At 40.3% G+C, this 144,179-nt stretch overlaps 3 protein-coding genes across 3 annotated transcripts; 2 read left to right on the forward strand and 1 right to left on the reverse strand.

Moving 5' to 3' along the window:
- The first annotated feature begins 20,428 nt into the window (after window positions 1–20,428).
- On the forward strand, window positions 20,429–100,762 carry MGAT4A (alpha-1,3-mannosyl-glycoprotein 4-beta-N-acetylglucosaminyltransferase A). The gene is made up of 15 exons (XM_059818890.1): window positions 20,429–20,717; window positions 50,615–50,782; window positions 53,340–53,480; window positions 55,500–55,633; window positions 67,243–67,289; window positions 67,902–68,015; window positions 68,632–68,707; window positions 70,108–70,222; window positions 82,889–83,019; window positions 83,665–83,772; window positions 84,173–84,366; window positions 96,276–96,354; window positions 98,590–98,656; window positions 100,269–100,381; window positions 100,555–100,762. Exons 1-15 carry the CDS (start codon window positions 20,624–20,626, stop codon window positions 100,579–100,581), a joined length of 1,608 nt encoding a protein of 535 aa, XP_059674873.1. The 5' UTR covers window positions 20,429–20,623; the 3' UTR covers window positions 100,582–100,762.
- A 5,557-nt stretch (window positions 100,763–106,319) lies between these two features.
- UNC50 (unc-50 inner nuclear membrane RNA binding protein) lies at window positions 106,320–110,548 on the reverse strand. The gene is made up of 5 exons (XM_009818318.2): window positions 110,269–110,548; window positions 109,255–109,375; window positions 107,252–107,391; window positions 107,076–107,177; window positions 106,320–106,538 (listed from the first exon to the last, which is right to left on the reverse strand). The coding sequence occupies exons 1-5, from the start codon at window positions 110,546–110,548 to the stop codon at window positions 106,402–106,404; spliced, it is 780 nt and encodes a 259-aa protein (XP_009816620.1). The 3' UTR covers window positions 106,320–106,401.
- An 802-nt stretch (window positions 110,549–111,350) lies between these two features.
- Window positions 111,351–115,719, forward strand: LOC104262212 (cytochrome c oxidase assembly factor 5). Its single transcript, XM_059821813.1, has 3 exons — window positions 111,351–111,520; window positions 112,041–112,124; window positions 114,299–115,719. Exons 1-3 carry the CDS (start codon window positions 111,419–111,421, stop codon window positions 114,338–114,340), a joined length of 228 nt encoding a protein of 75 aa, XP_059677796.1. The 5' UTR covers window positions 111,351–111,418; the 3' UTR covers window positions 114,341–115,719.
- Window positions 115,720–144,179: the final 28,460 nt, after the last annotated feature.

Genomic DNA, 144,179 nt, shown 5'->3' on the forward strand with positions numbered 1-144,179 from the left:
TACTCCATTATAATGTGTTGCTTGAGCTGTGTGTTTGCCTAGCTGCGCCAAGAGGTCCAGTTTCTGGGCTTAGGTTACATTTCATGAGGCACAAATACGCACATTTATGCATGACCATGAATAAAAATTCCTCAGCTCCTTCTGTGAGCTACCTTGGTTGCACAATGTTTGCAAGCAGGTGAGCAGTAAGGAAACTGAACTGCAGTTGGAAGCTCATCAATGCATTCACAGTTACTTTCCTACCTGAATTTGTCTGGTGGCAACTGGTTTTCCTTTATGTGAAATCATCATTCTCAATTAGGAGGATAGTATTAGTAGCAATGGACAATATGAATTTAATTAAAAAATAAGAACTGAAAAGTCTTCAGCTAGAGTCCAAACTGAAATGCTGGGAAAAACTGTGCTTCATTGCGACGTCAGCTTCACATATCACCCCCTACATAATGATTCTTATTTAAAAAATAGTAACATATAGCATCTCTGTACTTTACTACTTTTATATAAAATTCTCAAGCTCATCAGCCTGAGTGTCCTGTGCCAGTTTGGGACTCTCACTCATGAAGTCTCCTAGGCTCTTCACCTTCACCTGTTTCACGAGACTGACAAGAGAAATCATTGCTGTTGATTGACCAAAATCACTCTGAATGTATTTTAAGACCTCCCTGTCAGTTAAAGGAGCAAGCAACAAACCCTGTAAGGGAATTTCTTTGACAATAAATGCCCCACTGCTAAGGCAAGCATTTCACTTTGTGTACGTGTGTGCGAAGTACTACCTTAGCACTCCACTCCCTAAGTAAGTTTATTTATGTTTGTATTTGTGATTTTGTTTTTCTCGTCTCATTAACATTCTTTTTGGAAAAATGTAGGGAGACTTTAGGAAACCTAGGATTTCCTAACACCTGCACTTGCAGTTTTGAAATCTTGTCTTCTCTAAGGAGGTGGGGAGGAAAACCTGAGCTCCCTCAGTAATACCAACTGTGTTTTGTAATGAATAAAGAAACAGGGCATTGGAAAATGTGAATATCCAAGACGCTGATAATGGTTTTCAGACAGGTCATCTTTCATTGTCCAAAATAGAAGGAGGAAAAACAAGTTTTATATTATTGTCAAAACCTTTGGATAAAGCCAGTCAGCCTGCATCGCTGCTGAAATCAGCCTGCATCGCTGCTGAAATCAGCCTGCATGGCTGCTGAAGGCCTGATGCAGCCACTGGACAGACATGCTCCAGCCCATCACAGTAGCTGTTGGTGGTCCCGACTCAAACAGGTTTCTGCCAGCTGTCCGAGGGTTTTCTCCTTTATGCAGATCACAAAAGGCAGTGAGGGCATATCCGCTGAAATCAGACATGGCAAGACAGCTCTCTGTTGAACAGATCCACAACAGCAATAGTAACTTAATTACAGGACAGGCAACCTTGGGCTCAATTGCCTGAAGGTTGATTGTGCAAACAGCTTTCACATTGCTTCCCCATGAGCAAGCATGAACGGTCCTTAATCTCAAGTGATTTTTTTGGGTATTCAAATCATACTCTACGACTTACAGCAAAAATAGGTACATTTTTCAGATACAATAAAAAAAATCTTAATTCCCTCTCTCTCCAAAACACCCTTTCTGTAATAAATAACTAATTAGCATAAAGTGTAATTTTAAGATACACTATTACCTTTTGTAGAAATCTTGAAAAAAAACAGTTTCTGTATTAAAGGAATATAATATATAAAAAAGACCAAATTTGTATTCTCTAATTATTGTCACTCCATGCAACGAACACAATGTTTTCAGGAAATGTAGTTAAAGGTACAGTCTGTCTCCTTACAGTTCTCTCCCTGATTAAAATGATTAAAACTGTGTTGAATCATGACTGAATTCCTGGACCGTGACCTGTGCAGCTGTATTGGGAAGAGTACAAATCTCTTGGACTATCTCCCGTTTTCACAGACAGATGCTCAGGAATAACAGAGATGAAAGGCAGAGGTATCGTGGCAAGAGCTGCACAATCTCAAGGAGAACAAGCCCTGTGTCCCCACCCTTGCAGACAAGTCAAGGAGAGGAGGTGAGGGGAGGACCAGCTCTTCACGGAGCGCAGCCCTACTCATGCGGCATTTGGGATCTGAATTTGGGAGCACGCTGAGGCGGGAAGTGCAGGGCGGACATCAGCCTGCACTTTGCCATTGACTGTGACATGGTCCAGGTGTTGCTGCATTAGGGTTTCCATCGGCTCAACTCACTTTCAGTTTTTAGCATGGACTGGGTGCGAATGACTGCCGTGAGCAGCGGCAGCCAGCTTCTTGGATCCCTACGAGCCCATGAGCAACCTTCACCTGACCTCCAAGGGAACGGGGCTGGAGCCCCACAGGCTGCTCAGGCCTACATGAAACAAACTCAGGATCTTGACCAATTCTGTCATAATTATGGAGGAATTTAAGTATCACAGAATGTGCTTCAGAGAAGCAGTAACATGTTCTCCTTGTCACGCAATGCATAATTACACTGGAACTGATTGCCACAGGGGGCTGTAGACACCAAACATTTAGATGACTTCAAAAAGCAGCTAGACAAATCAGTGGAAGACAAAATCCGTCAAGTGCCACTCAACATGAAAGACTGGGCCTTGGCCTGGGAGATTGTGAAAGGCTTTGGGAGGCGGTGTGACTGGTGGACTTGTCATCTTCGTATTATCCCACCACTGCCAATGGCCCTGGCCTTTGTGCAAGAGAAGATACTTGGCTACCTGGACCTCTGATCTGATGGCTAGGGGAATTGTTATTTTCTGATGGTGTCAGTCCGTACCCAGATTTCTTCATTCTAAGTCAAAGGGTGATGCAAGTAGGTCTTGCTATAGCTGTCTTGTCAACAAGTAGGCAGAAAATAGTTTTAGAGCCCATGTATTCTTTTTTGGTCAAACGGCTCATTTATGGCAATGGAAAGATGCAAATACAAATATATTTTTGTTCTCTGTATGAACAGTGATTTATGTTTAACACTCAATACCACCAGAAAAGCCTTTCAGATCTGATCAGCTTTCCTAAGGACGTCATTGTACTTTTCCAGCTGAGAAGCACTATGACCAACTCAGGCTGATCCATTTTGCTCAGGCAGCTGCAATATATATTGGTGGTGTACAACATCTAACAGGGCAATAAAATGTAAAAATCCACCTCATGCACGTAAACTAACATAGTTTGAATTACAGTCAAAGAACAACAACAAAATGGACTTGAAAAATAAAAGTTTCCTCTCCCAGAAGTGCTGCGTGAGACACCTTTGGCCCTCTGTTTAACAAGCAAGGTGACAGTCTGCAAGCAGTTGTCCTTCCCAGCGGTGAAGGACTGTGTGCAATGCAAATGAAGTCGTGTATCAGGTGTCTTTCAGTGCAAAAACTCTAGATTTGATGACTTATGCTACCTCCTAATGTTCAGTAATTTTAAGTAAAAAATTACAACTAAATTATTTTTAATGTACAGCAAAGTGTAATACATTTTTAAGGCCAAAATATCCCTCTGGCCTTTACTTTGATATGGTGTTTTGCACTGTGTTGCCTTTGACAGTAAACATTTACTAAATCTGTTGCATTTTTTTTCCAGATGAAGAGGAATATGAAATCTTGTTGCCAGTGAAAATATCCAGCAGCAGCATAGCAAGCAGCTTGCTGTAATTTTGCAATGCTATTAATTCCCTCTTAGTCTCGAGGAGCATAATAAACTTGCCAAAATGTTTGCTTTGTATACATGATGAGCACTCTGCTATGGGTAACAAAGGTTTAATTACAGGATTTTGTGTTTGCGGTTAGAAGATAACTTTCGTACTGTTACAGAGTCCAAAAAAAAAAAAAAAAAAAAAAAGCCATTTGTGAACACTGGGCAGTGCTGCATGTCTCATAAAACCCGAGGGGGGGAAATGTAACCCTGTGTGATCGAGCACAGAGTGGCTGCATGGGATTAACTCCTGCAGGAGAAGGTATTTCAGTTCCAACTGGGCACAGGTCTCAGGCTTACATACTCCCAATGTTCACCAAGATGCTCGACAAGCCACAGGAACCGTTCAGTATAGAGTGAGATCGTTTATTGCCTGACTTCACAAAATAAACACCATGTGAAGATTTTTATGGATTATCACTCCCAGATAATTCTCTGCATCATGTTACACTTTGAAGCTGGAGACTGATGGGACACATATTCACAGCCCATTCAGATCGTCTTCCTTTGCAGTATCTTGCAGCACCTTTGCTGCAGATTCTAATTCTCTGTGTACACTGGCTGTATTCCCAGAAGAAAACCTCTCTAGCTCACCTAAGGCAGCTTAAATGGAGGTCATTCAGGAAAATGTTGAACCATCTCCCTCTCCAGGATCCCAAATCGCTCTCTTAACAACTGTCAGGACTGCAGCTAAGAGTAAGATATTACTGAAGCAAAGCGATAGAGGACAATTTTCCTTCCTTCCATCTCACGCACCTTCACATTGAGCACTTTCATTGTTGATTTCTTTTTGCTTTGTTTATTTACTTATTTGCATATGAAATGGTGTATGTTGCAGGTTCATAATTCCACTGAAGCTGAGGATTCAAGGATGCTGAGCCAGGTACCATGGTATCTTAACTCACTGTAGCAAGTAGTCCCCATTTTTTCCCAAATACGGTTTGATTTCTAAAGTTTACAATTGACATGTAATCTATTACCCTGCCTTTGAAAGTCAACTCTGCCTGAGAAACACTTTAATAAAAAAAGGAAAAAGAAAGAAATCTCTCTTCATTGTCTATTGGAAAATGGCACTTTGCACCAATGGGTCCTGTGATGATTACCAGCATGTGGCTTCCGTGCTGTCACTTTGTCACTCATGCTGGCAGCTCCAGGATGACAAGGCAACGGGGCCACCTGCACTACTCTTGGGCCAGACCACGGAAAAGCATCAGAGATGGTGAGGAGGCAGAGGAATCCAGCAAGACCCTCCTATTGCCAACCACCACCCGTGCTGCCCTCCTCAACCAGCAGTTGGTATCAAACTGCGCTGAGGGGAAACAACAGTATTTACGTGTCTCTGGGCTCTAACTTCAGTCATGGGACTATTTGTGCTAGTGACAGCCCAAGGTGCTGTAAAGATTTCAATGCTCTATCAGAAACTGGAAGTCTCTGAACTGGAGAGTCAAGTTTGCCCCACATCATGCTCTGGTGATCATGTCTCCCAAAGAAATCCTATTCTCATGTTATTTTTATTTCTTCCCCTCTCCCACGAATTTAACGAGGCTATCAGTAAACCCCTCCAAACCATTGTCTACATTGAAGAACCAAGGAGAACTGCCTGGAAAGAGCAGAGGAAAACACCCAGAGTTATGACAGGAGGGGAATTCAGTTAATAACCCTTCAGGAAAATAAAAGCCACCTTTCTCAGCAGAAATAACTGGGACTCCTTAATAAGCTGTTGGCTCGTCCTCTAGGCACTCAGCACAGGAGATAATTTTGATGGGCAGGCTGCCTGCAGACAAGGCAGAAGAATAAGGCCCTGAGCCTGTCCAGGCAAAACAGACCTCATCTTCCCCATCTGGCCACTCCTTTAAACAAGAGTTGACTTCTTTTAACTCCTTTGCTTCTTCCTGCAGCTCTCGCTTCAGGTAAACAAAAGGGATTGCTTTTTGCTTAATGAAGCCTTTTGTTTGGTTCATGCCTTTATTTTGAATACCCCCCAAAAAAAAGACTGGCAGGCGTCATGCTGGACCACATGTTATCCGGCCTCCCATGGCCAGCTGCCATAGAAGTACAAGGCAAACATAAATTCTCATTTAGCAACAGGTGGGCAACATGCACATGAGTGCATGTTCACCATGGACCAGATGTGCTGCCCGTGCTTTTGCACAGCACGGTAATTTGGTGGGCGCAGTCCGCGTACTGAGATGTTACAATCTTGGGAGGAAGAAAAGCAATGCAAAGAAAAGAAGTCAGAGCTAGAGATAACAGAGGCAACCTTCCCTGCTCAGCAGGGAATTCTTACTGCCTGGTTTCTTTGCTGCTTCCTCCTCCTCTGTGATTTTCTGTTTGTTTTCCTGGTGCGCTGAAGCAGCCCACAGTGGGCTGCCTGCCACCAAAGGGTGGCTGTGTTTCTTCAGCATCGGATCCAGCTACAGAGCTCGGTCCACCAGCGGAGAGTAGGGCACAAGCAGCCCGGGGCAGTGGGTTGCGAGGCGCTTTTTTGATGGTGGATCACGCTGTCAGCTGCTCTCCAGACAGACAATGAGCTTTTGAATTGCCTTTTCATGCCACAATTTCTCCCATTAATGTGAGGATACTGTTTATCTTACCTTGTGATCCTGGACAGGGGGGAGGCAGATTTTACTGTGATCTGCTTCCCTAAAGCAGGATGGGAAGGAGGGTTTTGCTTTGGCTTAGGAAAACAGCAGCATTCCCTTTCAGAGCCCGTTTATGTGGTCTTACGTTTCATGCAGGGAAAGCAGAGGGTGGTTATTTGAACAGGTAGACTTGTGCTGGTTTTCCTGTTTGTCTTACCCCGTTGCACAAACAGCTCCTCAAATCTACCTACTAAAGTAAGCCGTACCCTCGCCAGCTCCTGTTTGACACAAGCCCCGGCACAGTGCTGCACAATAATGATGCCCAGATTGAGTCTTAGAAGTTACGCCAAGCATAAGGGAGGAGAAGCAGTGGTTTCCTTGGTTGCTTTTATGTAATTGATGGACAAGAAGGGAACCTCTTAACTATACGCGTGCCTCCGAACTTGGCTCGAGTAATTTGGAATCCATGTTAGCAAGTAACAGATGAGTTTCGGAGAGGGCAGAAGGACACAAGCTTTATTTCTTGCATAACGTTAGTGAAATAGAACTGAAGTATAAAGTTGAATTTAAAAGGGAGAATAAAAATCTCCATCTTGTCTAAATAAAATAACCTTTGAATTTTATTCTTCCCTTATATGTAAGCTATTAAGTTAAAATTATAAATATTTGATTTTAGAGGCAATTGCTTGCTCCCAGGACACAAGACATTCTTCCTTCAAATCTAATGGGTGATTACTTCAGTTTCTGGTCCTGAATTCTGCCTTCACTTCAGGTAGCTTAGTACAGTTTGGAGCTTCTACACTTGAGCACAGAAACCGTTTTGATCAAACTGGAGTCTGGTGGGTGACAACCAGCAGCAGCCTGTCAGTTTTACTTGCTTAAAAGAACCCCCGGGTCTTGCCTGGTGCTGGGGACATCCCCAAAACATTCAGCAACTTCAGCCCAGGCTCTGACCATTCATTAGGGGAATTTTTCTATTTACACACCAGAATAACTGAAGTTGGAGCTGGCCCCTCTTCCTTAACAGCAAGCGATGGTGCAGAAACACTGAAGAAGGAGCCCCTCTCCTATGTTGTCAAGGCGGATGTTTTTATTACATGCTACTTTTCTAAACCCTATTTTACTTTTTTTCAGCCTTGTTAGGAATTGCTTAGAGGAACCCCACGAAGAACTCCCTCCCAGGTCCCACACAAGGGGTGCAAACGTGGGCCCGTCACTGGTGCGTGGGTCCCGCTACCTTCCAATGGGCAGCGTGCCAGAGCAGGAGCTTGCTGATGCCTTCCCCAGGCTGCGGCACCATGCATGGGCCTCCAGCTGGACCCCAAATTTTACCTTTCATAGATACAGGGCTCACTTCAGCTGACTCAGTATAATTGAACCGGTCTTCTCAAAATTATACATATTGATTAATGAGTGAATTAAGCTATTGAATTCTAGCTCCCTGACCCCTCCAAGGTACAGCCACTGAACTGTTATGCTTTTAATCATATTCTGCTCAGTTGCATGTAGGAGTTCATGCTGCTGTTTGTCATGCTCGGGGACCTACTTCGGAGTGGCGTATTTTGATTACTATAGTGAGATGTAGTTACTCGCTTGTTTCTGACTAATACATTTTACAAATCTTCCCTGCTGTTAATAAACATAGTCGTGTTTAATTATTGAGACATTTCATAAAAATGTTTTTGAGAGGAAGACAAATTTTATGTTCTGACTAAATAATTAAACATTATGCAAATGTTCACAACCCCAGCATTCTGGTTATGCAAAACAATACTTGGATGATGGCCTTGTTTGCACACTGAGTTAGTATTGTTGGGCTGTAATTAGCAGCCGATATGGTATTACAGTGATTTTAAAATATAAACAGGTTCTGATGAAACAGGACGAGCACGAGGGTACGACTGAGAGCCAAGCTGCAGCCACGCTCTGCGAAGGAGAAGGCGGGACGTCTTCTACCAAGAACCACCTACCATCCCAGCTGTGCTCCCTGGGGAGCAAGGCCAGCCCTGGGCTCAGCCTCCTGCAGCTGGCAACCTCACCTAAATGCAGAGGGAAGAAGTAGGGCTGTGGCCTGCGACACAACCTGCAGCATGGGAGAGACAGGGAGGAAAGCCATTGCCTTCCACGCATGCCCACTTCACCTGTGCCCAACATGATGCTCTCCACCCAATGTGATGCTCTCCACCTTGTCCTTGCGTTTTCCTCTCTGGCGGTCAGGGACAAAACCTGGCCCTTGATGGTTTTAGGGTTTAATTATCTGTAAACACACTCGCCTTGAGATGAGACGTCCTGAGGCCTGACTTTGAACACGTCAGTACACATGTGCCGTAACTCTGCAGCCTATGGTTAAGGTGTAATCACCTTAAAAACTAGAGGACTCTGCATGTGTCAGCCTTGTAATTTGTTACAGCTCTGTTTCTCTCAAGATAGGAATAACAGTAATAGTGTGCATGACATGCAATATGCTAGTGAAACAGTTATTGCCATTATCAAACTCGTCATCACTGACATGTTACAAACTTCAGAAAGAGTTTATTAATTGTCTGCTCCTGAACCCTGTCCCATTCACTCTCGTTACCTGCGTGTTTGGTGGGTGGAATTAGCATTTGCCTACGCAGTTGCACAGCATGTGGGATCACACTAGGAGCTGTCATTCTGAAAAGTACATTTTGGGAATAAAATACAATATCAACATATTGCTCTAAAACTGCTGGTTTTCCTTTGTGTGCCAGGAGAGTAATCTGCATGCAATTGAGAGGAGGCTGAACACCTAGTTTGGATGTGGAGATGGGAATCTAAAGCTTCTTTTGAATCCGTGAAGAAAGGAATACACCACTTCATTTAAAAATGTATGTCCTCAGTGTCCTTCCTGGGGATGGAGCTGTCTGATAGTCCCAAAGCTCTTATGTTATTACTGTCATTTTTGTCGCCTGTTGGAGCTGCAGCAGTGCCTAGTTTGTTGCTACTTACACGTTATTCCAGATATATGGGTAGGGCTCCTGTCTGACTGAGATTCATTTCTCTTTCTCCTAAAACCTCAGTCTAAAAAGTCCTAAGACACGGCAAATGGCTCTCGTTATTTCTAAATGCCATGAAGAGTGCTCCTATCCTATCTAAGTTTTCCTTGCCATCTACTGTCCTCCCACTGCTGCTTGGATAACTACAGGTTTGCTTTGTGGGGAGGAGATGGGATTCTAAATGGGCAGAAAGATAACACTCAAATGAAAGAAACATCACTAAAGCCTTTAAGGCTGGTCAGGATGACTTAATGCAGCCTGGATCCCTGCTGCAACAGGGCAAAGCACGAGATCTTTTCATTACAGCAGAGCAACAGCTCTGCCAGTTTAAATGGAGAGTGGCTTTGATAATTATTTCCAGTGCTGCCGAGTTCACACACTCACAGGGATTGTCTTGACACTTGCTGTGTCTTGGAGGGATACAAATTAAGGTTAATCATATGTACTATAGGTAATTTGAGGAAGGAGGTCTAAAGATATCATTCTCTTATTCCTTCTCTCTCCCCCCCGCCCCAAATCAGCTGCTGACAGAATCACTTTAGCACATACCTTAGGTTCAAATGACAGCTCTAATCCTCCACGGAGTGGATTTGTGCCCACTTGTCTGTGGCCCTGCTGCAGTGTGGAATGACATGCACAGCACATACTCTTCTCAGGGTAAAGTTCAGAAAGGGCAGGTTGATGGGGAGACCAAAAACCCCTTACCAATGATTAGGGATGAACCTAGGATTTTAACTTTTTACCCCCATCGGATGTGATGGGGCTGGACATGATTAGAAAATGCATGTTGCAGGGTCATGCTTTGTCAAGGTGCTCATGAATCTGTCTCTTCTTCCCTTCATTCCAGTGTAAATGGGTTTAACAACTTCTGCTTGTTCTTCACAATATTGGTACAGGATTATGAAAGCAAAGTGGTCAGGGAAGACAGGAGAGTGGCACAGGATCAGAGCAGAAGGTGGGGGTAAGGAAGGTACAAGAGCGGGGACTATGCCTCTTTGCCCATTGAGGCGATGCTGACTTGAGTGTTGGTAAGCCACAGCTGATGACTGCAGTTAATGCAAATTCTCACCCAACCATTGTCTCCAGCATCAGGTTCCACATACACCATTTTGTCTGGGAATTAGGTTGCCGAGAATGTAGAGGGTCATACAGCTAGTGTAATTCATGGAGAGGCAGTCTGCTCCACCCTTGTAAACAACCCCATCTATTAACTTATGCTACCAACCCCCCCGTTCATCTTTTTCTGGGAGAAGGAATTTTCATCCCCGTGCTGTCTCTAGTGGCAGAAAAAGTGCACCAAGTTCATCCTTCACCTACTGCTCCCCCTCCATGAAGAAAGAGGTCAGGTCAGCGCAAGAAAGCATAGGAAGCTTTCCCCGCCCCGCTCCTCCATCTGCAGAGCTCTTGCTGTAGCATGACTCTTTGCAGGCTATTGACTCCCAACAGAAACAGAGCATAAAGTGAAGGGATGTGGCAGCAATTGCTTTATTCCAGTCTGGTTTGCAAGAAATGTCCAGACCTGCCCTTCAGTCAGCGGTGGAAGAAAGAGACACCCACTAACCAGACATCTCCTGGGTGCTGGGGCAAGAGTAGGAGGGAGCTACTTGCCCCAGAGCTGGTTTTTAGTCAACAGTCTGGTGCCTGGTTTTGACTCTTTAATATCTGGTACTAACAAAGTGAATTGAACCATGTCCTGCACAACCCTGCTTTTCTGTGGGAAGGAGAATTGATGACAAAGAGCCAGGCTGGGTTAGACAAGAAGAGAGGTGAGACAAAGAAAATGACACAAAGACTAATGTGTGTCCAGCCCACTCTTTGGCAGTGGAGCCTGTGCCAGAAGTCTGGAGTATAAAGTTTTAGTCTGTGTTTTTTGGCAGTCAGAAGTTGAGATTTGCATTGTTTTTGCAGATTTTAGCTCAGGTTTTACAAATCTCCGCATCTTTGGAAAATATGCTAGAGCCTTAACTGTGCATTATTCAAGTAGGTATTTGGGCATTTGCAGTGGGTGGAGCTAGAAAATCTTTATAGTTTGTAACAATTCTGCACAAAGTAATTCAGAGTTATACATGTGTCACAATCTCTCAAAGCTTCATCTACCTATGAGACAATGTACTGGAATTTGACAGACTCTTCAAAAATACCTTATTTTTGCCTGTGCAAGTTGACCTGGATTCTTTCCCCATGCTGTCTGGACCTATGTTTACTTTTGCTAGGAAAGAGTGAAAGAGACCTTCAGAAGAAGACGACCTTCAGAAACGTAGACTTGCTGAGGGCCTGATTCAGACTTCCCTTTAACTGCAGCTTCCCTGCTGTCGGTAGACCAACCACCAGGTTACTGTAAGGTAAGTGAAAGGAGACATCTTCTCAGTGTGTTTTGCTTATGATGAAGATGTCCAATGCACAAAGTCTAGTTCTCAAAATTTCCCTGCAAAATTTTTTGTCTTTTAAAACTAGGAGGGAGAGTACCATGAAGCAGGGACATGGAAAATGAGCTGGCAATCAAAATGCTTAATTCTTAATGTGATTTCCTTTTGCTTGGGCTATCTCTTCACTAGTAACTGTATCTGACTCTTCTTTACCCTTCATCCCCTTGAGGCATTGGACATCAGCTACCATCAGCAATATTGGCACGATATGAACGTCACGGTTTCCAGATTTATGTTTATGTAATAGTAGGAATGCGTTTAAAAGCCTCTGCCTTCAGAAGAAGATGAATAAATGTAAATGTTCATCACCTCTGAGCATATGGCAGAGGCATTTGCATCTCAGACAGAACATCCACAGCAAGTGAAATGACAGTCATGTGGGGGTGAGGGTAGAGATACATGAGTTTGGAGATCGAGCTCTGTTCCTACCTCTCTGAGAGACTTCTTGGATAGATTAGTTGCTCTCTCCCGCCTCAGTTTTTAAACTTGTTAAAGTGGACCAACAGTTTACCTACTGGAAAGGATAACACCATCACACCTGACTTCTGAGTTAGACACAGCTGTGTGTGGAGAAGCGGCATCACAACATGTAACAGAAGATTATTTCATAAAGTAGTCACAGAAAAGGCAGAATAAAGATTACCTAAATGTGGCAATTTTTGGCTACTAAGCACTTGTATCTATAATCATCTTTTAATGTAATTTTCTACATCTCTTTATTATAGGTCTTTTCCAACCTTAATGATTCTGTGATTCTGTGATTTATTATTAGCACTACAATAGGTGCTACACAAACCACACATTAATACATGAACTGTACATCTAGCAGCTCCGTGTATAAAATAAGTTTACAGTACTACAAAACAAAAACTGCCTTTTGCAAACTAGCTCAGCCACTGAAGCATTCATTTGTTTTGGTTTTTGCCTATAAAGCTGTAATGAGATCTGAATTTGTATGAGCATTAAATCTGTCTGTGAGATGGGAAAAACCTTCTGTATTGTTATACACACACTATTTTACCTAGTCATAAGGAGGAGATGGGAAAGCTTCCTTTCCCTTTCCCCTGCCCTTCCTCTTCCCTTCCCTTCCCCTCCCTTCCCTTCTGCAGGAAACAGCTTGCAGGGGCATCGGCAACCATTGCCAATCCTCCCTCGATACACACTGGGTGCCCCTCTTTATTTTTAATGTTGGTATGGGAGTGCAGCAAAGGCCCAGCAGAAATGCAGCTTCACTGAGCGAGGTGCTCAGCTAGCAGATAGCAAAAAGGATTCAGTCATGAAAGGCTTATGGTTGAAAAAGGCAAAACTGGGGTGAAATGGAGGTAGAAGCACTGAGACTCCCAAGGTGTTTGCTCTGCAAAAAACCAAGGTTATTGGCAAGCTGGGAATAAATCCCGTCTCTGAGACAGGATTCAGTTGTCAGTCAAGAGACACAGGCAATTTTCAGACGGTCATTTTTGAGCTGAGCAACTGTTAAGACTGTTGCCGGCACTGCCAAGCACCTCTACCTCTTCTGCATCTTTCCTAGTGCCCGGGAAAGCCAGAACGTGAGCATGGTGAAACACAAGGACAACAACCCTGTCATGCTTCTGAACGAGTCAGGAATAGTGCCTGGGTAAAACAAGCTCCAAATCTGACGAATGGCAACAACCGCACAGCCCTATAGAAGTTGGCAGCTCAGGTGTGCCGGAACAGTCACTGCAGCATATGTGAAATTACGGCAGGCCTGGAGTGTCTTTTGCTACTTTGTCTTTACTCTGACATTTAGGTAATACCTTAGGAAAAAATTCTCAGCATGAAATCTCCTCTGTCGAAATAAGATTAGGCATTTCTCTCTCATGTTTTTTTTTTTCCTGGTGCTGTAGAATAGCAAGCAAACTCCTTGGTCTTTTTTTCAGCAACCAAAGCTGGAACACTAAGGATTTAAACTTCCCATATTTTTAAAACAATTTCTCCCCCCAAGTCTCCCCCATTACGGTTGTTACCGCATTTGCCCCTTAACACAATTGCATTTAAACACAAAGTCTTTGGAAGTGCTCAATCTTCTCCAGTTTCAAACTGATACTCCAGTTGAGCAGCAGTGGCTGCAGGATGAAAGAGTAACTCGGCAGGAAGAAAGAATTTGGAAATTTGCCAGCAGTAAATATTGTTCAGGCCTAAAAGGGAGCTGCCACCCTCACCAGAAGTAAGCGACATTTTAGTGTGTCAGCCCAACAGCCCCAACTCCTTTTTTCTGGCAGCTGCATCGTGTTCCTTCACTGTGCACTTTTTCCATGCATCAAGCAGTGGAATATGCCAAGAGGCATTTGATTATTGCTGTAGTAGGTCAGCTGAGGGCAATGGTGAATTTTTTTTTCTGTCTTGAACTTTGCCTTCCTTCTCAGGAAACTAACTTCAGGGAAAGGTGTCAGAGGAACTGAGAAACAACCACCTTACACTTACTCTATTATTTGGGGAAGTTAATAGTTAATTGGATACTGTCAAGGTCCAGTCGGTAAACCTTCCTAACACAAACCTTCCATCAGTGAAAGAACAAAAAATAGGAAGGCTCAGACAGTCCTTGTGAAATAACTGTCATTAAACTCATCTTGTAACAGCCTTTTCTCCACCAGACTAAGCTCTCCTGACAAAAGCACTTTTATGTGAAAATGTCTCCACCATGTTTTTTTTCCAGCACAGAAATGCAAAACTTCATATCCCTAAGCAACACTAATCTATTAGAAGCAAACAATGGTGGCTCTAATGCTTTTAGCTTGTTGGGATCTCTACAGAAAATTCTGCCACAGACACGTGTGTGTGTGAGAGAGGACATGCATGCACTAATTTTTGTTTGAAAGTTATTGTACTGAATTTGTTTTTCAATAAAAAATCGACTTCATTTTAGTTCTTTATAAAAGCAAGGATTGAAGCACACATTTACATAATAAATTCTCACCACTCAATGAATAAAATCACAGAACAGCCTGGGTGTCAAGACCCTGCAAACTTCTCCTGAGCTTCTTTTTTGCACTCTGCCTGAGTTGCCACCAGCCCCTCTTTGCAAGCTTTGAGAAAGCCAGCAAAAACAGTGAGAGCCACTGTGCAGGTACTCAAATGTGCGAAAATACTGTAACATGTTTAAGCGTTGGTTAAAAAAAAATATCCATGGAGACTTGTTAAATGTCAGTCTTCAGAGAGAATTAACTAGTAAGATTTTTCCACAGTTTCTAAAGTTGTAGTGAGGAGCTATCCCACTATATCTAGCATAAGAGCCTTAACTGAGAGTAAAAATGTGTACTATAGACTTCGTCTAAATTAGGTGGAAGATGAGAAAAAACGGGGAAGCAATCAAGTCAATCAAAAGGATTGAACACTGCTAACCAGTTAGCACTACACGGTAAGAGCATGGCTCTTGTAAGGTAGATAGGATCCTACCCTAAGCTGAGGGTGCTTTTTGATTTTAATGGGAGCTTTCAGCTCCCAAAACATGCATGAAATTCCTGGACCACATGAAACAAACCACTGAAGATAGGGGATTACTTACAGAACAGAAATATCACAACCCTACATAACGAACCCACAGAGTAAAGCTGCCACTGACTTACTTTTACCAGTTGCACAATGCAGCAGTAACAATCCTCTGGAGGAAACTGAGTTCGTTTTCCCACCTCCAAAGCTGTAACTGTTTTAACAGCCTCTCAGGCAGCACACATGCCATTGCAATGTGAACACCCTCCCCAAAGTCACCGCTTGCGAACAGTACAAAGAACAGAGGGTTCATTTAACTGGTGTGAAGCAACAAGCTGCTCTTTAATTCATACAGTTCTTGATACAACCTCTAGGAGATGATTAGCACAGTATGAACTCAACAGTAAAATTCATGACTATGACTTCTTGTCACTGGTGAACAAGCACATCACACAGGGCACCAATACATGTGATTTGCTTGGCACTGACAAGCAGTGCCAGAAATCTTCTGCTGAGCTCAACTTCCTCTCAGGAGCATAGACACAGCCTTACGCAGCAGGCCAGGCACTCGACCCTGAAGTGACCAGGGAGAGACACGTTCAGGACGGACCTCCTGCAGCTGACCCCAGGGCAACGAGTAACCAAGCGCTAGGGCAGCTAAGTCTTTCTTAAAACTCTTTCAGAACCATAAACGCCCAAAAGCACAGCCTAAAAAGAGAACACACTGCAGAGAGAGGAGCACAGAAAACACACCTCCGCCCCGACTGCCGACGCAGCTACTGACGAAAGCCTCGCGAGACTGAGCAATTTATAGCCGCGGCCGAAGAGAGCGACAGGCAGACCAGCCAATGAGCCGCGCGCTCCGACGTTGCGCCCATTGGCTGCCGGCGGGGACGGCGCCTGGCCGGTGGGCGAGGCGGAGCTCCGTGCGGTTCCATGGTGCTCGAGGAGGGAGGCGGTTGCGCGAGCTGGGCGCGCCGCTGACGAGGGAAGGGCGGGGAGCGGGCGAGTGAGGGGAGCGAGAGCCCTGGTGCGAGCCGACACAGTCGCTCTCCGCCGCGCCCGCCGCCTGCGCCCTACGGCTCCCCCTGCCGGAGCGCAGCCCACAGGTGAGGATGGCAGCGGCGGTCAGCGGGTCCCGCTCCCCTTGCGCGCCCCGGGCCCCTGCTGCCGCCTTCGGACCCGCTTTGGAGCCGGGTGGAGGCAGCTACAGTCGCCTCGGCTTTGAGGGAGGCTGGGGCCGGACGTCCCTCTTCCCCGCACCCTCTGGAGTGGGTGTGCAGCGGAGACGTTTCCCCTCCTAGCGCCACGGGTCTCTGCGGTGTCGCCGGAGAGAGGAGAGGCGGGAGGCTGGCGGGCCGTCCTGCTCCCCCATCTGCCTGCATGCACCCTTCTACGCTCACATGCACCTGCGTGGTTATGGTATAGGGAGCGCTTGCGGCTCCTTCGCAGGACTTGCTGCCACCCCCTCCCTTCGTCCTGTACTTGGGGTGCCCGCGGGGCGTGTGGAGGGCGGCGCTGGGGTCCGGGGCAGAGCGGCGCTGCTCCCTCTTCTTCTCCGGCTGGAGCGCCCGGCGGAGCGCTGCTGCCGCCGCTGCCCCTTCCCTGTCTTTCCACCCTTCCTCCTTCTCCTCCTCCCTGCCTGCCGGGAGCCCGAGGTGGGTTCCGCAGAGTTTGCAGTTTCCTGTCCCTCTTCCTCTCGCCACCCTCCCCCCGCCCCCCCCAAACCTCGCCCCGATGCACCGGGCGCCGCGCAGCTCCACGGACCGGCGCTCTCCCTCCCCTCCGTCTCCGTCAGCTCTCGCCCTCTGCCGCCCGGCAGAGCTGGCGGCGGCCGGTGCCTATCTCCCCGCATGATTTTTCGCTTCCCCGGCTAAATAGCCGCGATCGGGGCGGAGAGAGACCGGCGGAGGTCCCGACTAACTCGGGACGCTTTCCACGGAGGCAGCGGATGCCCCTCACCCCGGGCTTGAGGGGGACTCGGCTGCGAAATGGCAGGGCGCCGGCCAGCCTGAGGTAACGGCCGTTAACGGCGGCGGGTGACGGCTCGCGCCACCCCCCCGCGCCCAACCGCGCGCCGCGGGGTTTGCTGAAGCGTTTCAGTGGAAATACGGTGGAAAAGCCTCTGTTTAGCAAACCTCCTCGTTTTCCGTCTTGTTTTCTTTTAATCTTGGACCGTTCTCCCATGCCTTAAAGAACAACCTTTTAAATGCAGCACTGCTCAGCACTGCTGCTTTTGCACCTCCCGGCAGGATGGGGTCTGGTCTCATCCTCTCACAAGTCTGGCACTCTTCAGGCTTCGATCCTGCACCATCTAACCCTTCAGCAACCATGTAAAGAGCCTTTGCAGAGGCATTAGAGTGTTACCAGCTTTTACGGTTTGCAGCTGGAAATATGCTTTGTATGTATTTCAGGAGTGTCTGGCTGCATACAGAAACTTCTTAGTTTATTTAAGATGTGATTCAGTAAGGTGCTGCTCAGCACCTGAGAGGTGCCAGGTACCTTCAGTACCCGTAGCCGTCAGCATCTAGCAGGGTCGTTCTCCTAAGTCTGCAGTGGGAAAGGTTCAGGTCATAATGGCGCTGGAAAATTTCATAGGCTTCATCTATCTAGTTATACCCTGTCATAATGTCTGCTCAAACTGGATTACCCCTCAGTTAAATTTGTTTAGTTTGTGTTGTAAATTATTGAACAAACTTAAAGTGACCACCTGGGGGGTTAAATAATTTATGTGGGTTTCTGCTGGTTTAACGGTATGCATTTTTAAAAGCTGGAACGCTTCTGTTTCATGCATGGCCTTGATGTATGCAGTTTGCTATAGTGAAATGCTTGAATAATCATCTAAGTACTGCTGAGCCGTAGCTGAGCTGCTGGTGCCTGTGCTAAGAGGAGTGGGTACAACACCAGAAGAGAAGGATAAAAGCAGAACCAGCCAACACAAACCCATGATAATTATTATTTTGACACAATTTTGTGCATACTCAGTGCTAATTGAATCATGTTGCTTCTGGGTTTTTTGTTTATTTTTTTGTTTTCTGAATTCTTTCAGGCTGTATTTTTCTGTGGATTCAAATAGCACAGTGAGAAGCCCTGATCACAGCATCTTGATTTTATTGCAGCAAATGTAAAAATGATGCCCACATTTTCTGGCAAGGCAGGTGGTTTACTTGCCTTGCATTATCAGATGATATTTTTACTCTCCTGGCTGCCCTCTCTTGTTTGCATGTTGGACCGGCTGTCTGTTGCCCCCACTGAGATAATCCATCTAGCTTGTAGCCTGGTCCTTCATGCACACCTGAGCTGCTCTAGAGGGATGTAGCTGCTGCTAAAATAATGGTAAAGGTAGATGACAGTTTAGGCATCCTTGCTTCAGAGCTGTGTTAAACTGTTAGTGTCATTGACTTTATCGGTATCCTAGTCACTTATTCTGGTAATCTGGGAATCACCCAAACTTCCTAAATTCATGTAGACAGGCCTTACAAAACCTTGGGGTTTTGAAATCTTTGCCTCTCCTTGCTATTAAGTTCACCCAGACTTTTATCTTCTCACCTAATTACTATTACGTACCCTTCTGGCTTTTATTATGTCCATTTCCTATTCAAAGTGCTGGTGCTGATGATGTTTTCTGGCATGCCGTGCTCTCCATGTCAGCTTTCTATAGGTCTCTCAGTTGTCTTTATCTTTCACTGTGTTGAATTCGGGTTTCGCGTATTGTAAAGCCTTTCATAGTTCTTTCTATTCCTGCTCATTATTTTGTTTCTTACTGAATTATACCATCCACTTTGTCTGCTTCCTGTGTACTTGCATTTGTTCCGTTCCTCATAGGTACTATATGACTTCGGAGTTAATGTTTAAAGCCACAAACCTATCTGTGCATAAAGTTCCTCAAAACAAAGCAGTTACTGGCATTATATGTGAGGTAATCATAGCCTGAAGGTAAACACTTTCTGTAACCTGGATGTTGTGACCAAGATTTGAACGCAAGAGCGTGTACTTCTGCAACTTTGTTGTTCTCTTCCGTTCGTTTGTTAACCATGCCTGTTGGTTATGTCTTGTTTTGCAAGCTCTTCGGTAAAGGTACTGTGTGCTGTGATACTTGCTTGGGAAGGGTAGTTCAGATTTGACTGGAATCTCTTGGTACCATAATAACAAAAAGTATTTTTTTCCTGTTGTTCTAAATGCACCCAGGCAAGAGTGTGACAGAGATTGCTTCCAAGGAAAATTCAAAGCAAGTTATTTATTGCTGGGTAGCATACTTGTATCAGGTTTAGTTTATAGTGGGGAAAAACTGGAAGTGTCTTAAAAGAATGTCAAATGTTAATATTTGAGTTACTGTAAAGGATGATATAGCACTTTAAAAGATGGGGGGGGGGGAGATTTGTTTTTAAAGTTGGTTAATTTATTTCCCTAGCCTTTTTGTCTTGCTCAGTTAGGACAGTGTGGTTAGACGCTGCCTGTGTTTGGCCAGTTGATGATTTTCTAATCCCAGGATATGGAACCTTCCTCTGGGATAAAACTGAACTGTAGGTAATTTCTGTGTTTTATCCTTGTGCCTGTGTGGTGGAGGTAGAGGAGTGATATGTTCATATGGCATTTTGTGCGGTTTTTGGGGTTTTGCCAGCTGGTATAGGTTGAGCAGCCTCTGCATGTGTGACTGTAGCCTGTGCTTTAGCTGCAGCTACGCTAGGAAAAAAATCGTTGTGGATGGATCAAATAGTCTTGCAGTGAGCAGAGAAAGATGAATGATGTAGGTTTGTAAATGCTGTTTAAAGCTCTGGTCTCTCAGTTGGCGGGGGGTGGTTCTGCTGCTGCAGTTACATTAGGCCTCACTGATTTCAGAGGGGTTTTGTCGAAGTGAGTGCTTAGGAGTGGGGCCTTGAGTTGCTGGCTTCCTGAAAATGACTCTTCTATCAGTTTATCACCTGCCAGAGTGACATGTGATCTCACCTTGAGTTTATGACAGAATTGTAACGTTGGTGATGTGTATGTTTGTCCTTTAACGACCAAATTCATGTGAGATACAGCTCCTCCAGATATGAGCAGTCTTAACAGAAAAAGGACAAATTAATCTAACAAGTTCTATTCCCCGAGCTGAGACTGAGGCAGTGTAAGGGGGACGCATGTAAGCCACAGTAATGAGCGTGTAGTAGTATTTCTTTACTGCATTTTTGTACATGGGGGGCTCTTGTAAATATTTTTGGCATAATCTGTTAAAATTTTGTTTCCTTTAAACAGGACTAGAAGAATAAAGAGAAGTTTAATTTATGAAAACTATAAGAAAGCTTACAACAGTTTGGAATGGATTGATTTATGATACCTCTGATATGTGAGAGCTACATTTCGTGTCGCGGTTTGCCAGCTGCTGCTGGTGGACTTCAGCTGACTTCATTGAAGCACGCCCAACAGATAGGTCCTCGTCGCTAATAGAACATAAACAACTGTGATGCTGAAATGAGATGAGGCTCCGAAATGGAACTGTGGCCACCGTGTTAGTTTTCATCACTACTTTCCTCAGTTTGTCCTGGTATACTGCATGGCAAAATGGGAAAGGTAAGTAAAAGGCTCCAAAACCAAACTGACCTTCACGTGGCTGTATGTCAGAGGAATGAATAGTACAGGCATATGCACTGTTGCTGTATGTTAGCAATCCATAAATTGCTTGATGACTAGCTCTGCTCCAGAAGGTATTGCCTTGGTGAGGGATAAACACCTGCTAGTAGATTCAGAAAAATGAATTTAGAGTGATCCTGATTTAAAAAGAAAAAATACGTACCTGAAGAAAAACAAATCCTCCTGTTGGAGGAATGTTGTGTTTTAGTTGTGTTTTAGTTTTTTTTCCTGGTTTATAGTTGTTGGAAAAACATATGGTCTCTGGTTGGTTTTTGGTCGTGCCCCCCTCCCCCCCGCCATGTAACATATGGCCAATGGACCCGGCTGGAGAATGTTATTTTTGGTCCTGTTTTCTATCTTCCCTGATGATGCAGTGATGGCAGTGTCAAACTGCCAATCAACATTGTTGAAAGGCTGTTCTTGCTGTCTTTGAACGAAATGTAAAATATTTCTTGTCAGAGTGTTATATAAGAAATAAAGTAACATGAACAAATTGACCAGGTAATGGGAAATGCATCTATTATAGTAACATGAGCAATCTCATGAAATAATCACAGAATCGGTACGGTTGGAAAAGACCTGTAAGATCATCAAGTCCAACCAACAACCTAACACTACCATGCCCATTAAACCATGTCCCACAATGACACGTCCACACGTTCCTTGAATGCCTCCAGAGAGGGTGACTCCACCACCTCCCTGGGCAACCTGTTCCAATGCTTCACCACTCTCTCCGTAAAGAAGTTTTTCTAATATCCAGCCTAAACCTCCTCTGGCGCAACTTGAGGCCATTTCTTCTTATCCTGTCGCTAGTCACTTGGGAGAAGAGACCAACACCCACCTCTCTGCAACCCTCTTTCAGGTAATTGGAGAGAGCAATAAGGTCTCCCCTCAGCCTCCTCTTCTCCAGACTGAACAATCCCCAGTTCCCTCAGCCGCTCCTCATAAGACTTGTGCTCCAGACCCCTCACCAGCTCCATCGCCCTTCTCTGGACATGCTCCAGCACCTCAATGTCCTTCTTGTAGTGAGGAGCCCAAAACTGAACACAGTATTTGAGGTGTGGCCTCACCAGTGCCGAGTACAGGGGCACGATCAAGTAACTGTTGTGTGTAATAGACTTTTACCTTTTTATGTATCTTTGTTGATTTTATTGCAGTCCATGTGAACCTTGGAAAATTCAGTTTTTTCTGAGGGTCAGGACTGTTTTCTGCAAGTAAGATGTTTTGGTTTTGTCCTTCAGTAAAGTAAATACACTTGTTCAGCCATTGTTTCTAGAAGAAGAAAGGTTTTGTTTTTTTTTTTTTTTCCCCCTTATAAACATCTGATCTTTTGAAACATAGTAGAATATTTCCTTCAAAGATCAAGTAATTTTAAAACACATATTCTGTCTTAAGTGAGATTGCTGCATGGTTTGTTCTGACTGTTCTGCTGAGAATATTATCTTCAGTTGTGTCCAATAAGAGGAAGCAGAGGTTTTCCAGGAATACTGTCTGTTGTAGCACTGCCAACTTGTAACCCTTATTTAAGTATAAAAGAGGCAGATGAGTTCTGTGACATATTGAGTTGGTTTTTTTTCTTCCCATTGGGCACTTGTAGAAGAAGCAGATGCTTTGTGGTGTGATCTCTGCTGTAGCAGTTGGTTGGCAGGCTAGCCTTCTGAATGTAAGCAGCAGGAAAAATGACAGGTTCTCAAGGTTATGGTAATATATAGATTTTTTTAATTGGACAACAGAAGTGTAGATGTGCCAAATACTGACAAGAAAAGGATATTTGAATAGCACTGTAAGTAGTATTTTCTTCATTGTGGCTAATACCACATTCTCTAGTTAGATTTTATGTTACTGATTCATTTCTTGCTGAAGAACCTCACAAGAATTTTGGTTTCACTTCAGCAAAGACACATATCTATGAAATTCTTTCTCATGCTTTTTTTTTCTTTCTTACTTGACATATGATTTACAAGTCTTGTTCTCTTTTGTCAAAGCGTAACACAAAGAAAAGTCGTCATTACAAGAAAGGAATGAAAAACTGCTATTTGGAGAGTACTAGTATATATGGCACTTAGTGACAATTTAAGCTTTTGTTGGTCAGACTGGTCTTTTTTTATTTTTTTATACTTTTTTTTTAACCATCTAAATACTTAAAATTAATGTGTTCTTAATGTTGATATAAATGTTCTGCATTTATCTTCTTCCAGATCTTGATGTTGAGCATTAAGATTGTAATTTGTTAGATCAGTGTAACAAGACATCAGTAATGTGTTAATTAATCATAAATCACAGTTATAAAACTACAGTCTAGATAATTTGCTCTTAAGGTGTTGCTTCAAGAGAAATTTATACATAGCATATTGTTTTCTAAATTTTATTTTACTTTTTAACTTTGTTTAGCAATTTATTGATTTGCACAGGTTGTCTAAAACCAAAACAGATTTTAGTTCATTTAGTACCACGTTTTCAATCAATTGGAGACATTTCTGCACCAATGGAAAAGATTCAGAAACTGATGATATGTATTTATTAACATTTTTTTTTTCTATTTTGATATAATTTTATGTTTATTTAGTCAGGCTTGCAGGATGGTATCTTAATTCACTGACACAATTTTCATTACAAATTATTGAGTGGCTCAATTAGAAGTGAATGTAGTGCTTGCTCTTCCTGTTCACGGAAAGGCTATGGGGTGTCGCATACTCTGATCATCATCCTTTGTTATTCGTTACATTTGTATGGCATGTACTAGATTCCTGTAGGTATTTGTCAGTTTTTGGACAGCAAAGTAAATCTACACTTGGAAAGAAAATACTATTTACATTTTCTAAAAGAAAAAGCAAACCCCCAAATTGCTAGCTTCTCAGTGATAACTAAAACAAATTTCACTTTTAAAAGCAGAAGCATAGTGCCTTGTTTCTAACAACCCTAATCCAGTCTTCAAGTGATTAATTTTAATTGAGGAACTATGATCTTGGATAAATGTCACTTAAAATGCAGAACCATTTGTAGAATAGCAATAAGACAGGGATGATGTGATATTTTTGTAGATCATGTCTTCCTCTAGTAAATATACCTAGTCCCAGTCTATGCAGGGTAGGATTTAGACATTTCAAAGTGATACAGACTTTGGTACTAATTTAAAGTGCAAAAATTTATCAGAACAGTGCTTTACAAACTTTAAGTATATGCTGAAGACTTGTCAGGAGTTGAAGGAAATACTCTGTCTGAAGTGCCATCACTGGAAACAGCATGGCTTTAGCTTATCCAGTGGTCTAATGTAAATAACCTTTCATGGGGCAGATACTGCTATTTGGATGAAATGGCCGATTACATGGGTTTGCTTTTAAAGTTAACTGTGTTTGAAGAAGGTTGACTAAAATACCTCTGGTTGTTGGCAAAAGTCTTCAAAATTAGGCTGAGCTCTTCGTCACTTTTTGGACCCCATGCAATGTCTAGAAGCACTGGAATTGTAAGGAAGCAGTAGAAGCCATGAATATACCTGGGAAAGACCTTTCCTGTGGGATTCATGAACAAGAGTTGTAAGACTGCTTTCTAGGAGTTAAAAATGTGCTATGGTTAGTACAAATGAAGTAGGTGTTGAAAATGAAATTTTACCAAAATACAGATTACTTTGGTGTAGACAAGGAGCACTTCTAAAGAATCTGCAGTCACTTCACATTCACGATTAGTCAGTTCAGTGTAAGATGTCCTTGAATTCCTCCTAAGACTGAGCTTTTATGCAAGTGATAACTTTATGCTTAGCACCATGTCTTTTGACTGAATCAAGCTTTCTGGTACTACTAACCTGCTCAGGGTCACAGGTCTTCACCGCCTCATTTGTGAGCTACTGAAATAGTGTTTTTTATATCCTAAAGGCACTGCTCTTAAGATCTAACAGGTACAAAATAGCACTGTGTACCTATTACACCAGTCACAAAAATTACATCAAAGCTGTTGTGCACTATGTAGAGAGTGTAATCTTGATGCTTTGATCTTTAATGTGACTAGCGGTTTGAGTACAAAATGTTTCAGGAAGAGCATTATGCTCCATAATGCTCAAGAACCTCTTCTTCGTTCAGCAAACTTCCTGATGCCTGTCACCAGCATGGAAGTTGGGAAGGAAGGTAAATAACTTCACTGAATTAGGGCAGACGTGGTAGGATGAAACTCCTCAGCAAGGCATTCATCAGCCTCATCTACTTTGCTTCCCATGTTAAAGTCCTGCTCTAATCCTGCTGCCTTTGATTAAAGAAAAAACTGCTCTTTTTTTTTTTTTAAAGTATGTGTGCTTTGTTCTTGGTGATAGACAGTAGTTGGCAGTGTCTTGCATCAGGTTTAGAAAGCATTTGGCTACTTGAAGTGGTGAGGACCTAAATGGAATATGTGTCCTGAAAATCTGATGCAACTTAACCCTTCAGGATTGTCTAAACTATGTAGTTTTCAGAGCAATCTGAAACTAATAGTGTATGTCATCTTTTTCCCATTGTAAAACATATTCTTCTTTAACGATGAAGGATTAGTTGGAAAAGCTTCTGTTTTTCAGTTCATCCGAGGGTGTTGTCATAACCATAGGATCTCCTCACTGTATGAGGATGACTTATTTTGGTACACTGATTTAAATTCACGTGGGAAGGCCTCCAAGAGGACTTCTACTTTTGAGATATTTAACTAGCTTCCTATTTTACTGAATATTCCCTCATACTTAAGTAATGATAGTTGGAGCTACTGTTTTGTTTTAAGCATGATGTTTTCTCTCATTTGGAGAGAAAATGGCTGGGCTGTATAATAAAACTGTTGTTTTCTTTATCCTCTGGCTGTTTTCATAAAATTAGAATTACCACCCTGTTTCTCAGCCACAATAATCGTAAGTGCTGCAAAATACCTAAAATGAACAACAAGCATAAGAAAACCTAACTGAGACTAAAACAAAAGGCCTCAGCCAATGGTGGAAAATTTTGGAGTAAGAACCAGGAATTCTGGAGGGAGGAGTCCTACAGAGCCATGGCAGAAACAGGACAAGGAAGACAGGAGATATATGTATATATACGTTTGGTTTTTTTTCCCTGTGGCAGTGGTTATGCAAATATTCTCTTTAAAAATAGATCAAAAATCTGAGAGATACATGTTAGTATTTTGCAACCATAACCTACCTTAGTTTATGCTTTGATCCTAAGAGAAGCTGTTATTCGAGTAAATGTTGATTACAGTCTTCTGGCTGCACATTCTGATTTTCAGAGTTATGTGCTGGTTTTCCACTGATGTGAATTAAGACTGACCAACCAAAAAAATTAAATGCGCTACGAACTGGGAAAAGTGGAGGCCGGGAAAGGGACAGGACAGGATGCTAAAGTAGAAAGTGCATATAACAATTTGTGCCAGTCAGCTTGTTTGGGGGAGGAGAGGGGTCTTTTTTTTTTTTTCCCTGTTAAATTGGTTTCCTTTGGAAATTCTGTTGCAGATCTTCCAGGAGCTGAAATTAAAGAAAATAGGAGTTTCCTTTTTAACACCAGCACATGAACATTACTCCAGTCTTTATCTAACGTGTCCAACGAAGAGCAACGAAGCTGGTGAAGGGACTAGAGAGCAAGTCTTATGAGGAGCACCTGAGAGATCTGGGGTTGTTTAGCCTGGAGAAGAGGAGGCTGAGGGGAGACCTTATTGCTCTCTACAACTACCTTAAAGGGGGTTGTAAAGTGGTGGGTGTTGGTCTCTTCTCCCAAGTGACTTGCGACAGGACAAGAGGAAATGGCCTCAAGTTGCGCCAGAGGAGATTCAGGCTGGATATTAGGAAAAAATTTTTCACCAAAAGGGTTGTCAGACACTGGAACAGGCTGCCCAGGGAGGTGCTTGAGTCACCATCCCTGGAGGTATTTAAAAGACGTGTGGGTGAGGTGCTTAGGGACATGGTTTAGTGGTGGACTTAGCAGTGTTAGGTTAACAGTTGGACTCATTGATCTTAAAGGTCTTTTCCAACCTAAACAATTCTATGATTCTATAAAATACGCTTCAAGCTTGGTTTCCAAAACGGATGGATTGGCATATAGCTTATTGATATTAAAAAGAGGAGTTGAATTTCATTAAGGTCGATCAGGAATGTAGATATGGAATGGTTACTGAGTCCTATGCAGGTAGTGAACACGCTGTCCCACATGAATCGAGCAGAAGAGGTATATTTCCCAGCTGTTCAGGTGGGCAGTGCTTAGGTCTGCAGTATCTTTGTGTCTGTCTTGTGCCTGACGCAGCAGAACTTCTCTGACACCAGTGATTTTTGGTGAGCTGAGTGGGAAGGATCACAACCAAAGGGGCTTTTGCAGTACTGCTCTGTCCCCTTGCCTTTTTGGTAACTTGCTAACTAGGTTAGCCTGACAGTTTATGGGATTCTAAAACTTGGTTGCTACCAGAGCATTTAATGTTGGCTGAGTCTAGTCACATCTTGAGGTACCGCTCTTGGTTGTGGCCCAGCCCTCAGAGTTAGGGAAAGGCAATGCTTTTGCTCTGTGTGGCTTCTCTTAATACTTTTTCAGTCGTGAGTTTTCTGTGCTTGCATGACTCCTCCAAAACGCTGGTTGCTGCTCCCATGCAGAGACTATCATATAAGTAATTTAGCCAACCCAGGAAAGTAAGTTGCATCTGACCCAGCTGCTCATACCCTAACAGCTCTACTGTAAGAGATGTGTCTATGAATGTATCTACTAAGAAACATTTGCAATGGATTGTAAGCCAGCATGTATTTATCTTCTTGCTAGTAACTGTCTTCCTAGAGTAGTTACAATAGATACATGGTCACATTTTTAGCAGTGAGCAAGAGGGGCTTCACAATGATCTGTCCTGGTTTTGGTGGTGGTTGATGTTTTCCGTAGTGAATCTGGGTGATGAGAGGGAGAGATTTCTTACTAAATTTCAAACAGCACCATGCTGGAAGGAGCAGCAGAGGTAGGCAGAGACACTGAATTTTAAAACGATTTATGCAAATTGGAGAACTAGTCAGGAAGGGGGTGAATGGAGGGTTGAAGGTAGGTGAAAGTGCCCCACACAAAACGTGGGGCAGAAGAAAAATGTATATGTAAAGAATGGGGAACAATTTTGATGTTAGGATTCTAGTTAGGAATGGCAGTTTACTGTAAATCACGTGCTAAGCATGAGTCATCACGTTATTGCAGAAAACAAAAGAAATTGAACAGAGAACAGGTGTTAAGGAAGTAAAGAAGTATGAAGTCTACTATTCCAACAAGACATAGGAAGTTGTCTTTCTGCTCTGCTTGGCACTGTCCACACTCCGGGATGGTGCACTGCAAAGAAAATGGATTCGTTAGGTGAGGTTCAAAGGAGCAAGGAGTGATCAAAGATCTAGAAAATCTACACTGTAAGGGAAGGGTCAATGTCGTGACATTGCTTAGCTTAAAGGAAAGGTGTGAGAAGAGGGATGGGAAGATAATTTTCAAATATTTTAAAAGTTCTTGCAAAAAAAAAAAAAGGACATATTCTATTGTTTGTGGCCATAGTGAATAACAGGATATAAGGGACTGAAATTGAAAGGGAGAGCAAGGTTAGGTAGTGGAAAAAGTTTTTGTAATGGCAAGTACAGTTACATACTGGAGTAGATTGTGGGAGGGGTGAAGAATTTCCATGTAGGCATTTTCAAGAACAAGTTAAACCAACGATGACAAGTAATGACACCAATACCATATTTGGTACCAATAGATATTTGGTTTAGCACGAAAAGAGTGAGTTACACTGTTTTTTAAAGTGAATATCACACTCCCAAAATAAGTCTCAGGTAGGGAAGACAGCTGGCAGGAATGATCTAACTTTGAACTAGCTATCTTGCTGAAATTAGTTTTGAGCAGGGGGTTGGACTAGATGACCACTAGAAGTCCCTTCTAACTTAAGTTATACTAGGTTTTCTTGACCTTTGCCAAGTTTATCTCTTCTTGTGCCAAGAGCGACATGCCAGTGCATTTCATTACGAAATAATATCGATGTTTGCACGAGATATGTGAGAGTTGCCCTTTATTATTGTAAAATTTGATCCCTGAAAATACATAAAATGTTTGCTTGTATTTGAGGAGATTCACTTAACCTTTTATTGTTAATGTACACAGCCCTTTCTGTAGCTAGGAACCATGAAAATGTTGTTACAAAAATATCAAAAAGTGACTTGGTTTTATTTTCAAGTGTGATTTTTTTTTTTTTTTAATTTTTTTTTCCTCACCCCCACACTTTATAGTAGTATCTTACTGAGTAACCTTATTCCCGTTGTGTAATCATGACTTTATTTGCTGCCTGGATAATCAAAAAGCTTTTTCCATTATCGATACAATCTTTAGGATTAGAATCCTGTAAGTTGTTTCTTTTTAGGAGGAGACACTGGTAATTCTATAATTTAGTTTTGTTTATAATGCACTATGTTTTGTTTTCCTGAATGTGGCAGAAAGTGAATAGAAAGTGGTTTCCTTGCTCACAGTGCAAGGCTTTATTCCAGCTAGTCTCTGCCTAAAAAGCAATTACTCTAGATAGTCTTTTAGAGCTGTGCTTCCAGCTGCTTTTCTGGTTGTCTCCTTGGCTTTCACACAGCTTTCTGTCTATTCCTGTGGATGCTTCCCACAGACGTGCCACCCATTGGTCTAACAGTAAACAACAGAAACCCTATTTTTGCTTGTGGCAGTATATAATTTTATATCTTATGCTCAAAAATAATTTAAAAGTTTCCTATGCTTTTGAAGCATAAATGTTGCTATTGTAGCCCACAGATACATCGTGGTCTTACATATCAATGCCATGAACATGTAAGTTTCCTGAGACAGTTCAGAGATGGGCTGAACCAGATCTTTTTTCCATTACAAATTACTAGTAAAGTAGTTGTGCAAATAAACAGCCCTCATACTTAGTTGCACAGCCCCTAGAGACAAACTGTAGAGGTACTGTTGGAGAGAGATTTGAATAAAACATGTGATAGGATCACATTTGACTTACAAGGTGGTTGTTAATTTGCAGCAATGTGGGAGCATGGTGAAGCTTTGATCCTGACTTGTTTGCAAGGAGGACAAGTTAAAAAGAGTATGTTCTTGGAAACAGAGCTTGTTCAACACAGTTGTCAAGGCACAAAGAAACAAGGAGCATCAGCAACCTCAACCCAGTAGCACATGTGGAAACAATAATCAAACTTCTGCAATGCTTGGATTTTGTGCCCAAGCTAATAAGAATTTTTAAGTATCAGCTGTTGGAATAGCATTAATTGTGAGGTGGTAGCACTCTTCTGACCAGTTTTCTTTTGATAGGTGAATTTTCTTCTAATGTATTAAAATGTTAAACATTTGACTGTGGATCTACCATTACTAATCTTATTTTAATTTAGGAAGCTAGGTTTTCTTGATGTAGTTCCTGGCTTGTATGTGTACGTTTCATTGGTTTCTGAGGGGAGGGAAAGGAATGGTTTATAGTCAGAGTGTCTTGGTTTATGTACAGAAACTCGCAGAGTTACTGACAATTCTGTGGTAGAAACAAATCATGTTGAAGTTTTCTGAAGCTTTCAGGTTGTCGGAACTGAATGTTGCTTTTTCTTTGTGTCATGGTTTTACTTTTCTGTGTGCTTTGTTTCCTTGTCACATTGGTCTGTAGCTGAGTTAATCCATCTGAGAATATACAGCATCTTAACTCTCAAAATCTGAGCCCTGAATTTTCAATAGAGTGTGAGCAGATAATATGATGATTCCTGGAGAAGGTTTGGGATACATACACCTGGGTTTTCCTGGACGTGACTTCTTTTTCTTCATCGAAATCTTGCCTGGGGAGAAATCCTTCAGATGCAGGGCCTGTTAGCCCCGGATTGGTGGATGCTGCTGCACAGGCATCATGTTGCTGACCAGGTTACTGCATGACCAGAAATCTCCATTGTGTACACAGAAGTTGTTGAAGTGTACACAGTAAGTGACACCTTTGGGAAGTTTCATATAAGTGCATATTTGTGATAAGTAGTTGCTGAGCAATTGCACAATAGTCCACAGGCTTTTGGGATGTCTGAGAGCGATCAAGCACTCAGTTACTACCTGGTTGGTTGGCGTATGTGCCGCGAGTCACATTCTGGAGGATGTATAGAAGTGCATGTGTTGTAGAATTTGTTTGCGTGGAAGTGTCAGGGTTAAACATTTTCGCTTTGCATAAATGTATCTGTTGATCAGGGAGGCTCTAGACAGAAATAGGGGAGTCCTTTCTGAAACTCCTGTGTGTAGACACATGATGGTAGAGTAACTGTTTTCTCTTGTGATTTAAGTGGGACACACACATTCATAGGTAGAGATGACCTTTTTAGGTCAGGGCTCATTTTCCCTTGTTCTCCTCCTCCACAATGCTTTACAGAGAAGGCAGTTCTGTACAGTAAATATGCAGTTTTATAGTATACAGAGACACTGAAGAAGAGACTAATGCTTGGCCCAGTATTTGTAATATGTTGCTTTAAACCTAACTGTATTTAACTTAGTTTGATAAAGTTTTTAACTTGGAATGAGCTATAACAGAATGGAAGACTTCTCTCTTTCTCTTGTATTTTGGGGATCCAGAGATGAGTTGCATCGTGTTTTGTGGTATTTTAGCTATGCATAGACTGCAGTGATCAAAGATTTGAATTGGGTGAAGTTGAGAGTTTGTCCTCATGCGGGAAAAACATTGATGCTAGGACATTCACATTATGTTTGTATATTCAGTAAAAATGGCTTTAAGTTGTTCTCTGGTGCAGTCATAATGGTAAACTAATGACTCAGATAATGGAAGTAGGATGGCTATGGTTAACTTTTCTCAAAAATTGAAGTGTCACTGAAGCTTCTTTTGCCTTAAGACATGCTGCTGCATCCTCGTTTGCCCTCTGTCACTTCTTTATAATATTTTTTTAGTCTGTCCTCCTTGCTTGGTTCAAATTTGGTGTTGTCAGTTAACACTGTATTCCTGTAAATTTTGAGGAAACAGGCTGTTAGGACTAGGACAGAGCCTCCACTTGGCCCCATGGAGGGAAGGGCTGGAGCTCAGCAGCAGTGTTGGGCTTCGCTAGCTGGGCAGCCACTGCTCACAGTCCTGCTGACCACACAATGGGTGCAGAGCTCTGTCTGCTGCACCACTGCTGTCTTTTGCTAGTGGTTAAAGGCAGATGCTGTTAACATGTGGAGGAAGTATGTGTATGGGAAGACACATGGGGGACAATATGAGGAGTTGTGTGCCAAGGGCCTAATGCTGGTTCTGCTGGCTGGGGTTATAATGTCAGAGGAACAGAGGGTCCTGGGGTGTGGATGGGAGTCATGGGGAAGAGCTGGGCCCCCTGGGATAGAAGTTCCTATAAGTGAGAAGGGGTGGAAGCAGCTGTAGGAAAACAAATCTGTGAAACTTGTGTGGATGCAGTACCTATGTATGGGTTTGGGTGTTTCCTCCCCACACCACAATCTTGGCTCTCACTAGGCACACAAAATTACCAGAGTGCCAGGTGAGAGAGCTGTTTTAAATAAAACTCAAGCAGACATTTACATATAAATTGTATATATTAGTTTTTGATTGTTCATGATACTGCTGGCTTAATGCTACTTCAAATTGTAGGACAAACCGCTTGTGATTGTGTTAGCGAGTGTATTTTTGTACTTGGTCCTCTTTTGAATTAGTGGAGAATAGCCCTCTGGCAAGAATCTGTGCCTAAGCTGTTTGCTTTTTATCTGTATCTGGTCTTGTGGTGCCTTTTACTTACTGTTTGTACACATTTACTGTCGTTAAATGTGCCATAGAAGAAAAAGGCATTAATGGCTACTTTGCTATGTTGTTTATTGAGATGTTACAGATGCATTTTTCAAATGGAAATTAAATGTAGGAGGCTGATTGTTAAGCTAAAGGGAGTGTTGCCATTTGTGGTATTTAAGTGAAACTGTAGAGTTGGTGGCTGATGCAGTTGACTCTACCCTTCATTCTCAAAAAAGCTTTATAGCAGATTGATTAATACACTGCAATAATGGCATAAAAGTAATGAGACACTTAATAGAAACTTCTATAGCTATATTGATTTGCAGCTTTCAAAAGTAAAAGTGGAATTTTACATACAATTTTTGTAACGCAAAAGGTTTTTTGAACAAATCTTTAGCAAAACCAAAGTTTTTCCTGTAATGGAAAATCAAAATATACTTTATTTCAATTCATCTTTATTAAGGTGTAGTTTATAACCACATGATGTTTCTCAGTTCTCTTCTTCTGTGGGAATAATTCCTATACTGTGCTAGTTCTTCCACAAACTCTTTGCGTCCTTGTTACAGAAAGTATCAATATGAAAGTTATAATTCTACTCAGGAACCTTAATCCATTTGAAATACAAATTGAACCACATTTTCCTGTGGCATCGCAAACTAATGTTCAATAATATTGATGAAGAGTAGTGTAATGGGAAAATAATTAAAAATATGTAATTAACATGATGATTTGGGAAAGTTGAACCAAAATACTAATTTTTTGCACTAAGCATTTTGGCGACTCTGTACTTATCACCAAAAAAATTTAAAATTTCAGCTTCTTATACCATGTGATGTATTCCAATGGCCTTAGTCAAGTCTAATTAGAAACCAAGTAGTGTTTTCTTTAACCTTGTGAAAACATGTTTATTGCTGCTTCTAGATCATTCTTTTCTTATGTCTTTGTTTGCCATGACTGAAATTCTGATCTGTTTAAAGTATAGTATCTGTTCTATCATTTGCATATTACATAAACATGTCTGTTCATCCCGTTCCCTCCTCCTTGATTTTTTTTAACCTTTTACACATTTTCTTTTTATTCATATGAAAGTTGTCTGTGAAATGATGACAAAACAAATATGATACATAGAAACCATGTTGGAGTTGAGATGAAACTAGTTTCGGGTGTCCAGCTAGGGTTGAATTGGTGTAATGCCATAATTACAGGCTTGAGATACACCAGTGCTCACAATTGCATATTGATTAGTGTGATGGTCATATCTAAACCATACCTGATTCTGTGGTTTTTTTCAAATGCAGACCTATCTGAGTGTATAATAATCACAGAATGATAGGGGTTGGAAGGGACCTCTGGAGATCATCTAGTCCAACACTGCCCCCCGCCAGAGCAGGTTCACCCAGAGCAGATCGCACAGGAATGCGTCCAGGCGAGTGTTGAATATCTCCAGAGAAGGAGACTCCACAACCTCTCTGGGCAGCTTGTTCCAGTGCTCTGCCACCCTCAGAGTAAAGAAGTTCCTCCTCATGTTTAGATGGAACTTCCTATGACCAAGTTTGCGCCCATTACCTCTCGTCCTATCACTGGCTCCACTGAAAGAAGACTGGCCCCATCCTCCTGGCACCCACCCCTTCAGTATTTATAAGCACTAATAAGATCCCCCCTCACTCTTCTCTTCTCCAGACTGAAAAGACCCAAGTCCCTCAGCCTTTCCTCATAAGAAAGATGTTCCAGTCCCCTAATCATCTTCATAGCCCTTTGCTGTACCCTCTCCAGCAGTTCCCTGTCTTTCTTGAACTGGAGAGCCCAGAACTGGACACAGTACTCCAGATGCGGCCTCCCCTGTCATCAATATTCTCCAATAGCCAATTATGGTTATTATTTAAGACTCTTGGGTACTTCCAGAATGAAGAGTAGTAAACTTGCACCTTATTCTCAATTTTTAACCACAAATTTTTTATTTTATTTTTTAAATCAGGAGGTCCCTCAGCACTAGGCACTATGGGAGGCACTGGCTGGCTTTGGTTCCAGCTGTATTGTTAACATTGTGTTATGTTAGCAACACAGTTTACTGGTGTAACAAGAGCTGGAGAAGGGAAAAAAGTAAGTTGATTTCAGATCAGTTAGTTTTTTGAATTTTCTTACACGTAGTACATCATGAATACAAGGAATAATGTGTGTAACCTTTAACTAAAACTTTATCACCTTAAATTATAGCTATAACTGTAGCTTTTAAAGCAGGAAGTTGATGTGGGGGCATCAGATATGTAAAAGATTTTTAAAAAGTGTAGAGTAGAGGTTCAGTTGATGACTGGCTATTTCCAGGATGTGAGTGACAGGATTAGAGGACGCTTAAATGATTACCAAATTGATTTGGAAAATTGGTTTACTGTTTGTGCACCCTGGTTTGGATAATAAACATTTTCAACAAAAATGTTTTTGCTGTGAGTTTTTATGGAAACTTGTTTTCTCTTTCAAATCCCTTTTCCAGTTTTAACTTATCAAGTCAATAACAGGAAGAATCAAAGACCCTACTTTCATGAATTGTGTTACGGCAGAGAAAGCTATTTTAGTAAATTGAATTAGAAATTCAGTAGCTTATAAATATTTCTCTGCATACCACCTTTTTTCATTAAAAAACAAACACCCCCCCCCCAAACACCTCTAAGAATTTGAGACCACTAGATAGCCTGAATATTTTGATTTGAGATCTTAATATAGGTATATATGCTTGTTTGTAGACAGTAGCTGGAAATACTGATTGAGGTCTGAGGAGAAACATGAGATATCACAGATAACTTGTAGTCAAACTGACTATAAGGGGTTGAATTACCTAAAGGGTAATTACATTTGTTTGCACTGTCAGCAACTCTGTAAGTATTTCAGGTGAGAGGGTTGTCTCTTGTTCTCTTTTAACAGATGTGAAAGAATTGTGTTTTACTAGGGTTAGATTTTGGTATTATATTTAATGCTGAAATTACGATACCACACAGAGATGCTGATTGTTACACTATAAAGCCACGCTTTGCTAGGATCAGCATAAGTGGTTGTGGCTTCTTTCATATGTCTTGTTAGAAATGAACAGAAATAGCTATTATGTAGTTTTCAGACTATATTCTTGTTTATTGGTAGCAATAAATTGTATACGTATACATACACATTTAAACTAAATGATGGAAACAAACATAATAAATGGATGCAACATGTATACCTAATGCATACATTTCTGCAGAAATGTACAATAGATTGCATTTTTTTAACATATTAAAATAAAACAATGGGAATGCTTTCTTTCAGCTAATGTGCTTTAGTCCTTCAGTGTTGCCAAGAATGCAGGCTAGATATTGACCTATCCTGTATCTTAAAAGTGTGTTTCAGTGCTATGATTGTAATACTTGCCTAAACTGGAGCTTCATGTTTGCTTGAGCAGTAGATGTTTTGCGTAAGATTTTAGTCAGAGTTGTAGCATGGCTTTTTAATTGGCAGTTAGTTTGAAAAAATAGTTGTGATCTGTGTAAAAGCTGTCACTGGAAATTGTGTTACTGTTTTTGAGGTAATACAGTGATGTTATTGTTGATTATTTCCTAGTTTCTTTTACACTGTTGTACACTTTGAGTCTTATGCAAAACAAGTAAGAAATACCAAAGTGGAGGGTTTTGGTGAAGGTTGTTTGAAGGTAATTTTTTATGACACTATAAAGAGTTAATGTCCAAATTACATGAATTCAATGGATTGCATACTTAGCTGAGCTCTTACTAATTTCTTAAACTGAACTCTTTGTGCTATGCATGTCTACAACAGAAGTTGCAATAATTTTCCTTGTACAGCTTTGCATTTTAGGAATAGAATCTATGAAGCTTTTATTTATTCCTTAGTGTTTCTATTCAGGGCTAGAGATGTGTTAAATGCTGATTGCTTATTGTGGAACTGATTTAGCATATGATTTCAGTGACCTTTTTATATCACTCTCCCTTTAAAGAAGAAATGCCAGCGGAGTTGACAGTGCTTCTTAGCACTGGGAGTAAAATAAAAACTAGATAGCTGGAACCTAAAAAGCCCTGAGGATTATACTCGTCAATAGAGTCCTGGGCAGTGTTGTTTACTAGGCAAAGAAGTGTAAATGCTAGTTAAGTTAACAGTCAGACCAGGACAAAGAAATTGCAAATGTGAGATTGGTGTATTTTTTCCATCACTGTAGCTGTTCTTTGTTTTAAAAGACCTTCAGCTCAAGTGCTGCCAATAACTCTTCTCAAACAAATCATGTGTTTAATTATCCTTACTGTCTGAAGCCAATGCACAGACAGAACACCATATGCTTCTGTTGACTTGACCTCCTTAGTCGTGGGTGTCTGGATTTTCTGATATATTATTCTTTTTATTCCTTGTGTCCAAAGACACATTCAGACCCTCTGTCAGCCCTCATCGGTGGAGATTTGAGAGTGGTGTCATAGTGGAGTTTATAACTGCATAGGAAATTTTCTGAATTGTGACCATCCTGTATTTAACAATTTGTCTGTAGAGGCAAAGGTGAGCAGTTTTATCTGGAGACATTTAAAACTGTTCCCGGTTACTCTATCCAGCTATTAAAATACCCCTTGAGTAAATAATTCATCAGTTGTCACAATTCTAGTTTGGCTTCTTTGGCTTTCTGATTGCTTAGGATTTTTTTTCCTCTAGGAAAATGTTCTATTCTGTAGCTTTTTAGAAAAACAAACAAACCAACCTGCCTGATGTACTACTTCATGCTTCCATTTTGATTGGTAAGCTGCAGCATTTTTAGTGTATTTATATTCAAGATACAAAAAAGGGGGGGTAAGCGGGTTCTCAGAGTCTGATCTGTTTTGTACTCCCATTTTTCTGCTTTGTTTGTATATATGGGATCTCTGAGAAAGCGGGGGTTTTACTTTTTCAAAAGAATGTTTACAAGTAAATTGATTCTGAAATTTACATTTCAAAATGAGAAGGTTTTACCAGTTGATACTACAAGGGATATATTCAGATTGCTTTAAAAATTTTAGTGAAAACAACTTCAGCTCCTGCTGCAAAGGAATGTTTAAACAAAAGTATCTGGACTGAGACTGAATCAGACCCTGAAAGTTTCAAAGCAAACACTTCAGCCTTATGCTAGTGCATTAGAATTGGAGCGAACAAAAACCATTATTTGTTTATGCAGATCCTTGAAATGCAAAATGTGAATAAGTTGCAAAGAAAAATTAAGTAATTATAATTTTGGGGCTATTTTTAAAAAATAAAATTAGGAAAACCTGCAGAACCTTCACTCAAAACCAAGCTGTTCTTCACGGTGAAAGCTAATTGAATAAGCATTTTTTAAAATACTTCTAGTCCTAATAAGTACATTTCTATGTGGAAACAAGGGCAATAAACAGTAATTCTGCCAGATTGTTTTGGTAGATTGAAATACTGGATGGTTTAAGTGACCTGTCAATTTGAATAACAAGATTAGGGATAAAAGAATGACTTGCCGACTTGTTTTCCTAAATCTTCATACAAGACCTTTTTTGTTTGTTTCATGAAGCAGAAAATGTTTTGTCATGATTAGTACGATGTATTTTTCATATGTAAATCATCTACCTTACTTTGCTGTTCAATTCCACAGAATAATATACTTATAAAACAATCGCATATTCTTTAATCCCTTCAAAATAATAAAATAGCTTTATGAATAGGCATAGCTACAAACTCTGTAACTAAAAAGGCTTACAGGATCAAGTGTTCAGACTGATAAAATTTGACCTTGAGCAGTTTTCTTAGAGCTTTTATTTATAGCATGTTGTTAGCATTTACAGTATACTGCTTTATTCTGTATTTGCATGGTTGATTACTTTTCTGCTTCAGATTTTATAACTCATAACTTGCTTATAAAAGGTTTTAATTTCACTTATGAGCAAGGAAGCTAATTAGCTTATGGCGAGTAGTCATTCATGGCAATACATTGTAACATTTCAAGGACACCATATATCAGCTTTTAGGCAGTTTCGAGACAAAAATAAGAATCTGATTTGTAAGCACATTTGAGATTTAATTCTGGGGGGCAAATTTTGTTAAGACCTTCTTTATTCTTCACTTTTTGACACTGCTGGTTATAGATACGACTTGTGCCTAGGTACAGGTTTTGACACTTGATAATTACCTCGGCTTGTTACACTCTTTTGCTGTTTTTATAAGCCTAAATGTCACAGGTGGATTCTGGAACATCTTTAATATCTCTCTTGTGTGGTTAGAGCTTTTTGGCCATGCCTGGGTGATTTCATTTGACAATTCCTCTGATTCCTCGTCTCTCAGTAGGACATTTGAGAATGCAGTGCTTGATTTGTGCCTCATGAATATCTTCTGAGCTCTGGAGTCACTTCCAAAGGGCAATGGAAGCAATGTTTGTATTTCCTCAGTAAATGCCACTATGTATTTCTTGTCTGTGCATCTTTATGTAGATCCTGGATGATTGTACAGTGCAGTGAGAGCAGGACTTTGTATCACAGTATTGAGTAATTGTATTTAGTTATGTTTTGCAAAACCCATGCAAAATAGGAAATCTACCCTTTGTCAAAAAAGTGTCAGTTTTAAGTAATTTTCAACTGCATCTTAAGTAAGAATTTCTTTGGATTTACTAGTGGAATTCAGTCTGTCTTTTTTTGACTGACATTGGAAATAATTTAGTCTGCCACATAGCAGGATTTTAAATTAAAATTGTATCTGCGTGTGAGGGACAAAGATGAGTATTTGATCAGGTGATACTGCAAATGTGATAGCTTGTAAGGTGCTTGGGTATTATGGATCAAGCATGGTCTGAAAAATATGTTGTGTACATCTCTGTGGGAGTGAAGTGCAGGTCAGTGCAGGTATTGTCATGACTTACTGGATACTGATGTTCTTGATGCCACGATTTCATGGATCACAGAAAGCATCTGAACTGATTTTAGGGGAAGTGCAGAACTTATTTTTTCACCTTACATAGCTGAAACAAAGAAACATTCGTGTAAAAACTATGCCAGATTGAATTGGCTGGCGTGTTGACAAATCCCTAGCTCACTGAAGAGTAACCTGCTCTTGCTACACCCACTGACTCTATATAAAACTCAGTGTGGAAGCTCTCAGTCCATTACAACCTCTATTTTGTATCAACCTGTAAATTGATCAACATCCTTGATGCAACTGTAAGGAATTAATACATGAAGCTTGTTACTGTCTCTGACCTGTAGCGTGATGGTAACTACTGTGGGGTTTATATAATGGGATTAAATGAGTTGTGGAATAACTAATCACAAAAGTGCCCAAATTAGCACTTACTACAGTGCGTTCTCACAGATTCAAACATTTAGTCTGCAGAAGAGGAGGCTGAGGGGAGACCTTATTGCTCTCTATAATTACCTGAAAGGAGGTTGCAGAGAGGTGGGTGTTGGTCTCCTCCCAAGTGACTAGCAACAGGACAAGAGGAAATGGCCTCAAGTTGCGCCAGGGGAGATTCAGACTCGATATTAGGAAAAATTTCTTTATTGAGAGAGTGGTGAAGCATTGGAACAGGCTGCCCAGGGAGGTGGTGGAGTCACCCTCCCTGGAGGTGTTCAAGGAACGTGTGGATGTGGCATTGTGGGACATGGTTTAGTGGGCGTGGTGGTGTTGGGTTGATGGTTGGACTCAATCTTACAGGTCTTTTCCAACCTTAGTGATTCTGTGAACTCTTCAACAGAGTACACATAAAAATGAGACATTTGCTGTGGAACCTTTAACTTGTAGTGCAATTTGCTTCAGCTGAAGCTTTTTTTTGAGAAGATGCAGGCTGTGTTGGTTTTGAGTGAGGGTGTAAGGAGAGGTAACCCTGGGGTTGGAGGAAGAAAACTGGAAGGGTTGTCACTAGGGTGGGCCATAAACTTAACTGTTACATTGGTGAATTTAGTACTGTTGCCAGTGAGACACTGTTTGTTTGAATGATGATTTGAATATCCCCCTCTTGGATAGAGGAAAGGTCCTGCCTCATCATTTATCTGTTCCTGCTCTTACCTGTTTTACTAATTGATTATTTGTGTGCAATGCTTTGTTGCCAACCAAAGCCTTTTTGTGTGCGTGTCAGACAGCAGTCTATTCTTACTGTTCCTATTTAATGAGCAAAGGGGGTGAGACGTTTCAAGAGTTCAGTTGGGTAAGAGCAGGAAATACAAATCAGGCCTACAATGTGGTAAAGCTAAGCCCTCTCTGTACTTGTCTTGCTGTCTTTTATGAGTGCCAAGTCTGTGGCTGGTTACCTTTCTCTCTGTATGGCAGGTCATCACTTTGGGTATTTGGCTGATTTGCAGTTTCAAGGAACTGCCTGCTGTTGATATGGGAAGGTCATAAAGCTTTTTCTGATCTTGTTGTCTGATGCATCTGCCTTTGGAGACAACCAGCCATACCGCCATAGAGCTCTTGAGTAGATTATAGCTTGCTTTTTTTTTTTAAACAGTCACCTTAGTTCAGTACGTTCTATTTCCAGTTGTGGAAATGGCCTGTGATTTAACATCTTTGTGAACCTGCTTGATTGATAAGATAAATAACAGCTTGCAAAGCTTTCATACAGCCTTTTGTTGTAGGCGGTGCTGCTTTTAGCAGACAGTAAAAGGCTTTCCTTGAGGGAGAATGGCAATACTAACTGAGAATAGCTGAAACATTCTTCGGGCTTGTAAGGGTCTTCATGCAATTCTGTTTTCTTCTACCTCCATTTCCCTCTTCCCTGCCTCCCCCCACCAAGAAAAAAAAAGGGGGGGGAGGCATATTACACAGCAGCCACAGATTTTTTTTTTTTTTTCTTGCAGAGAGTGGCAGGGTTTTTACTGGAGTCACAGGCTATCATAGTATGGCTATTGCAGGCTACATGGAGTCAGAAACTTTGCAGAGATTGCCAGAAATGCAAACTTCCCTTTCCACTATTTAGCCCATTTCTTGAGAGAGGCATCTCTAGAAGGTCACAAACATCTCTGATTCTGTAGTGCCTGTACTTCTTTCCCTGGTGCAACATTAACAAAGATGGATGTGTATGCATATCATCTAAATACGTGCTCCTCTGTGTTCCTCTTCTGCTACTGCCTAAGATATGTAAATAAAATCTTCTGAATTCTCATATATCAATATATGTACAGCTTTGGTCAAGACTGTTGTGTACTTACATGCTCTCAACAATATTAGATTGCACCTGCAACCTCATTGGTGGATCTAAGTAATTTTTCAGACTTCTAAATAGTGAATTGAGTATTTTCTGGTGATTGTTGCTTTAATAATACCAGTATCTTGACCAGGAATCCTATTCAACTGTATCTTTTGTGTTTTAAGATTAATGGCAACACACACGTATGTATGAGTTTCAGAAGTGCATTGTGATTGAAGGTTAGGTGCCTAGGTTCTTTCTTCAACACTGACCCATCTCTGTTTCCTTTATGGGTGGTGTATGGTGAAACTTCAATAGTCAGAGGCAGCAGAATTTTGCTCATTCTATAGATGTCTGTACTCCACTCAATTTAAAAGTGCACCCAAAGGAGTTCCCTCACATAGCCTATTCTATTATAATATGAAAACTATCTCAGTTGGAAGGGACCTACAACAATGATCTAGTCCAACGGCCTGACCAACTCAGGGCTGACCAAAAGTTAAAGCATGTTATTAAGGGCATTTTCCAAATGCCTTTTAAACACTGACAGGCTTGGGGCATTAAAAAATTTTGTTTTGCTAAAAAAGTAACATCAACAAAAAACTAATAGCTGTTGATGATCTTAAATGGCACTGAAGCTGAATAACCATAGAATTGCTTTGGTTATATTCCCAGGGTATTTTTGCCGTTTTGTTGTTCAGCACATGTTTCATTTGGAATTATGATACAGTAAGCATTCTGCCAGTGCAGATAATTTACCTACAATTCAGACTTCTTTTGCTATTTTAGTTGAGCTGAGGTAATCTGCAAAATGCTTTTGCAAATTCGAACTATAGTGTATTTTCTTCTTCCTTTACTTTGATGCCCTTTTCTATCCCAAGGGAAGGCTCTTTGCTCTTAAAAATCATGGCTTGAAGTACATAAACAGATTAGACTTGTAGTACAAAACCCAAAACTAAGAAACTAGATGTAAGCTAAGAAGCCCAATGTTGAGCTTGGTACCTGGTTTAAAACTTCGCTTATGAGCTGTCTTAAATTTGCAGCAAAAATCAAATGACGTAATCAAGACTGTCTGTGGCTAAGAGGAGAATGGTCCGAGTTTGTAACTTAGGCTAATGGTGTGTTTTTGGAATGACTTTTTTTTTAACAAAAAAAAAAGGGGAGAAGTAGTAGGAGAACCATAAATAACCAAGAGTAGGCTGAAAGCTGAGATTCCATCTCTGGTCAAAAACTTGCAAACCTTCACAGTTTGATTTGAATTTTTAATTTTCAAAATCCTGCATCAACTTTGCTGTGAGCTTTTCTAAATTCTAGGTTCTGCATTTTTAGGAGAACATCTTGCAACGAGGGGAAGAACTACTGAGTGAGTTGACATAGTGTTAACTTTCCAAGAAGTGCGCAGCATCAAGCCAGCTGAAATATTTAGGTTTTAGCTTCTGGAGTTTTGCTGAAACTACTAGAGTTTAAGAGAAAATGATGGAGAATTAATGCTTTCAAGTAATTTCTTAACAAGATATTTTCCTTTGAAGTATGAGCGCAAGTTATTTTTATTTGATCTTTTTGGCTTCCAGAGCAAAGTATGGAAAAGCATCACTTTCTCATTTCAATGTAAGATAGTCTATTATTCTTAAATAAAAATATGACAGTATGCTGAAAATATTGGAGACCAAATGTGTTTGATATTGGCTACAGCTTCTGTTAGAGGGATGTTTTATTTGTTGGACAGCAGATATGTTTGGGGTTCTTCCATCAGCTGTATAAGGCCAATAACTTACTGTCTGAATTTCTTCCTCTGTTTTCTTAAATTACTCTAGGTTTCAGCATAAGAAGAAGAAAAGTAATTGTAGAAACAGAAACTTGTTTTCATGATGGTGACCACTGATCTCTGGGACTGTTTCCTTTTATGGTTTTAGACTCAGCATTTTTCTTTTTACTGTAACAGCAATGAAAAAAAAGTGGTTGGGTACTTTTTGACAAGAAATCAATTCCATTTCTTTAGGTTTTAGAGAAACCTTTGAAGAAAAAAACACTAAATGGTCAAATGTGTTTTGAAAATATTGGCTACACTGTTGACTTTTTTTTGTATATACAATGCTTACAAGTCAGCTTGTCATAGAATAGAATATCTTAGTTGAAAGGGACCTTTAATGATCATCTAGTCCAACTGCCTGACCAATTCAGGGCTGACCAAAAGTTAAAGCACGTTATTAAGGGCATTCTCCAAATGCCTCTTAAACACTGACAGGCTTGGGGCATCGACCACCTCTCTAGGAAGCCTGTTCAGTGTCTGACCACCCTCTCGGTAAAGAAATGCTTCCTAATGCCAGGGCTAAACCTCCCCTGGTGCGGCTTTGAACCATTCCCACACGTCCTATCGCTGGATACCAGGGAGAAGAGATCAGCACCTCCCTCTCCACTTCCCCTCCTCAGGAAGCTCTAGAGAGCAATGAGGTCACCCCTTAGCCTCCTTTTCTCCAAACTAGACAAACGCAGAGTCCTTATCTGCTCCTCATAGGACATTCCTTCCAGCCCTTTCACCAGCTTTGTTGCCCTCCTCTGAACGCATTCAAGGACCTTCACGTCCCTCTTAAATTGTGGGGCCCAGAACTGCACACAGTACTCAAGGTGAGGCCGCACCAACACTGAATACAGCGGGAGAATCACCTCTTTTGACTGGCTGGTTATGCTGTGTTTGATACACCCAGATGTGGTTTGTTCTCTTGGCTGCCAGGGCACACTGCTGACTCCTATTGAGCCTGCTGTCGACCAGCACCCCCAGATCCCTTTGTGCAGGCCTGCTCTCCAGCCACTCCTCTCCCAGTTTAGCCTTGTGGCTGGCATTACTCCATCCTAGGTGCAGAATGTGGCATTTGTTCTTGTTAAATTTCATGCCATTGATGATTGCCCAATGCTCCAATCTATCTAGATCCCTCTGCAAGGCCTCTTGTCCCTCGAGAGAGTCAGCAGCACCTCCCAGTTTGGTATCGTCAGCAAACTTGCTAATGGTGCATCCAACTCCTGCATCCAGATCATTGATAAAAGTATTGAACAGAACTGGCTCTAGAATTGAACACTGAGGAACACTGCTGGTGACCGGTCGCCAGCCAGATGTAGCCACATTCCCTACAACCCTTTGAGCCCTGCCCTTCAGCCAGTTCTTCACCCAGTGCACCATGAACCCGCTCATCTCACAGCTGGACAACTTGTCCAGAAGGATGTGGTGAGGGACAATATCAAAAGCTTTACTAAAATAAAAAAAATTGCATCCACCACCTTCCTTTCATCCATGAGGTGGGTGACCTTATCGTAGAAGGACATCAAATTAGTTAAACAGGACTTTCCCTTTGTGAACCCATGTTGACTGTGCCTGATGATTGCATTGTTCTTTAAATGCCTTTCAATAATACCCAGTATAATCTTCTCACACTTTTTCCAGGAACTGAGGTTAGACTAACAGATCTGTAGTTTCCTGGGTCTCCCCTCATGCCCTGTTTGTAAATTGGAATAACATTGGCTAGCTTCCAGTCAGCAGTGACCTCCCCAGACTCCCAAGACCTTTCGTAGATGATCGGGAAGGGTCCTGTCATAACATCTGCTAGCTCCTTCAGTACTCTGGGATGAATTCCATCAGGCCTCTTGAACTTGTGAACACTCAGCTGATACAGCTGTTCCCCTACAATTTCAGTGTTCATAAATGGAAAGTTGCTGTTCCTGCACTCATGGTCTTCTGACTCAGAGGACTGGGCAGCCCAAGGTCTATCAGCATTCTTAAAGACTAAAAAAAAAAAAAAAAAAAAGGCATTGAATGCCTCCACTTTCTCTTCATCCCTATTAGTCAGGTGACCATAATCAACAAGTATCAGTCCAATGTTGTCTTTGGACCTTTTTTTGCTATGAATGTACTTAACAAACCCCGTGTTGTCAGATGTAGCACTGGCCAGTTTCAACTCTAATTGAGCGCTGGCCTTTTGTCATACATACACATTCCAGAAAGACTGCCTTGAATTTCTGGAGAAGCTTCTACAGTCACTTGCAAATTTTGATTCCTTCCTCCTTGTGAGGAAAGAAGTGAAATTTAAAAGATAAATGGGACTTTTGTGTAATATAGTAACATGTTCTCCTCAAAAAGTCCTAATTTTTTGATGAAAAGATCTAGCTTTCAAATTATTTCATATTTTGGAGAGAAGGGGAAAAAAAAGCAAATACCAAACTTAAGCTAAGTCAAAGTTTAAAAATAGATCCTTAAGTTTAATCTTGTAGGCTCATTCCCAAGTACTTAGGAGTCAAGAACTCTGAAAAATCAAATTAGAGTATTTATAAAGTCCTGATGCCTTAAGGGACACTTAGTTTTCTGAAGTCAGGGACAGGTGGTGACCACTATTGGTGGTACTGTAAGAGCCTAAGAAGTATTTTCTCCTTTGGAAGTGCCTTTCAGTATAAGATGAAATTTGATGTTCCTGCTGTTGTGGTTTTTTGTTTGTTTGTTTTTAAGTAATAAGTATCTGAGCAGTTGATCAATGCTTTGAAGTACTGCATGTGTGCCAAAGATATAACTGTTAGAAATTTAAATTTAATTGTTTTGTTTCAAAGTACAGGCAGTCATATTATAAATAAAGTACCAAAAGGCCAAATTACACATTAATCTCCAAATATATGAAAAGTGCTAGCTCTGTTAGTGTTAGAGATGTAAATGTTTTAAATTTCTTAAGTTCTTGCAAAGAATGATTTTTACTTAATTTTGTGTAAATAACTAGAAAAATACTCATAAGGTAGTGGACTTAAAATATGATTATATTTGTAATGTTAGCATTTTCTGGTTTTACTTGGCTGAATAATATTGTGACCTAACAAAAAAATCAGTCATACATTTTTGAAGGATGGGTTTCAGGAGTTTACATATCTTTTAGAGCAGCCTCCTTAACCAAGATATGTCTGGTTGAAGCATCTGTGAGAAGCTGGCTACTTCGAACCAATCAACTAGTATTTCTTAAAGGAATTCATGCTTTTGAGATCTCAGGTACCATAAATGCAATGCCAGTACTGTTCACTGGGAGCCTCAGAACTGAACTACTTTGTAATACTTCTACTGGGAACAATTTTCATAGAATCATAGAATACCAGGTTGGAAGGGACCTCAGGGATCATCTGGTCCAATCCTTCTTGGTAAAAGCACAATCTAGACAAGATGGCCCAGCACCCTGTCCAGCTGAATCTTAAAAGTGGCCAATGTTGGGGAATCCACCGGTTCCCCGGGGAGATTATTCCAATGGCTGATTCTTCTCATTGTGAAAAATTTCCCTCTTGTGTCCAACCAGAATCTCCCCAGGAGTAACTTGTACCCATTTCCATGTGTCTCTTTGTAAAAAGGGAGTCTCCATCTTCTTTGTAGCCACCCTTTCAATACTGGAACCACAGTGATAACATCTCCCCTAAGCCTTCTTTTCTCAAGGCTGAACAAACAGAGTTCTTTCAGCCTTTCCTCATGTGGCAGGCTTCCCAGTCCTTTGGTCATCTTTGTGGCCCTTCTCTGGACCCTCTCCAGCCTGTCCACATCTTTTTTTGTATAGCAGGGATTGAAACTGAACACAGTATTCCAGGTGTGGCCTGAGAAGCACTGAGTAGAGTGGGATTAATGACTTCTTTATCCCTCCTGGTGATGCCCTTGTCAATACAACCCAGCATCCTGTTGGCTTTCTTTGCCACAACAGCACACTCTTCACTCATATTGAGCTTGTTGTCCACCAGGACCCCCAGGTCCCTTTCCACAGAGCTGCTCCCCAGCCGGGTAGATCCCAGCCTGTGCTGCACTCCTGGATTATGTTTTCCCAGGTGCAAGACCTTACATTTGTCTTTGGTGAACTTCATAAGGTTCTTGTTAGCCCACTCTTCCAGCCTCTCCAGGTCTTCCTGCAGGGTGGCTCTCCCTTCCAAAGCGTCTACTTCCCCACTTAGTTTGGTATCATCAGCAAACGTCATCAGGGTACACTTGATCCCATCATCCAAATTACTTACGAAGATACTAAACAGCGTTGGGCCCAATAGAGATCCCTGGGGGACCCCACTTGTGACAGGTTGCCAGTTTGAAAAGGAGCTATTTACTAGCATCCTCTGGGTGCGGCCTGTCAGCCAGTTCTGCACCCACTGCACAGACCACTTGTCTAGACCATAATGCATCGGTTCCTCTAGGACGAAGCTGTGGGAAACCGTATCAAAAGCCTTGGAGAAATCCAAATAGGCAATATCCACCACTCACCCCACATCAACCGAGCAGGTTAGTTTGTCATAGAAGGCGATCAGGTTTGTCAAGCACAATTTGCCCTTGGTGAAACCGTACTGGCTTTTCCCAATCACATGCTTCACTTGACTTGTGTTAGACCCCAGGAGGAGTTGTTCCATAACTTTCCCGGGGACTGAAGTAAGATTGATGGGCCTGTAATTTCCTGGATCCTCCTTTAACCCCTTCTTGTAGATGGGGGTGATTCTATGATTCTGTGATTCTATTTTACAGTGCCACAGTTGGAATCCTATGTTCTTTGCTCAAAAACAGCTATGGTAACTTAGGAAAATTAAAGTTTACTTTTACATACATAATTTTAAAATTCTTTAAAAAGAAATTAACTAATTACCTTTTTTGTTTTGATATATTAATTGTAAATTAAAGGTGTTATAACAACTACCTCCTCTGAAAGTATCATCTCCTCAGTAAGGGATTTCTGTTGGTAGTTCTTAATACGAAACTACAGTTTTCATTTCTTCATGTGATAAAACTTTCTTTTCAGTTGACCTCTGAGTTTCTTGTGGTTTCACGACAGAGTTTTAATTTGCAGTGGAATTACAAGGGTCCTGTAATTCCAGTTTATGTACTACCTACCTGAATCAGGGAGGTAGAAAAATCTTAACCTCTGTTTACAGCTGAGTTTAATAATAAGGTATTTCTGATTTTGCATTATGGAGTTTGTTAGGTGGAGGTAGCAGGGGAACTACTGCAGTTCTCCACTGTTTGGCATATTCCTAAGTAGATTGTTCCCTCTAGGCCTCTGCTGTTCCTTAGACCACCTGAATCATGATGTGCTGATATCTTTTAGTAAATGTAGGAACATAAATGATCTCTTCCAAGAATTTGTCTAAGTCAAGAGAGGAAGACCTGAATTCATCCTACTTGAAGTGCTGGAGCCTGAACCACAGGTTCTATAGGGTTCTCACTGTTTTCCCAGGAGAAATACAGACTCTGCCACAGACGAGTTTAGCCTTTTCGAAGTAGGAAGAACAGAAGTACCAGTTTGTCTGCTATCTTGTACCATGAAGAAAGACAAGAAGGGAGACCTGATGCTACAGGCTGCTTCTGAGGCTATCCACTGCTATAGAAGCCCCCAGTAAAACCTTGTATGTCCTTTGGTTGCTCACCTGTTCTTCCCTGTTCAGACAGAAATTAACAGGGAACTGTATCACTTCCCATAATCCATTTGTTTTGGGGAGGGGATATCATTTGCATACTTGTGTGGTGTCTACACTAATACAATTCTATATTCACTTAGCTGCTATAATGTTACTATATATAATATATAGAGTGTATATATATTATATATATTAAAAATATAATGTTACTACTATAACTAGTAGTCATGATTCCAAGCAATCTTTGATTTCTTTGGGTTATCATTGGTAAGTAAGAATGTCCTTCATGCCAGAAACAGTAGAAAATTCTCCTGGCCTTCTCAATACTGCTGACTAAAGCACCAAGTCCTATTTCAAATAGCAGTCTGGATTCAGTAGTCGGTGTGTGGTGTGCCTAGCGCTGTATTGTGGGCCAGCATCTGTGTTCTGGGTTTGTTGGCACAAAAGCAATAACCATTTGGTTTTGATGAAAAAAGGAAAATAAGGCTGGCAAGGGAAATCTTTTTAAGAGGTAGTGAACTGTGTTTCTGTTTTTCTGTCTTCAAAACAGAGGGCATTTTAGCTAATTATGTTTTCTAAACATAATCAGAACAGTACATCCCAATTACAAAAAAGAAAATAAATGTAAATTGAAAGAAGTTGGAGGAAATACGGCATTAAGGGAAAGTTGACTGTAATTCCTTTTTTACTCTGTGTGTTACTGTAATGTAACAACAGGAAGACATTCAAATTGCTTGCAAAACTTCTACTTCCCTATCATTGCAAAACTAAAAGGCTAGGAATTGATAGGTAAATAACAAAAAAGATACGTCTATGGATGACAGCTATGTGGTTGGAATATTGATTACAAGGTGTAAAATCACTTAAGATACTCCAGTCTGTATCTGTAGATTGGCTGAAGGAGAGTGATGGTGGTGAGCAGGAGATTTTAGGAAATGAACAATAGGAAGAAGGAAAGATGCACAATCCAGAGATAGATACTTTGCTGGGTGGCAAGGGCATAGGCAACATACCAGCAAATGAGTTTTGGTGTTTCCCTCTCCCTTTTAGTCTCCTTTCAAAGAATGCGTGTATGTCTCTACATTAGCGAGATTTTGATAAAAATTTTGTTCTTGCGGGCACTGACAATATCATTAAGTTAAAACTTGGGTTTGAAATTGGTATGTCTGAAATACTGTCAAATTCCACTCATTCTTACCAAGTATTCAGAGAGGACTTTCAAAAAGCATGACCTGTGCTTTTGTAAGGCATCACTCCTATTCTGCTTCTTCAAAGAAAGGGTTTGTGGGCATCTGTTCCAAGAAAAGATTCAGAATTGCCTTGTGGTGCTGAGTAATCCGGACTCAAAGGTTGCCCCGTCTGTGGCTACAGTAGGGGGCATACCCCGCTCAATGCCTGCTTTGCATCCCTGTCTGGTGCAGCTCGCTCTTTCTGCTGTATGCTGTGTAAATGTTAAGCTGCCTAGCCTCGGTGGGATGATGCTGGGCTGTGCCCTTCTTGGTTGAATTTCAGGTGCTGCATAGCTGAACAGTCCCTGACCCTTATTGGATCTGTCTGTAGGTATTTGTTTCCAAAAATAACCAGGATCATCTTTTTTTCTCTCTAGAAAAGTTGATTGCATATCAACGGGAATTTCATGCTTTGAAGGAACGTCTTCGTATAGCTGAGCATCGCACTCTGCAACGCTCTTCTGAGCTGAACGCTATCTTGGAGCAGTTCAGGCGTGCAGTAGCAGAAACAAATGGGAGTAAGAATGCAATGAATAATTTTTCAGGTACATACTATGATTGAGCTATTTCTTATAACTCTGCACTACTAATATCCCTTCTTATTACTATAGAATAAGAAATTAATACCAAGAAAGCCAACTGAAACTGTTCAGTGGTGCAAATAATCTGTAATACCTTATCTGATGGGGATTTTTTTTGTTTTTTTGGGTTTGTTTTGTTTGGGGTTTTTTTCCAATTTTTGTTCTTAATGATCCACCCACTCCTCATTCTTGCGACTTCAGGGACTGAATACTTATTCCATACCTAGCTCCAAAATTTGGAACTTCTGGTTACTTATTTAACATACTGAATATATTATGACGATGATTTACATCACTTTTTAAATAGAGCTTGAAGGGAAAGGTCAGCAAACAGTGTTTAAGAAATGGATGAACTTGAAGCAATTAAAATATGTTTAAATGTCAGCTGGAAGATGTAAAAATGTACAGGCTATCTAAGGTATTGGTTATGATTTGTAAAATGTACAGATAATGTCCTTTTCAATAACTAGTGATTACATGTTGAACTGGTAAAGTCTTCTATAAGTTTTTTTTACCTGTTTCGGAGGCTGATGCTCGAGTTTACTGAGAGCTGTGTTTGGCAATATTAGAGAATGCTTTCGCACTACTCACCATTTTGAAGTTAACTTTTAAAATCACACTATTGCTGGTTTAGTCACTCTGACTTTTTCTAGATGGAAAATGAATAACAAATACATACTTTCTGGTGAGAGGTCTGATTTGGTAGGTTGCAGAAATTTCACTGTATTTGCCTAAGGAGGAATAGAAACCCAGAGGTTTTTGGAAATCAAAAAAACTGAGTCAAGCTTTTTGAAACTCTTATCTGCTTGCATTTGTGCTATGGGTTACTATCTTCTATAGAATTTTCTTGGGAGGTGAGGGTTATAATTATAGGCCCTCAGTGCTGATATTAAGGATGAATTGTTCTGTCTGACGCTAATGGCCTATCCAACCTGATCTCCATAGTTCCCTGGATCTCCAGGAGTGATATGGATAAAGGTTACATTTAACATAGTCTGTGACTCTTGTCTTCCTCTTCTGTGTGTATGTTTTTGCTGTTAAAGTGAACAACAATAGAGGAAGTCATGTAAGTTTGATACTGGATTTATGATTAAGTTATTACCACATTTCATTCTAAAAATGAGTTAGCTTGCTTATAGACAATGTCGTCATAGGGAGTTACTCTCTTCTGATGCAGCTGAAGTTACTGATTCACATTTTAAACTTTCTACCATGTCTGGATCCCAGCTGGGACATCCTCTTTCTTCCATGTGGAGCCATGATGGGAAGTCAGCTGAAGTCTGAATTCCTGAGCTTTTGTGCTTAGAACTTAATATTAGATACATTTTTATTAAGTTTAATGTATTTCAGTATGCATAATACTATGTAGTATTTGCTATCTTTGAAGCTGAAAGAATTCCAGATTATTTTATGTAAATCATTATTCATTCATACAAAGAGTTGTCAAATTTTGAGAGCTTTTGCAGTTGAAGCTAAAGGAAATGTTAGCAGGAAAAGTAAAATGTACCTGTATTGGAATCTATCAAAATTAGCATCTTTACTTATGGCATCTATTTAGAAAGCATTTTTCAATATTATAAGCGGTTAGGAATTTAGTTTTACCCAAAAATAAATATTAAAAAACCCAAAACTAAACAAAACTCACAACAAAACTGTTCCAGCTTTGTAGAAGCTACACTCAGAATCTGAGGGGAATGAGATTTATGGCATTACTTTTCTCGCTTCTGCACAATTCAAATTTTTCTTTGAAACCATGAGTCCGGTTTTTTACTTAACTTGATATTGTAAAGCCCATAAGTTTTCAAAGATCCATATGCTACCGTATTTGTCATTTGAAATAAGAGTTGTTTTCACACTTGATGTTAGAAAATCAACATGCACAGCAGGGGAATTTAAAAACTGTTATGTGCAACTTTGAGAGCCACCTGGACATCCTGAGAAGCAGTTATTCTAGAAAGATCAGGAATTATGTTAAGCACTCTAATGGACTAAATTAAATTCATTTTAACATTCTTTATTGTAGAAATACTCAAAATCTTAATTGTATATTTAATGCTATTTTTGTTTTGTATCTGTATGTGCCATGTTTTCCAATATGTATTTGTAGCTTTGAAAAGTTATTTGCAGTATCATCACTACATGGTGATGAGCTCTGTAAGAGTAAGTAAAAAATAATCTGGGTAAATAAGCCTCCCATTTTGATTTGGGGGGGCAAACCCCAACCTAAATAAATGGAGCATTCTTTACTTCTGTGATTACACACTAAGTCTTGTGTGATCAGGTAACTATTAACTATATCTGTAGCAGGGTTACTGAATGGAAAATAATCTTGGCCATAGTTTATTTAAAAAATAAAAACAAGAAAATACTTCCTTTGTATGCAAGATATAATGCCTCAGTAAAATGCATCATTTGTTCTGTTTTTCAGTTAGGACCAAGCTTGGAATTTTGTATTATTTACCACTGCATAAAACTTCATATTGTTTGTTTTCTGCATTAGTGATTTCATGTATGTTTGCAGATGAGACGCTGAAACTGTTAAAAGAGCTAACAAGTAGAAAATCTCTTCAAGTGCCAAGTATCTATTACCATTTGCCTCATTTGTTGAAAAATGAAGGAAGCCTTCAACCTTCTGTGCAGGTTGGCCTTGGAAGGACAGGAGGTATGCTGATATGATGTTATTTTATATCTGGAGGACTTTCTAGTTTTAATAATATAATTTACTGCATTACTTGGTAGATCAAGGACACCTCATTTAACTTGTATGATATTGATATGTCTTAGAATTTGCACTGAAGCCAAGATGAAAGGAATTTGGCTTCAGCTTTGCTTTTTTCCTGCATAATCTCAATCACACCCCATCCCATGTTAAGGTACACATTAAGAAGCATTTAGTTTGGATGAATTTTTTCTAACTAAGTGAAAGGGAACAAAACTCAAGATTCTGAACAACAGATTCTGAACTGCTAGTGGACCTATCCCTTTGGCTTTTCAGATTTGTGGGGCAACCATGCATGGATATAATTATTTTAGATTTGATGTTTCTGGTTTTTTGAACAATATATTTCAACGTATGACTTCAAGTTGGGACAACTAGGATAATCAGATATAATTGCATCAATAAAATGTGGACATTCATCGGAGGGGGAAAAAAAAATCAGTGTTGTGCTGCAATACTGTTGATCCCCTTCTTTTTCTAAGCCTCACAAATTCTGAACTTTGGTCATTAGGATAGCTCCATGGAATCCCACTCTTGGAGCTCTAGAAAATAAATAGCATAAAGCCCAACCAAGCTGCTATACCTCAGAGCGTGTGTGAGTGTGTCTCTAAGCTTGAAGACCCCACCAATGAATCCTTCTTTTTCTGCATGCCATCTGACTTGAATGGCTCGTGTTGTTGTCCACTAGGCCTTTCTTTTTTAATTTTCTCTCCCTCCTTGCTTTTGAAAGAAGCATTAGTTACTCCTGGACTGTATTTTTTTCATTACTTCTCTAAGTTTAGTTGCTCCTTCTTTTAACAGAAGGCATGCCTGTGTGACAAATGTGCGGGCTCAAGCCATAGGGTTATTTTTCTGACTGTAAACGCCATTTATTTCAATGTTGTTATTCAGGAAGGAAAAGCCTCATGTTCCTTTATTGTTTCAAATGAAGCCTGTGTTATATCCCACTGGGAATATATGACAGAAGTTTGAAATTACAAAATAGAAATAGGAATCAGGTTTGTTTAATTAAAAATAGGGAGGAAGTTCTGCGTTAAAATTGTTTTCCTATCTTCCCCTTTCCTGGTCACTGTGCTTTTTGAGTGTTTGTTTAAAAAATGCGGATTGTTAATGTGTAGTTGCTAGGCAAAGCAGGCTCTATAAGGAAGGATAAACAACATTTTTTAATAGTTGTTTGATTTTGTATATTATGCGGTAAATCATTTCACACAGATGGCTTTGGAATGCTGGTGTTGACTTCATGAAGTCTGCTTTATGCTTTTACTGTGTTCCTGCTGCTGTCTGCTATGTTCCTAGTAGGTAGCCAGCCCTGGGTACGGGGTGGGATGCAGAAGAAAGACTATGGGGAAGTTAAGGAACACGGGAGTCAAATGGCCAGCTGAAAGGTGGTGTTAATAGCGTTGTAGCTGGGGCCAGACTGCTTTGCTTTTGAGGTGCTTTTAACAGGGATAAGAGATTTCAGTGAGGAATTTCTGGGCAATCCTGATGGCCTGGGCTTGCATTTCTAGAAGAATCCAAATCAGGTGCAAGGAAAGTAAGAAAGTGTTTTTCAGCAGTGCCATTTTAAAAGATGACTTCTGAGAGGTTAAATATTTGAGTTGTGAAGACTGGTTATGCCAATTTGAAAATAATACTAAGTTAGGGAGTTTAATCACTCTATAATAGTCTTGGTGCACCTTATCTGATTAATACCATGGTTGTTGATTATTACCTATGCAATAATCTGGCGTGTCTAGGATTACTCTTTTTTTGTTTGCTCTGTTTTCTATGAGTGTTCATGGTAATTATGTTAATCGTGCTCCTGATGATGGGTGGTATATTTTTAAACTATTTTTAATTACTGTTATCTCCATCTTTTAACTCTGCATTTCTTAAGCAATGCTTTATTATGAGGTAAGAATTTTGTTTTCTATCTTGTGTATGAAATTGCTGAAAGTACATTTCTGGTTTGTTTGATTTCAGTTTCCATTGTAATGGGAATACCTACAGTGAAAAGAAAAGTCAAGTCTTACCTTACAGAAACTCTCCACTCCCTTATTGATAAGCTGTCCCCTGAAGAGAAACTGGATTGTGTTATGGTTGTCTTTATAGGAGAGGTAATCACTTAAATATTTTTACACAATTTCTAATCTGCCTTTAATTACAAGTACCGCTCCTGTCAGGACTTGATGACAATCTACTTTTTCTTCAAGATGTAGACAGATGACTGCCTTCTCCTTCCATGAAAAGGAGACAGTGTCAGTCTTGTGTTTCTGAGAGAAATGATCCTGAAGAGCTCAGCTTTTTCTATTTGTCAAGGGAATAGTGGACATGGATTCAGTGGACTGGTTATTTTGCAAATCTTCTGATGCTCATACCTAGTGACAGAGGTGTGCTAATTACCTTATTCCTTCAGCATCAAAATAATGGCTAAAGTACTTCAGTGTTGTAGGAAGGATTCTTCCCGTTCTCTTCATGCTATGCACTTAGTCCTTCCTCAAATGAGTGCTGCAGTTTGAGATGGTAGGCACAGATTGTTACTGATTTTATTTTCTGGACAGTGTGGCTATTGTAAGTCCAGACCTTTTTTTATGGATTAATTCAAACATTGTTCAGTTGGACAGTTTGGTCAGTTTGGCTCTGATTTAGTGGAAATCAAATTTAGGAAAATGATAGAATGCTTTCAGAAATAACTCTGTTGGCTGCTGGGCATTGCATATACTTATTTTGGTCTGTATATTTTCTCAGAAGTCTGACTTGGAGGGTGGGAAATTTATATAAATGTTTGACCTTCATCCATCTGACCGTATAGTCCTCTACTGAAACAGTGTTTTTTGAGTCCCACAGATGAAAATTTGAATCCTCTAGTTATAACTGTGAAAATGGTTTTAATCCTGTGAGCCAGTGTCCATTCAGGGATGAATCAATGGAAAATCAGATTGGCATTTTAATACTTTTAGTTCTATTATCAGCATATTTTAAACATTTCCAGTCCTATTATCAGCATATTTTAAACCTTTTCTTGAAAAGTTTGTAAGCTTTTTACCTGCACCTGAAACTGATTCTTATGGTTTTCTAATATAAAGTGCTCGGTTTTCTTTTTCTTGACAGTCAGTCAAAAACTATATGTCAGGATAGATACTGCTTTTCTGCAGAAAATGCTCTTAAAACATTCGTTGGTTGAGAATACAAAGAGAAGAGTATTCATTCTGAATTACTGGAACGCTGGGTTTTTCTTCACTGTATTAGTTGGAGTAATTTTACTGCCTTTTAGTGTGGCTTCTTTTCAAGATTTAAAACTGAAGTTTCATTTTGTTTTGCTTAAGGAGGTCTGAGCTATGAAGACCATGTGTAATCATTGGATTCTCTGTCTTCTGCAAAACTTAGAATAGGAGTGAAGAGGATCCACACTCTGTCCCCCACTGCACAAGTTTCTCTTGTTGCCTTAGACAAGGCATGTTGCTATACCCGAGTTTTCCATAGCTAAATAACTTTCTTCCTTTGAGGTGGTGTGAAATTCTCTTTCACCTTGGGAATGATTCTACAAAAGTGACTGTGAAGGAACTGAACATTTTAACATGGGAGCTATTGCTTCTGTGCCCAAGGAGAATTGCGTTGCTTGCTCCAGAGTGGGATGCTGTTATGCTCTGCATCTTTTCTCTGTGTATCTCTCTTTAAGAGCAGCACTATGTGCTTACTCATATATCTGCTATGGGCACTGCAAGCCATGAACGTCCTGGAAAATTTGAAGAACCTAAGTTTAAATTCTTGTCCTGTTATAACCGTTCCTTATATTTGCTTATATTTCTTTTTCTTTACTCCATCCTATTTTATGTCTTCACTGCTTTACTGTATCTTTGACCATGTTTTGTATTTTCTTAAGTTCAATATCTTATAGTTTGTTTTGTAATTACTACAGGGAACTCTTTCAATGAATAATATGGTACAGTAAATACTTTATCCTGAACTATGCTGTGTTTTTTCTGAGTTATGCTGTATATTTCAGCTCCCTTCTGCAAGGTGAAAAGTGTAGGTTTATTACGCATTTTCTCTGGCTGTTTGAAGGAAGGCCTACTCCCCTGGTGGACTTCTGTTTCTCCTTCAGCAAAAGAAAGGACTTTAACTTTTAAAATAGCTTTGTCTGTGAGGTTTCCTAGCCTAAAATGTGTTAGACTATTGCTATCATTAACATGTGTGCGTTAATGAAGACTTAGTTAAAAATACATTAGAACTTTGACCAACTATGCTTGTATTAAAAATGATGGCAAAATGTTCTGAAAAAAGGTACAGCCTCTGCTCAACATCTGTGCAGTTTAAGGACAGCAAGAAATGGTCATCGTGTGAGGTGAGGTTAGGTAATTTTGCTAATAAGCTTAAAATGACAATCTGTGCTTTGTCTATAGGTTGTACTAACAAAAAAAAGTGCAAGACTTTACAAAAATGTTTTTACGAGAGAATTATATGAAAAATGCTACTTTAAAAGGATTTTAGAATTTTCTTGTTGACTTTGAGAAATCAAATTGACAGTGTTTAAGAAGCATTGCTGGGAGCCACAGTCATGGACTGTAATCTCTTTGTGCCAAGCATCCTAAAAAACTCTTTTAATCCTGCTATTATTTTTTAGCAGTTCAATCTCACTCCTTTCTTGTAAATTTGACTTTTTTGCTAGAAAACAAGTTGAAAATTAAGGCTAATGGCCTTCTGTAAACAGCATGAACATCTGTAAACCGATGAGCTAGCAAATATAGATACATTATGGTTGCTAAATAAAGAGATCTGCATATTCATTTACTGTATGGATATTTCTCAGTAATGTAATTATATACAGTAAATTTCCATACTGGAAGTTCAAGGAATTCTAAAATATCTGAGCTGATGTGATACCTAATCACCAATTTAAATAATTACTAGAACTGCTTGACTGTAAACTGTGCAATTGTCCCAGTAACTGACATATGTCTGTGTTCTCCAATTTGTTAAAATAACTTTATTGCAGATTAATTTGCAGGTATTCATTAGGATGACTAATAAATAGGCAAGATTCATTATACCTCTATACTTAAACTTTTTATTCCCCTTCACTATGTAGCTATTTCATAGGCTCATCAGATTACTTGAAACAAACGATTCAAATCTCATAGACCTGCTCTGTATGAGAACTTGCTTTCAGAATAAACTATAGGATCTAGGTTTAAGAAACTGTGAACTCCAGATTAAAATGGTTGTCTAGTATTTTTATTTAAAATGGTTTGTAATTAACATGGGAAACATGGTTCCATCATAGTGGAACAACAAACATATATGTGTGTGTGTGTATATATATACACACACACTCTACCGAGTATGAAAGAAATTAAAATACTTTTCTGGTATCTAAACATTTTTTTTTTTCTTTCCTGTGGGGAGATCTCATTTACCATGAAGAAAATGCATTTTAGACTTGTTCTAAATATATCACAAATTACTGTCAGTCCACTTCATTAATTGGTGACTGCACTTAACACAGTCTTTTGTACAAACAGTGATCAGTGTATATTGGAAAGACTATAAGTCCTTGATTTGACCAAAAATATCAGAAAGACAAATCATTTCAGTAAGAATCAGAAGACACTACAGGTATGCAAAAGCATTTTGCTAATTGCTGAATGTGAGCTGGCAGTGGGCCAGGGTGGCCAAGAAGGCCAACAGCATCCTGGCCTGTATCAGAAATAGTGTGGCCAGCAGGAGCAGGGAGGTGATCGTGCCCCTGTACTCGGCTCTGGTGAGGCCGCACCTCGAGTACTGTGTTCAGTTTTGGGCCCCTCACTACAAGAAGGACAATTGAGGTGCTGGAGTGTGTCCAGAGAAGTGCGACGAAGCTGGTGAGGGGTCTGGAGCACAAGTCTTATGAGGAGCGGCTGAGGGAACTGGGGTTGTTCAGCCTGCAGAAGAGGAGGCTGAGGGGTGATCTTACCGCTCTCTCCAATTACCTGAAAGGGGGTTGCAGAGAGGTGGGTGTTGGTCTCTTCTCCCAAGTGACTAGCGACAGGACAAGAGGAAGTGGCCTCAAGTTGTGCCAGGGGAGGTTTAGGCTGGATATTAGGAAAAACTTCTTTACTGAGAGAGTGGTGAAGCATTGGAACAGGCTGCCCAGGGAGGTGGTGGAGTCACCATCCCTGGAGGCATTCAAGGAACGTGTGGACGTGGCATTGTGGGACATGGTTTAGTGGGCGTGGTGGTGTTGGGTTGATGGTTGGACCTGATGATCTTGCAGGTCTTTTCCAACCTTAGTGATTCTGTGATTCTGTACGCTACTGATTGCATTTGACTAGACTATACTTGACCAGCCATTTGTTCTTGGAGCACTAGTCGTTATGTTACACTGTCTTGCATATTGCTTATTCAAATCTTACTGTGTTGTTTCATGTGTACAGAATTCACTTAGGCTAGAAAAACTTGCATGTCTTGAATATCTTTTACTGTCACTGTGTCATCTCTTTATGTAAACGGTGGCTGCTAAATTAAAAGATGTTGATCTTCAGTAGTGTTTTCTCTGCCCTCCTTTTGTTGAGAATCTTTTTTTTCTCTCTAGTATTTCTTTGGAAAAGTTTCTGTACTGGTTGGGTCAGCATGACACAAGCACCTAGTAAGGCACCATCCTGTGCACTGATAGGAACAAAGCCTCAGCAAATTAAGCACTGAGTGCACATACTGGGTCAAACCTTGCTGAACCTGTTTTGGACGTATTAACGTTGGAATGCAATATGGAAAACTTCTCCAGCAAAAGAAACAGGCTTGTATTTTCACCTCTTCTTGCTCTGGGCCTGAATTATAGATCTCTGTGATCAGCAGATCGCTTGATAGAAAACAAAGGAGTATTTTGTCTCTCTTGCTCTCAAATCAGATGTATTAGTATCATCCTAGCTACAGAGATGGTCCATTTGTTCTGCTAATTGTTGAAAACTTGAGAGCCGCCCCTTCCTGGAGCTGCCCTGAAGTCTGCACATCTCAAGTTGGAGAAAGACCAATAGATCTCAGCATATACATACACATGTATGTATGTAATACATATATTTTAAAAAAAAAAACAAAGCTAGACAAGGCTGTTGTGCCAAATGATACGTTTTATCTTCAAAAAAATTATCTTCACCAGGTAATTTTAAAGGCCTACACATGTGGTAGCCTTTGTTTTGAACATCTCACTCAAAACTGATCAGGATGAATGCAGCTTCTAGATATACTGCCAGCTCTTATATCTGGAAGGGTGGCTTGGCCTGTCAGTGAACATTTGAGATATTTAAGCTGCTGTTGCAATCCCTGCTTCTTTGGCACCTAAGCTTTGGTACCTAAAGAGTATGGGCTGCTGATACTGGGCACCATCATAGGATTTTACGCTCTTCTTTTCATGGCAGTGACTAGCAAAGTTTTTATATGGTATTAAACCAGTGATAAAAATCTTCCTCAGATCTCAGAAAAGATCCTTGACAGGATTCGAAAACTTCTATGTACCTGAGATGAATTTAGTATCTCAGCACAAAGGTAAGATTCAGGATTGTGCTCTCTACTCAAGCCCTAGACTCGAATGACTGAAATGCTTCTCTACCTATAAGATACCTTCTGAGATGCACCTGGGCCACAATAACTATCTGATGCTTCTAGTAAAGGAACGTCACTGTTAATAGACAGAGTTGTGTCTGAGCTAAACTTTGGTAACATCTAGTGTATTTGTGAGATGGAAGGTGACAGTAATAATCTTACTTCAGAAACATTGTAGCGGGTGACTTCATACTTGGATGGTTGACTGAATTGATACTTTGAGTTTTGGACAACACTACCAAATTTTTCTACTGCGGTCTGTCTTGGCCTAAAGATACTGAGGACAAATTCCTTCTGTCCTCCAAATAAAGAGCATATCATAGAAGGGTGCTTTGGACTGTACACAGCAACTACCTATCATCTAGTGGAAAACAAACAATCTAGACCTTTTCAACGATTTACAGGCTCACCCAAGGACAAGAAGAAGTTTCTCCAGGTTGCCAGGCCACATATTCTGCTTTCTTTCAGACTCTACAAACCAGGCTTCATCTGCAATATGGACAAAACTAGTAGAAGGCTGTATGACACTAACATAACTTGCATCCGAATGTCCTGTTTTAAATTGTCCCTTGTGGGTTGTTTTTTTGTTCTGGCTAGCCTTCTTAAAAGCTAAACTTGTTCTCTGATGTGGTGCTGTGGTTCACAGCACAATCCATATGGACGTATGCCCTCACGATTGAGGAGCTGACGTGCAGGGCGCAAAGGTAGGGAGAAACCAGAGTGGAGTAATACAAGAATATACTTGTGTTCCTGCTGTTGCTGCCAAAGGCTTTGCATTGTGAAACCCTGTCCTGAACAGAATTGGGTTAATTACAGAAATGACTGGAGAGAGAAAGATATTTCTTACCTGTGTGGTAGAGTGGGGACTTTCAGTAAGGGAGGGATGAAGCTCATGTAGGGCACAGAGGCTACCTTTTGCTTATGTAACATTAGAGAGCTATGTTATGATAGTATTTTGCATTCCTGTTTTTTGCTTTGCATCTTCTCATGTTGCCTCTATTTAACTTGAACTTGCTGCTTCAGATCTCAAAGCAGATGCTGTATTCCTAAAAATAATTTTTTTTCAGCTGCATTTGTTGAACTCTAACAGATGTTATTACCTTTTTCCGCAGACTTTATTTATATCTGTACACTATTGCAACCACGGGAAACCACTGCTGCACTGTTATTCCGTAGCGCTTTTTCTTCACTGCATAAATATCCAAAAATAGCTCTAAATGCCACTTTAGTGGCAGTTTTTTCCTATGTGAATTTTAATGTTTTGTATATAAGTCATTATATTCATATGTACTTTCATCATTTCAAGGCAAATATACATTTGCTTTGCCTTTTCTGGAGGCTGTTCAATTTTACATTGTTTGTTATTATTTAGAATACATTGTAAAATTATTCCACCCCTATTCTACAGGGATGATGAAAGATCAAACAAAATCATAGAAATTAGTAAGCAATGAAATGACCACGCTTTGCAGATGTTTCCCAGGGATTTTTTTTCTTTTTTTGGAAGATGTTCTTGAATAAGTTAAGGCTTACTTTAGTAGATTTCATTTAAGAATTAAGATCTGGATAATCTAACAGCCTAGATAAACCACATTGTTTAGAATGTACTGTACAGTTAATATCTGAATTTTCCCCCTCTTTCCCTGTAGCTTCTCTTCTTGAATTTACTTGAGATATTCAGTGATGCTATGATTGCATCGTTTTTCTTCTACGCATCTGCTACTGGCTAAGACAGTTAGGTAGACCTTTGGTCTGAAATGCCATGGTTTTCCTTACATTTTGAGAAACAGTCTACCTTCTGTCATTCTTGAAGGTATGAAGTAGGTAGGATTTAACAGCATGAAAGGGTTGATTCTTAAAACTAGAAATCTTGGGTTTGGTTGAAAGTTGGCTAGCTGTTAATCACAACTTTGTAACCTCTTGTTTTGTCTGTTAGCTAATATATTCTACTACTTTGCTATGCACACACTCACTCATAAAAAATCAATAAAAAAAGATTGGAAAGTTCACTGCTGTTCTGGTTCTTTGTGTGTTTGTTATGAATAACAATGTTCGTTCAGACAAACCTTAGAATAATTGCAAATTTGAAATGCAGCCTCACCTAAGCTAGAGAAGGTACTTCAGAGAATTGTAGGGCAGCATCTTATAAAAACTGCAGAAATTTAAAAACTTATTTCACTGACAGTCTGAAACTTCAGTTTGTTCCACAACGTACTCTGTTTTCTTTTACAGTGATTCATCAAAGTACTCTGTATGTGTGTCTCATCAAAATTGCTGATGTAAGGAGCTAAAACTTAGATGTTGCCATGTTCACAGGCTTACGAAACTCCATAGATTTTGTAAGCTAAAATCTTTTTTTCTTGCTGAAAGTTTCAGATAGGCTCAAGGGGATACTGGCGAGGTACCTTGAAGAGGAGTCTACTGAGAAATATTAAATACACAAAATCATATCTGTCTCAGGAAGTAACCTGAATTTTGAAGGTAGTTGGAGTGTGGATGGTAGCAGAAGGGAGTATTGTGTATGCTTGTCCTGTTCTTATTCTTTGCTATGTATCTGTTTGTGGCTGCCACTGCTGGAAGCAAGATACTGAGCTGGATCAATCTTTGGTCTGATCTGGTATGAATGAAAAAAGGAGGATGTCTCACTCCAAGTGTTCTTGCTTTCTCTCAGAGATCAGTAATTTCATATGACTAGGAAGAAAGATCAGGCGGAAAGATTTGAACTGTTAATATTGAAATAACCACCCCTACTTATGCCTTTCATTAGTTCCCAGAGATCCACCTAACAGGACAAACTTGTTTGTAAGGCTCCATGTGATTCATTGATAAGATGCATCTTTGTGGCTGGCACTGTTAACTCTTACGTTGTGGCCTATCACAATTTTGTGTTTAATTGGTCTAAAAGGATTAGTTCTTAAAATGTTAATTTTTGCTTTTTTTTCTTGGGTCCCAAACTCCTGGGGATTATTTAATCTTCAACCTTAAAAGTTTTACTAAGGAAAAATTCTGGTTTTGTTATTGCCTTCTGATTTGGTAGACAAATAAATCACACAGGTTGTGCTGCTTTGGTTGGGATCACCAGTGACATTTCCTTTCAATAGTTGCAAGCAACACTGTTATCATGAAACAGAATTTAAGTTCATCGTAGCTGCCCCAAAGTCAACCTGCTATCTACCAGATGATCTTCACAGGAATTCTGAAGGACAGTTACACTTTGTCTTTCATGGATGACTTCCTTTTGGTTATCTGGATTTGTCTTGTGCTGTTTCAGGTTCTTTTAGAAGACAAGGGTATTACTCCTTCATGTTATATACAGTTCATAATTATTTTCAGCTGTCTCGTGTCCTGCTGGTTGATAAAGAGGGCCTTAGGTCTTATTTTGTCAAGGCAGTAAATGCTTTCTTCCTTAAAAATGGGGAATACATTTTGGTCAATAATAGATATTTTTTTCTGTCACTTTTCAGTTGCTAGCTGAATTTATTGATACTGCATGGAAGATCCTTAGGTTAGAGCAGTTATCTGGCTATTCCAGATTTCCTTCCATTGCTACCCTGCAAAGTCTTCTGTATAGTTAACTCTTCCCTTGGGTATAGTTGCAGCTTGATCAAATTTATTGCATATTCTCATATTTATTTCTTGAGGTTGTGTGAAATAACTTAAACGTGCCAGTTTACTGGGACACGTCCACAACTGAAGGGTGTTGGCAAAGATCCCACTTAGTGTTAGGCTGGGTAACAAGAGGAGTTGGTTGCCTCTGGAAGTTCTGATGTGGAAAGATGGCAGTCAAACCTGCTATCCTGAGGGGAAGAGTTTGGTGTTGAAATCCTGGTTCTGAATCTCAGATGCTGCTGGTAGATATAAATACAACTGCTTATTTAGAAATAATGGCAGGATATCAAGTTTTTAATGCATTTGCTCATGTGAAAAATGCCATCAACTCTTTTAATCTCAATGTTCTTTTTTAATTATAAAAGTGGCATCTCCTTTTGTACTATGCTGATGCAGTGGTTGTTGATTCAGAAGGAAGGTTACCTACTAAACCAGCAGTGGTCCTTGCTGTATCTCGTATTCAGTGCAGCTAGACCAGACCATCTTGACATTGTGTGACAGCAGCACAGATTACAATATGAGATTGCAAGTCTACAGGCTACGCCTCTTTAACGTGAAGCTATTATGATTGTAGCTCTGACTGGGAAACTGCCAACCTTTTGCATGAAGGACACAAGTAAGGGGATGTAGGGGAAAAAACCCCTCTTATTCTAAACTTCTTTTTTTTTTCTGATTGTGGTGCATGCTGTATAAGTGTGTAAATTTTTAAAAGCACTAGCAAGGCTTCATGGTGTATCTGCAAAATAGGTCAATACTATGTTCACTCTAAGGAGACTTGCACTAAGGCACAGGCTTGTGACCAAATTGGAATGAAGTTTGGCGTTTATTTTAATCTCTGGAATACTGTATAGAAACCAGCTGTATTTCTGCTCTGTGTGTGTATGTATATATATGTATACGAATCTTGCATTTTTCTATGCAGTTACGGTATGGACGGTTTAATAAGTATTTGAGTTATTATTGTTAGACTGGGTAATTGACATTTGGCACACCAACTGGAAATTCTAATTGTTTGTCTTTTTCCTATGCCGACTAAACAACAATTTATATATTTTTAATGTTTAAAAGGTTTGAAAAGAAAAAAGAAATGTTTCAGTTAAAGATAGCTGTACTAAAATTATTTCTATGTAGTCACTAGGTCACTGATTTGCAACTGTTATACACAGCAGAAAAAGTTTTGTCTTAAACTCCATTCCAGTAATAAACTGTGCATGAACAATCCATATGTATTTAAAAAGTTAGTGACATACCAAGTTCCGTATGGACCTGAGAGTCTGCTTGTGTGGAACTCACTGCAGAATGAGTTTTAAATTGTGAACACCTTATCTGCTTATTAGAACTTCAGTCCAGCTCTAGGCATAGCACATATGAAAAAAATATATATGAAAAATTTATGACAAATGCTTTCTACTCACATGTTCTTGTAGTATTTCGAACCTGCTTTTGGAAGAAACCCACTGTTGTCCTTTTTGGAAAAGTGTGCGTCACTGGTATTATGTTGGATTTTATAAAAATAAATCTTTAAAAATAGGAATGGTGATTTTTAAGATCAAAGGGTAACCATCTTTATCAAACAAGATTAGTGGTTCTGTAGAAATGCTTGGGAGGGATTTATTCTCTGTGTGTATAAACCTTTAATGATAATCTGCATTACAAATTAATCAGAAAAAGTATGAACTGTTCCTTTCTTTCCAGCATTTCAAAGGCAGCTATTTCTGCAGAATCTTCATGAGCCACCAGAATCTGGGTTGATTTATAGACTGTAAATTATCTTTTGAAAACTGATGAATAGCATGTCAAATTAGTAGATTAGTAAGTGTAACAAAGGTTAGGATTTTCAGTCACATTTATGAATTCACGACCTCTCTTTCCCTGGAATGCATGTGTACGACCAAGTTAATAGGTCGAATAATTGGCCAGTTTTGGCAAGTTAGGTGATCTAGACTATTCCAGAATGTCATGATTTATATTTTAACCAACAAGGAATTTTTAGAATCTATGCATCTTTAAGAACCAGGTGATTGATAGGATTGATAGTCCCTCAAGTTTAATCTTTGATGCAAAAAAGCAACCCTAGTCAGGAAAACAGCATGTTCATTCCTGTGTGTGGTTGGGGCATCCACACTTTAAATGCGAAGTTTAGGAGATGTATTTTTGAAAGAAGAGTGTGTGTGTGATATTTTCATATACATATTATTATACAACAATAATATGAAGTTCGTCCTACACAAATACTCAGTCATCATTTTTGTCATTAAGAGCATGAGAAGTTGCAATAAAATACCAACAGTTAGATTAGAACTGTCTGTTAAAAGCAGATATGAAGCAACTATCATTCCCCTCTGTTTACAATAAAAATTGTTTCTTCTTCCATTAGACATAAGACATACTTACATGTGTGATGTGTTCCTGTATTATATCTTAAATGCTGAAATTGATTTTCAAGTACAGCTACCTCCAATGTTTATTTTACTAGGTTCTTTTAAAGTGTAGCTGCAAAACTGTTAAGTATTCTATTTGTTTTTTGTGTTTTTTTTTCCAGACTGATCTTGATTATGTTAACAGTGTTGTTGCAAGCCTGGAAAAAGAGTAAGTTGTAGTTTTAATGGGGGACTTGTTAGCTTATTGGTGGGTTTGCTTTTTGTTTTTCTCTAAATCAGGTTGTGACAGGTAATAAAGAGTATTCTGGAAATATGACATCATGCATTTTTGTTTCTTGGAGGTTTGGACTTTCGAACAACAAAGTAGTAGATGACAAATTAAGGGGCAGTGATTCAGTCAGTTAAATTGTAAAACAATAAATGGGATTAAATTACTTGGTGCAACCAATGGGATTGGTTTAACATGAATGGAAATTTGTGAAATCTGTGTTAGGGCCTTGTATTCCATATGTTCAAAGAGAACTGTAGGGAAAAAAATCACTAGGTTCTGAAAAAAAGGCAAAATCACTGGGTTCTGAAAAAAAGGCAAAAGAACTGTTTAGAATCTAGTTAGAATTCTGATTATTGGACAAGAGGCTATACTGTTCTGAAGAAGATGCTAAGGAAAACAGTATTTTTTTATATACCACTTTTATTTTACGTGCCTCATTTGAATAAGTCATTGTTGTAACCAGACATAGTAACTGTACAACAGAAAGCAAGGAGGAAGTCTACAGAACTCAGAATATCTCATGTGACTTTAGGATGTTTCTTTTGACAGGTTTTCTACAGAGATCAATTCTGGCTTGGTGGAAGTAATAGCCCCTCCTGCAACTTATTATCCTGACTTGACAAACTTGAAAGAGACATTTGGAGACTCAAAGGAGAGAGTGAGGTTAGTTTATTCCCCCAGATCTTTTCCCATCTCCTCCCACACCCACACTTTTGTTGTTTATGAAATGGCAAGTGGGATGTGGATTCTTGAAATGTTTTCTTACTGTAATTCTTGAAAGTGTGGGGATGCTAAAAGTGCTCTGTGAATCCATCTCATTCTTACCTCCATGCTGTTCTGTGCATGATCAGACCCCAATGCTATGCTTGGTTGAATTTATTTAGTGTAAAATTTTGGGAGGAGAACTGAGACTTGATATAGTTTTTTTGCTGTATGTAGACTTTTTTGTTTACTGTTTTTGTTCCTGAAATACAGTGTAAAACCCAGTAATTCCTGCTGAATTGCCATTTAAAATGTACATGTGTTTTTAGTGAAATGTCAGGTAGTTTTCATGAAATCAGATTCACATTAAACCAGTTTTATGTCTGTATTAAAGCATAAGGCGAAAGCTTTGTTCCTTTTTTTCAGACAGGATTTCCTGAAGGAACAATGCCAAAAACAGCTGTCTTAATATTTCACTAATACGCATCATTCTTCATAGCGAGATTTACTTTGCATTGCCAGCATGTATTGAAATAACTTTTTTGTCATAATCCTTAAGCTTTTAATTTAATTTCAGATGGAGAACAAAACAAAACTTGGATTATTGTTTTCTTATGATGTATGCCCAGAAAAAGGGGGTTTATTACATTCAGGTAAATTTCTCTTCTTTGTTTTGAGACAAGTTTTCAAATGAGTTTCCAGAAATTATGCTACACAGAACAGAGATAACTTGATTCCATAGTTGAAGGAGGGCATTAAGTATGGAAGTTATGGTATGTGAGGAGGTAATTTGTGGAGGACGCTGTCTCTGAAGTAGAAAGTAATTTGTCCTATGCAATTGATTTTATCTTAAGATGCTTAGTAAAAAAGTGAAGGAATGCAGACAGCCTAACCGCTGTTTTTTTCCTTGCCCCTGAATGAGTTACCATTGAGTTGCCTAGGCAAAAACCACCGGCATAGTTTCTAGTGGAAATCGAGCTAAAATCCATTTCTGCTTTCTTTTTGAAGGCAAGTGCAGCATCACTTTAATATGACTGTTGCGTATAGATATGTTTTCAATGTGTTGTTAGACTTGTTTTGTTTTTTCTTTTTTTAAAGAGGTTTTCAAGAACAGAGTTAAGCAATTCTTCTTTAATTTAGCTCAGAATTGTTCCTATTGTGTCTTGCTGCTTTGAAGTAGAAGTCTTACCTACAGGTATTGCCGATTTAGTGAGTAACTACACTTATGATCTTTATTTAGATTTTGAGACTGTGTCCTTTAGGTATAAAGCCCCACCTGTCTCATACAGTTTTTATGAAGCTATGCTGACTGCTCTTGGAAAGCTGTTGGAGTCTCAGCTCTCCTGGAAGCTGCACAGCTCATAACATGAGACGGTCTTTTTGAAACGAGGCAGTTGCACAAGTATTAGTGCCAGCACAAGGCGGGGAGCATAAATGCACTGAGAGAAAGGACAGGAGAAGTAGGATCCTTAAAGCAGTGGCCTGCAGTTACTATGAATTAAAGGGATTGTAGCACCACATCTTGGCAGTTCTGCTGGTTTGGACTATATAACTGTTCTGCGGGACAGCTAAAGCCAGGTCAAATGCATCCCACCTCTGCAGACAACGTGTCTCTTAGCTTCTTGTCTCAGAGGAGAAATTCTTTCAGTGCTGTTAGGTGTGTGAGTAAAGAGTCACATTTGCATACAAATAATACAGATAGTTTTACTTGTTCTACTGATGAAGTCACTTAGTCTAACATTTCATGGATGATTTTTCTCTGAAGAGAGAAACTAGAAAAAACAATGTTCTGAAGTAGTAAGTTGAGATACATTTGTGGATTCTTACTACAGGAAGATTCTGTATTAGTTCTCCACAAATAGATAGACTGTGATCCCTACAATAGTTATTCTTGGCTATAGCGTCTAGGTTTTATAGCAGTGCTTGCATTAGAAATATATGGCTATGTGTTAGCAATATATTACAAATCAGTATTTTCTAGCTGTACTTCTTCTTATGGCCTTGCTGGTGCTTTTTTTTTATTTATGTTGATATCACTGCTACCTTCCTCTAGCTTGAAGATGACATCGTTGTCAAGCAAAATTATTTCAGCACAATAAAAAATTTTGCACTTCAGCTCGCTTCTGAAGATTGGATGATTCTAGAATTTTCTCAGCTGGGTTTCATTGGTAAGAAAATGTTCACTTGAGTAGTTTGAAAGAACACATTCATCCTCAGACTCTGTGAATTAATAGTGATGTGACTTCAAAGCTATCTTCTTTGTACTGGAAATAGACCAAGAAGTAGAAATTCATTGGCTTTTTTAGGAACTCTGGTTTAACTCAGGGGTTTTTTCAGTTGTTTCATATGCTTTTGTACGATTGAGGCAAACTCAAACTGCTGGAAAAGAGGGCATTTTTATAACTAAAGGTTAATTAATTTATAAAAATACTAACAGTCAAACTGCAAGGAATGACTTACTTTCAACTTAGCTGCCGTTAAAACAAAAAAGTTGTTAAACCACAACTGATGGAAGTAAAAGAAAAAAGTGTGAAAACTAACTCAACCTAAAACACCTTCCTTGGTGGTTGTGCCAAAATTTCCAGGAATGAGCAGGCATCAGTTTGTTTTGGTTGCAAAGCCTCTTCTATCTCCACCTTTTTACTCCATCAAGGAGAAGTTAGGACAGTCTGCTCCTTCTTAGCTGTAGTTAGAGTCTATCTGTCATTTGCAATGAACAACAGTGAGAGAGGCTAATGCAGCATCTTGGGCTGTTCTGGGTTGACTACTAGAGTGCTGTTGAAATTACTTCATGGTTCTTTGCTCTTACACTGCTCTGTTTTTATTCAGAGGTACTAGACTTAACAGAAGAGCAATGCAAGAGAAGTTTTGAAGGGATTTTACAAATCAGAAAGTTATTTCATGACTGCAGTGATGTGTCATGATCTGTTTAAAAGCGCTAAGCTAGGGATATATGAGGAAAAATCAAAAGCTAAGTCAGACTGTGGAGATTCCTGTATGTAGTCAACAAAAACGATTCCAATTCGAAGGCTGTAAGGTGAGCTCAGAACAGGAAGAAAATCCTACATGTAACAGATAAAGTACAGTCCTGAGTTGTGTCATTCTCTTGGAAATTCTTGTTATTTTCTTGTTTTGACTTTGGATCTACTTTCCAGAGTACAGCTTCATTTTTAGCTCAGTGACCCATAATGGTAGCACTGAGAACTGAGAATGTTGACACTGTGTGAATGTCAAGTACTGTCCTGTTTGCAGCTTAGCATCAGGTGTGCTGCTGAGGCGATAGTTCCCTGACTTTCAGGGTTTCAGAAATTCACTGAGTAGAAAGGAAAACAGTAGTTATGTCCTAAACATGCTATGTTAGAGTACAAAATGGTACTTCGTACATTTGCTTGTCAGTCTAACCTACAGAAACAACGGAGAGGAGGAGAGGAAATGTGCAGAGGGAAGTCTCCTTATCTATCTAGCCACCACATAACCGATCTGCTTGGTTGCCTTGGGCTACCAACAGAGATGCACTGTTGCTGAAATAGTTATGGGACTGGTTTTGTGGCCTCAGAGGTGGAACGGAAAAACAGGAAATGGAGCTGCCTATCATGGAGAAAAAAAAATTTAAATAATTTACTGGAGCTTTTGCCCCTAGATAGACTTGCCTCTTCTCTTGGGGGGCCCCTTGCAACTCTCTGTGACTCTGTGGCTGCAGAGACTGGTTGAATACCAGCATCTGATTAGGCTTTGTTTCTACTTTTGAACAGTTAAACTTGAATTGCGGGCTTAGTTGGGGTTAGAGTCCTAGCTCCAGTCCTAACTGCACTTTAAATGTAAATTCTGTACGAAGTTCCTGGGCTATAGAAGTAATTTACATTCATTCTACATTTGCTTAATTTAGTAGTAGAGTGTACTCACTTATAAATTGCAGTTTTTTAAGACTGACATGTCAAAATGGGTGTAAAACCAGCTTACAGTTTAGGACATGCAATGTCTACCCCATGCAGATGTATTTCAGATCACTTATTATTTATGTATTTGTATATTTCACACCCCTTTCTGTTCTCAGTGCTGCTATAGAGGGCACAGTGTCTAAGCCAGAAGGGCTAAGTAGATAGTTCTTAATACTGAGATCTGGCTTAATTACCTGCACAAATGTTTAAAAATGTTTTAAGGTTGTTTTTCCTATACTGTATATATACTTTTTTCAGTGTAAGCTCTGAAAATAGTCGTAGTTAAATTCAGTTGTCAGCTCCTGCTGCTTGTATCCCTCCTCTTTGTTCCTTGTATCATATTTGCTTGCCTCCTTTTAATTAGATATCAGTAGAATTTCAGATGCATTTAGCTACGGCTGCACATCTTAATGTTGCTTTTCTACCTAGAAAATTAAATTAGATTTTTTTTTCCTAATTTAGCTACTTATCCTGCTTTTAAGTCTTGAGAGAAAAATTAGTATTCATGAAAGTGACTGAAACTTCTGGCTTTGAGACACATTGGTGTGCTATAACCATATATTGCATAAAAATTTCATGCAAGTAATGTAGATTTGCCTCATCTCTGCTATCCCTTTATGAATCTTGATGCAGACTGATACTATGGTAATTTGGTAATGCGGATAGCTATGGAGAAGAGCAGAAGTAGTTGTTTGTTACTGGGGTTGAGTTTTATGTGTAGGTGTCTAAGAGAAAGTAGAGCACTGAATTGCCTAGATGCTACTGATTTAGAAATAATTTCTAAAAAAGAGAGGTGTGGCTGATATGCTGTAAGCTATTGGAAACCTTGATCAGCTTGCAAGTTTGCTGGTTAAAAATGTTTTTTGTCATAGTGTATTTCTGAACTGAAAATCTGATTTATGCAAGTACTACATGAGGAAGTGGCAAATGCAGCTGTTTAGGCTGACAGCAGGATTATAGAATTCTGTCACCTCTGCTGCAGAGCAGAAGTTGCTTCCTTTGGTTTTTTTTTTTAATACTGAAAGCATAGTCTTAAGTGCTGTCAAGTATCTAATAAATAATGGGTGAGACATACGCTGTTTCTTGAAGAAGCTCTGTGGAAGGTGATGTATCTTCTGCTCTTCTGGATTCTGGTTTGCACTGCAATCCCTGACACAACATAGGAAAGTCCTACTAGCTTTTAATGAGAAATATTGATTTGTCTTCCAACTGCCTGTGAGCTGAAGTGTTTTCCAGAGGATCCGCAATACTCTCTACTGTAGCTGTAATGCCAGCTGTCACAAACTTTCAATGGAGTGGTCTGAAATCAGCCTTTTGGTTGTCTTATCCTGTTCCTCTGAATCTTACTGTGCCCTCATGTTTTAAGGCCTGTTGTTCTGATTATTTTAAGTTGTTCTGATTACAGTTTTGCTCAAGCTGTCCACACAGTTGAAGTTTGGGGAAGAGTAGACCAAGTCAAATATTTGAGATGTAAATAACTTCAAAGAGGTTCTGGTTTTAATGCCAGTAATTTGCATATCATTAACGGGGAAAACATTGAAAGACTTCAACTATAGTTAGAATATGTGCTTGCAGGTATAAAATTATTGTTGGTGTAGACTGAATACATTTAATGATGCTTATGTGGAAGAATGAAAATGGGTGATGTAGATATTTTCAGTTCAGAGAACTGTAGAAAACAGTAGAAAAGTTTTTATTTTGAGTGTGTCTTGTGCTTGCCACCAAAATACTGAGAGGACCAGAATAGTTCACTAAGGATAGCATTTAAATGGACTGAAAATCAGATAGAAGTCTTGGCAGGGCACAATAAATAGCAGAAAATGTTCCACAATATTTTTTTCTTCTTCAGTCCTGGATCTCACTTTTATCAATATAGATAAATAATATGGAGACAGTCTTCCATGTTTTGTAAATCTCTAGGGATTTATGGATCAAGATTTTACCTATGAGTCTTAATTCTTTTGGATTTTGAAGTTTCTTTCCAAGGATAGGTTGCATGCACCCAGAATCTGAAACCTCTGAAATTTTGTCAGCAGAGTCTCTTTGATTTATGTCTGGTCTCATGCAGTATACCAAGTGCATGAACACGGTGCAAGATGAGCCATTGCTTCAATTCTTTCACATTGTCTTTGGTTTGAGGTAGTGTGTGTGGACTGCATTTTTTGCTTAGGTCTCTTTGGCTTGATGATTTTTCACTGCATATTGGGGATGGCCAGTGGGCAACCTATAGGGTGGATTTGGATGTCATCTCAAGGGCTCCATGGCTCTCAGCACTTTCTTCGCCTGCAGCTACATGGGAGGCCACAGCACTGCAGGACCTTGGCAAATGCTGTTTCTTGTTCTTGGGTTATGGCTATGCCCTAGGGAAGCCAGGCTGCTGCTGCTGCCCTTGCTCAGGAGAGGCTAGACAAGGGCTTGGCTCGTTTGGATTCAGAGGGGCTGGGGAGTTGGATCTGTGGAGTAGGAGTTGTACTGGGCTGCGTTCCATCACAAGGAGTAGCTGTGAACAGTCAGAGGTCCAGGCCTTGAAGACCTGTTTTACCAGGGTCTTCATTGCAGAGTCCTGTTTTTCAGCTGGTGTAGGAAGAGTGTTCTGGGGGAGAACAGGGGGACATTGATCCATGGCAGTACTGCTGTGCTGTGCTGGTGGTGTCCTGAGACGGAAATGACAGTTGAGGGATGCTTTGTTATACTGAAGGGTAAGGAGCTGGGGCAAAGCTGTACCAAGGTGTGTGTGGAAGGTGGTGACAGCATTTCAATAAGTAGTGTGTGGGTGTCTGTCCGTAGTTACTGAAGGAAGACGAGGGCTTGTCTCAGGAGCAGGGTGTTGCCTGTTCATCTTCACTCCACTGATCATTATGAATTAAAGTGAGAAGGGTTTGCCTGCACTGTTGAACCCTTCCACGGTGCTGGGCAGTGTAATGTAGAGACGCCAGTGGGGTCTGAAGATGCTAGTGCAGGTACAGCCAGCTGGTGCTTACCTAGCATATTCTGACTAGTTGCAGTTGGATGTATTAGGGGTTTGTTTTGTTTTTTTTTTTTTCCCCTTGGTCTGTCCTGTGACATCACCATGTTAACGAGATTATTCTCTGAGTCAGGGATGGTTGACTGCATGGTTGACAGTAGTTTGCCAATCTAGGCCTAGAGGAAAGTGCCTCTGGGCCTAGACAAGTTTGCCATATGGAAGTAAATAATGTGTTTGTTGATAGCCTGTTTCTATTTTAGGTAAAATTAGGATAACTTAAATTAGGGAAAAGAGTAAATTCCTACTCTTACCTTCAGTCTTGTTCTCTGCTTATTTAATTGTAGGTAAGGATCCTGTGCCTTAACGTTCAGGTTTTAAGTGACATGGTCTGTGAGTGTCTTTTCACCATAGGTGGCAACTGAAGACTGTAATCCCTGTGCTCTTCAGAAGATGAGCTAGTCAAAGGAAAGAATTTTCAGTGTGGTTCTATTGCTCTGCCCTTGAGTAGAAGAAGAAAAGGATTCCAGAGGAGCATGACTGTGTATACTTCCTGGAAGAGGATAAACTATCTCTTCAGTCAACCTGCTTCCATTGAGACTGGAGCAATAATGTGGGGATGTTTTTGTCTTCTGAGTCACATCTAGTTAGGTCATGCAGAGAGGGAATTAGAAAGGCGAAAGCCCAGCTAGAGCTCAATCTGGCCACAGTTGTAAGGGATTACTAAAATGTTTTTACAAATACATTAACAAGAAAAAGAGAGCCAAGGAGAATCTCCATCCTTTACTGGATGCAGGAGAGAACATTGTCACCAAGGATGAGGAAAAGGCTGAGGTACTTAATGCCTTCTTTGGCTCAATCTTCAGTAGCCAAAACAGGTATCCTCAGGGTATTCAGCAGCCTGAGCTGGAAGACAGGGTTGGGGAGCAAAATAAACTCCCCATGATCCAGGAGGAAGCAGTTAACGACCTGCTATGCCACCTGGACACTCACAAGTCTATGGGGCGTGATGGCATCCACCCAAGGGTACTGAGGGAGCTGGCAGAGGAGCTTGCCAAGCCACTCGCCATCATGTATCAACAGTCCTGGTTAACAGGGGAGGTCCTGGACGACTGGAGGCTTGCCAACTGACGCCCATCTACAAGAAGGGCCGGAAGGAGGATCCGGGGAACTACAGGCCTGTCAGCCTGACCTCGGTGCCGGGGAAGATTATGGAGAGGTTCATCTTGAGGGTGCTCACAGGGCACATGCAGGATAACCAAGGGATCAGGCCCAGCCAGCATGGGTTCATGAAAGGCAGGTCCTGCTTGACCAACCTGATCTCCTTCTATGACCAGGTGACCCACCCTGTGGATGAGGGAAAGGCTGTGGATGTTGTCTACCTGGACTTTAGTAAAGCCTTCGACACTGTCTGCCACAGTATTCTCCTGGAAAAGCTGGCGGCTCGTGGCTTAGACAGGTGCACTCTTCACTGGGTAAAAAACTGGCTGGACGGCCGAGCCCAGAGAGTTGTGATGAATGGAGTGAAATCCAGTTGGCGGCCGGTCACAAGCGGAGTCCCCCAGGGCTCAATTTTGGGGTTGGTCTTGTTTAATATCTTTATTGATGGTCTGGATGAGGGGATAGAGTGCACCCTCAGCAAGTTTGCAGATGACACCAAGTTGGGTGGGAGTGTTGATCTGCTCGAGGGTTGGAAGGCTCTGCAGAGGGATCTGGACAGGCTGGATCGATGGGCCCAGGCCAATTGTATGCGGTTCAACAAGGCCAAGTGCCGGGTCCTGCACTTTGGCCACAACAACCCCATGCAACGCTACAGGCTTGGGGACGAGTGGCTGGAAAGCTGCCCTGCAGAAAAGGACCTGGGGGTGTTGATTGACAGGTGGCTGATGATGAGCCAGCAGTGTGCCCAGGTGGCCAAAATGCCAACAGCATCCTGGCCTGTATCAGAAATAGTGTGGCCAGCAGGAGTAGGGAGGTGATCGTGCCCCTGTACTCGGCACTGGTGAGGCCGCACCTCGAATCCTGTGTTCAGTTTTGGACCCCTCACTACAAGAAGGACATTGAGGTGCTGGAGTGTGTCCAGAGGGCAGACTTTGCCCTGTTCAGGACACTGGTCGGGAGGGTCCCTTGGGAGACGGTCCTGAAGGGCAAAGGGGCCCAGGGCCCAGGAAGGATGGATGTTCTTCAAGAAGGAAATCTTGAAGGCGCAGGAGCAGGCAGTGCCCGTGTGCCGTAAGAAGAGCCGGCGGGGAAGACGGCCGGCCTGGCTCAACAAGGAGCTTATGCTGAGGCTTGGGGAAAAAAAGAGAACTTACCACCTCTGGAAAAAGGGGCAGGCAAGTGAAGAAGAGTACAAGGACCTCGTTAGGTCATGCAGGGAGGGAATTAGGAAGGCGAAAGCCCAGCTAGAGCTCAACCTGGCCACGGTCGTGAGGGACAACAAAAAAAGCTTCTATAAATACATTAACAGCAAAAAGAGGGCCAAGGAGGATCTCCATCCTCTACTGGATGCGGCGGGGAACCTTGTCGCGAAGGATGAGGAAAAGGCTGAGGTACTTAATGCCTTCTTTGCCTCAGTCTTTAACAGCCACACCGGGTATCCTCAGGGTATCCGTCCCCCTGAGCTGGATGACAGGGATGGAGGGCAAAATAGGCTCCCCATGATCCAGGAGGAAGCAGTTAACGACCTGCTATGCCACCTGGACACTCATAAGTCTATGGGGCCTGATGGCATCCACCCAAGGGTGCTGAGGGAACTGGCGGAAGAGCTTGCCAAGCCGCTCTCCATCATTTATCAACAGTCCTGGTCAACGGGGGAGGTCCCGGATGACTGGAGGCTTGCCAACGTGACGCCCATCTACAAGAAGGGTCGGAAGGAGGATCCGGGGAACTACAGGCCTGTCAGCCTGACCTCGGTGCCGGGGAAGGTTATGGAGAGGCTCATCTTGAGGGCGCGCACGGGACACGTGCAGGTTACCCAAAGGATCAGGCCAAGCCAGCACGGGTTCATGAAAGGCAGGTCCTGCTTGACCAACCTGATCTCCTTCTATGACCAGGTGACCCGCCTAGTGGATGAGGGGAAGGCTGTTGATGTTGTCTACCTGGACTTCAGCAAAGCCTTTGACACTGTTCCCCACAGTATTCTCCTAGAGAAGCTGGCGGCCTGTGGTTTAGACAGGTACACTCTTCGCTGGGTAAAAAACTGGCTGGATGGCCGAGCCCAGAGGGTTGTGGTGAATGGGGTGAAATCCAGCTGGCGGCCGGTCACAAGCGGAGTCCCCCAGGGCTCGGTTTTGGGACCGGTCTTGTTTAATATCTTCATTGATGATCTGGATGAGGGGATAGAGTGCTCCCTCAGCAAGTTTGCAGATGACACCAAGTTGGGAGGGAGTGTTGATCTGCTTGAGGGTAGGAAGGCTCTGCAGAGGGATCTGGACAGGCTGGATCGATGGGCTGAGGCCAACCGGATGAAGTTCAATAAGGCCAAGTGCCGGGTTCTACACTTCGGCCACAACAACCCCAGGCAACGCTACAGGCTTGGGGATGAGTGGCTGGAAAGCTGCCCTGCAGAAAAGGACCTGGGGGTGTTGATCGACACCCGGCTGAATATGAGCCAGCAGTGTGCCCAGGTGGCCAAGAAGGCCAACGGCATCCTGGCTTGCATCAGAAATGGTGTGGCCAGCAGGAGCAGGGAGGTGATCATGCCTCTGTACTCGGCTCTGGTGAGGCCGCACCTCGAATACTGTGTTCAGTTTTGGGCCCCTCACTACAAGAAGGACATTGAGGTGCTGGAGCATGTCCAGAGAAGTGCGACGAAGCTGGTGAGGGGTCTGGAACACAAGTCTTATGAGGAGCGGCTGAGCGAGCTGGGGTTGTTTAGCCTGGAGAAGAGGAGGCTGAGGGGAGACCTTATCGCTCTCTACAACTACCTGAAAGGGGGTTGCAGAGAGGTGGGTGTTGGTCTCTTCTCCCAAGTGACTAGTGACAGGACTAGAGGAAATGGCCTCAAGTTGCGACAGGGGAGGTTCAGGCTAGACATTAGGAAAAAGTTCTTCACTGAGAGAGTGGTGAAACACTGGAATAGGCTGCCCAGGGAGGTGGTAGAGTCACCCTCCCTGGAGGTATTCAAGGAGCGTGTGGATGTGGCATTGTGGGATGTAGCTTGATGGACATGGTGCTGTGTGGTGTTGGGTGGGTTGTGGCTTGTTATTGTTGTTGTGTGGCGTGGGTTTTGTGGTTGTGGTTTTTTTTTTTTTTTTTTTCTTTTTTTTTTTTTTCCCCCCCCTCCCAGGTTGGACTCGATGATCTTACAGGTCTTTTCCAACCGTACTGATTCTGTGATTCTGTGATTCTGTGATTCAGAGAAGGGCGACGAAGCTGGTGAGGGGTCTGGAGCACAAGTCTTATGAGGAGTGGCTGAGGGAACTGGGGATTGTTCAGTCTGGAGAAGAGGAAGCTGAGGGGTGATCTTATTGCTCTCTCCAATTACCTGAAAGGGGGTTGCAGAGAGGTGGGTGTTGGTCTCTTCTCCCAAGTGACTAGCGACAGGACAAGAGGAAGTGGCCTCAAGTTGTGCCAGGGGAGGTTTAGGCTGGATATTAGGAAAAACTTCTTTACTGAGAGAGTGGTGAAGCATTGGAACAGGCTGCCCAGGGAGGTGGTGGAGTCACCATCCCTGGAGGCATTCAAGGAACGTGTGGACGTGGCATTGTGGGACATGGTTTAGTGGGCATGGTGGTGTTGGGTTGATGGTTGGACTCGATCTTACAGGTCTTTTCCAACCTTAGCGATTCTGTGATTCTGTGATGTGCATCTCTCTGACACCACATGGAAAGGACCACTTCCTATGGAAGCAGGTGTGACTGACAGACTGCCTCAGCAGGTGTCATCTAGAAATGATGGTTTCAGTCCCATAAACATGCCAGAAACATCTGATTAGTCCCATTTTTCAGCTGGTGTTTGATTAGGGTTTCTCGTGTTTTTCTCTTCTCCTGCCCTATGCTACTGAAAGCAGTAGGCAGAGGTGAATCATCAGGAAAATTGGGAGCCCATTTATTTGGAAGTGTGACAAGCTGAAAGAGCTGTTATTCTGCATGAATATTTTACACAACATGGTACAAATCATATGATTGTTTCCTACCCGTTTTTATATATTTACTTTCATAAATAATGTTAAACAATATGACAACAATATAGTGTGTAAATAGTAACAATATAGTGATTAAAAAATCATAACATCTTTCTTATGTCTTTAAAGAATAAAGCTTTGCAGTTGTCCCTAGTTTAATAGGAATTGTCTCTTGTTTAGTGGGAGCTTCGAATTTTAGTTAGAGTATTTTCAAGTGGAGATGCCTATTTGAGGACCTCATTGCAGCAACCACTTATAAGTGATGTTAATGTTTTTGCTTTATAAACAGGCAAATTAAAGGGGTTTGTAAGAGACAACTTTGATTTAGCAGTGTCAGGTCAGTTAATGTAGTACCACATTTACTTCTCCACCCCACTGTGTGAATGGTCTGCTTTAGGAATATAGCATCATTCCAACAGACGAAATAACTGGGACTTCTGTCAGATTCTTATTCCGTATTTATTGCACTGCTTCATGATGTAGCCTTGCCCAGACCGCTGCAAACTCATCTCAGAATTCCAAAATAAGTATTACTTCATTGGCTGTGTTCTTACCCAATTTCATACAAGTCATAAGGGAGTGAGATCGCATCAGACCTGTTTTCTGGAAAAGACAAGGCCCTTTAGGTGATCTCCTAAGTATGTATCCTCTTTTTGAGAAAAGAAAGGATCTTGCAATTTGAGATCCTGGCATTCTCAAAGCAAATCTCCATATATAAGAGTCTGATACCTGGCAGTGTAGGAGCACACATAACAGGGCCCTTGCAACTTTGATGCTTTTCCTGAAAAATGTCCTTGCTGCTAATACATGTAAGCTAACAACGTGGCATTCTGTATATACTCTGAGATATTGTATAATGTGCCAGGCTCAGTTACCTGTTTAAGTAGAGAAATTTTCCATCCCTGTTACAACAGGGATTTGAATTCCCAGCTCCTTGGGGTTTTTTAATGCTGCCTTGGGATAGTCTTCTGTCAGTGAGCCTCAAAAGAAAGAGAAGTAACTGAATGTCTGGCTCTGAGTGATAGTCCACATGTACTTTCACAGAGGAAATATATGTTCTTAGTCACTTAAGACTAGATAACTTTTTACCTTTTGTGTAGTACTGGTTCAGGGTGATACTTCAGGTATATCCTCTCTTCTCTTTATATTAAGGAGGATGTTCGTTTTTATGGCTAAATAAGGTAGACTGCTTGCACCATTTCCTCATTTCCACTCAGCCACCTGCCCAAGGAGAGTGCTACACTGCTGGTGTTTTTTAAGCTTCATACAAAATGTTCCCTATTTGTTTGTCATCCAGACTAGCCTATACAGCTCCTTTGTGGCCTTTCCAAAGAATTTTGTCCTCTTGTAGATGAGGACCAAATCCCATTTTCTGATAAGTGTGGGAAGTCTTTTTGCCACCTCAGAGAGGAACCTGTTCTTAATGTCTACTCCAGCTGTTCTTCCTGAATGTAGAAGGAGAAAATATTAGGGCGTCTACCACTTGAACTTGTTATTTAAAAGCCTATGAAGGCCTCATAGATTACAAGGGAAAAAAAAAACCCCAACATTTCACATGTCTAAGTGCTGTGTTAGTGTGTTTTACAGAACTCCCAAGTGTGGACAGACAGAAGACTTGCATTGGAGAAGAGCTTCTGTTGGACTCTGGTCTATTAATGCACACGTGCCCCAAGAGCCCATGCCTATCTAAGTCAGCACTGCTCACATCTCAGCACCATCTGCAGAACTGAATCACTTCAGCCAGTGTCCTCCTAAGATTCATTGTCATGTAATGTCTTTCTCCCTTGCCTCCTTCATTGTAACCTAGCAAAGTAGAGGCAGACTTAATCTGCAAACTTAATGATGTTTTCTGAATCTGCCCTCACATCTGGAACTGCCTTTGGGAGTTTAGTTGGCACTCAGTCCCTGGTACAAGCACTCGTTGTCAGTCTGTCTTCAGCCTTGGACTGCCCCACTCCCAGTAAGTTTCCTTCTTCTGCCAAGGCCTCCTTTAAGCCTAACAGTTTGCAGGGTTCCCAAGAATCCTGTAGCACAGTGCCACCCAGAAGTCCATCTGTACTTGTACAAGCAGTATGCTGTCTTGGAAGCCCCAAAGTCATGGCAGTACTTGGTGAAGAAGTTCTGCAGTTCTTGTCTGTGGGAGGGACTTAGACTTTCTACTAGGCAGCTGACTGCTTTGAGTGTGGCTAGTTGGAAATGCCCTCAGTATGAGTTTGCTGATGGCCTATGCATTTCAGAAGAAACTCCAGTCACTACTATGTGATGTGTGTCTTTTTTTTTTTTTTTTTTCCAAGTTGCGTTGTCTCTGGTTACATTCTAGTAGCTTCCTTCTTTCCCTTTGATTTTCTACAGACAAGGATCTGGAGTTAGTGGTAGGTGTTCCATCTCTGCTTTTTGTACCTGCAAAAGCTGAAATTTTGTGACTGGGCAGATAACACTTGAGACAGCTCCTTGTCTCAGATACTTGAATGTTACACGAGGCATGGAGAATAACAGACACGAGTCCATAACTCTTCTTTCTCTATTTTTGCAGACTGACAATTTCTGTTCTTAAGGAGGCTGTGTTGTAGTATAGATTGAATATTTGGATAGCACCAAGATACATTAGAACGAGTTCTTGTATGAATAGTTGTTTTATTTGTGTAGCTGAAAGGTATGGAGCTTTTAATAACACTGAGATTTCAACTTGTTCATTGCTAACATTTCTCATCTTGGCACAAACTTATCATCTATTGTCTCACTGATTTCAAAAGGCAATGTTATCTTTAATCTAAAATAACTCCAGTTATTCTTAATGTCATCACAGGTAAAATGTTCCAGTCTCCAGATATCACTCTTATTGTAGAGTTCATATTTATGTTTTATAAGGAGAAACCTATTGATTGGCTCCTGGATCATATCCTCTGGGTGAAAGTGTGTAACCCTGAGAAAGATGCTGTAAGTTTGTTTTTATTATAAAGTTTCTAAAATGTTTTAATGGTGGTGAAGGAGTTGGTTTTGATGAGCTGGAGGCTAGCATACTGTGTATTATGGTTACTTCATGTCCTGAAAGAGTCTTTCTTCCTACCAAGATTTTAATCTCAAAAAGAACTCTAGAGAGACAGTTCTCAGAGGCATTATAACTGTTGTTGTTTCAGATTTTGGATGGCTACAGTAGGGTGAAAAGCAAAAGTCTAGTTAGTTTCTGTGTGTAACAGTCCTAAAATAAACTCATTCACATAACCCCCACTGAGGCTCTGCAGAATGCCACTGCTTGGATGGCAGTCATAGAGAAGGTTCTGAATGGGAAATAAAGTTTGAATTTTGGTCCTTCCTTTTGCAAGTAGCACCCTTGCTGAAAGACTGAATAAATGGGTTCTATGCAAGAAGCTTGAACAGCATTATAGTTGCATAGCAGTCTTGGTAGATTTCTGGAATGAAAAGAAGAACAACTGGATAAATAAGTGTGGGTTCTTGTTGAGTCTTTTTGGTTCATGTAACATCACGTACTTGCAGTAAAAACTCAACAACCTTGTGTTGGTTTTACTAATGTGATTTTTTTTTTTTTTTTTTATAACCCCCCTTTCCCTTCCCCCATTTCAGAAACATTGTGATCGGCAGAAATCTAACCTACGGATACGCTTCAGGCCTTCTCTTTTCCAGCATGTCGGCCTCCACTCCTCTTTAGCAGGAAAGATCCAGAAACTCACAGTTAGTAGCTAAAATTTTCTTTCCTTTCCAGAGCAGGCTAATTAAATGAAAAACTTTGTAGCCTTTGAGAAAACAGGCATTTTCTTGTTGTCTGGCATTTTCAAGCATGTTGTATATTACTCCAGTTGGAATGAAATCTGATTTAAACTGGTTACTATCAAGTATAAGAAGTGCTACTCTCAGCTTATTTTTGTGGATATTTGCTAGGGGATATTTTTTCTAATTTTTTTACTTTAATGGCATGTTGATCTTACTACTCAGTACAAGATCTGATACACCCAAAAATGAGTAATGCATTTGTTTTCCATTTGATTCAAGTGTTTAAGTGTAACCACTTGGGAAAAGAACATAATAAAACAGGTTATCTGACCATCATGATGTTTGTCTTTCTTTCAATTAGGATAAAGACTTCCTGAAACCATTACTGCATAAAATCCACGTGAATCCACCTGCAGAGGTTTCGACATCTTTAAAAGTCTACCAAGGGCATACGCTAGAAAAAACCTATGTAGGGGAAGATTTTTTCTGGGCTGTGACACCAGTTGCTGGGGATTATATTCTATTTAAATTTGACAAGCCAGTCAATGTAGAAAGGTTGGTAATTTTTTTGCCTTTGGTCTCGTATCTAAAGCTGCTTGTTCACCAACAATGCTTGAAGATAGGATTTGGGGCTATCATTATAAACTGAAGTGAAATCATGTAGGGTCTTTGGAGTTCAGTTGAAACTATGATCATTAGTGTCTTCCCTATAATTCTTTTACTACTGTAAATTTTGTCTTGCTCTTTTTTTTATGTTTTATATATCAAACAGAGCCTGTTTGATAAATGCAGTTCAAAACCAATGCTTCTCTGACAGTTCATAAGAGAATTTAAAAGAAGCCAATTCGATTCTGTTTGTATTTGGTTGGTCTGCTGCTAATTACAGAGCAATTGTACAGCATGATGTGTGGTACAGTATGTTGTGCCCTGCAGCTTCTGTCCCTTGATTGCCCAGATCAGAAATCTTGCTGGAGCATATCACAATGTCCCCAGACCTGAAAGCTGGGAACTCTGAAGGGTAATGTTTTTCAGATGTAGCTTTAGGGCTTGAAAAAAGTCACCGTGCTAAGTCTCCAAGTTGATCTATTTAAAAAAATTAAAATTGAACAAAAAAAAAAAGGGGGGGGAGGGCCTTGAAATACAAATATCCGTGATTTGTTAGAGGACTAAAGGTGACTTCTTTTTAGCTACTAGTCAGATTAAATAAGGATAACAGAATTTACACTTTAGAGCGTAGTCATCCTTTTAGTTTTGTTGACACTCATTTGCTAATTTGCTTTTTACTGTCTTGCCGATGTAGTAGTCTAAGACTTATAAATTGTTTATTTAGTGTCTGTTTAAGTGTTGTTATGTTAGTGGATTCCTTTTCTCCTTTCTTCACATATGTGTTCTTTTGAGGTCAGTACCTGTAATCTGGTAGAGCAAAGTTTCTTTGGATCCGTTTGACTGGATGCTTTTCTTGTGAAGCAGCCCTTTTTGCAGTCTTGAACTGAATCCAATTAGTCAACTTCTGTGCCTTGGTACATAATCAAAGGCTAAGTCTTCTTGGCTTAGCACAACAGCGAGGATCAGTAGTTTCCTTGTTACTATGTTGTTCCAAACTAGTCTGACCTATGAAACTCAAGTTTGTCATCTGAGATGTCAAATTACTCTTTCAGTTGATTGCTATTGGTTAGCTTTCCACGATGCATGTGTTGAGGAATATGACTGACATACCTTCCTGGATTAAAGGCAGAATCTTTTTTATCCTGTGCCAGTAGTTTAAAAAAAATACATATTTTTCAACTCAGATGTATGAATTCATTGAAAAGGAAAATTTAATCAAAAAGAAATCAAAGTTATGAAGTAAACATTTTCCAATTTGTTTATTTGGTTTTGTTTTTTTTTTTAAAAAAAGAATAATACGCATCTATGTTATGAATAGGGTAACTGTAAGCAGCAAATGTTGATCTTGGGTGGATTAGGATGAGCCAAATGAACGATGGCAATTTTGGAAAGCATTGCTACCAAGGATCATAGGTCAACACTGTTATTTAAAAAATGGCATGCACAGGTCTGAAGAAAATATTTTTTTATATGTATTACCTTAATGGTGAGGGAATTGGGGGAACGAGTAAGTACTATTTATCTGTGCAAAAGGTGGGAAGATTGTGTTCATTATTGTGCCCTGGAAGATTGTAGCTAGGCCTAAGGTACGCCTACCTGTATTAAGAACAGTCCCAGCAGTAGAGGGTGATACGATTTTTGTTGTTGTTTCTATTTATTGAAGAAACGCATTTTAGATTTAGAAGAAAAGGGACATCTTGTATTCTGTTACATTCTCAAAGGAAGTCCACCAGTTAGAATGATGCTACCTGTTCAGACTTAAGTTTAACATTGTTTGAGCTATCATTGTAAGCCATTTCAAAGTTTATTATGATTTTAGCTTCTCTTGCCACGTCCTCAAAAATACAATATTTTGCCTTTCTGAAGTCAGTGGCTGATTAGGGCTACAGATGCTGTCATTTCAAATTGTTGGGGACTTGTTTTTGTTTGCCCACTTAACTTCAGCAGCAGCATATTTTGGTAGGTGAAGGTCAAGTGGAGCAATGATCTTTCCTGATATTTCAAGGATGCTTGCTGAGGCAGTCAAAAATAAAACTGTGACTTGTGGGTTGAAACACAGAAAAGGAAAAATGGACCAAGCGTAAGAAAACTTACCTGGTGGGGAGATATATCTGCTTGTGGGAATTAAGAGTAGAAAATACGCTTGTGAAAGCCATCTTGTGTTTGCGAAGGGATGCAACAGGTTTTTCCTGTTTTTAAGTAATAGAAAAGCCCTTTGAATTTACAGAAAATTTTTTCTGCCAAGTCAGTTTGAGGTGTAGCTGCTTAATAACTCCCATAATAAATTCTTGATAAACAAGTTTTTTAATGGAAATGTTGACCACAACTCTGAATGAATGAATGGCAGGTCTGTTACACTGTGACAGGGCACTAACTTGTTCCTGTAGTTTATTTTTCCATGCCAAACATTTTGCTGAACTGAATTTAAATTTTCTGCTGAGTATAGCAGTTCAGTAATTAGCTTTCATTAAGTCTTTAAATGTTTCATTTTTGAGATCTGAGAATATTGTCAGGGATAAATGCTGGCAGTTTAAAGTGAGAACTGAGCTCGCTTCGCTAAGCAGAAAGTAACATTTGTGGCTATTTTGTGCAAGACCTGCTTGGCAGGTCCCTGTTGAATATTGAACGGTCAAATAGATGGTTCTTGTTCTAAACCACACCTGGAGAAAAGGGATATGTAAAATGAAATTGTCTGCTGCTCATTTTAGGAACAGCTCTTCTACTGAATCTTTTTAGGATTTTTTCCAAGCAAAAAGTCTCCAGCCACAACACTGAAGTCCCTTAACAGTAAGCTAGGATCTCATTCTTATTTTTGCAATAAGAAGATACATTCCTCTCTCTCAGTAGCATGTCCTTGAGAGTGAAAGTAGATCCACTGACTTTCCTCTTAAAACCAAATTGCACAGCAGCTTTGAAGGTGTGGTTTGGTTTTGGTTTGTTGGGTTTTTTAAAAATAAATGGATGGACTGTTTTCTAAATGCTCAAAACAGCTTCCATTATAAAGATAAGAAATACTGAATTTCTGTTCCCTTAGGTTGTTATGTAATTATTAAAATCCACTTTGCTATTTTGGTATGTAAACTGTGGTTCCAAGCACACATTTAATTATTAAAACTGAGTTATATTTAAGAGTTTCTTTATGAAGCATACATTATTACTACTTTAATGCTAGTACTGAATGTAAATTCATTTTCCTTGCTATAAAGAACAGATTCAAGATACTTCTTTTCTTTACTAGTTATTCTTTTTCTTCAGAGATGTCAGTGAGGAGTGTTGTATCTGAGCAGCTCATTGTGAAGAGCTTTTGACTTTAGACATTGCTTTGTTTGAGGGTTTTTTTGTATGTAGGAAGCTCTGACATACTGGTGAATGAGTAGTGAATCGAACAGAGGTAATAAATTTTGAATGTGATCGTTGTTTTAAAAACAAAGCAAAACCAAAACACATCCCAGAAAGATGTTCCATTGCAGCACTTAAGTGATGCTGGTATCCATCATCATCATAACCGCCTTTTTTGACTACCTAAGTTTCAGAGTCCTCCCTATAGACGTGACTGACACAAATCAGATATTGTTTTCAAAGAACATGTGCGCTAATTACATGGAGGAAGCCCTTGGAAGCACATAACCTTTCGCTGTTTTGATTAGATTATGTTTACACTTGTCAGCTTTTCTGCAATAGGAGTTTAGAATGGATATTTATAAAAATAAAGGGCTTCAGGTTTGTTTGAAAAGACAAGGATGTATTTTATACTGTGGAAAGGAAAAAAAAAAACCCACACCAAAAACCAAAACTGAACTCAACCTCACCAGTATATATAACTAAAATTGCTTTATATTTTTAAAATACGAGGCTCATCCTTTCTTGTATGTAACTGCTTGTTAGTGTTACTTTGAATATTTTCAAAAGGATAGCAGAGATTGTTTTCTGGGGAGGTGTTTGTGTTTTGTTTTTGTTTTTTCTTCCCCCCAGCACTACTTTTAACTCTGTAGTTGCCCCATAGTTATTGTGTTCTTTTAGCAGGTTAGTCATCCTAATGTGACATTGATTATTAATAATGTGATTTTATGAGGTAGAACTTGCAGTCTGGATTTCCAGCTTTAAACTGAAATCTTAGTACTTTGACAAACCAGCTTGTAGATTACATTTACTACTTTGTGTTCTGATATTGTCATAGATACTGGGTGTACAGTATTTGAGACTAATCATCTAGTTTTCCATGTTGTTGACCCTGGAATCCCAGGGAACACGTGATGTTAGCCTCGCATATATTTTCTGTGGCATCTTCTCACAACATAGAATTCCCACTCATGTAAGAAATATCTATTTGATGATTTGAGCTAGAAAATCAATGTATTGAGTATGAAGAGTATCTTGACGGGCTTCCGGTAACTAAACATACACATTACTTTGTCTGCTTTGAAATTATTGTGACAGTTTCTTGCCTGTTTTTAGTGCCACTTCATTGTCAAGGAAAATAAACACAGCTTTTAAAACAGGTTCTCTAGCAGTGAAAACTTAAAAGGAATTTAATTTTTTTTAAGTAGAACAAAATTACAAAAAAAAAAGTTCATAGCAGTTGGTCATGTATGTATCTAAAATGTAGTTAATTACCCATCCTATGGGATACACGTCCTCCTGTGGGTAGAGAGATACAAGATCAAATGCATTACAAAGGAAAAAAAGACTTTCTAACAGCTTTCCAGAACTGGCAGTGAAGTGGAACTTTCTCATCATTTGCTTTTGCAGTAACAACCACTTAAAACCTAGGGAACTGTAAATTGTTTGGGTTTTAGATTAGTACAGCAGTAACTTGACTGATGTATAAGCTGTTCTTTGTTCATAATCACTGTTCAGTGTAGAAACTCTCCTTCAGTGCAATGCAATACATTCAATCTTTCTCAGGCAATTTTAGCTGGAGAACCACACATGTGCACGCACACAGTGTGTGATTTAGAAATAATCTTTGTTCTGATTCTAAAGATATAATATAGGTTATTAAAGTTTAACAACATCTTCATTTTATTAAGCTTTAATGGTGATGACAGTTGATAGGAAATATTTGAAGGTCTCTTAATTTATTATTTTAAATGTTTTGGTCTTTGTCAGTGTATTTCAGGTGGGGTAATATTTTTAGTGTATATAAAAAAGAGAATTTGAGGACTTTGGTTTCTGTGTTTACATAAGCTTCTGTACTAATGAGTAGAACATCCTCAAATGGATGCACTGACAGCGGGGATTTGGCAGGCAGGTTCCCAGCCACTGATGCTGTTTGCTCCAGGCATGGAACTCTGCCCATAACAATGAGACAAGAACTTCATACGAAAAAGGGGAAAAAACCCAAAGTATGGGTGAGAGACAAAAGAAAAGAGCTGCCTGAGCCAAGGACATGCTGCTTCCTCCTTAATGACACTACTAATATTCAAGATTTGTGTATTTGGCAGTGTTCCTGGGTTTACAGTTCTTAGTCAGAAATCTTAGAGGCTTAATGCTGTTGCCTGAATGTTAGATATCTAATGCCACTTGAGAGACCCTAAAATAATTCACCTGTTTTCCAGAAGAGCTTGAGTCTGAGATGTCATAATTGCATCTTGCCAGCCTGTGATAAGGTCTCATACCCAAGTGCATCTCAAATGGTGGCAAATGCCTGTTTTTAAGAAAACTGAATGGAGTTATTATCTGTGCTTCTGGAGAACTAAGCTAGGGGAAAAAACCATGTGCACACACACATATATTAAAAAACCCAAACCAAAACAAAAAAAAAAAGCCTTTCTACATTTCACTAGATTAAAAATTCAGCAGAGGTAACCTTGCAAAAGAACATAAGGGCCTTTTAACAAATATTGATGTGGTGCAAAAATGAGTAAATTCCTTAGAGAAGAGCAGATTCAGAATAGAGAACAGCCCCTCCCTTAAAAAACAACCAAACAACAACACAAAACCCAAACAAACTAAAAAAACCCAACCACAAACCACCAAAAAACCCAAACCACCTCCAAAACAAAAAATTAAAAATTGTTAAAATATTTTAATGCCAAACTCTTTTCTATTACAGTTGATGTGTGTATACTCCAGAGAGCACAGTGCAGGTTTAGAAAGCTGATCTCGTAGTCCTCAGCGGGAAACAGAAGGCAAGAGTAGACCTGGGAATGAGATTTTCTTACCCAGCTAAATGCCTTCCACACATATTGCATAGTTGAAGAAAGTTAGAGAATGATATGGGTAACCTTACAAAAAGATTTAGACTGACTTTTACAGTTGTGTGAGAAAATTAATTTCTTAGGTGTGTGTTGGATAAAAAAGACTCGAACCACTTCCCAGAATCCCCCCCATCACCTCTTCAGTCAGGCTACTTTGCGGTCCTTTGACAAACGTGAGGAAGTTCTCTCCTTTTGGTGTCCTCGTTCGGCACTTCTGTAAAAATAGGGAATTCATCCCTTGCAGCTCTCAAACATGCAGTCCAGCTTATATATGGACAGTTAGACTGGCTGGTTTTGGCAGAGGAAATGAAATCTTACCAGGCATTTCGCAGGGAAGTTAATGGGGAGTGAACGTTCCTTTTTTTTTTTGTGGTGTTTTTTTCTCCCTCCCCCTCCCCCAATCGGGAACTATAACAACAGGATCGAAAAGCTCCCATTCGATTGCTTATCTATTGTGAGTACTTGGTGGGTGTACATATATAGACTTGAGGAATTAAGCTTTTTTTGAAGTATAAGCAATTTTTGCAAAAGAGTGGGGAAGAGGCATGAAGGATAGGAGAAGAAATTGATCTTGAGACAGGGGAAAAAAATTATTCATCTTCAGTTTCTATTTTGCATGAGGAAATAATGCATGTTAATACCAGTTTCCAGTGACAGTAAAATAACATTTTCTAATGAGGATTCTGGGGAAATGACAGAGAGGAGGTAGATTAGATTTCTTTTCCCACATTTGCATCCAGTGATCAAAAATACTGGATAGAATTGGTGAATAATGACTCTTGCAGTGGATAACAGCAACTGTAGAGAGCCAAAAATTTGCCAACTGAATGTTGCTTTTATAGAAATTAATGTTGTGCAGAATTAAAAACTGTTATGCTCCATGTTGCTATGGATAATTTGCTCAAACGTGGAAGAAAACGTTTCCTCTCTGCCTTCCTACCTCTTTTCCTTTTCTGAAAATGGGATATACTGAAATATATTAGGTTGCTAAAAAGAGACGTAAGGAGAATATGTAGAGAAAAGGATTTGGTTCCTGATGTTTACAGAGCACAAAGGCCTGCATTCATAAATACATTCTTAGAATATTTGTGTTTAGCATCAAGTAAGATAAGTCTTTTGTTTCCTTCAAAACAAACCCCAAATATATTGACAGTGGATGTCAATTGTGCTTTTTAAAGAATTTTTAAATATTATTTCCTTTTATAAAGCCACCATATTTCACTAATAAAGTTATTGTGTGTTCTGTTCTAATTTTTAATTGCTCAACAAAATAGAAAATGCATAGAATCAGACTATATATAAAAAAAATTGGCACTTCTATTTATTTAAATATAATGTAAAAGACAGTAAGACAGATTTTTTTTTAATGCCTAAAGGAAAACAAGTAAGGTAACAGAATAACAGTTTTCTAGGCCTAAATATACTTTGATGTGAGGGAAGGAAGAGAGATATGTTCCCTTCATAAGCAAAATAGGGGGAGGGTGAAGATATGTGTGTACTTGGGATTTTTTTTTTTTTTGAAAGTACAGGTGATGCTTCAGGGCTGCAAGATGGAAAAGTTTAGCTATTCAAAGAATACTATTAAAGCTAACAGCACAGATTAGTATTATTAATATTAATTTATACACATCTTCTGGAGGATGTTACAAAAGATGAGAATCTTTCCAGGTGCTCACTACTGGGTTAGTTCTGAATCTGAGTGTAGGCTTCTAAAGTACTATAACAGTCAAGTGCATTGGCAAGCTAATAATATCTTTCGTCAGTGTATCAATGATAATCATGCTTCTGCCCTCCTCTCCCTTTGTGTGTTAGGATGTGTATGAATATTTGTTTCACCTTACTGGTTTTTGTGGGGGTTTTTCCCCTCTAGTTGACTTCACTTTTTTTAGGTGATACCTAGCTCCATAGGAAGAAGTCAAACCCTCAGTTTGAGTAAACACTCAAGTCACTGAACGTGACAATTGACATTTTTCTTTGCAACTTTGACTTTGCTCTATTTTGTTGTTTGGTTTTTTTTAAACTTTCAATGCGCTTTACATTTTATTATGTAATTTTTTTGGTCATATGAGACGTTAATGTCTAGCATCCTCTATTCCTCTCATACTACGTTGAGTTGATGACCAGAATGTATGCAAGTTGGTTCATACAAGTAGTAACTTCTGGCATGGGGGAGGTTGTCTCTGGTTTTGAGTATCTATAGTAGCTAGTTATTTATCTTTGACCTGTGCATTTTTAAAAAGATACTGCCAGAGAAAAAGGTTCTCTAAGGTTCAGTTACATTAGTATTTAATTTACCAGTTGTAAGTTAGAGTTACTTTTGTCTGATGACTTCCATCAAGAATGTCCAAATGCATCCATGTTTGTATTTTGTAATAATGCTGTGAAGTAATATTCCAGAAGGTGGTAGTATTTTTTTTTTTAACTACAGGTGAATTTGTATTTCTTTGGGACTACTGTATTTAGAGGTTTATGGCTTTCAGAATTTTAATTTGAAAGAATGGTTTAGGAGGTGTTATGTTTAAGCAGCAGGTAGACAAGAATATCTTAGTGATTCCATCCTAAGAAAAATGTCAGTTAACTGGGGGGAAAGCATGTTTTTAGTGTTTACATGGACTGTCACCTATAAATCGCAGGACAGATGTCAGAATAACTTAGCCAAAAGCACAGCTAGGTCTGTGTCTTTCAGTTTCTGTATCAGGAAAAATCTTCCATAGTCTGAAAACCTTGAAAACTTGTGATTTATCAATATGTCAGGGAGGCAAGTTTTACAAAAGAACAGCTAATGACACTTCTTTTAGGACCTGTAGAATAGCTGTTTATTTGTAAATTAAGTTTTATTTCAAATATTTTTTTAATTTGTAAATTTTATTTCTAAGCAAAAGATTAATCATAGATGTGAACTGTGTATGTATATTCGTACTTCTATTTTTAATCTGTGTAACTTTTTCTGTCTAAGTAGGTGTTATCTGTCAAGTGTTCAAGCAAGGCTCAGATATAAAAATATCCCTTCCTTTCTAAACATAATTTTAAGTAAGATGTGACATATGCATATGTTATGTATGTGTGTGCATATGGGTAGACAGATAGTTACAAAAAACATACTAGAAAAGCAGGTTTGGTTACATGAAAATCTAGAAATGAGTTTTTATTAATTACTTCCATAAATTGTTTTGGCATTGTGCCAACTTTTGAGTGCCTTGCCCTAGTGGAGTAATAACTGCTGAGGAGAGGAAGCCACACTTCAGTTTCAAAAGTTGATAGCACAGTAGGAGAAATGGTTGGTGATGTTTGTATGGTTGAAGGGTTGTTTTTAAAAACAAACACCCCCCCCCCCCAAATAAATGAATACCCCTCCCCCCACAAACAAAACAACAAACCACCACCACCACCATTTCACCCCTGCCCGCTCCCCCCACAAAACACACCCACCCAAACATCCGAAACCCATTTTCACTTGAGAGCACAGCGATCACAGATCACGAGGAGTTTTTGTGGCTTTTTAGGTGCTTCTTCTCAGAAATAAGATTTGTGAACTAGAAAGCACTAAGGAAAAGCACTGTGTCTATGGTTTGGTTGGAGTGTTTGATGGCAGCACCTTAGATGTGAGTGTTTGATCGCTTGCATTTTAAAATAAGTCTCCTTAGAATTTTCAGTGTTTTCAAGAGAAAAATTCCCAGTAACAATTAGGGTATCTGACAGACTAAAGGATGGCAAGTTAGATCTGCTAGGTCAGAAGACAGCAGAATATACTTTTGTCCTCTTCTGGTCAGCTTTGCCAAGAGTTTTGTTTTGCTTATTGAAACACATAATAAAGGCATCTTCCTAGAAAGGATAATAAAGTCCTTGAGGTTTTTTGGATGTCACTGATGCTTAGAAGAAGTTACAAGATTTTTCTTGGAAGAACTGTGGATGTTTTAGGTAGCTTGTGGATGTTTTAGGTAGCTTGTGTACTTTAGAATTGACTAACCTTTACATTAAACTACAGCGGGGAAATTATTTTTCTTGAAGCACATACAATGCTGAATCTTGCTGAATCCAGTTTTGTTCTGCAGTTCAATCTGTGCAGTTCTGCTGAAACCGCTGCAATAGAAATCAATGTAGCTTTCTTATGTCAGAGTGTGTGGTTTTACTCATTTTCTGAGCCTTGATGAAAGAAATGTTAGATGTGTGTGTGTGTCTTTGTATTTTTTATATCACTTCTATCATTTTGGGATCACAGACATTTCAAAGTCAGGGTCAGAGAGCTCTGTTTTCTACTTCTTGTCTTGTAGCTATGGAGTGTGGTTTAATGGCAAGTACTTACCTGGCTTAAGACATATTGGATAAAGACAAGCTGGAATTTACATCTCCAATTATATTTTAATAAATTGCAAATTGAGCTAATGTTTGTAATTTTAATCAAGTGATAATTTCTGAACTAATTTTGTCCCTGGCTGCTGATGTATTTAATGTCGAAGATGGTGCTTACTGTTAATTTCTCTAAGTTCCAATTGAAGAAAGGTTTGAAATGTGATGATGGATTTTTACATATTCATTTAAACATATCAAAAGTAAAATGGGCCTGTTAAAAGTGGCAACTGGATAGGTGTAATATTTAGGTAGTCTTTCACAGTAATCTGAATAAACTCAGTGGTCCACTAGAAAAAATGGTAAGACATGAACAATTTTTCAAGCATTGATACCACCTAGTGGTAAAAAATATTGTTACTCATTTACATAATATGTATTCAAAAGAATATGAAGTTTGTGTTTATATATAAAGGGGAATTAAGCTGTGTCTTTTGTAACATTATTTACACATGCGTAGTACTGCAAAAGCTGTTTGAGAGTGGGCAGCTAGAATTTGAACACTTGCACTTCACTGCTTGATATGTATAGGGATGATTTTGGTACAGTTTTAAGCATATTTACTCTGTCCCATTAAAAAAAAAAAAAGAAATTTTGTTAAATGCACAACTGAATGAGGGTAACGGGGACTTTGCACAGGTATTAAAAAATCCCATGTCCTTTTCTGTGTGTGTATGCATGTCAAACATGTGTGGGGAAAAAATAATAAATCTGTCTTTGGAATAGAAGTTTGAATTCAGGGAGCGTTAAGGGTGTGGATATGGGTTGGGAATTCCTGGCACGGTCATTAATGAGACTTTGCAGAGAACCAGAGTGGAGAGCTGGTCTTGGGGGAAACTGTCCTGGCAAAATGTTGACTTGGATAAGTTCCTAGAACTCGTTCAGAATGGATCTGCAGAGTTCATCTTGTGGGCACAAGGACGGGGTAGTGCATGGTGGGAAGCTATGGGGAGAGGCTGAGGGAAGGCAGGGCTTCTGCTTCTGGAGGCGATACCAGTGCATGCCAGGCAATAATGACTACAGTGTTGGTCACTTAGTACAATGCAATCTGTCAAGATCAGATTATGGAAACTACCTTTCTAAGCAAAATATTGCCCAACTACTCTTTAAAAAATGCAAAAATTTAGCCTTTTCAGTTACGGTAGTGTATAAAACCATCTTTCATTTCTTATCGTAAGCTGATGTAGCTTCAGTGTAAAAGTTACGTTTATAATTGTAACATCCCTAATGTGACTATTAACATATAGGATGGTAACTTACATCAGTCAGAACTGGTTATGTAGACTTTTATTTTTCTCTTCTCGTTTATAGGTACTTGTTTCACAGTGGCAACCCAGAGCATCCAGGAGACATACTTCTAAACACAACTGTGGAAGTTCTGCCTTTTCAGGTATGAATTTATTGATTTGTGTCTTCTCCATTATAGGATAAAAGCAAAACCTTCTAATTTTATTGACTTTTTAACAGGGTGAGGGAGATATGAATGCTTTCTTTTTTAATTGTAGGATCTTGATGCTCTGATGCTTTCAATACTTTTTCTTTTTTAATTGGATCTATTAACAGAAAACTGTTGTAACTATTCAGATGTTCATTCAGAGTGCAGTTTGCTACAAGTGCTGTTGGTAATTTGGAAGTGAACAAGCTCATTTTCTTCCAATTCACTGCTACTATTTAAAACAAAAAAATAACCTATCTTCCCTCTCCTGTGTATTTTGGAAAATGGGAAAGCTAAGTCAGTCTGCTTTTTGACTTAGTAAAGAAGTCTTGGTTCAGGAATTGACACACATACAAACCTTACCAGATACTGAAATATCTGGACTCTTAAACCAAATGTGTTCTCTTCTCCTGATTACTGATTTTTTTTTTTTTTTTCCATAAATCTGTTTGAGTTTTATCTCAGGAGGGCACTACACTACCTAAAGTATAGTCTTGCTTGAAGCCAAATGTTACGGGTTCTTTTTGTTCAACTAGATACTATAGCTAACCATTTATATCACAAAACTCTGTCAGAGGATTAAGATACTGCTTCAGACAAGTTTATTTTATTTAGTATTAAATAGCAAAGTGTTTTTAACTTCTCCCATACACCTGGTGTAGGTATCTTGAAATCTGTGTCTAAATTACCGTATGCTGAATCTCTTTTTCTTTGTTTGCTTGTGGTTTTTTTGTTTGGGTTTTTTTTTTTTTTTTTAAATGATCATGGAGGAGTTCACTTCTCCATTCTTGCAGTCTGCCTTCCTGGGAGCAAGCAAAAATAGGAATTTCTGACCACCCTAACCCCTTAAAAGAAGTTTGTCAGTTTGATTCTAATTATACAACATGATATGTGAGATGTAATATCATATTATAAGATTTATGGGTTTTGTTTCTCAACATCTTTGGAAATACGTTCAACTATAAAAACAGCAGCAGCCCTCACTTCATCTAGGCCCAAGATACCACAAGAATGCACAAGATAATGAGAAAAAATGTGCATCAAACATCTCTCTTTTTTTTTTTTTTTGGCTACACTTGACAGTGAAATGTCCTTCAAACAGAAGCATGTCTTAAGGCAGTAATGCTACCGAGCTTCCATTGCTATTGACACAATTTGTGGAAAGGTAAATGGGAAATTCTGCATCTGGCCCGTTCCTAAGCCACTGGTATCAGCAGAAAATGTCACTGATATGAGGACAACAGCTGCAGAATGATAGGTACTGTCCTGAGGGAGCTATTTCTCCACCATGGACTTCTTTAGAGCTGGAAGCCCATTCAGGTACTGTGACCCTGATCCTCCCTAACTAGAATTCAGAAAAACAAAAAACCAATACTTAAAAACCAGAGTGCCCCCAGACTGGATTTGTCTGGGACTCAAGCAACACACTCAAAAAACCCCAAAACCAAACAAAAAACACCTAAACCAAAAAAACTCCAACAAAACAAACTCCACTTTTACAGCAGCCTCCCTTAAAAGTAGGAATGAAAAATAAAAAAGCTGATGGATTTAATCTCCTGTTTTGTCAAGCATTTTTAATTGATTCCTAGGAATTTCTTACAGTGGGTCTTTTAGTATTGGATCATGTGATTCTGGTTGTAATTTTCCAGCTGGTTTTGAAGCTCTGGTCTACAATCTCATTTTTCCGTGCTTATTAAAGAAACTTATTGATACCCATCCCTTTTTAGTGGGGCAGTGATAATTGCAATGCTTCCCTCACTGGTCTGTTGACTTTTCATCTCGTCCAAATTCTTACATCAAAAAGTAAGCTGTAAGTTTCATTTGTCCTGAGAGAAATCTCTGGTTTAACCATAGGAAAAGAAGGAAAGATCCTGCCTTTGCTTTTCTTCTGCTGTGTATGCGAGTATCTGCTATGTATTCTGTTCACATGGCAGTTACCATGCGAGTTATGTGGGGCACTTAAAGTACTTCTTTTTTCTACTTTGAAGCCAAATACTGTTCAGTTCTGGAACACTGCTGCTCTTTCTTTTTTTGTATTGGCTTGTCTAAGACTATAAATAACTGTTCTAGGCTGGTTCATAATTATTTAGAAAAGATGGATGATGAATATATAATAAGTGCACACACATTTGTCTTTCCCTGGCAAAATCATTTGTCAGAAATAATCTCATTTGTGCTTTGTTGTTCTAGAATGAAGAACTGGTATTAAGCAAAGAAACCAAAGACAAACGCTTAGAGGATGGTTACTTCAGGATAGGTATGTCACAGTAGAAAGAAATGTGTATTGTTACTATTGCAACAGTTAAGACATTTTCTTTAAAACCAAAACAAACCTAAAACTGAGTTTTGATCATTCATTTTTTGGGTACGTGACCTTGTAGGCTTTGCTTAATGTTGTTTCCAATATTTCTTTTCTGAGACTGATGTACTAAACAAAGATCTAGTGTGACTCTTAGTTGTACTGCAGCTACATCCAACTTCTCTGCCAGGATCGATCACCTAGATTATTGTAGAGGCATTTCCAGGCTGTGTAAGATCACCTCTTCTGTCCTGTTGTTGTCCCACAAGTTGGGTTCTTTATCCAGTGTGCAAGTGGCCAATAAACACACAGAGTCGAGATACTTGTTTATTTCATGTCTGCACAGAGATGGGTGCTAAGTGGTAACTCCACAAAGCTAGCATACCTCGGTTAACACATGGTTAAGCGTTTGTACATTCCAAGCAACAGTTATCAGCACTTTTTACAGTTAGCTTAGTTATCCTTGTTCCCATTGGTTCTTAGATGCCTCATGTTCGCTTAAAGTCACAGCATCCTCTCTTTTTACTGCACATACTCCGTGAGGAAGGGGCTTTTGTTGGTAAGGGGTTTCCCTATCTGAGGCTGGTGTTTTTACTATGTTAATTAGGACAGCTCACTCATAGTTCAAGCAACTTTCTCTGGTTTTCTCAGCGGCTTTGTTCCCTTTGTGCTCATCTTGGTGTTTCCTTGCTTGACTGATTTATGGTGCCATCCTGTTCCTTCTCCCAGGGCCATGTCTTGTTAACTGAGCAATATACTTTGTTTCATTTCTTACCTATCTCCAAAACTGTGACTGCAGGAGTGCCTCTATGTGAGCTGTTGTGCTTGGCCTGGATTTGAACCCTCCCTACAGACAATCAGCTGTCTTGTCATGGGATGAGATTGGCATTTCCACAGCCAAGTGGCTGTTGGGGAAGGTGGCAGGATATCTGTTGTCCAGGAAGAGAAATTTTACTTAGGGATTGTATTTAGTTTGCTGGACATAGGTTGGGCATCCCTGTTACAATGAAAGCAAGTTTTTTCATCTTAATGAATTGCAGATGCTGTGTATATGTTTAAAGTGTGAAGTCTAACTGGGCTTTTAAATTAGATTCTTTTTCATCCTCATATGATTGAAGATCCTTTAAATAGGAATACATTAAGCATGAATGATACCCCTTGTCCTTAATCCTCCTTGAAAACACATAAGCCAGGGAATCCATGTGTAGTTCCATGACATTAAATGAAAATCTGTGCCAAAATCTTCAGAGTTTGAGGTGTTCATACCCTTAGACAGTTCCAAAGCTTTTATTCTTATGTGTAATCCTGTTCAGATCGGTGTGCTCTGATGATACACCCCATCTTGTTTGCTGCTTTGAAGCTGAATCTGATACCAAAAATTGCTGGCTGTCTTTTGTTTTGGGAATGACACCAGTCAACCCTGCAGCCACAGCAATAGGTTTCACCTATTGTGATACTCCAGATACTTATTTTTTTTTATTATTCCCCCCCCCCTGCCCCGGACACAGATTTTGTACTTTAGTTTGTTGAACAGGAGTTAATTGAGGATATGCTTTTGCTTCTTTTGCAGGGAAATTTGAAAATGGTGTAGCTGAAGGAACAGTTGACCCCAGCCTAAACCCTATTTCATCATTCCGGCTTTCAGTGATACAAAATTCAGCAGTTTGGGCAATTCTGAATGAGGTGAGAGGTGGTATAACCTTTTAAAAATAAAACCGGCAAATGTGAGATTTCTTCATTCTGCCAGTGTGTTGAAGCTCAAAATTTTGGCTAACGATGAAAACAGTTACCTCTTATTACTGAGAAATGTAACACCCTAAAACATGACTTCTTTTTTTTCTGATTCTCTATTTCAGATTCATATTAAAAAGATTACAAACTGATCATGGAAATCTGCTTCAGAGGAAAAAGAAAGAATCCTTGAAAACTTTTCCTACAAAATCTGACATCCTTAGCAAGTCACAAATGAAAATACTGAGCATGCACCTTATTCCAGATTTCTTTCATTGTCACTTAAACTCTACCTCTTGTGAAATCTACTGTAGATGAGAAGATTGTATTTACCCCTTCTTATCTGATCCATCCAGAAACTGATGCTCCACACTGATAATGTTCGTCTGAGGCCTAAGTTGTCCTCCACTTTAATGTGACTTTACCATCTTATGGTTACAGAACCCTGCTACACTTAACCTGTACTATTTTGATAGTATAGTAATATAGAGAAGTTGTACATATTGTTACATTCCTTGAAGAAGAAAAAAAAAATATAATTATTGTTAAATATGTTTTATGAAGGGGGTACTTTCGGAGTTCCATTTATTTTCTATAACAAGAACCCTCTTTTATAGACTGTCAGGGATATATATTAAAAATGTTAGGGATATTTAATTTATTAAAATAATTTGAAAAGTACATATTTTTATGCAGTAAAATTTTAAATTGATATAGGTTTTTTTATGAATTCTCTAGTTTAAGTTATCTTTCTACATTTTTCTTTGGAGATGCAAACATAAATTAATACCATATTTCAAATATACTGCCATGTTTAAAAAAACTAGATTAAGTTTCTAAATTATGTAGTTTTGTACACAGAATCTGAATGATGTTCAGAGGCATTAACAGAGTTCTGAAGAGCATTATTCTTCGGGGCTGTGAAATTCCACCATGTACAGTTTGTAGCCACATAAAAAGCATGCTGAAATGTCTTGTTTCATATTATGTACTAAATCTGCAGTGATTTTAGATTGAATCCATTGCATTTTAGAAGAATTTTTTCAATTCCAAACAGTTCTTTCTAAAAATCTTTGTAGACATTTCCTAGCCTGGACAAATTCATTTTCTGTACTGAAAAAATCATTCTCCAGCTTTGCTTTGGAGTGACAGAGGTTACCTTTTATCAAAAGAATTAATAGCAGTTAGATACATTTGATCTGCAGAGGTCTCCTTTTAAAAAGTTCTGTTATTGCAGTGTTTATTTTAGATACATTACAGTGAGTAGTTATGGTTTATTTTTATTTTCTTCCATTTTTCAAGAGCAAGGTTTCAGTTTGACTCCTTTATTGATCAGCGTAGTAACTCGCACTAACTTCTAATAGGAACTGAATTTGGCCTCAAGTTAGTACCCTGCCTTTTTGTTTCAAGGGAAACAACAGTGATCTTAAGTGCATCAGAAGCCCAGTCAGGAACAGAAAGTGGTTTGGATTAAATCCAGAGCAGAATTGTTGCAGAACTAATGCTGCCGCTGCTCTTAAGAGTCCTTCTACTTAGGTGCTTATGTGTAAGGATACAGGCATGGGAAGATTTAAGTTACCCAGTCAGAAATGGTCAGGAGGGAGAGAGGCAGAAATGCCTCTTAAATAGGAACGAAATGCCTGATTGATACTGGAGGGGAGGCATCTACCCTGGCTGGGGATTCTCAGCTGTGCTGTGAACCAGCCTCCTGGAATTGACATCTCAAAAGCTGGCCCAGTTTTCCCTGTGGAAGAAAACCTCTGTTATCCTCAACATCTTTGTGGTCAGGGCACAGATGCGCCAAACCTGTTGCGGGATCCCTGATCTAGAGAGAGGATCCCGACTTCCTATCTCCTCCACCATGAAAGTTCGACTGATAGATTTGGCCTCTTTTTCATGATGTGTTTATAAGGAGCAGGAGCCTAAACCGGACTCTCCAGCACTGCAAGCTGAAAGCCATCACCACTGGGATATAGAGTCAACCTGTCTTTTCTTCTGCCTTGTTGGAAAATTGTGTTGTAACTTTGACAGTTCAGCAATATTCAAGTTTAAGAGCTTAATTACTTCTATAGACCGTAGTCATTTTGGTTTAGTTGTGTTGTCTGAGGACACAGGGAAGACAAGATTTGTACACAGAGATAAGACCTGTTTAGACTGATTGATGTTAAGTTGAAGAAAAGTAGAAGGCTACCAGGCGGGCCTTGTTTACTTTTTTCTGATCGCATCCAGTGGCGTAAATAGAATGTTACTTGGAAAGCTCATCTTGCCCATGGAGACTGTGGGCATAAGCTAAGCACTGGCCTCATAAATGGAGTTTATTCTTGGATTTAGGAACGTGGGTGAATAGGGTCAGAACCCTGTGTGAATCTAGCCTATTGTGGTGCTACAGCCCAGTTCGTTATATGTATAACGCCACACCATCATATTATTGCCATGCAATGGCTTTTTATCACACATTAGCTAGCAAAGGTCTAAGAAAGTATTTAGGTTTTCTTCTCAGCTGTGCCTGTGAATGAATGATGCAAGTAATTTAAACTATAACTATTTATTAGAATTTAGGTTGCAGAAATATGCTAGATATTGCAGTTTCTTAATGTAAGTAGTTTTGCTGACAGTCACTTTCATCTTCTTCCACGAGTTCAAAAGTTTACTGATACCACTTACGAAGAAAGCTGTGTGCTTGTTCTCAAAGGGTTCCTGTTCCTGATGTTTCACAGTAGTTAAGATGAATCATTGCTAGTACATTTAAATATAGAACCCTTACCACATTGATTGCAGGACTCTGGTGTTACCAGTTTATTTAGTTTTCAAAAATGTTGACAGGAAGTTTATCAAAGACAACAAATTAACTAGTGCTTGGTAAAATACGTGGACTTTTTTCTAAAGATTGTTGCATTTTTATTACATTGTACTAGCAGGAGTTGGAAATACTCTGGGCTGCTTTAAGCATTCCTGAGCTTATGTGGTCTCTAAATAAATGTGCCACATTAATACAAATTACATTTTATAGATTTGGGTGAATTCAGACCTGGTGTAATCAGATAGTTCTGCAAATTGGCTTGGAAATTTTGCTGAGAAACAGAAAAAGCGGGAAGAATATTTTCTATCTAATTATCTCTGCAGACAGCTACTTTGGGCTTTCTACCTTTCACATTCCAGTCCCCAAGTCAAGCTAAAGTGGTGCAAGCCTCCTTCCTGGAATGATGATGAAATAAGACTGCTTCAGCTGTTTGACTCAATAGTCATGAACTGTTTATGGCTGGGTATACTCTGGAGGGGCTGGTGCCTCTTATGTGTCTCAGTCGTTAAGTTACAGTATTACCACAAGAGTTCCTCAGCATCTTAAACCTATTACCTGATTTTTGGGAGTTTTTTCCTACATGTATTTAATTTCAAGTTATTTTTGTTGTGGCCTTAAAAATCCCCTCTAGGCCACTGAATCTTATAGTAATCAAATGATGGAAAGTGTTTCAAAATAAACTGCATTACCCTATGATCCTGTTAGCTCCTTCAGATGCTGTTAAAGCTTCAGAAAAGACAACTGCTGTGAAACCAAAGGCATTACCAGAAACCTTCATTATCTGGGCAAAGTATTCTGAACAGCTTATACTGGATGCCAGACAGACCAGCTGATATGAGCACTGGCTTTTCTGAGCTGATCAGCCTTGCTCTGGACCAAGGAAATACAAGACTGTCAGTATAATCGTGCTTTGGTCATTCAGTGGGTAGTCCTACTGAAAACTTTGTAAATAATCTGAACAGGATGTGATCCCAAATTACCACTTTTTTATTTTTTGTTTAATTAAAGAGTGTTTCTAAAGCACTGTATAAGGCTTTGCGCTATTGCAGGCACCTCAACCATTTAATTGCATTGATAGAAAATATTTCTCTAGATACATTTGTTTTTTCTTAACTGAAAGATGGCTTAGAAATATTCAAACAGATAAACATACAATTCATGGACCAATAAAAGACTGGACTCTTCTGTCATTGCTGCTTGTCTAGCTCTATCGAAAGCAGTTTTTAAATACCTTGAGTCAGCTAGAGCAAAGCAATTTATACTTTGTGTATGTGCTACACGATTCCTTGAATGGGCTGGAGTGCGGTTAGTCTTTGGCAAAATTGAATGAGTGTGTAACATTTTTCCTTTGTTTTTTTCCAAGTATATTATCATTTCAGTAGTGTCTGTTTTTTGTTGGAAATACTTGCTCCAGATGAAGTATTGTAGTAATTTGTAGTTTGCTTCCAACTTGGAAAATATTATTGTAGTCTTGGGGGGGGAGGGGGGAGAATTAAACCTCTTTAAACCTTGCTCCCCTGAAATAAATTAACCCTAGGTTCTATATTTGTTCTTACTAGGAAGGATGTATTCTGAAAAAGCTAAAGCAAGTAACTGTACTAGAAAGGGAAGAAAACCCTTATGTTTTTAAATCATCTTTACAATCACCAGCAAAATGCTGAAAGGCTATTAAACAACTGCTGTTTTCAGGCTAGCATTGATAGCTTACATAAAAAACTCACCCCATACAGATCTGATAAATTGGTCTTTGAGAGTGTCACTTTTCTGACCTTAGTGGTCTCTTAAGGATTTTGCCGATTTCTGCTGTAAACAGTGAGCTGCTAGAACTTCAAGTAGCTTAATTTTGAGAACGATGAAGCCTTCTTTCAAGGGGATGACCTTTGCTGTCTCTAAAGGGAAGGTACGAAGGCCCCGAGTCCTTTGTTGATTTCACTGGTATTGCACCATAGGGCGCTAAATATGAAGTGTTTTTACTGTTGAACTGAAGTGGGTGATCACTGGTGCTAGGATTCCTGTTAGGGAGAAGGTGTATAGTTAGGCTGCAGCTGCCTGCAGGACGGGAGTTCATGCTGTTAGCCAGGGTGGGAGCAGGTCCTGACTGGAATCCTTTGCCTTTGGTGGATCAGCGGTTCAGTGCATTCCTTGTTAAAAGGGGAATGTTGCTCAGTGTCTGCTGAGAGGGGAATGCAATTCTCTTCAAGCCTTAACAGTGGCTGAAACACACAGTACTGTAAGATGCACTGCCAGCATATTTGGTATTTTAAGATAAATATAGTTTTTCCTTAGAGATCAAATTCTAGTATTGAAACTGTAACCAGTTTACTCTTGTATTGTTTTGGAAACTGAATCCTAATGCTCATGTTTCATACGGAACACTCTGCTTTGGAAAGTTGTCATCTTCATTTTCCAGAAGACATTGTTTGTGATGGTCAGTTTCTATTCCTGCCTTGTGGACTTTACAGCTGCAGGTGCTGCCACGAGCCCATCCTTGTAGCCCAGCTAAACTTGTACTTCCCTTCTGTGTTCATTGACCTGCCCCTTGTAATGGTGGATGTAATAATACCCACTGGACTTCTAGAGATTGGGTTTAAAAACTTGCTGCTATATTTGGAAACCTGATATGATATGGGTCATGTTAATTGTGCCTTTCATCACTGTTTTTTCTGTGTGCCAGAGTTGTCCATGTGTATTTGAAGTAGTCATTAAAATAAATCTGTTCTCAAGTTCTTTCATGAAAGGAGGGGACAGTTCTGTATCTAGAGACAGTTGTTGCTCTACCATTGCAACACATTAAGATCCCTACTTTCACACAATCCCAAGGCAAGGTATTCCAATATTATTCTTAAATAAAACCCTCATAATGTAGAGCTTATGCCAGTACACGCAAAATATCTGCAGTAAGAGTTAGCTAAATAGACCTGTTGCAGTTAAATTTAAGCTACAGAGATGTACATGTAACTTGTTTTTAGGAATGTACTGCAAAAGTATTTGAACAAAATTGTTAACATGTTTACTGTTGTAAATATTTTAATAAAAAAGGACACTTCAGACTTTTTTTACAATTATCTACAATAAAGAGAAATTTACAACCATTTACAAAATGTTCTTAACTTTTTACTGTCAAGACAGCTAAGATAAACAAAATAAACATTAGATACATGAAATCCTGGTTTTATTTCACTCTGTATTTATAAAAGGAACAAAGCATCTTGGTGAAGTTCCATCCACATGCTAATGAGATCAAATAGAGCATGATGAGAAGTGCAAACGGATACAGAAGAATAGCCGTGTTCTTCAAAAAGGGCAATGCTGAAAGGGAAGCAACAAGAAGCAAATATAAAGTAGTGCTCTTTCAAAAAAGGTGCTTCACTTGCTCAAAGAGAACAAGACGAAATAGTGCTGCTCTACCACCTGCCTTAGCAGTCAGGTTTGTCATCTCTGCCCTCCTAGTACTACCACTATCACAGATTAACAAGTACCTGAGTTAATTGGTATAGGTAATGCGCTGGGAAACTGTTTCACCTGAAATGGCAGTCTTAACTCGCTACAGAACTTGTAGCCGATGCAACCATTTTGAAGTGGATTTACAGAGGAACAAGAAAAAGAAGTTGTGATGCTACAGGTCTAATACAAGAAGGGAAGTGGCTATGGGGAAGAATATAAGTTCTTTGGTTAAGATGTCCACCCATCTGGAAACATGGATTGGTAAATTTCTATCAAACTTCTTTTACCACAAATAAAGAATTACTTCAACACCCAGGTTAGCCTCTGCTTAATAAATTAATAGGCTCAAACCATGCTCTTGTTTTTAGTCAAACAAATAGAAAAGAAGGTGCTGTTACTCACCACTGTATCCTAGGAATGTCACATAGATGTAATAGCCGATTGCAATCAGCCATAATGTATTCCCAACAAAATACCCAATGACAGAATCAGATATGATGACATCTGAAAGAGACAACTTCTCTCAGCTGTTTTGATAGAGCATGATTTTGAAGCAGAGCACAAAATATTCTACTTACAGTTGATGAAAAACAGCTGGATAAAATGCAAAATCACTAGAAGTGGATAGAAAGCATTCAGATGAACATCAAAGGCGTATCCCCACTCCACATCATAGTCTCTGTTCTGCTGCTTCACCAAGTACTTATTAGAAATGAACCTACATGAAAAGATATTTGAGAATGTTGTTAATGTGAATCTATAAAGCTGACTGACAAAACATTGGTTTGAGATAGTCAGCCACATGTGATCCCAACTCTGTACCCCAACAAAGTATCTGGGAGAAAAACATGCAAGAATTACGCAGACCAGGCTATCATTAGAACATTTTTGTTAAAACTGGAATTAGATTCCTTGCGTTCACCAGGCAGCTGAAAAACACTGCTGGTAATACAGCACCAGAACTTATTTTTTAAATAGGTTGGTGCTACAATTTTATCAGTGCAATTACAGGTTCTTTAGGCAGTGTGCTACCCTTCTACACACACAGAGATGACTTCAGAAAGTTCTCGTACACAATCAGTACACCTCACACAGAGATGGGTCTATTTTATCTCTACAGAAATGGCACTCTTGAAGGACAGGAAGAGGGCAGGCTAGCACTTAGAGATGTGCCCATTCTTACTGAAAAGAAGCACTAACAGAACGCGCACTGCCTGGTGTTACGGACTATGGAACAAGCCTTAAGATTTTGTTTTCTTCAGCTGAAGTTCTGACATCAGAAAATTTATCCCATTTAGAAGACCAAGAAGTCAACACAGGCTCAGAAATTGGAAGTTAAGAGACCAAAGCTTTCATGGCAGCTTCCTCTTGATACGCTCTTTGTGCCACGGGCAGGGTCAGAAAGAGGCAGAGCCTGCGTGCAAGGTGAAGCCAGGCGAGAAGGAGTTTAGACTCATTAGGAATGGGGGAAGCTTTTGAGAAAAAGGTGAGCAGACACTGGAAGAAGGGACTTGAACCAAACTGGAGCCAGGTGAATGGTATTTAGGCCTGCAGGAAGCTGACTGAAGGACAGAGGAAAACCAGCAGATGCTGAAGTCTTTCTGGTTCAGGAGACTGCATCCCAAGTCACAAATCGCTGGAGGATGGGGGGAAGCATTACTATATGATCTTCCCCAAGCATTTTATGGGCTGTCCCAGACAGGAGCATAGGTCAGGTGGATCAATCAGCTACAGTTCTTGTATGTACCTCATCTTGAATTTTGCAATTACAAGCGGGAGTTCCGGAGGTCACTGTTTGAAAGAAATCTATCCCTTTTCCAATCGGCATCAATTTAAGATGTCAGCTCCATTACTAAAAACTCTTAAGTGCCCTTGCTTTCTTCAGTTCCTTGTAAAAGAAAAATTCTTCCCTTTGGTGCCCTCAGCTTGCTACAGCGCAGAAACAGTGACTTCCTGTTGGCTGATGGTTCCCTTGCTGATGCAGGACACATCTGTAATGTGCTGAGGCCTGGGTTATAAACTGACTTGCTATTACCCCTCCCCCTCTGTAAGTCTCTGGCCATTACAGGATAAGACTGGCAGCGACTACCACCAAAGTAACACAGCCAACATGCATGAAATAGAACAGACATTGCTTTTAGTGGAAATAGCTAAAATCATCAGCAAGAAACATGGGCCAATTGCATATTGCCTTACTTAAAAATAATCATCCTCGGGCTTACATTACTTAAGCTGTTCAACCAAAATAAGGAATGAAGAATTTTTTTTTTTATTACCACATTTTTTTATTTGGAATTATTGCTGAAGATTAACCAGCTCAAGAAGAAAGAAAACAAGCTGAAATGTTCATCATAATACAGACTTTCTGAACATTCATCTTTTGCATGAAATAGTAAAGAAAAAGATGTGTTCTTTTTTAAAAGCAACATTTTGAAACAATTACCACAACAGCACAAAACCTATACTCAACACATACTTTATAATTTTGCCCCAAAGAGAGAACCAAGTGTCTTGCAAACAGGAGGGGACTATCTGTGTCCCAACAGCAATACCGAGCTCAGTTTCAGACATCACTACTTACCACATTAGAGTTGCAATCAGGAGGCCAACGCCTACGCAGTCTATGAATACAACCCAAAGTAGCAGCTTTATTGTTTCAAAAAAACCCATGTCCAGCACAAATCCAAATCCTACAGTAGACACTGAAAGGAGAAAAAGACTATTAAAGTTAGCTGTGGAAAAGAAAGCATGAGATCTTAAATTGATACTTTTTCTGAGTATGTTACAAAATATTCCGTTTACTTATTATTTTTCTCCCTGAGGTTTTCAGTCCAACAGCTCATTCTTTCCACCAAGTACTAGGTATAATGCAATTTATTCATAATATAATCCCTTTCACAGATTGGAGAACACTCATCTGTACTTAGGCTTAATGATACAACAGCAAATTGTATTGCTTCCCCCCAGCTATCACACAATGCTACAACAGAATATTCTGTTTTGTAAAAGCTCCTTGGTTAACCCAAACCGTGCATGTGGTGATACACACTTTTATTTCAGAGTTAATTGTTTTGCTATTACTAACAGCAATGTGCTATATAACAGAAGATGACTAGGCTAATACTTAATGCATTTTACAATTCAGTCTAAAAGTTACATAAAACACTTTGTTTATAGCTTAATTCTGCAATATACAGAATCTCACTAGGGCCTTTATTGCAAAACCAGTATTTTATCTGTGACATTCAGATAAACCAAACGTTCAGCATTTTTTAACTAAAGCATTGCTGTATGGCATGGGGTTTCATTACCGTCTGTAAAGTTATAGGGAACTACATAGTCTGAAATGCAATAGAAAACAAGTTGCAATAGAGAGATTAATTCATGACTACATAGTATTAGTTATGCTTCCTCTGTTTTCTAATTTCCACCTTAACTTTCAAAATGTTAGGCCATTTTCTTCTATTCTACTTCGATTAAAAGATAATTCATATGGATTGCTCCTTTTTTGTGTGTGTGTGTTTAGAAGGCCACGAATGTTCATCTCAAAGCTTTCCCTCCCTCTCTTTTATGCTGTCTATTCTCCTGCACTCACCGCAGAGCCAGATACTGAGAAGTACTAAGAAAGCAGGATCATCTCTTGCCCATTGGTCCTTTGTCTGTTTTCTGTAGTGAAAGTTCCTATAAACCCTCTGTGGTGAAGTAAACAGGTAAAGCATCTGCCAAAGAGCAAACTCAAAGTCCATCTGTCGGAAGTGGAAGAGCCTCCGCAGGTACTTGTAGCGTTTTGCTCCAGCTGTATGCCTCGCAGCATCTCGGGGGCTCAGCGCACCGTTGCCCTGACTGCGAGAATTAACTGAAGTGGTCGGCAGCATTTTGCTGAAGAAGGAATTTCAAAAGATGCATTTGGTTTTGCATATAACGGGGACTGAAAATAAAATCATCCTATGCAGGTCACATCTGTAATACTGAAGTTACAGAAACTACGCACGAGTATAAACTATGACATTTCCAGGCGAGCCTGCCGAGGCCCGGCAGTCACTTTGCTGAATGCCGGGGAGGCGGCAAAGGGTCAACGAGGAGCAGGGAACAGCGCTTCCAGTACTGCCCCTCGGGCAGCCCCACGCCTGCGGCCACCGCCTCCTCAGCCCCGCGCGGCTGCGTGGCGGCGCCCGGCAAGGGGCTCTCTCCCGGCACTGCGCCCTCTCGCAAACGCAAAAGCGATTCACGGCGTTAACGGCCCACGGGCTTCGCGGGAGGCGAAAGGCCGGAGCGCGCAGCCAGGGTCAGGGGAGGGCCTACCGGCCTCCCCGCTCCGCTCGCAGTACAGCCCACGGCAGCCCGGCACCGCCCGAAGTGACCCCCAGAGCCGCTCCCACCCCGAACAGCCGCCGCCCTCTCAGCGGGACCCGCACCTCACGGCGGGGCGAGAAGCGCTGAACCCCCTCCCTCCCCCTAACGAACGGCTGGGCTCGCGCCCCCGCGCACGGTGAGGGGGCGGGGCCTCACCTGCTGCCCCGGCCCGCGGCACGACCCCCGCCTCACCCGGCGCTGGCGCCGCCACCCGCCCGCAGCCTTCCGGCAACGTCCGCGGCGCACGCGCTCCGCTTTCCTTCCCGGAGCCGCCCCGCCCTTTCCTCCCCCTGCCGGAAGCGGCGGCAGGGCTGGGAGCGGCAAGATGGCGGCCGCCGTCGTCGGCGGTGTCCGGGGGGGCCGCAGTGAGGCGTAAAGCCGGCCTTGCCGCCATGCCCAAGTACTACGAGGATAAGGAGGAGGACGGGCGGGCCTGCGGGGGGGTGAGGGAGGACCTGCGGCAGTGCCTGCTGGAGAGCCCCTGCGTCCTGCAGGTGAGCGCTGCCGCCGTCCCAGGAGAGAGCCCCGTAGTCCCCGGCCCAGCGTCGCGGCTGCTGCACTCGCCTCCTCCGGGTTAAACCCTGGGGGAAGCGCGCCCCGAGGCCCGCTCCCCGGCCCCGGTGGGCCAGGCGCACGGGAAGCCGCTGTCTGAGGCAGACCCCGCCGCACCCGCGGCCCTTCCTGACATAGGGGCGGCTTCTGGCGGGGCAAAACTGGTGCTGGGGCCGGGGGGCGCGCAGTCCCGACGTCTCGGGGTGCGCCTCTGGGTGGCAGAGGCGGCTTCCCGCTGGCGCGATCCAGTCCTCGGGAGAGAGAAGCTGTTATTTGGTCCCTTTCAAGCCTGTTAATTCGTGTTTAAAGCAGGTTAAGAAATGACAACTTCAGAAAAAAGTGCAAGTAACCGTTCCGTAGCAAGATCCTGAGTAAACCTTGTCTGAAGTATTTTGATGTCTCTTTGACAAGCTGCAGAAATCCATTACATTTTTTTTTAATCCTTTATTTTTAATCTAACAGGAAAACAAAAGCCCTAAACAATGTTTGAGGGAAGGACACTGTAGGAGTTTGCAAATGACATTTTTTGCATGCAAAAGATCAATGGTAAGTGTTTGTGGTATGTTTTCTGCTAGCAGCCTGGATGCCTTCTGTCCTTTTCCCTCTTTTCTGAGGAAAACCACTTTAATTCAGTAAAACTGGGATTATTAAGCAGAACAGGTCTTGCCTTTGAATTCCATTTAAAATACGCATGTTGTACACTGTTCTCATGAAGAAAAACAAAGTTGTAGAGTATGAAAAAGATGGGAAAATGCATGTTTAAATTGAATTAGGCTTAGAATGTGACAGGCAAATGAGGTAGGTATTTTTACTATTGTTTTTAGTAAAGCTTTGGCTTAAACAATATTAGTAGATCAGGTAATTGTAAGATAAGATATTGATAAGCTCAAAGATTTTTGAGGTCATTGGAATAGATGTGTATAGAGAACATTTAAGTGAAAAGGATGTCCTATTGAAAGAGACTTTCACTGTTGAAGCAGGCTCTCGCATTCAAGTTATGCTATCATTAGTTTTCTTGGAGGACTTGAGTTTGTGATGAACAGTTTATAGTGAGCTATTAAGTATGATAGTGAGAAGCCAGTTTTAAAAACGTAATTCGATGAAGTTTCCCCTATTTTGATAGGAGTTCCTTGTCCAGATGCATCTTGCTTGTGTTTCCATGACATTTAAAAAATAGTTAAGATGTGGCAAAGATGGTATCAAAACTTTATAAGCATGAGTAGTGCAGGGCTCATTTTTATTTGTAGCCAATGTGATACGTAATGAAGAATATACTGTACTGAAAATGTACCTATTTTTTTTTTCCATTCTGTATTTTTGCTTTTTGTACCTTTGCAGCTTTTTGTACCTCACCTATATGAACTGAATTAATGAAGTGACAAATTATTATTTCTATGCACAGGAAAAAACGCTGTGTATTTAATGCTTGAAATACTTACTTATTTGACGCTGCAGCAGCAATGTATGTATCTCCAGATGATGGGCCTGTATTTCTCTCTGTAGATCATTAAGGGAGCCTGATGAAACTAAGTTTCTAGCTAAGTGTCTGTAGTCATGCAGGAAGAGGCCTGGCTCTTATATGATTCTGTTTAACTGCTCCAAATTCTAAGGCTGAAGAATGACATTTGTCTTGTCCTGTTAACTCTGTAAATTTCAATAATCGTGCTGTGCCAGATTTGTTACGTGGTATAATAGTGAGGCTTAAAGAGTATCTAAAAGCAAGTTAGACACTAAATGCAGATATTGTTTACAATGTGCTATAATCATTAGGGGTTTTGCCTAGATGCTGTTTTCTTTGTAAGGAAATATATTCGCTTATCAGAGGAGTAAACTTGAGTACACTTTAGATTAAATTAAGGTAGGAACAAGGTTTAAAGTGGAAACTGCTTGGTTATTGAACAAGCTGCACCATCTTGCAGTTTAGCTCTTTACAAATTTTGCTGCAGTTCTGAACTCTGAAAGAGGGTTAGTTAATAGGGGTAAACGATGCATCCTCAATCTAATATTTGAATATGGCTGAATTGCCATCTGTAACTGCCATCTTCAAGATTGACTATCTAAATTCAGAAGAACTCTCCTGAGATCAAAGTATGTTTTTCTGCTGCACTGGGAAAGAACTTGCAATTTAGCTTCAGTAAGTGCTGCATCGCAGCTGTTTTTTTTAGCTTTGCTGCCATTTTTTGACTTCCATTAAACGTTTCTTTGTAACTGCCAAGAAGAAACTTGCAGATTTTACACGTTGAATATTATTTCAGTTTTTACTGATACTTTTTTCCAGACACGTGTTGTATTTAAGTTATCCCTGTCCTCAATAACATTTGCACTGACTCCCACTTCAACTCCATCTGAATTTTCCTCCTTCAGCTTGTCAGTTAACTTTGGAAAAACAGATCTAAGCAGATTTACGCTACCTTGTTTTCATGTGTTCCTTGCCATCCCACTATTCTGTTCTGTCATTTGTGTTGTTATGCTGTTTATTTCAGAAAGCACAGGATGCTTATCACATAATTTTAATTTTGTGTGAGAGTGAAGATAATACAATGTCTGTTTCATTGGAAGAACCCTATGATGTTTTGGCTACATCACTGATTTTCTTTACAGTGACTTCTGCTTTATTCTGTGCTTTCTTCTGATGTTACAAAGTACCAAGATAGCACAAGCACTCTGAAGTATTTCTTTTGCAAAATGTATGTTTTTAATATATTGACTTCAATTTTCAGTTGGATACCAGGGCAAGATTCAGAGGAAGGAAGGGGTACTGAAGTCCTCATGAAGAGACCCAGCCATGGGAAATCAGGGTTCATCAGCACTTTAAGCAAAATAGGGACTAAAGTAAGAAGATTGTATCTGCTGCATCCTTTCATGCAGTATTTTCATGGAAAATATCTACTCCTGAGAATTCTGCAAGATTGACCTGGATATGCATTTAAATGTTAAAAAGAAGGCAAGCATAAAACTGCAAGTTCTGGCCAAAATGGTTACTTGTCATGCACTTGCAATAAAATATGTAAAATCCAGAATAAGCTGTAGAAGTAACCATTCTGTTTTGAAGTGAAGCTGTCTTTTGTGGTTTTACTAGTTCTGATCATGCTTTACTATTACACATAATACAAGATACGGAACTGGGAGTTCACTCAACTGCTATCCCAGGGGGTACCTCAGGATAGAGCTGTCAGAGGTGACAAGTTGACCAAGGTTGTGCAAGCTGCTTCCTCCCCAGGGGGTTTGTTACTCAATAAACCTGCACTAATAGGTAGGAGTGGCGATGTTTTAGCAGTGCCACATACACAAGGATGGCATCTCTTTCCTCTTGCTACGAATTCCGTATAATGTGATGATTGATATACACGTTTATTAGCACAGTTTAGTCTTGTTGGACAGCTAGATTAAAATTTGGTTAAATTAAAGGATGACTGATTTATTTTTCAGTAATCTGTCTTCTTGTATTGACACAAGTTCAAGAGAACTAAAGCATTATTCTAGTCAATGACTTGAAAGCTGTATGCCAGGAAGTAGCTAATTATGTATCTTTGGATGGGTGAGGAAGGTATTCCTCAGCCCAACAGTTAAGGAGACCATGGCTGCTATTACTGTGTTCTAGAAGTGTTTACAACAGTATTTAAGTTCCTCTGAGATGATCCTGAATGATCTTTCTGCATTATTTTCCAAGCCAGTGTATAAATAGTAATACTAGGGATGATGATCTGGACTTTATTGTGTTTATAGGAAGTCGTGCTCCACAAATTTACTTTGTGAGCATTTTTCTTGTTTTCACTTTGTCTCTTCTCTCTAAATTCTTCGGTTCACATTTATGGATGTAAAATGTTCAAACTGCCATTCATATTCATTTAAATTGTAACTAGTTAATGCTGTATACGTCTTAAAACTTGCTCTTCCTGTAGAATTTTTTTGTACTTGAGTAAAATTTTGTATGGTTTCATAAAACAGCGGCAGTGAAAAAGCAAAAAAATGAATAGAGGAAAATACTGTTTCGCTTTTCTTTGATCAAGGATGACCGTGGCAGATCTGTCTGCAGTATGACAGTGTTCTTCGAGACATAAATAACATCAATCAATTAGTCTCTCTTGCCCCACCCTGGTAAGGAAGTGAGATTTCTGGGGGTAACAAGCATTAAATAGTGCTTAAGCTGTGACTGTGGCCAATACTTACTGGTTCTGTTTAAGAACTTGCTTCTGAAGATTATTTCTTTTTCCTTCCTTCAGTGTCTCTACCTCCTTCCTGCCTTTTGAAGCCTTTAAGAAATAAATGGTAGTGTAACTCTTACATGTGGAAACTCAAATAACTTCAGACAAGCTGATGAGAAACAAGATTAGAAAATAGTGAGAGGGCAGAGAGTTATAGCAACTTCTTTTCTTGGCTAAAGGTTATAGCCATGTGGTTGATTTACGTTTAGTCTGAACAGATGCACGCAACACTTAACTCTTTGTAAAATTGGTGACTTCAGTGAATGAGTGCATGTTGATGATTTAATTCTGTCCGTCTTAAGCAACTGCTCTGTGATCAGTCAAAGTATGTTTCTGTTCCTTGTATGTGTAGGATTTTATTTTTGCAATCATAAATCAACACCAATTTCACATTTCCATGTTCTGTTGATCACGTGAAAGCTGGTTGATTTGTTGAAGTGCTGTAAACATCCTTTGTTTTCCACAGCCTGGTTACCATATTATCTCTTTAGGTATACTAAAATGATAAATTGATATGATGTCTATAAGAGTATTCTTAACGTAGCACTCTAATTTCAAAGTATTACTCACCAGCCTTCTCCATGGGTGAAAAAAAAAATTTAAAAAGGGAGTAAATATAAATTCAAAGGCACTTGGCAGGTGGTTAAATACCAGTTAGAAGAGTGGGAATGGTATGTGGTTTTGGTAGTTAAGGACTCTTACGGTTTGCCCAGCCACAGGGGACTATAGGCTGGGTGGTTCAGGTGATCTGTTCCTTTCTCAGCCGTAATCACTGAGCCTCACCTAATGGTGCTGCAGAAGCTCCTTTTGGAAAGGAGCAGGCAGATAACAGATCATAGATGGATAACTAGTTGAAGTTATTTTTCGTAATTGGCTTGATTCAGTGGAGATCAAATGTTAAAATTAAAGGCAGTGTTTGCTGTTGGACATTTAAGAATTTAATAATTAATTTAACAGAATACTTGTGTCTCTTAGTGTCAAAACTTCCTAATAGTTCACTAGGCTATCTAGGACAGTATAAAAATACATATAATATGTATCTAAATACTGACTTGCTAGAGAGACTATAATTGTTCAATTCCAATATTGTGTAACATAATATTCTGTCTAAAAATGACTATATAATTGCCTTGGGACTTTGAGCACTGTCCTACTTGAGAGCTGTTAATGTTTCTTGTGTGAAAAATATTTTGTTTCATTAATGGGAAGCCCTAAGTACTATAAATTTGTGTATATGATTCCAGCTTTTTTCCTAATACACAAAATATTTTTATTTGAATATATTGATATTTTTAGGTCTTATGCCTTGTGCTACACCACTGGCTTTTAATAAAAAACACACATTTCCAATCTATGGTAGATTTTGCAAGATTGAACATGGAATGTATTTGAACCTGTGAAATTGGTCTGCTGAGGACAAAAGGTTGAAATGGCGCAAGAAGGCTCTTACTGGTTTTAGAATCACAAATATATGCAGTGCTAATAATTCGTATCAAATAAGTACAGGACACAGTTTGCAAAAACCTTTCCCTGCTGCTCTAATTTTTCCCATTTGTTTTACGTGGTGGCAGAGTCAAAGGGTGCTGAAAGCTGTCGAGGTTCATGTTGCAGACTGTGGCTCGTCAGTGTTGGGACCTGTCTGTGGTGTTACCATATCTAGTTTCATCAACTAACATGTTCTCTCCGTGGTCCAATCCTGCCAACAGTATTTACATAGCTGTAAACACATATTGCAGAACTACTCACGTGTTTATTATGATAAAAAACAGGCCATAATCATCTACTCTGGTTTGAAAATTCTTTAGGTCAGTAACTCTGTTCTTTCAAGTTAGTATGAAGTGATAAGCATATTGTTTAAGCAGAATCTGTTTAGTGAAGGCCTGTGTGTATATATATCGAAAAGTGAGAGGAAGGGGTTGGTATTTAACCAGTATGCATGCATTTATTATTTAAGTTATGCCTCTTAAAAGGAAAGACAAAGCATCTTTAAAAAATACATCTTTTGAAAGCTTTTCTGCTTCCAGAGTGTGTGCATTTGTATTACAGAGAGCTTCGTTATTCACTGGTCGGCATAAAAAATTGGTTGTGTATTCTCTCTTCACTTCCAAGTTTCTGGGGAGTAGCAGGTTGGATGATAGGCTTTTTTCAAAGCAAACTTTTAAAATATTATTATTTCAGTGGAAGCCCTGAACAAACTAGACTGACACCTGCTCATAAGAAGAGCACTAAGTGAAATCATTTTCTAAAAATGCAGCCACAGAGTGTAGGTGGTAAGCAGTATCTGTTGTTTAAGCCTTTGGCTGGAAAACTTAGAAATACAGAACTGTAGCAGCTTTGTTGACATGATGAAATTCACAAGTACTCATGCTGCGTTAGCACTTGATATGTGGTCATTTAGAGTATGTGTATTTATTCTAAATATGTATGTCATTGTCTAAAGCAGAAGAGCATGAGTTTAATTTCCATCATAAACTGTAGTTGACAGAATAGTAACCAGAAACCTTAAGATGCTTTTTCCTTTTTCCAAATGTGCATGCTGAATTTTTTGTTTCTGGCATGGTTATGCTGCAGATATCTTCAGAAAATCATCAAACCAGTTATTTCTGTAAGTGGTACACTCCCCGATGACTTGGTTGACTCTCTGTAGGAAGAAAATTCTGTAAACGTAGAGAGCAGCTTCTTGAAGTGGACTATGCTTTATTTTCCAGATTTACGGTAGGTTGATCAGTAATGTCCTTAAACATTGAGAGGAGAAGAAGCAACAAGATTAGGATTTTAATAGCTGCTTAATGATGTCAGTAGCAGGTGATATATTTCAAATAATAATGTATTTTAGTAGATAAACATTGAAATTATTTTTTGTGTCAAGCTGAGGTTTGTTTGTCCTGATGAAAGCTTTCATGTGCCATATTCTTTCTTTGCCTGTGGGTACTAATGGGCTGCAGTGAAATGGAAGGGAATAATTTCTTAAAGATTTTTAGTAACAGAGGAAATGATACAAGCGAATCTCTGTGACTTAGAACAAGATACCCAAAACTATTTTTGCAATATTGCTACTATTACTTTAAAAGGAGCTAGGGAAAAAATAGTGAATATAGAAATTGGCTTGTAATTTGTAAGTTCTAATGATAAACTGTGCTGCTGTAAAATTGTATTGTGTTGTCCCTCATTAGCGTGAAGGATGAGGAATATAGAATTTTTCTGTCAATTTATGCAGGAATTTTTAAGGTTTTTTGAGTGGGGGAAGTTTTGAAGTCTTTCTGATATGTAGGTCACAGAAGTCTAATATTTGTTAGATATTGCTTGTCTCAGGCTTTTGATTCTGTATCAGCCAGACCTCTCTAATGGCTATAGCAGGATGGTTTCTGGAAATCTGCGTGAGAAGTAGTCTGTTATAGGTCATCAGATCGCTAGCATACTGAGGAAAAGAAGGGTAAATAGAAACTGATAATCAGTTGTCTAAAATTTTGCATTGCTCAATATAAAGATAGAGACTACATAAAGCCCTTTATCAGCTGAGACTGGACATCCAGTGAAGTGTTCCTTTCTTCCTGCTTTATATCCACAGTTAAGAGAGTTTAACACCCTTCATCTACTCTGACCTCCTGTGAAGGTTAAGTTTTTATGCTAGAGAAAGGCATTGGCTCTTGAAAAAGGCATAAAATGTAATCTATGTCTTGTTTCCATAGTATATTTCAATACCGAGGAATTACTCTGTTAAAAGTGCATGTCTGTCTTCTGATTAGAATTTGACTTTAGCTTCCGCTCACAGGAGAAGGGAGAGGGATGGCTCTGCAAAAGAGGTCAGTAGTATCTTGTATTTTCCTGCTGGGAATGCATTTAAAACAAACAAACAAAAAAAGTGTGCTTTTAATATTTTTTTTTTATGAAATGCATGGATTGACTTCCTAAAATCTTGTGTTCTGCCCGTCTTCCTTAGTCCCCTCACAAATTTGTAATCTTCTTTTAAGAAGGAGATAAAACCCTGTCATGGGGTTTTTCAGTGATCTACATATGGGTAAAATACCGTCTGTCTTTGTACGCTATTGATTGTGCTTCCAAGATACATGTCACATTTTGTCACAGTGTTAAGCTGGGATCTCTTAAACCTGGTAATGGTCCCAGGGCAGCTCTCCAAGTACCTCTGCTCAAGCACAACTCCCCTCTGACAATTAGTTTTCAAGGTTTGTTGTTTAGGTTTTCTTAATCAAACAAATCTATAATCTTACAAAAAAATCAGGTAAATGAAAAACCTGCCTACACAATCCATTCCTACCCTGCTGGCTTTTCTCTTATTTTGCCTTGGGTAACTCAGACTGATCTGCCTACAACCAGCCTGGTTGTTCTCCATGTCCTCCTTCAATGCTGGTGCAACATAAGCGCCCTTCTGGTCCGTTGGGTTTTAGTGCTGTTTTGATTTACTGATGCTAGGTGAACAACATCAATAGTAAACACTGTTCTTCCAGGATCCTTGATGGGGAGTTGTCCAAGCCTGCTGTTTTTAAAAGGTTGTCTTTTGGTTGATGATGATTAAAATTGTCATCAGCTACAAATAAACTGCAATGTTTTGTGCTTCTTAACCCTGTTGAATTCTGTTTCAAATTGAAAGGTGCTAGTGACAGTGTCTACTTGCTTTCTACCCTGTTCTGGCCAAGTATATTAAGTATTTTTGTGAGAGGATAGCTTTAAGTGGTATGGAGAAGAACTCCTGTATTTTGTCTCCTTTTTGTTTAAAAACATGGCATGGTTCATTACTTTTGTGCTGAACTATGACCAAAGATAAATGGTAAAAATCATGTTTGACTAAGCATTGAACATAAGCTCTCCTCTGTAAGTTCTGTCTGATTTTTTTGAAACGGAAGTGCTTGGATCAATGCTGTCACACAGCTAAAAAGGGAATTTCACCACTGACAGGTGGAAAGAAAAATGAAAAATTCAAGCTGCATCTCCTGGCTTCTCCATCCAAATTCGGATCATACTGAGGACTTGAGCTGGCAGCTTCCAGCAACAGGCAAGTCAAAACTCTTACACTAGTGTGGTGTTGGGACTGACTCAGCTGGTGGTTGGCAGCGGCCCTCTGCAGATCATGCACAGTTGGCTGGAGGCTTCCAGACAAGTGTTTCTGCCTGTGTCTCACTAATTCCCCACCTCAGCGTGTTTCCTGTGCAAAGGAGCCCCTCGCGTACCTCCCAGGAGTTCCCTCAGAGCGGCTTGTGAGTAACTGGTCTTCCCCTTGGCATTTGCACACTGGAGAGGAAAAAAAAAATAGAATGAGCCAGAGCTGGGCTGTGACCCCTTCTTACATTCTTTCAAATTACACTTAACACTGCTTGAGCGAGTTATATCCCTCATTGATAGCAGTGTGGTACAGAAATTGATTGGGAAATGGAGCCCAGACTCCAGCTGTACGTGGGTTTCAATATATGTAGCTGGCTGAACCAGCTATCAATCAACTTCAGGTGTGGACAGTGAGTAAGGATGAACGGAGGAAAGATGCTGGTATTTTCATTAGAAAAGAAAAGGTGGATTAGTATCTGAAATTATTTGGCCCAAACTTCATAGCTGCGATGCAGATGCTTCTCAGACCTGCGACGTTTTCTTTCTCAAAATCCCCAATTCCTGACTGTAGATAATGATGGAAGAGAATCCCCGTTCCCGTATTTTGGGATCCTTTGGAGTTGGAGATGACAAAGCACGAAAAAGCGGGCGGCTCGCTCGGAGGCGGGGAGGCGAGCCGGGGCTAGCTGGAGGCACGCTGCAAACGGGCTTCTTCCAGCCCCGGCGGGGGGCGATGCCAGCCTTGCGGCAGCCGCGCCTTCCCCACCTGCCCGCCTCCCGCCGCAGCGCGGCCCGCCGGCGGCGGGCGGGCGGCCGGGCCCAGCGGCGGGGCGGGGCCGCCGCTCCCGGTGCCGTCACGAGCGGGCGGGCGCCGGCGCGCGTCGGGCTGCCGGAGCCGCTGGGGGTGCGGGGCCGGCGGCTGCCGCGGGGCGGTGCCCGGCGAGCCGGGGCTGCGGAGGTAAGCGAGGGAGCGCCTGCCGGGCTCCGAGGGCAGCCGGGGAGCTGCCCCGCCGCGCTCCGAGGAGGGGGCCGGAGGGAGACGGTGCGCCTCCGGGGCGGGGGCCGGGCCTCGCCGGGGCCGGCGGGTCTCGCACGGCTGAGGCGGGAGGCGCCGCTGACAGCTCCGGGGGGTGGGGGCGGCGCGGCGCTCCGCCGCAGGAGCGGTGGCAGCGCGCGCGGGGGGCGGCCGTTGGGCGGGGGGCAGCGCCGCCGCGCCTCGTCGCCTGCCGCCCCTGAGAGCGGCCCGCCCGCCGTCCCGGGCGCGCACCGCCGAGCCCCCATCTTGGGGAGGCCCTGGCAGCCGGGGTTTGCGTCGTGCCGCGACGCGGTTTCGGTCGTCGTTGTTGTCATCTGCAGCGCGCTGCTGTGTTTGACGGCGCTGTTGGGTATGTTGTTACGCCTTTATCGTTTATTAAGGTTCGTCCTGAGCGTCCCTGAGCCGTGCCGGGCTGCCGCGTATAAAGAAGGCCGTATGAACAGCTGTCTCGGGAAGGGATGCGAGAGTGAGACATCAAAAGAAAAGGATGGTGTCGCTTTTAATGTGTTATTTAAGTGGGTGCTTGAAAGCTCCCGCGCATTCCTGTTTCCAGGTATTTTTGAGGTCCGTGCTTTTCGGTATCAGCCCGGACGCTTGTTTTACGGCTTTGTGCTGCGGCCTGGGTTTGTAGGACAGTGGGCTGGCAGGCCCCGCGTCCCTGAGAAACGTCTGATCGGACGCGTTTGTTGTTGCGGTGGTGGGGTGACCCCCGGGCGAGGTGGTGCGGTTGGGCCCGTAAGTAGCCCTACGCCCTTGACACCTGCAGGCTTTGGCGCTCAAAAGGAGTCATGGAAACACTGGTGTGTGCAGGAGGCCCTGTCCTGAGGTGGGATTGCCCCTTCAGTGTGCCTAGCAGGAGTTTGAAAAAGTGCAGATCAGAGGGTCCGTTGGTGACTGCTGTCTGATGACGCGTGGTGCACCCATGCTCTTCGGTGAGCTCTGCTTTTTCAGCAGCGATGCCATCGTTCAGGGAACAGGAATTGAAGAGCAGAGCTTAGTGAGCAGAGTGCGTTGTGGAAAGTGATAAGATGTTTACGAACATTTAACCTCCCTTAATTTATTCCAGACCAGCTTTTATGATTCATTTCTCACGTAGAGAAGCCTTAAAAGGAAAAAGATTGTTTGTTTAGTTTGGTGCATATTTCAGATTTTTGCCCATTTTATTAAGCTAGAATATGGTTGTGAAATATAGTAGAAATGCCTTTGCGCTGCCTTTGCAGTACTGATGCACCATCATCCGTTTCACGTGGCTTTGACGGAGCAGCGTAAGAATGAAGTTGTAGCTTTCTCCCAGTGGCATACGTTTTCCCCCGTAAAACGAGCCAAGTCGATAAATGCTGGTCAAAGCTCAGCATGGCCTGCACGTGCTGCATAGACGGTAGAGGAGCTTTTGCTTGGGCAGTCAAGCACTCTGTGTTGACAGCAGCTCTCCATCTGCAGGCCAATATAATTTTTTCTTCAGAAGTCTGTAGCATTGAGTTTGTCTGCGTTGGCAGTAAGGAGCTAGTGGGGAAAGTCTTGCTGGGTTACTTTTTAAGCAACAGAAGCAGAGGGTCTTCTGTGTGTGCATGCCCTCAAACTCAACAGCAAGGGAGATGAGCTAGCAGAACCCTGTTGTCCTGGGAAAAAGATTATTTGTTTCCCCTTGAGGAACCACCGTTTGCTAATGCTTTTTTCAAAAGCTCTTAATTTAAAAGCTTATTAAGGTTTTTCCTGCTTCTGAAGATTTTAATTCAGTGGGCTGCCTTGCTTCTAGGAACTCAGAGGGCCCTCACAGGGAATGCAGTATCTTGTCAATTTTTTCACAAGTCTCTCTGACTCTCAAAGCAAATGTTAGGTGGGAGCAAATGGGGGGGAACATATGTATTATTGGCGAGAACTTGAGATACGGTATTCTTAAATTTAGAAGTTCTGGCACTTTCCAAACTTTGAGGTGGATGTGACCTCTTTTATTCACTGCTCCCTGCTGACAGTACCCAGTTGTTAGTAAATCATGATTTCAGTGCTGTTTTCAAGTATCTGTATCTAGGCTTTATGCATTTTTCTTGATACAAGACAACTTTGCCTGTTATTTAATTTATTTTTAATGACCTAATTTTAACTTACAGTGGGTGGTAGCTTATAGGGACCACTGGAGAAACAACCCTGCCAAAGTGGGGCGAAGGAGCCATGTGATCTCCGGAGGGTGTTTGGCTCCGTTACTGAAGATGGTGATCACACCTCTGCAGAAACTTACTTCTGTCTCTCTTGCTGTCAGCTGAGACAGAAGGCTGTACCCCCACTAGCGTAGTAGAATTTTCAGTCTTACGGTCTCAGATATATTGAAGGTTGGACATCCTCGGTCATCTCTTAGACCTGTTCAAGTCCACTCTGGTTGCACAGGTGCTGTATTAAACAGAAGAAGTTCTCCCTGTGGAGTGAAATGACTGCTAGGAGAAATGTCTGCTCTGTTTCCTATACGTTCTGGGCTCCTTAATCTCCGTATTATTGTGCTAGAACTAGGAAGGGGAATAAGAAGGCCAAGGAACCCCTTTCGGTTCTTGTTTCCTTGTTAAGATTGAATTCAGGCTTCTGGCATGTGCTTTGTTACAGCAGATTTTAATCACCTAATTGCTAGTACGTAAGATGCACCTTTCGAATATAAGAATACCTCTTAGACCCTCTTTGTAGATTACTTTGTTGGAAAAACTTCCCCATTTCTTGCCTGGATGTGGAGAGCAATTACCTTGCTTAGAGATGAAGTTTGAAACCTCTACCTGTTGTCCTTGAAGAGAGATAGGAGATCAAGTAACACAGGCAGCATTGCTCAGGGCTCTATCTTATGAACTCTTTGCTTCTGCTTATCACTTCCCTTCCTGTTTCTTTTCTGACAGACTGAACTTCCTCTCTATTGTTGGATTATCTACCTAAATCTCAAACAGACATCCTTTGCAGAAACGTTGGAAAATGTTGTTGACCTTGGAAGAAGAAAGCTTTGGGATGTATCTACCTCATCCACATCAGTCGGGCAGACAGGCATAGCCTCAAATGTGTTTAAATCACCCTATTGCTGCTTAACCTAATATGATAAGCTCTTTACTGCAGAAGTCGATTCTTCTGGCTTTCAGATAGAAGGAGGATTTTCCCTTTCCCACTTCACAGCCACTTCCTGCTGCCACTGCTCTCTTTCCTTTGCTTCCCACGTTCTGTTCTCTGTAGTGGTCTGCTTACTGTAAGGGAAGTGTCCCCACAGATTGGCAGCATGTGAGGCAAAACCAAAGAACAACCAAGGCAGAGCAGGCTGAGAATGAAGCGTGGACCAGGTGAAGTAAGGAAAATAACAGGGACATTTGTAAATGAAGGATGTGACTGAGAGGAGGGTGTGTGTCTCAGCTGCACAGGGGAGTGGCAGGGTCATAGCCAGCTTTTATGGTTTGTATGGCATACAGTAAGGGAGGTGTGCACGAGATAACGGAAGGCAAACTCCCCAGACTTCCCTGGCAGTTACTGCTGTATTTTCCCTGTTTCAGGAACTGGGGTTAATGATGTTGCATCAGCCAGCACAGGTGGACATTGTATTTCTGCTTCTGTCAGCCCATTGAGCCAGCCACTTTTCTGTCTCTCGCAGAGGAGAGGGAGTTGCCAGCTCTGTAGAAATATGTTAGCACTTCTTGAAAAAAAAACATTTGCAAGCTGCAATAAAGTGTATTCACTGTCCCTGGCTGTTTATACTTCCACGGAATATGAATTTTTTTGAATTTATGAAATTTTTACCGAATATGCAATAAATAGTAAATAGGGAAGCTGAAGTACCAAGGTACGTCCTAACTTAGCTAAAATCATCTTAATGAAATACAAGAGAGTAACATAGTTTTCTCCCTAATCTCCAGGCAAGTTGAGATCTTGATCTTAGGTGGAGACTTTCTGTGCAGCTTATAATACATGACCAAGGATTTCTCTGCAGCCGGGATTTGTGAATGTGTGTTTGTATTCACTAAAACTACTCATTGCATACAGCAGTGAGAACTGCTAAGACCTTGTATGAAATCAGCAGGATATATTGAAGAAGACATTGACATTCTTGAGCTGTTACGTGTACACCTGGCCCACTCATAAGAGTGTAACCCCTTTGATGTTCTTGTATTTCTCATGAAGGCCTGCATCTTGTTTGTGGTCTACTGCTCTGCCATGCTAACAGAGCATGCTGTTGTGCCATAGGTGATGCTCTCTAAATACAGCTCTGTTCTTCCAGTTTCTTGCAGACAGGACAGATTTTGTGGAGGAGATAACTGAGCAAGGTGAAAGGGAGTAGCATGCGAGAAAAGGAGTGTGGATATAGAGGGTGAAAGTGAAGGGAAAAGAGCGGGGAGGATGAGACAGTAGATGGCCCATATAGGAAAGAGGAGAGATAGCGATACAAAAATGCATCCAGTGTGTTTCTGATCTATGTTTCATAGCATTTGCCAGTGAAGCACTTCAAAGTTGTAGTTTCTGCAAAAAACTGGAGGAGTTCTGAACCTGTAGCTCCAGCTGGGGTGTGCTTGGGGAGAACGCAAAAGCAGGGGCTGTGCTTTAGAGCTGGCCTTCCCTGGCAGATGCATCCTCCACCTGAGCATAGGGGAAGTGAGTGGGGTGTGCCACTCTGAATGAGAACCTGCAGACAAAGGCCTGGTACAGGGTTTGTGTCTTGCTAACTCCCATTGCTAGATAAGATGCTTTAAAGAAGTTGGAGTCATCTGCTGTCACAAGCAAGGCTATTTTCGTCTTGCTGAAGAAAATAAAATGTTTTATCACCCATCCAAACTTTTATAAGAATTATTCTTTCCACCATATGACTAATTATAGGAAGCATATATGTACAGATGTTGCAAATCTTTGCAAGCAGTGTACCTTGGTTCCTTGAAGCAGTTTATAGCTAAGGTACCCTTACTGCAGTGTAGCAAACTGTACAGAATTCTACAAATAACATCAGTGCCTGCGAGTGCCTCTGCACATGCTCAGTTCCTTCCTTCTTTGCAAGGCTAAGGAGTCAAGACTAACTCTGTGCTTGAATAGCTGCTTTACCTGGTAGCCTGCTGTATCCCTGAGTTTTCTGTAACTTCCTTCCAGCTACAGAAGTGCGTACAAGCAAAATGAACTGTGCTTAGAAAGAATTTGATGCCTGGAATTTCTCCTTGTGATGAGTAGGACAAGTCTCTAAGGTAGAAATTATGGCTAACAGTGAAGGTACAGAGGATACTAGCTTTGCTGAGAATTTGTTCTTCCACTCAGTTCTCTGTCATTAAAGCTATTGTGTTGGGGAAAGTGCAGTGCTGGGCTTACTGCTAGGGTTAGGCATTGGATCTTTCTATAATTCCAGTTTGTGTTTGTTTCAAGCCTTAACCCTTGGTCATGTGAAGCTTGGATTCAAGCTTTAGAAGACTCTTCCAAGAATTGTCCAGTCTTTGAGAGTTATAATAAGACTTCAGAATTAAATTGCTTTGTATAAGGTGTCTTAAAAATGCTTGCTGGCTTGGAGTCTCCTCTGTTCTTTTTCCAGCTCTTTTTCTACATTTTCTCTGTGATGATCAGTGTTAAGGGAATAGTTTTTCATAGTTTGCTAAGCTTCTAATTGTTCCTAGTGCTCTTTTGAAAAACAATTTGTGGGTTTTTTCAGTGTTGCTCAGAATAAAGTAGTTATTGATAGACCCTCTAAAGATATTTTTTTCTTTTCCTTTTTTTTTCCCCCCCCTTACCCACCTGGATTTCTCTGTGCATCTTGCTGTATTTTGTCTTGCCACCAACAGTTCTTTTGACCCTGTAGCTACTTTTAACATTCACTGGAAATTACTGCCTCCCACAGCAGGGCAGGTGGAAAGAAATGTGTGCCTGTGCTTCAGCAACTTTAGTGCAAAGTTGAGCCGCTTGATTTAAACTGTTGGTTTGACATTTCTGAAGAGTGTTCACTTGATCTGGTCCATTGACTTTGCTTGGGAGGCAGTAAACTTGAACAGCAGCGTGGTAATATCTTCAGTCACCAGAGCTACTTGCCAAGCTCTGTGTGCCATTTTTCTGTTATATTTTTACCATAAAACAGTAAGTATTAGTTCATTGTTAATTCTGATAGCAGTTCTGTAAATGTCAGAATTTATTGAACATTACGGCATTTGTTTTAAAAAAAGTGCTTGTATACTGTCTTGTGGAAGATGCTACATATAAAATGTAAAATCTGGAATAAGTCTTGCTGACCAGGTCCAGAAGTCTGTAGAGCATTTCTCAGGTGCTTTGTGAGTGTGGACATTATCTGCACAAGAGAATTATGTAGTGGGTATCTTATCCCCTCCAGTTTTTATGGTCACTTTTTTAAGTTCAAAACTGTACAGTATCACACAGACAGATAAAGCAACAATTAATATGAGACCAGTAGGTAATAATATAAGTAGAAAAGTCACGCATGTCTAGCCATGTTTAAAAGTTGGTGTCACAGCTGGAAGCTAGGAGGTACTGTTGTGTGACGCTTAACTCCCTGTGAACTCATGAACTTGCTCTGCTGTCCAGTCGCATACTTCTAGAAACATGGATGAACATGGTCCTTGAGGTTTTCTAGTGATCAGAACTTCTGCTCCCAAAGTGTGGATGGGTCATGCGTCATCATTTCTGGGATTGGGGGAAGATTGGGGCACTGCTGGTTCCATGCTGAATGGAAGGCAATGCTGCCCCATACCAACAAGACAGTTATAGGCATGAAGACAACATTTTAAACCACAAATGACCCACACTGCTTACAAAATAGCTGTCTTGAAAGAGCAATCCATGCAACTGCAGTTTGGCCTCATGGAGTCATTATGCTAAATCTGTAGTTAGATGATCTACTTTTCTGTGTTGTATTTAAGGCACAGGAGGGGCCTAATCTGGGGATGAACTGTGCAGTAAAGGACATCGGTGAGTGTAACAGCTTTATTTGTTGCAGAAATTGGAAGTTGTACAGTGAACAAAGAAGGGGATTGAAAGAAGAGGAGGACAAGGTTGTTTTCTAATCGAGAGCTGCATCCTTCCAGAGGCCTGGGACGCAACCTTACCACTCCCCACAGTTCCTTTGTGGTGCAAGGCAAGTCTTTAAAAATTGTCCTTTTGCCATTGGTCAGTACAATATTTGTCAGTTTTTGGGTGCCTGGTTTAAGATCTAGTTTCAGTTTTACAGAACTGCTAAGCCCTCCCAGCTATTTCTGCATATATTATGTAAAAGACAGTATACTTCCGAAGTTGAATCATGAATGTCTGACATCCAACACCCCAAGCTAGTTGGTACTTTATTCTTTCTGCCAAAGAAGGCTCGTTTTCCCTTGAAGTCTGTGTCCAGTATCTCTCCCGTTCCCACAGCTGGTTCCAAGCCTCCTTGCGCCAGCTTAGGCTGTCCCCCTTGGTTTTCCTTCTTATGGTCCTTGTCCAGTCTCTTTGGTCTGCCCACACCTATCTGCTCCCCAGCTCTTTATTGCAATGATTCCTCCTAGCCGAGTAATTTCTGACCTTATTTCTACCCTCAGACTTCATTCTTGGTCTTCTGACACCTTCATTTTTTTTAAGCCAACTCTGCCAGTATTGCTCTTCAAATCTGTTATTTCTTCTCCTGCTACTTCAGTTTGGCCATTTTTCCCCATGCTTTTGAATTTGATTATTTCTTTCTTATTCCTGAAGGCTTGTCCTAGAGATACAGGTTCTGCTGGCCCAGTTCAATGTTCAGCCAAACTGATGTTGAATGATTATTAAAAGGAAGTGTTTTCTGAACCCCTTGGGCTGGAGCAGTGAGTCTGTGTGTGGGGCAGTGCATGGGCAGTTAGGTCACCTGTGGAAATCAAGAGTACTCAGTTTTCTGTCATCTTTGGAGATTTTAGTTGTGAGTGAATTTCTGCTGGATCTGTGTTTACTGTGACTTTTTAAAGGATTAGGGTAGAAAGGAAAGACTGCCAGTTTTTGGGGTTTTTTTAATTTATGCAAAACATTTTTCCTTTAGCCCTTGTTCTTGGCAGTAGCTGAACTGTTTTAGCTGAAACTAATGATTATTCTTTAAAAATCATTCTGAGGCAAACACTCAGCATGAAAAATTTCTGGGCACGCACTTTGGGAAAATGTAAGCAACTGAAAACAGCAGTCTTCTAAGAAGTGATGTTGAGCAGCCATAGTTATGAGTGGTGATGCTACCAGTCCCACTTTCTGATCGCTCCTGTCTTCCTGAAGGATCAGGAAGTGCTTTACAAACTTTTCATTCTCTTCATGTGAACCTATGTATCTCAGCTATTGTGCAGTGACACAACAGCATAATGTTCGGCATGCAGTGGCATGTAAGAGATTATTGAAACAATGTGGGACTAGCGAGGGCATGTAAATGACTTGTCTGTTAGAAAATAGGGGAAATCTTGTGTACCAAGGAACTTATTTCAATGTAAACAGATATTTTCCTACTCTTCTCCTGTTGGTAAGAATGGTGGAAATGTTGAACTTCGTCTTTGTTTTAATGTACACCAAAACTCTTTCTCTCCCCAGGCAATGTACCTTTCCCAAAAAACTGCAAGGAAGCATTTGTTGAGCACTAACTTAAAATGTATGGGTGTTGCCATCTAAGTTGTCTGCATTACTTAGTTGCTGTTTTTTTTTTTCATCAAGTAATAGACAGACTTCATCTTAGCAAGTTTATAAGACTTGAGAAAACTAGATATGCTCTGATTGAATGTTTGTTACAACATGTTTCTTTTGGCAAGAACAGATTACCCAAGAATAGTTAGTTTTTCCTGTTAGTTTGACCCAATGTATATTTCAGTAAAATTACTCTTTCCAAGAAGTATCAGTAAGAACTGTATTTCTGTTAGACGTACAGCTACGGTAGCAGTGCCTGACGTGCAGGCTTCCAATGTGAGCTGTAGGTTTACTGTTTCACTTGAGCTGGAGATGGATATGGAACAAGCCCTGCTAATTCTACATGAGGTTCTCATGTAGCTTTCTATCTTTGTTTGTGATTTCTGCGTCATGGTGTCTGAAATGTTCTGTACTTAATGTATTAATGGTAGGTTACAGTTCTGTGTTCCCAAGAGGTTTTCCAGCTGGAAGCAAGCAATCTGTTATGACCAGAAGGTTATATACGCTATAAAAAGAGAGCACAGTGAAATACAGTCAGTTGAGAAATCTGTGTGAAAGCTCCTATAGTGAGTGAATCTGCAGTGAGAGTTTTGGATGTGTGTGCTCTATTCAGTTTTGAGAATATTTTTGATTAAATATCTAATTAACATATTGAATTAATATGCCTACATAAAATATTTAGCAGTTCTGTTGTATAGCATAAGTAGCCCAGTTACAGTAAAGCGGTAAGTATCCAGGTGCTGTCAGAAACTGGGAACTTCAGCATGCTGCAGGCTTGGGTGTGAACTGGGCAATTGTATTAAAATCTCATAGGTAAAATGAGCATGCTGCTAAAAATGGACTGGTGGGATGTAAATAAAGCCATTAGAAGTCATCACAGGCTCACTGTTGGCTCTTTGTATGTGTACTGTGCTGCTTTTCAGTGGGTGGATAATGCCTGTTACTTGGCAGCAGGATGATATTGCCAGGGGAGAAGAGGTGCTGATGGAGTGGAGGCTTCTTTGTTGTGTGGCAGCAGCTCAGCAATTAGACTAGCTGCTAAGCACAAAGAGACTTTGAGACCTGCTCTAAAAACACTCCTCTCTAGTCCTAGGAGAAAGCAGGTACGTGGGGAGACAATTAGTGGGGAACGAGTTGTGAGGATCAGTGGTTTTCTAGTGAGATTTCCCTTCTCAAGAAGAGCAGTGCAAACTTCTAGTGTTTTGTTACGTAAGTGTCATGTCTCACATAGATGTTTCAGGGGCTGACGACCTGGCATAGGAATAGAAATTATTTCTGTGGTTGCATTCTTGCGTTGCCTTCTTGTTCTGTTTCGCTCCTCTTGCTCTGAAGGGACAAAAGCATGTTTTTCCCCTGGGTTTCTGTTACCTCAGAGTTAACTCAGGGTACTGCAGCCTGGAAAGTAATGTGTTAGTTCTTACTCTTGGAACAGCAGAGTGCTGTTGTATTACCAACTTGCTGTAGCAGTCCAGGGTTGCTTCGAACTTCTCCTGTCTAACTTTGTAGTGTTAAAATCCCCAGAATGTGTTTGTTTCTGGGGTATCCGCTGCTGTGTGAAGAAAGAAGGCAAACAACATAGTCTTCTCTGCTGACATGTGTATATGAGCAGGATAGTTCATCCCAGGAGTTATCACTGGAACCTGTCTTCCCTTCCACGCCATGTCTGACAGGTAGGGGCTGGAGACAGACACAGTGGTACAGTAGTTCTGCAAGGGTGCTTGTGAGAGCTTTCAGTGTGAGGGTGGAAATTTATTTTGCTGTAAGTGCACCTTTTTCCCCCTCCCATTTCCTACTTCCTACTCTGGAAATTTATGTTTGGGACAGGCACCTGGTAAACTTTATGGGTGAAGTTGATAGGAGGGGAAGGGAAACAGTTCTTTGAAACTGGTTGTGGGAATCCAGTGAAAGGTTCTTTTAGGAGAAGCCATGGTGGTCATGCCTCAAGTAAAATGAGGTCATGAGTAATTATCTTTTGAACAAAGGAGGTCATGAGGCCTAAGTTTTACAGGCAGCAGTTAAAAAAAGCATGTCAGGGAATGTATGTGGCAGTAGTATTATCGACCTTGGGCAGTTGCAAATCACAGGAAGCCTTCAAAATCATGAGGGATGTTGAAATAATCCTTGCCATAGACTTCATATTTGTCTCCCAGCTTTGGGAGCTTTTAGGTATCTCCCAATCTTGATGATCCCTGTTCAATAATACTGAGTAAAATAGCATGCTGTGTGGTCACCTTGTATTCTACTCTTCCTGAAAACCTTCATATCTCATTTTTTGTGCCTGTGAATGGTGCTGAAGAACTAACATGCATCCTGTGCTCTTGATTAGTTGACTTGTAAGGCATGTTTGCAAGCTCTATTCTGATACTGATAAGGTGAAAGGTTTTGTCTTTCCTATGTGTAATACATGCTTCAGGGACCTGAGACTTTCAGGAAAAGGCTGAGTATTGTAAGACTTGGGTAAAATAATCAGAAGGAACAGTGATTCCTGAGGGAATAATTGTTGGAGGTTCTACAAAATCTCTATGTTTCTGGGATTCTCTGAGGCCCTTCATAGTGGTCATGAGGATTGGCAAAACCCACTTTTATACGGGCTTCTAAGTATATCTGGGTTTGTGTAATTGTATATGGTTCATTGTCTTAGGGGTTCATGGTGCAAAATTATGCACAGGATTCCAGTTTGATGCTGACATCAGTATCTATATGTATTGTATCTACCTGGAACTTCTATAAAGTGAAGAATTAGTGAAATGCAAACAAGCCCATTTTGTGGTATTTCTGTAGCAGAGCAGTATCAGGAGCTACACAGTCTCTGAACTAGAGGTTTTGAGCCATGTTTTTCATGGGAAGCAGTTAATTTCTGGCTGCTCCTGTAGCCAGTACCGTGACCCTCCCTGTCATAGTGAGTGCCCTCCCAGAAGCATTCTCAGGTTCTGTGAGCACAGTGTACCCCACTAATTTCCATCTGGGACCTGCTACTGAGATTTATAGATTAGAACTTGCAAACAGTCTGTCTAATTTAAACTGTGATGTCTTAAGGATTGGAGGAGGCAAGAAAGTAGTAAAAATCCATCTATATTTTTGCCTTTTTTTTGGTTTATTGTTTAGCAGCTATGTTGGAGAGCTCATGAAGACATACACATCTACGGAGGGTAATGTTATATGGCTCTGGAAGGAGGAGAGCTTCAGTTCGCCTAAAAAGTGTTGAGAGCTTGAGGAATGTAAGAAAATATAAGTGTTAGTTCCATAAGTAAAAGGGAATGGGGATTTTTTTCGATGGCCCCTTTTTCCTCATTGCTGCAGTTATGCTTGCAGATTAGGATTAGACTAGAATTGAGACCATTTGAAACAGTGAAACCATGAAGGTGGCAAGAGATATACCTGTAAAGAAAGGGTGCTTGCAGAGCACATGTTGAGAGGCATGGGCTGTCTGTGAAAGTTTGACAGGATTAGGAAAAGCCGTATGTATGAGTTCTAGGCAAACAGACTTTAAAAGACCTTGACATTAATTTATGGAGAAGATAGGGAAAATATAATTTATCTGTCATTATTTTTATGTTGTAGTTGGTGGGAAGGAGATAATGAAAGACCCTCTAGAATTATGATTGAAGATCATGAGAGCATAACTTAGAGAACTGCAAGAAGCAAGACTTGAAAAAAAAAAAAAAGAAAAAACCAAGGAAGGGGAACTATGAACTCTGAGGGAACTTTGGTACTACTGAATTAACAGAATTAGCAGTCAGAAAGTGAAAGCACCCAAAAGTCTTAAAAATTGGGAGATTTGCATTTCTCAGAAAGAAAATGAAAGGAGGAGCCCTCTGTGCAATAAATTTTCCGAATACTGAACTAATGCTTGAAAGGAGTACCTTCAAAGCACTATGTGAGTTACAAGGTCCAATACAGAGGCCGTGTAGAATTTTTAAGTGATAAGAATTTGCTGTACTTTCAGAATCAGCCTCCTAAAGCATAACAGGAAAAAAGAAAACCCGAAAATGAAACATGAGATTCCCACGTTGACTACTACAGATGCCTAAATCAAAGAAAACTATTAATTGCAGTAGATGCATATAGAAATAATATCTCACTTTGCATAGTTATCCTAAAATACTCTGTCTCAGATGCTTTGATTTTAGTGACGATGATAACTAATATAAAAACTTCTTTAATAGTTACCCTGTGGGTAGAAAGAAATATGCAAATGTTGTTAATTTCTAGAGAGGAAGAAAGATGACTTAAAAATGAAACCATGGTTGCTCAATTGACTATGTCTTCAACGAGCCATTGACACCAAGGAAATGGCTTGTTATCCTATCGTTGGTAATCCGCAGTCGTGATCCCATCTTTCCTGTTTCCATCAGCTGCAAGATAAATACCATTTTCTTCTCTTTTGGCCCAAATGAACAGTGTTTGACTTCTGACCGGATGTTTGGTTAGGATATTTTTTAAGGTGAGACTCTTGTGGCTGTTGTATGTTGAAGCTGGAGCTTTGATGCATTAGTAAAATGTTGGCTTGTAGTCCTTCCTGTCAGGTAGCTCTGAGTATCATGGCATATTGGATGTAAAGGGTTTTTTATTTTTTGCTGAACCAAAATAAAAGGGTAACATCCCACGAGTAATAAACAACTCTATCCTCCTCCAGACTAGGCGGTATGAGGGTTGGTTCTGGTCAGAGGAGCAGCCTCTGCCTCTGAGGAGCCACTTCCTGGCCTTCCTGAAGTGTAAACCTTCCCAGGCTGTCAAATGGAAGTCAGCCCCCTTCCCCATCCGGTCACCTGCCTCCCTGTTTACTTTTGAACAGCTGTTGCACCCCTTTACAAGGTGAGTCGGTGTGTGTTGAGGAAGGGTTTGGTTAATAGTGTTTAAATGCATTGTGCAGGTGGGTAACTTCAGGGAAAAGATTTTTTTTGTTTGCTTTTTTTAGTGGAGATACTTTGTAAGAGTCTTGCATTTGTCTGAGGTTATTGTTTGCAGAAAGGAGTGACATGATACAATGATGCAGAATATATTTGTGCTTTCCTTTTGTGGTATATGTGGTTGGAAGTAATCTGGGTGTAGACCTGGTTTTCTCCTAAATGATGTGTTGCACAGGGCTGTGAGCAGGCACTGAGTAAGATAATGGGGAGGTAGCTGAAGGTTGAAAAGGAAGATAAAGCTACATGTTTCCTTTTTATGGTTGGGTAGTTTTGTTTTGTTGTTGTTTTCTACATGGTTTTGGGCATTCATTTGAATATTCTTAAATAATACTTAGTGAAGATTTGTGTGAGAAAAAGTGACTGTGCCTGTATGTGTATAGAGCATGTGCTTATATTCACCAAAATACCAGCATGGTTGATAACCCTCCTCTTCTTGTGGCAGCTCAGCTAAAGCCATTTTCCATGTTGCCTTTCAGGCACACATCCTGCTCTTGGCCCTCTGATTTTACACTAAGAAACTCTGCCATATGCTGTTCAGACCTGATATTCTGGCTCAGTGTACTTCAGATGCTCAAAAAAGTCCTTTCCCAGAGACCTCGTCTTCTGTCACATTCACATTTGAAAGTGATATTTTGGTACTGATGTGTGTATGACATTGCATTTATCAGATGCTTAATTCCTGTGCAACACTCAGTATTTGGTGCTAGCAGGGGTGGAAATGAGGGCGGGGTTTACACTCAGGAAGTGTTCCTGGCAGTAATGGCTAGTGTGGAAATCCTTGGAATGACACACATGATGAGCAAAGTTTGTAAGATGAATAGTAAGGGAGCGGTCTCCTCTCTGGAGAACACGAGGGGCTTGAAGCTGGAGTGGGAGGTCTGTGATGCCCCCATGAAGATGATTTTTACTGGAAAGTGTGGTGATGGGGGGATGATGAGAGGGACGTGCAACACATTGGAAGGCTTTGGAAATGTGATACTGTCAGGCTGACTGGCGTACTTTTCCTGTGAAAAGGATTTGCTAACAACGGTGTGAAAACTTTCCAAACGAAAGCGTAGCCCCTTATAGCAGCAGTAGTCCCTACCTGTCGGAGCTGGAGTTTTTCTCTTCCATCTGCTTGAATCTGAAATCTGTTGCTGGCAGCAGTTCAACCTCCAGGCTTTAAGTGAATTTCCATATTCAGAGCACTAGATGTTGGCTTTCAGATGGCAGCAGAGACAAGTTCTCTAGTAAAGAGTCACAGAAAATGTGCTGCTGTCTACACCTTCGCTTTGCTGATACCACAGCTTTTAATATTGCACTCTGAATTAACTTTATACCCCGCTTCCGTTTCTTGGTGCCAGAAGAATGCTTGAAGCAATGTGGATTTGCTCCTGTTGTTGGAGTACTGATTTCAGGCAAAGTCGAAAGGAAAGAGGAAGTGTGGGGGAGAAGCACTGTTGCAGTTTGATAACACATTTAAATAATTATTGTTTTAAGGTGTGATGTTTCAAAATCAGTTGTCTAATTTTAATAGAAGTCTTGGTTTTTAATTTGTTGTTAATATAAAAATATTTGTGTATGCAACACTTGAGACAGCATTGCACAGAGTGTCTATTTTTAATGCTGGAGTTTTAGCCTCTCTAGAACAGGGTATTTACTTGATCATACTTTGTTGGATCTTATCATCTTCTTTTCCCACCCATCTTTTTCACCCACAGTTCAAATGGCTGGCTGAATGTGTTCTTTGGATGCATCAGCACGAAATTTTGCAGATGGCCACCAGTCTTAATACATGTGAAGCTGTGATCACAGTTTTCTAAACAGTGCCAGAGATGCTGAATTATGTTTGCAGTATTGCCAAATCTCTTTAATCAGTCTTGACTGAAAAATGATGGCATAAATCCCAGATTAGTAATGGTGCTTCAGTGAGTCATTAGCAGTGGTTGTCTAGATCTGATTGTAAAAGATAGTTTTTACAGACACAAATGGGCCAGTGCAGGGCAAAAGGGGAAGTGCTATGGTATAGCTTAGGCAGAGCCATTATAGGTCCTTGGGCATGTATGAGAAGAAAATTCTCATGTAATTTGCTCAACAGAGTACTTTGTAGCTGGGATCTAGATTGCCATGCTCTCTGCTGAAAACAACTTATAACTCAGTACAGATGCTGTTTTTCTGTTGTTGCATCAGCCGTTTGAGTTGTGGGAGTAGAGCTGAGTGGAGAAATGTGACTTACCCAACATCCCGGTGAGGTGGTAATTGCACAACTGTAGGGCCCCGCTAACACCAGCTGAACAAGGCAACCCCTGTGGCAGGGAGGGAGCGCATGGGCCTGGATTGTGTGTGCACATACATTTTAGTTTTAGGGGTCGATACTGGGGACCTTCATCTTCTCTGTCCCTCCTTTGCTGAGAATAGGAGGGGAAGGGCAAGGGCAAGGGCTGGGCAAGGGCTGTTTGTGCGTTGAGGCAATGCAGGATACTGCCTGCTCTGAGTGGCGAGCCCCTCTCTGCCACTCGCAGCGTGAACAGGTACAGGGGCAGAGGTGGGCCATAGCCAAAGTGCACAGTAGAAATGTTTGAGACTGAACAAAAGTAAAAATGCTCATCCACAAGGACTTTCAAACTTGCAGTATCTTGGGGGACGTTGTTGCTGTTGTTTTTAGGCTGGCAATTAACTGTGTAAGAGAATTGCCCATTGCAGAAGGCTTTTGTGCCAGCTCTGATGCAAACCAGAGCTGCCCACGTGAGCCCAAAGGTGTTTGTGAATTTCTCCTTTTTTTTTGGTTGAAGGTTTGAACTGCTGAAACGTTGTGTTTTGAGAGCTCAGAGGAATTAAGTCTTCAACAAATAGTGTATAAAGTTTGACCAACAGCAGCATGTTTTCCTTCACACTGCAGGTCTTGAACTGGAAGGCCTGTTTTTAATGAAAAAAGATGCCTACAGAGAAGAAAGGCCTCTTTGTTTAGATCACCTTGGTTTCATACAAACATTATCATCATTTTCAAAGCTCCTGTCCAGAAATATGTCTTAAATGTACAGGCTAAACTGAGCAAAGTGATTAAACTTTTTCCTTTATTCAGACTAAGAGCTTTGTTTGAAGAACATGAAGCACTTGTCTTCTACTTGGATTAAATGCTTCTGCTTTAAAAGCAGTCTATTTCTGCTCGCTAAACAAGAAACAAGAAAGAGAAATACGCAGTGTTTAATCCTACTTGAAAACATTTGCATGAAAAATATTCTGTACATTTTTTTTTTGGACATGTACTCAAGTTGTAAGAGAAAGGATGTAATAGGCTTTACTTTTAGCAGCAATGATGCATCACATATTTTTCACCTTGCATTTTGTCTGGAAACTTTGAATAGTGATTGCTTTTATATATGCAGACATATATTTTCTAGGATTTTTATTTAATGTTTCACTTTTCTGATAGCTAACAGTCTTATTGTTAGAAACAGAATTTTACATTTGTATGCCAAAGTTTCAAGATCAATATCAATGAAATATTGATACTTCATTGAATCAAAGTTTCATTGATACCTGTGATATCATACACTTTACAAATTCTTTAGCAGTTGTGTGCTCCAGATTTTGGAGAAAAATGTTTTGTCAACTAAAATTACGGCAAAGCTTGAAATCTAACTGGTGACATGGGTGTTACCAATTCCGTTTTCTAACATACCTCCAATAAATGAAAGTTCAGTACTATTTTGCCTGTGCTACAGTGGTAAAAATAATCTATTTAGTAAAAACTCTTGTAAAAACACTAATTGTTAAGTCAAAGTATAATGTCTTGGACAATAGAAATACTTGGAGATCTCAAGATGGAAAGAATCTTTCTCTCGGGGGCTTTGTTCACAAAGCAGATGTAGGAAGCTTTGTATTTTCTATTTTCACTGCTCAAATTTATAATTATAAAACAAACAAACAAACAGTAGATATGGTAGGATGCTTATTTCTATTTTGTGAAGAAAATGTTTGTCTGGAGAGGTTTCTTTTCATGATTTAAGTTACAGTTTTCACAGATATTTTTAGAAATTCCCTGAATCTTTGTTTTTCAGATTGTGGTTTCAGATTTTCTTTGACTTTATAGGTAGTGAAAAATAAAATATTCAAGAAAAAGAGTAATTTTCTGGAGTTTATATAAAAATACATTTTAGCGTGATATATTTGACTTAAATAGAAGGGAAAAACTATATTCTAATGTCTAAGTAATAGATATCTATGTCTCTTGTCTGCAGTGATGGTTTCTACATAAAGTAAACACACATCCTGTAATCTGGCTTTGGGACAGTTCCGTATTTCTGTGTGTTTTTATTTTGGTGTGCTGTAAAACTCTGGATTTTGTGTCAGATGCTAAATTTGTTCAGATCATTCTCTTTTTTCCCCAGACAATTCTAAATGTAATTTAATGTATTGCACTGTATGATTTCATTTTTTTTCTTTCTTTCATCCTTCCTCCCTTTTTAAGTAAAGAAAACAAATCCCACAAAACTAATTTAATATATTTGGACTCCCACATCTATTTATGGCTCCTTGCATCATAGGGGAAAAAATGCGACACGGCTCATAGGAGGGTGACATAAAAGGCTATATGCGGCTGTTGACTGGTGAGAGTTCCAGTCCTTTTAGAATATCCCAAGAAAAAGTAGAAGTACAAACATCATAGTAGTTCTTTAGGTTTTGGGGTGTTTTTGTGGATGTTTTGGTACAAGTCACCACCTGTATTAGAAGCTGCAGGCTTTTCTCTCTTCTACTACCTCTGGTTTTGTCCGAAGTGATAGCTGACAGCAGGGATGAGTGGCAGTGGGTGGGCAGAACCCAGTCTGGGACCTCCTGCAGTGCAAGAGGAGACTTGTCAGCTTCATCAAGAAAGTGCTGTGGTACTGGGCTGAGTGTTCAACATTTCCCTTAGGTCTGGTTCTTAATGTATGCAGCACAAGCATATGAACTTGTGGTGCATATGGACTGTGGCTTGCTTAGATTGTTAGGCTTTTTTAGTCAGCTGTCTCTTTTTGGACAGTTGAATGAGGCAGGGGTCCTGAATTTGATAGGTATGTTTTGGACGTAAGTTTGGTTTTACAGAGGGATATGAAGTGTATGGCAGTTGCTGATTGCTACAGCGTGATCAATAATGATCTTGCTTTGGAAAAAGTATGTGTTCTTTCCCATGCAATGTGAATGTAGGCTTTAAGACAGAGAATTTTCTTAATGCATGAGTAATTAAAATGAGTGCTTTCTTATCGCTCAAGGAAAATGAAGCATAAAAAAGAAGACAGCTCATGACTGTAAATTATTATGATAATTTATTTGCTGGACAGAGTTGTTGCTACCCTTGAAATTGGCTTTTAATTTCAGTGAAACAGAAAAGAATTGGTAGCTGTCTCTTGTACAGCGTGTTATTCGGGAGCTCTCCAAAAATAATGAAAAGGCCAATCAAAATATTATGGGTTTTTTTCTTTTGACCTGTTGGCTGCTTTTCTCTTTGAACTTGACCTAATAATGACAGATTTGCTTAAGATAAAGTTCTGGGAACCTACATTTATTATTTTTTGGCTACGGGCACAGAGGGAGCAAATAAATGAGACATCTGTAGATGGTTTTCTGCTCAGAAATAGGTGTTTGTATACACATCTGTAGGTGAGAAACATTTACAAATATGCAAACTTACATATGCATGTAAATTACATATACACACAAACTCCTAAATTTGGCTTTATGGCTGTACAGGGTGCTTTTTCAGGTAAGTAGGGACAACAAACTAGAAACTAGAATTTCAAGTTCTGTTTTGTTGCCGGAGCATAAATAGGTCGCAGTGTGTGAATAGAGTTCATGATGATAAGCACACAGAGAATGAAGACTACACAAAACCCATTGTCTTTTTTGCTTATGATACCTGCCAAGTCTCCAGCTCAGGAGTCTTTGTTCTTGGCTCTTGTTGTTGTCATTAAAAACTGCTAAAGCCAGACACTGAATTGGTCGGAACAGACCTTTTACGACTTGGATATTTTCCTCTCTTTATGGTCTGATTTGTCTCTTCCTCTGACATCAGTGGGTGTCGGACCAAACCTTTACTTCTGTGAAAATCTTAGAGACTGGGGATGAAAAAAGCAACTGTAAATTTTTGTAGCAGGAGAAAATGTAAGTAATGCAGGAAGGAAGGAGTACTGTTATTTAAAACAGCCTCATAATTTTGTCTTGGTAGCAATTTGTTGCAAGTTCATTAACAGACTTCCTACTGTGGTTTGTACTGCTTGTGGTTACAAGTAATTAAACCTGAAAGTCTCATGATCAACACTTGCTGTAGTTTTAGGTGGAGACAGATGTCATCTGTTGTACAGGAAAAGGGGCCACCTTCTTGGTTAAGTCACAGTCCTGTAGCATTACATTTCTGCCTCTAAAACCGTGCAGTCTAATGAAAATATACAGTGAACCTCCTACCCTTGGAATGTGCATTTAGACCTCCACAGCTATTAATGATGAAAAGTCGTAGTACTTGTTTATACCCATTTTGCTGTCTATTTTAAGTATAGTATTTTGTTGCAGGATTTGCATTTTACCTGAATCTCTCATCTGAATGATTTTACTGTGTAATGACTGCTCCTGCAAAGGTAGAACTTCAAAGTGAAACAGACTGAGGAGAAGGGAAATAATTTGTAATTAATCATGTTGCACAGACAGAGGACATGTCGTTCACAACTATTAAAAAAATGTGGATTTCTCTCTTACAGTGTGCATAAATGAAAAAAAATCTTCTCGTGAACCACTGAAAGTAATTTTTAACTGAGCTGTTCTTCCCTCCTGGAATGTAAATCCCAAGAAGTTTGAAATAGGACAAGCAAACATGAGGAAAGATAACAAGCAATGTACAGAGAACAGAAATACTACTAGAACTTGTAGCTCTTTGGTTTTAGATGAAAAAAGTAATTTCTTTTAAACAAAATTACATCATGTTCTGGTTCATCAAAAATGTCTGAAAGGTTTAGCTCTTGCAGCTGAGAGTTGAGGTGGCTGCGTGTTGTTTCTTTGGGGAATAGAAAAGCCCTGCTTTAGCTTCGTTGTCTCCTCTCTACTTGTAGACCTTTGGAACTGAGCAATGATTAATTGGAAGACAAAATACAAGGCTGGTAGTTAAACGTAGTTTAAGCAAAGTTAAGAGGTTTTTAGGTAACTGTTGGAAACCAGCTGAAACAGGATGTGCTTGTTTGCGTCAGTATTGCTGTTTTTGTAAAGGCTGTAAGTGCACTTGTATTTGTCTGGGCTTCAACCCAGTCTGCACTCTAAGGGACGTAAGCCTGCTGTTAGAAATAGGGTGGGGGTGAAGGACTAACTCAGATTGTTTTTCCTGCAGGTTTTACTGGTGAAACCAGCACCAGTCTAGCTTGAACCAACTTGCTTGGGCCTTTACAGGTAGGCATGTTAGAAAGTCTTGCAGCAAAGAGGTGAAAAATTATATGGTATATTAGTGGCATGCGTTCTTTCTGCTGAAGTGTTATGGGGATAACAGGTGCAAGCCAGAGGCAAGTTGAGGTCTAAAGCACTGACAGATTTCAGACGGGACTTGGGGATTGCTACCTGAACTTAGGTGAACTAAAGACAGTTTTTCCTTCTGACTGGTGCTTTATTCTCCACAATGCTGCATCTAAACCAGGTTTGTCTTGTACTTCAGCTGTTACTGACTTTAGTTTTTAGAAACTGGGCTGAGACTGGAATACCATAATGCTGCTCTCTATCTACTTTTTCCCCACCTTCCTCCACTGCTCTTTTACTGTGAGAAAACTGACGAGTAAGAGATTTCTGAGGAAAAATGAGGATGAGCAGCCCCCAAAACTTCCAAGATTTAAAGAAGCAGTCCTGTTAGTTATCCCTTCCTCCTGTATTTGTCATGTCTCCTCAAGAAGACCCTGTACTTGGTAGCTCCTCCTTGTAGTACAAAAAGCAATGTGTAGACCCAAAGAGGACAATGAAAGGCAACTGCTTCAGGCAGCTGTGTTACAAATTTCAGGGTGTTGATAGTAGAGTATCGTAGGAGGCTGAAACTTTGCAGTACCGTTTTTCCTTTTTCTGTGGATGTGTGGCTCCTGCAATATTAGAGGCCAAACCTGCCATCGTACCTTTCCAGGCCTGCAGCCTGTGCAGGAAAATATCCTGTGGAGGCTCTGCACAGCAGTTCTTCTGGAGTTACTGGTATTTTTCTTCATATTGGCTTTTCTGTCAGTGCCACACAATTCTGAAAAATGGTGCTAGAGCCAATCGGCAATGCGACACTTGGAGAAAGCTGTAGTGACTATAAAGGAGTATTTCTGTAATGAGCCAAAAGCCCAGGAGTTTCAGGGACAGGTGGCCCAAAACAGCATCCAAGCTCAACATGTCATGAGTTTCGTGTAACTGAGCTACAGCATGCTCAGGGATCATGGAGGATTTGCATAGCTCTGTATTGCAGCTTCAGTAGCCAGACCTTTGAGCATTGCTTGATGGCAGGCCAGAAGTTTCTGATCTGTGGCCCGTGAAGCGGTGGAAGCTTGGCATGGTATTGCTTTCCCTTTATTCATTATTATTGCCTTTATTGCATTAAAGAGGCTAAGCAGACCTTAAATACTTCGTGTTAAGTAGCACTTGCTTTGATGGAAGAATTTTTTGCATGATGGTGAATGCTTAGTCCACTGAACAAGGAAGGCTTGATTCAGGAATGACTTTTGAAGCCTCTGATAATAGAGTTGTGCAGTTTAGAGTCTTGCTTGGGCTCCTGACAGTCAGACTCGAACTTTCAGTGAGTAATAGGTTCACATCAGAAAATGCCATTGGTCAGGATGTGATTAGGACC

Source organism: Gavia stellata, chromosome 1 (assembly GCF_030936135.1).
Source record: "Gavia stellata isolate bGavSte3 chromosome 1, bGavSte3.hap2, whole genome shotgun sequence".
In the NCBI taxonomy this organism is placed as follows: Eukaryota; Metazoa; Chordata; class Aves; order Gaviiformes; family Gaviidae; genus Gavia; species Gavia stellata.

Bases quoted from the DNA above. Each gene is read 5' to 3' on its own strand.
- MGAT4A (XM_059818890.1), top strand. From the start codon at position 20,624: ATGAGGCTCCGAAATGGAACTGTGGCCACCGTGTTAGTTTTCATCACT. The intron at 70,223-82,888 runs GTAAGAAAATGT...ATGTCATCACAG, and splicing joins TTCTCAGCTGGGTTTCATTG to GTAAAATGTTCCAGTCTCCA. The intron at 96,355-98,589 runs GTATGAATTTAT...TTGTTGTTCTAG, and splicing joins TGGAAGTTCTGCCTTTTCAG to AATGAAGAACTGGTATTAAG.
- UNC50 (XM_009818318.2), bottom strand. From the start codon at position 110,548: ATGCTGCCGACCACTTCAGTTAATTCTCGCAGTCAGGGCAACGGTGCG. The intron at 109,376-110,268 runs GTGAGTGCAGGA...TTCTCCTTTCAG, and splicing joins TCTCAGTATCTGGCTCTGCG to TGTCTACTGTAGGATTTGGA. The intron at 106,539-107,075 runs GTGAGTAACAGC...CTTCCCTTTCAG, and splicing joins GACATTCCTAGGATACAGTG to CATTGCCCTTTTTGAAGAAC.
- LOC104262212 (XM_059821813.1), top strand. From the start codon at position 111,419: ATGCCCAAGTACTACGAGGATAAGGAGGAGGACGGGCGGGCCTGCGGG. The intron at 111,521-112,040 runs GTGAGCGCTGCC...TTAATCTAACAG, and splicing joins AGAGCCCCTGCGTCCTGCAG to GAAAACAAAAGCCCTAAACA. The intron at 112,125-114,298 runs GTAAGTGTTTGT...TTCAATTTTCAG, and splicing joins TTGCATGCAAAAGATCAATG to TTGGATACCAGGGCAAGATT.